The 144,179-nt window shown below is 38.2% G+C and overlaps 2 protein-coding genes and 1 long non-coding RNA gene across 11 annotated transcripts; 2 read left to right on the top strand and 1 right to left on the bottom strand.

Moving 5' to 3' along the window:
* The first annotated feature begins 219 nt into the window (after positions 1–219).
* On the top strand, positions 220–13,967 carry LOC104236041 (uncharacterized). Its single transcript, XM_070159417.1, has 16 exons — positions 220–417; positions 523–842; positions 7,209–7,244; positions 7,385–7,469; positions 7,603–7,668; positions 7,749–7,808; positions 8,493–8,579; positions 8,668–8,854; positions 11,228–11,271; positions 11,349–11,480; positions 11,563–11,694; positions 11,813–11,865; positions 11,956–12,004; positions 13,092–13,182; positions 13,276–13,415; positions 13,521–13,967. Exons 1-15 carry the CDS (start codon positions 220–222, stop codon positions 13,320–13,322), a joined length of 1,587 nt encoding a protein of 528 aa, XP_070015518.1. The 3' UTR covers positions 13,323–13,415; positions 13,521–13,967.
* A 17,697-nt stretch (positions 13,968–31,664) lies between these two features.
* Positions 31,665–103,817, top strand: LOC104248151 (uncharacterized). Of its 9 annotated transcripts, none has more exons than XR_011402764.1 (46): positions 31,666–31,911; positions 31,991–32,176; positions 33,226–33,315; positions 34,028–34,101; positions 34,197–34,352; positions 34,908–35,028; positions 35,224–35,279; positions 40,227–40,281; positions 40,356–40,412; positions 40,548–40,649; positions 51,551–51,631; positions 51,772–51,824; positions 57,186–57,255; positions 60,871–60,934; positions 62,425–62,573; positions 62,675–62,802; positions 62,885–62,942; positions 63,114–63,211; positions 74,938–75,022; positions 75,156–75,221; positions 75,302–75,361; positions 76,047–76,133; positions 76,222–76,408; positions 78,779–78,822; positions 78,900–79,031; positions 79,114–79,245; positions 79,364–79,416; positions 79,507–79,555; positions 80,477–80,535; positions 80,850–80,989; positions 81,095–81,243; positions 84,461–84,589; positions 84,669–84,754; positions 84,839–84,954; positions 85,043–85,155; positions 85,295–85,418; positions 87,015–87,136; positions 87,976–88,144; positions 88,235–88,448; positions 97,204–97,513; positions 98,247–98,386; positions 98,475–98,593; positions 98,694–98,895; positions 99,082–99,183; positions 100,718–100,769; positions 103,395–103,817. XR_011402764.1 is itself a non-coding variant. In XM_070159964.1 (45 exons), exons 1-44 carry the CDS (start codon positions 31,807–31,809, stop codon positions 99,158–99,160), a joined length of 4,878 nt encoding a protein of 1,625 aa, XP_070016065.1. In that variant the 5' UTR covers positions 31,665–31,806; the 3' UTR covers positions 99,161–99,183; positions 103,395–103,817. The 9 variants fall into 9 exon arrangements, 3 of the variants coding, with proteins under 3 accessions (XP_070016065.1, XP_070016066.1, XP_070016064.1); XR_011402763.1 differs by having other exon boundaries at positions 99,079–99,183; XR_011402762.1 differs by having other exon boundaries at positions 98,469–98,593.
* A 207-nt stretch (positions 103,818–104,024) lies between these two features.
* Positions 104,025–104,644, bottom strand: LOC104212452 (uncharacterized). The gene is made up of 3 exons (XR_707356.1): positions 104,561–104,644; positions 104,336–104,477; positions 104,025–104,263 (listed from the first exon to the last, which is right to left on the bottom strand). It is a non-coding gene; the product is annotated as an uncharacterized lncRNA (long non-coding RNA).
* Positions 104,645–144,179: the final 39,535 nt, after the last annotated feature.

Below are 144,179 nucleotides of genomic sequence, written 5' to 3'. Positions count from 1 at the left end.
GCGGAGGAGGAACTTGTCTGCTGGACTCTACTTGAGCATTTGATTTGGTGATAGCGAACTCGAGTTTTTCGAAGAAGAGGGAGCACTTTGTCACCTTTCGGAGTTCGGTGGCCGAGACTCAGATTGATTATACCTTGTAGGAAGTCCGATAGAGGTCTTTGCATGGATTTCAAGGTCATCCCGAGTGAGAACCTCTCGACCCTTCGTAGGCTCTTGGTTATGGACCTTGAGATCACGAGGAAGAGGAGGAAGAGGGAGATGTATAGCCAACATAGAATCAAGTGGGGAGCCTTGACGGAACCTAAAGTGCAAGAGTTGGGGGTCAAGCTGTTGACTATGGGGGCTTGGAGGAGTAGCGGGGACACAAGCTCTATGTGGACCACGGCTGTGCAATGCATTAGAGAAGTCGTGAGAGAGGTATTAGGGGTCTCAAAGGGTTACTCTGGTGGTCACAAAGGAGACTGGTGATGGAATGGAGAGGTGCAAAGAAAAGTGGAATCCAAGAAAGTAGCGTATTTGAAGCTAGTGGAAAGTGTAGACGAAGAGGAGAGGGCGAATAGGGTGCATTATAAGTTGGCTAAGAAAGAGGCAGTGCTAGCAGTTACGGCGGCCAAGACTACAACTTTTAGTCGTTTGTATGAGGAACTCGAGGGTCGAGGTAGGGATAAAAGGTTGTTCAAGTTAACCAAGACGCAAGAAAGGAAAGCACGTGACTTGGACCAAGTGAAGTGCATCAAGGACGAAGAAGGTAGAGTTTTGTTGGATGAGGGACTTATCCGGCGGAGATGGCAGACCTACTTCCATAGTCTCTTGAACGAGGAGGGGGCAGGAGCATTGTACTGGTAATTTGGAACTCTCCGGGAGTCGTTGTGACTTTGGGTATTGTAGGCGGATTATAGTTGATGAAGTTGAGGAGCTATGAGTAAGATGAGCAGCGGCAAAGCGACCGGGCCAGATAAAATCCCGGTGGATTTTTGGAAGAGTGCGGGCCAAACCTATTTTTACCTATGGTGCTTGGAACTCTCCGAAATTGTTGCCGCAAACGTGTCAGATCATTCAAAAATGCACTACTTTTGGAAGAACCGATACGCACCCGACGGCGTTTTTGAAGAGTCCGGGCTACATAGATTTTTACAGCTATTTAACAACTTAAAGGTCTATGAATAATATTATAAGTAACTAAACATAATGAATATGACTCCTAAACATCTTTCCTTATTCCATCAAATGTACTTGGTGACTATCAAATTAGACTCGGGACCAATGATGGTGAAATATACTAGAGAGACAAGTAGAATTTTTTTTAACCTAATAAGCTATAAAATACAGTTTACAACTTTATGTGAGAGGTAACCGGGGGGAAAAAAAGAAAGAAAGAAAGAAAACAAGACTACCGATACACAATGAAGAAAGATCAAGAATTCAATTCGTTTTGTCAGTGGTGCTCAGCTTCTTCTGAATACAAATGACATTTTTATAAGTAATTTTTCAACAAGTGACAAAAATAAATTAGATTATATATCAAGTTGACATGGTGTTAATAAGCAAAGTTGAATGAAAATATAGTTTATTAATTCAAAACTGAATCAAATAATAGTCATATTTTAGAATAACATTTATCAATCTATTATATTAGTGAAATAATGAAAGCTGAATTAACCATTATTTACAAAATAAGTAAGGAAAAGTTTAAAATTAAATAGTCCATTAAGGTGGCTCAGTTATTACAACAACAACAAACCTAGTGTATTCTAATAAGTGGGATCTAGGGAGGGTCGTACCTTGTGTAGGTAGAAAGGTTGTTTCCGCTAGATCCTCGACTCAAGGAAAACATGAACTCAACATTAACGAAAAGGAAATACAGTAGTGAAGAAGCCATGGGAAAAGAAGCAGTAATAATGGCAAGATATTAAGAAAACCGAAGCAAGAGAAACAATAGATCGTAATAGAAATCTAAGAATAAAACTATAAGAGAATGATACTACAACTACAAGACCGAAAAGGAGTAACAACCGCAAGATAACAGTAAGGAGTACGCTCGGCTGCCTCCTAACCTTCTACCCTAATCCTCGACCTCCACACCCTCCTATCAAGGATCATGTCCTCGGTAAGATGAAGATGTGTCATGTCCTGCCTAATCACCTCTCCCCAATATTTCTTCGGCATGCCTCTACCTCTATTCATCTCCGTTACTTTTATTTTTTGAACATGAGAGTTTTTGACTGGCCAATATTCCATCTCATACGACATAGTCGATCTAACAACCACTCTGTAGCACTTACCCTTAAGTTTTGGTGGCACATTTTTATCACACAAGATAATGGATGTGAGCCTTCACTTCATTCACCCCGCTCCAATACAATGAGTGACATCATAGTCAATCTCACCGTTACCTTGAATAATCGACCCAAAATACTTCAAACTTCCTCGCTTGGGGATGACTTGTGTATCAAGCCTCACCTCCACGTCAGCCTCATGGGTTACGTCACTGAACTTACACCCCAAGGTGGCGCATTATTCTAAGAAGTAATTGAAAGCAATAGATAAAACCAAAAAGTATGCACAACAAAGGAAGGAATAAATTGCCATATGGAAAAGGAGATGAAGTGAAACTATTGTAAACTCAATTAGCACATCATTTAAAATGTGAAATGGAGGGGGAAAATGAAATCGGTAGCTTAAGACCCTTCATCTTTCAATAGAAAAACTTTTTTTGTTTAACTTTGTGACAAGACAACAAAAACATCATCAATGGTGAGAGAACCTTCCATCACCTCGACATGCGATACAACCAGCTACCTTGTTACACCTTTCTCTATAAATCAAAACAAAAGAAAATGAAAAGAAACAATTTTACTCCTTCCATTCAAAAGAATGACATTATTACTACTTATGAAATCAAATAATTCTACCATCGACTACAATTTTCAAAATTATTTTTAAAAAATTTCACTATAAAGATTGTGATTCATAATACTTTTTATGTTCGATAAACTCCCTTGGTCACATTATGTGACTGAACAGTGATTTTAAGAAATAAAGGATAGACTTTTGAAATTTAAGCTAAATCTATGCAAAGTACAAGAATTGCCCTTACTACCAATAATTAAATGAGTTATGGTGAGAGTTTCACATGTCTTTTCACCTCCTCACTCCTAGTAAAAGAATGAGCTTTTATATTCTAAATAGTTCCAACATCATTAAGGGTAAAATTAGGGAGCTAATTCTAAATAGTTCCAAATAGAGAAAGGTATCAGCTTTTGGGGACACACTAAAAATGAATGTGTCCAATAAAATGGAACAGAGGAAGTATCTTACAAAAATAAGAAATTGATTTCAGAATTCATAAAAGAAGATTAGAAGTATTGACCCTTATACTGTGAATCAGTCATTCCTTCTGAGGCAAACTACTTTTGTTACTTCCCTCTTTATAACTACTCGGTCCATAAAAAATTGAATGTTTTACTTAACTAGGAAAAGATATTAAGAGCTTGGGTTAGAAAAATTGTACCTTTTTAGCCACTGTTATAAAAAATATATTGTATCTTTTGAGAAGAAATTTCCAAAAAGGGTTGTGAAAGTAGAGAAAAAACTACAGATTTTGATGTCCCAAATTGATTATTAGAGTGTCAACAAGTAGAGCAAGTGACATTGGTTGAAGTTCTATATGAATATGCATCATCGAATTCCGCTGAAGAGTCGAAGACTTAGAAGAAAGATATGATCGAGTATACTCAACTAGTGTGAAAATCCTTCCACGAGCCGGGCCTAGGTAATATTTTTTGGGGTTCTTTACATTTATACCCCTAACTTTAGCATTCTCTTTTGATTTACATCATACTCTCCTTTTTTCGAACGACTTATACACTTATCTAATCATTTCTTTATAAATCATGAAATAGTTCACTTCACAAGGGGCATAAATAGGAATTAATTATTAAAACAAACAATGGTTGGAAGAGGAGGATTAGGAGGAAAAGTATTTCATTTTATTTTCACCGATAACGGCTTAATATAATTGCATTGCTTCTCTAGAAAAAGAAATGTATAATTCAATGTGATAAACTCAAACAAGAGTCTCTGCGAACCGTAAACACCATTAGAGTTTGGAGATGCATTGATTCGGCGGCCAAGCACTAGAGCCCTCTTTCCATTTCTTTTTTCCCCCCATTTTTTCATTTTCCTATTGATGCAGAATCTTTGAGAAGGATATTTATGCAGAGTATACCCTCCTTATTTCCCTGCACCTTAGCCTCATAAAAACTTTTTACCTCCATTGCCAACATAAATATTGCTACTTTTCAATCAACGATTGTAGCCAAGATTACAAGAGGTAACCATATATCACTAACTTTTTTTGAAACTCATGTAGCCGCTCATGAAGTGAAGATTACACTTGTTGAGATTTGTAAATTCTTTATTTTCTTGCTGATTGATTTATTCCTCTGCCAACAAAGATTTCATGTCGCTTCAGTTATCAAGCTTACCTCTTATTTCTTTGTACTCCTGTATATCTTCTTTGTTCCCAAATTACCCTAACTGGATAACTTTATCAGCCTTCTACAGTTTTAATAAGCTGATTTCATGTTTATTATACAATTTTAATTAAACAACATAAACCTAGTTGCCTAAGAGAACAAGGCTTCTAATCGAAACTCGCGATTTGCACTGTCAGACAACAACACCAACAACAACAACAACAACAAACCGATTATAATCCCACAAGTGGAACCTGGGGAGGGTAGTGTGTGCGCATACCTTACCTTTACCGTAAATGTAGAGAGGTGGTTTTCGATAGACCCTTGGCGTAGGGAAAGATGAAAATAAAACAGTAGCAACAAGCAATAACGACAACAAGATAATAAGAAAATGAGGCGAAAGGAACAACACGTAGGGATAGAAATATAACAATAACATAACAAAAGATTGACAATAATTTCACCGGAAATTTGCACCGCTAGACGATTGACGTTTAAATTCATAAATCCATATCTCCTCAATTTATATTTCCTTTAAATTTGAATGCAACAGTTATGGAGAGATCATTTGAGATACTAAGAGAATCAAACCAATAAAGAAATTGCCAAAATGAGGTATTGTTTGAACCATGCAATCAATAATGGACGAAAACAATTGTCAAGGCAATGCTTGATGAATTTCTTCCTCTACCTCATCGTCCTTCCTTCAAATCCTCTTTTTCCACAAAAAAGAAAATAATAATAATAATAATAATAATAATAATTATTATTATTATTATTATTATTATTATTATTATTATTATTATTATTATTATTATTATTATTATTATTATTACAATAACAACATACTCAGTATTATCCAACACAACGAGAGATTTGGGGAAGGTAGTGTGTACGCAGACCTTACCCCTACCTTGTGAGGATAGAGAGGTTGTTTCCAATAGACCCTCGGCTCAGGAAAGCATAAGCACCACATTAATGAAAATATTGACAAGAAGGGATAGTACCAAAAAGCCATATAAAAGCAAAATAAAAACAAAACAAGATAGTAAGGTGATCAACAATGAAAGAAAACAATGGTTAGCCATAAAAACCTACTATCAATAGACAGCGAGAATGCATGTCAATATTACTGTTATGAACACTCTAGACTACCTACTCTATTACCCTAATCCTCGACCTTCATACCTTCCTATCAAGGGTCATGTCCTCGGTCAGTTGAAGCTACGCCATGTCTTGCCTAATCACCTCTCCCCACCTCTTCTTTGGCCTACCTCTACCTCTCCGTAGGCCCTCCAATGTCAACCTCTCACACCTCACCGGGGCAACTGTGCTCCTCCTCACATGACCAAACCACCTAAGCCGTGTGTCCTCAATAGGGACCATACCCACCTTGTCGCGAATAACCTCATTTCTGATTCTATCTAACCTGGCGTGCCCGCACATCCATCTCAACAACCTCATCTCTGCTACCTTCATCTTCTTGACATGAGCGATCTTGACTGGCCAACACTCAGCCCCATACAACATCGTTGGTCTGACCACCAATCTGTAGAACTTACCCTTAAGTTTCGGTGGAACCTTCTTGTCACATAAAGCACCGGAAGCGAGTCTTCATTCATCCATCCCGCCCCAATATGATGTGTGACATCCTCATCAATCTCCCCACCCCCCTGAATAATAGACCTAAGGTACTTAAAACTTCCTCTCCTAGGGATGACCTACGAGTCCAACCTCACCTCTCGTTGGGTCTGCCTCCATACTTCCAAGGTCTGCCTCCATACCTCTAATTGCGCGTTCACACCGTCTCGCGTTTCGTCAATCAATACAATATCAACTGCAAATAGCATGCACAACGACACCTCCCCTTGAATGCGGCACGTCAGTACGTCCATCGCCAGAGCAAACAAAAAAGGGCCGAGTGCCGACCCTTGATGCAACCCCATCATAACCGGAAAATGGTCCGAGTCCCCACCCACCATCATCACTCGGGTCTTTACTCCATCATACATGTCCTTAATCAACCTAACGTAGGCAACAGGTACACCTCTAGCCTCCAAACATCTCCACAAAACCTCCCTCGAAACTTTATCGTACGTCTTTTCTAAGTCGATTAACACCATATGCAAGTCCTTCTTTCTCTCTCTATACTGCTCCATCAATCTCCTAACAAGGTGGATGGCTTCTGTAGTCGAACGCCTCGGCCCAAACTGGTTCTCGGAAATAGACACACTTCTCCTCACCCTTAGCTTTACGACTCTCTCCCAAACTTTCATAGCAGGGCTAAGCAGCTTGATATATTTTGTTCTTAAACCAACCTTTTACATATGGTTATTGACTTTTAGGAAGTAGTCCTATCATGTTAGAACTTGAAGTAATTAAATAATTCAGAAGACAACTTTTACTCCTATCTTATTTCAAGGAAGGTTTTACGCGTGATTATTCCTAATCAATAAAGTTGTTCAATTAAAGTTGAGGGGAAAATTCGAATGCAAAAAGTAAGGCCAAGTTTCCTATAATTTTTTTGTTGAAGGCCAAGGATGGCACGTGCCCTCCATTGACACCCTCACCCCAGAAATGAAATAATGGTGGATTATGTAGATAGCCAAGCTACTAAAAGATAATGATGAGCTATCCTCTCCCTGTCGTAAGTTTTCAGAGAAACAATTGGTGTAGTGATTATAGGAACCCTCACTTAAGGAACTGCAGTCTGTAGCCTAATGACTTCAGCTGCTCAACTAATTGCACAAATTCGTGCAGAAGTAGGTCATTATTTATTTTTTTGTTGTCTAAATCTGCACATTAAGCTGCATATAGTTATAATAATGTTTGATCATATGTTCTAGTATTTCTTTGAAAACGTTCTGTGCAATTCATTGAATTAATATGCTATTAACAATCTACAGTGTGGTGCAATCTCCTGGGTCTAAGCGGTCAGAAGCATTGCTTGAGCCAAAGGAAACTATTGTCCTTACTCCTAAGAATGTGCAGGTATTTGTTGTTTGTCGTGTGTGCAGCTATTGCAAATTTCTTTGACATTTTACTTTTGGAGAGCCAATTTTATTTCATGATGTATGGGTTTTGAGAAACTTATGGTGTTATTATTGATGCTTCTGTATCTCAGGCACTAAGAACACTTTTCAACATATCTCATCGACTGCATAATGTTTTAGGTCCTTCATGGAGCTTGGTGAGTTGGTCCACCATCTGCATCTACCGAAAAGTTAGAACTGCAAGCTCCTAATATTTGCTTTTGCTAAATATGTGCAGGTACTGGAGACTCTAGCTTCTCTTGACCGAGCTATTCATTCTCCACATGCAACTACACAGGTAATATGGGATGTCAACAAAGGAAAGGGCTAGTTTATCTTCAATTATTATTTTTGGAGATTGATTGGACCAATCTCTAAAATTGAATTGACCTACTTCAACACTAATAGGCTAGTGTCCTTAGAGAGTTACTTACACTGTAGTATAGAAAAGCTTTGAATTATTCAATGAAAATCTAGTAGAAAAATGCAGTTCCTGATGCTTACTTCGTATCCTTTTGAGTTATGGCCTCTTTTAATTTTCATTGGCTTTCTCAACGGAAAGCCGTGGAAACAACCTCTTGCAGAAATGCAGGGTAAGACTGCGTACGATAGACCCTTGTGGTCTGGCCCTTCCCCGGACCCCGCGCATAGCGGAGCTTAGTGCACCGGGCTGCCCTTTCTTTTCTCAACGGAAACAGTCTAGTTATGAGTGAAACGTGGAAAAGATAAATATAATGCTATAATTTTGAGTAAGGGGAACAAACAGAATATTTCAGTAGCTCTCAGGTTTTCTCTCTATTACTACAAGCAAACAATTAATGGGTTCTGGAATGACATAGCAGCCTAAAAATACAGTATGAGCTATAATTTACAACTCTTACCTCTCAAAATTTACTAGCTGTCCATATCATTATGGCTGTATGTGTCACCACCGAAGGCTGAAAAATCTACTTGTTCATGCACTTTAATTACCATGATGCAGGAGGTCTCCACAGCTGTGCCAAAGCTCACAAGAGATTCTTCTGGTCAATATAGTGATTTTCATATTCTTTCTTCCTTAAATTCTCAGGTGCTTGAGTTCCCCTTTTTCTTCTCATTTTCACTGTTTAACTTATTATCATTTGTATATAAATTCAAAAGTTCACTTCTTTATGAAGCTGTTTGAGAGCTCTGCTCTGATGCATGTAGCTGCTGTCAAGTCACTGCTTTCTGCTCTACGTCAGTTGTCACATCAGTGTATGTCTGCAGCTGTGAGTAGCTTTGGCCCACCGTCAAGTCAAAAAAGTGGAAGCATCTGTTTCTCATTAGAAAGAATGTTATCGATCCTAGTCAATAACATGCATAGTATGTCCTGACAACTATTTTTCCTATGTTTTTTGTTTCCCTATCTGTTGTTACACATGAAACATGCATTATGCTCCTAGTTTATAACTATCTGTTTCAATTTTTTGGAAGGTGCCATCACGTATAATTGGTTACTTATTTATTTCTTTATTTATTGTTCTAAAATTGATTAAACTAAGAGGATGCATTGCAACTGAAATGCTATAGGATAAGATATTTTAGCTATCAGGTAAGCTGTAAATGTTTTTGACTTCCTTGTCATTATCGTGGTTGTTGAAAATATAATTAAGTAAATGGAAGTGTGTCCTTTTTAATAGTTTAAACTTTTAGGTAATATGGACCTACAATTTTATAGTGGTGGTCACTTGACTATGGGGATAATATTATTCAACAAGTACCTGCAGAATTCTATGGTATATGCTGCTGTTTCAAACTTCTGCTTCAAAATTCTAGGTATTAAAAGAAAAGAAAAACTAAAGCGTACATGAGCTATGAGACACATCTCTGGAAGAGCCTACTTGGGGAATGTTCAGACTACACCCACTTTAGCCTTCCAGATTGTTTTGTTATTCATAGTCATGACCACCCGGTGCATATAAGTTGGCTTAAAAGTTGAAGACTAGGATATGTTTGGAGACGTCCAAAGTAAAAAATGTATATTGATATTGCATGACTTGACCTGCATGTCATCTGTTTTATTGTTCATGTATGCAAAAAGAGAAAAAACTTCTCATTGATTTGATGAAGTAATAATATACAAGTGGTGCTCCTTTTATCTTACACCCATGACAGAGGGTGAGCCGATGAGGGTGGATTAAAGAGAAGGAGAGAAGGACTGTCAGGCTTCTTCGTTAGCATGCTTCCGAAGAAGGGGTGCACATGATACCTTAGGCGAATCCCATATTAAAATGGAAGAGGAAAGTGAAGAGCTTTATAAGGCATAGGACAAGTTCACATGTTATGCTCTTTTGGGCTCGATGATGACGAGCGTAGGATGATGTAGACATCGTTGTTATTTACTTAATCCTCAAGAAGAGTTGGTAGCACTTCAATTCAGATTGATCATGAGGGACAACTTCTCTTGATCACTCCTTTTTTCTTCAATTCAAGGGCACAAGAAGCAAATCCGCGAGGTCTGTTGGACCGAAGCGGATAATACATGCCATGGGCTTGGGCTTTGACAAATAAGTCAATGTCCCTAAACTGGGGTGGAACATATTGACAACCAACCCGTACTACCCAGCGAGTGAACTCTGAACTCGCTGACTGAATTGCTTTTAACATTGAATTTATATCACAATTTTATAATGAGCAAGGTAAATTATGTAGTTGAATCCGAATTCATATAATGATCTGATAAAGAGCAAGGTACACAAATGTGTGGGGCATTCTCGGAATCAAAATAAAGAATAACCAATGTATCTGAAACCGAAAATTGGCTACCGCTAGAAGAAGCGGAGCTCACCAACTGGATCTGCAAAGTTTAGGTACTAGCCAAACATCTCGTCCCTGACGCCCGAAGGTTAGGTACTAGCTCTACACAATAGTAAGTAGATGCCCGAAGGTTAAGTATCACTGTCATGGTACTCAGTAAGTCTCATTGACTACCCCTTATGCTGTCCTGAAAAACTTGCTTAATAAAAATATGGAATGCAATAATACCCTTATATAACATTTTATAATTTGATAGTTGACATTTAACTGAAATCTGAAATTGAAAATGAAAGCTGATAACTGATAGTCTGTATAGTATTGAAAACTGATAGCAGAGGAATGTTTTGTAATTCATAAGGTATCCTATAGAATATTCTACAATATTTCCCTTATTCAAGTCAGTGAATCAAGACAAGTATTCCCTTGATATTCTAACCGGCTCCGTCCACCTCAAGGAGGAGAAACCAACTTCAGTTTGCTTATTTTGAAAACATAGAAAGAAGTAGTGGATCTGTCTCCGATATAATGTTTATAAAATGGACCTTGGGCCAAACTCAATCTCAAAAGCTAGCTCATGAAGTTGATTGCCCAAGGCTACATAAGGAGACAACATTCTTTCCTTCAACCACATAAGAAGGTCTAGAGCTAGTTTTGGGATTTGGAAATTTTGTTTTCAAAATCTGCCAAAACATGGATAAAATCTATAAACAAACATGTTTTGCCAATTTTTTTTTGGAAAAAAATTTGGCAAAATCTATGGCCAAACGGAAGGCTAATAATCTCAAATATTTGTCAAGAATCTATTAACATACACTTAGCTGCAATTTTAAAAAATACACACACACACACACACATTCAGCTGCATCTGTATGTTTAACCTTTTCAAATTTTCATTATCTTTTCTCGTTACAGTTAAATTATGGTAATCTTCTATAACAGGGGTGGGACCATTATGGAATGAAGTTATTTGCCACTTTATTGAGGTAATCTAATCCCTAATTTCATAAAATGTTATGGTTGCATTTGTTATGTTTGTTCTAATGCCCACATGTTTTTGTAGCTTACTGATAGTTCAAATCAGCATGTGAGAACTATAGCACTGAATGCAATGGATCAATCTATTTCCGCTGTTTTAGGATCTAATCAGGTCCAGGAATATGCATCATCCAAGCTCCAGGGTGCATGCAATGATGTGAGAATTAACCTTCCATTCAAAGGTCATGACTTTTTGCATGCTAGGTGGTAATAATCTTTACTTTTGACAAACTCTCTAGGTACAAACTGAGAATATAGAGTTGAGGTCACTGGAGTGTGCTGTCATTTCTCCTCTGAAAGTGCTATATTCTTCAGCTCAGAACATCGATGTTCGTGCTGGATCTCTCAAAATTCTTCTTCACGTTTTAGAGGTAGTGTTATCCAAGTTACTGTTTTACTCCATAGCACTGATTCACAGATGCAGAACTCTCTTCTTGTGATCCTCTCTCACTGCTGTTTTTATCTTTTTAATGATTTATATTCTTTCAGAGACATGGAGAAAAGCTCCATTATAGCTGGCCAAATATTCTTGAATTGTTGAGGTGCTCATCTAGTACTTTGAGTTGCTTTTGGTCTTTAGAGCCATAGTTTTTCAGTCAAGAGAACTTTAAATCTTGAAATGATGCTTTCAGGTCAGTAGCAAACGCTGCCGAGAAGGATCTCATTACTCTTGGATTTCAGGTAACAACGCTAAACACTCAACAAAACTGAGGGTGCAAGTGAACTAGGCTTATCTCATGAGATTTGCGAGCTTGGGTCGATTTTGTCTCAACCAGCTCCTCCATTTATTTTACTTAGTATTGATTGACTCAAGCCAGCTCAAGTAGCAAGGCATCCACCACACATGTTATTCTTTTTCCAATACAAAAAAGAGGAATGTCAATTTGGTTATTAGGGTTTTCATCGAAATACTATCATTAGGAAATATCTTACTGATCCGGACAATGTTTACATAAAGTGGAATGTCTAAGTTGAATGTGGATCTTGTTAAGCGCCATCCACTTCTGATGGGCCATGAACTAGATCACAATCATTCTCAACGAGTTCATATTCCTTTAGTGGTTTAACAACAAACAAAGTATTTAGAGACGGCTTGATATTTCCCATTTTTCCCAGATTCTTTTCGTTCGTTGACTAATTTCTTTTTTGTTGTCCTACCTTTTTAAAGGCATTTTGAGGAAAAGTGTAAAGCGCAACCCCAAAATCATTCATATTTTGCCTCTACTCTTTCATCTCTTCTAAAATACCGCCTAAATAACATGGTTGGTGGTACTGGTTTCCCTTCTTTATTGATGTTTAGGTTATATTCAGTGCATATAAGATCAATTAGAATACTATCGCCCACTCGTTATATTGTAGGTCCGATAGAAGGAGAAGAATAGGGAGCTTTTGATTGAGTTAGGACTGACTTTGTACAGTTAAAGAATTGCTCTTGTTTCTAATTTCTTTTTGATGCACCCATTAGATTTCTATATGTATAGAAGATTCGTTATATTTTGTAGAGAAAAATAGTTTTGGATTGATTCTCTACCTTATAGTATAGTTTTTGTATACAAATATTTTCCACATTTAAAATTGCTTTACAAAAGAAGACGGGTTGGACGGAATGCTTCGACATAATTCATGGTGGCTCACTGATGCAATTAGTATTGGCTATGTTCTACCTTCTTAATGTTTACACTCTGAATGGTGTAACATACTTGAAAGCGAAGCTTTAGCTTACATATGCATCTTTGATGTGAACTGACTGCTACGATTTCTTGCACAGAATCTTCGTGTCATCATGAATGATGGCCTGCTAACAGTACCTGCTGACAGCAATGGAAACGAACTCGATGAAGAGGGTCTCTCAGACAGCAGTAAGAATTAAGAAACAAACTTAAAAAGAAGAAAGACAAAAGAAACCAAATGGCACGAAAGCATCATTATTTAATAATGTTATTTCTTTGCAGATGCATTGATGTCACTGGAGCATATAGTGCTCAGAACACTGAACTGAATATCAGTTTGACAGCAATTGGCCTTTTATGGACTTCCACAGATTTCATCGTTAAGGGGTTTCTGTATAAACAGAATGAAGAAAAAGAATCAGGTAGAACCACGGGTTGTAAATAGGTGTTGGTTCCATTTATTAAAAGAGTGTTCTTTGATTTCTTCTCTTGTTCTAGATGAAAACTGAGTGTTTATCTGATTTCAGATAGTAATGGAATGAAGGAAGAACGGGCTCTAAGTTTCTCTGGGAAAGTTAACGACCAAGCACTCCAAATGAGTATTGTAGACTGTGACAAATTGCTCTTTTCAATTTTTTCTTTATTACAAAATCTTGGTGCTGATGAAAGACCAGAGGTATTTGTATTCTGTGCAATTAAGCTTTTTCCTTGTTACATTTTTTGAGCATATAGCTGATAGGCAACTAACTTTTAGGCTTTCAAGCCCTTTTCTCTTTAGTCCATTTATGACAAGTTCAAATTCAGGCATTTGCTACTTTAATCCCGAGAGGCTTGTTGTAGCAAAACAAACCTATCTAGAATATCTGATAGGGGAAAGTAATTTGCTAGAAACTAGAGAACCTATTCAAATTATTGAAGATATGTAATATGGTATAAATCTTGGGAAAGCAATATAAATGTTTTTTTTTCCTTTACCTTCTTTACATGGATAATATTGTCTTACATTGATAGCTCTATTCCTTCTGAGGAAATGTTTTTTGTTGTTATTATGAAGTAATTTGCTAGAAACAAGACAAACCTTCCTATCAGGATGCTAATGCTTCTCTACTCTATAATTTTCTACTGTGGATTGTCTTGTTTCCTCAAAGTGATCTATACTGCTTGATAAACATCTGCTGTCCTATTTCTTCTTTGAACTTTAAAGATTGAAAACAAAAATTTAATATATTTGATATATTCTATGTAACAACTGATGGTCCAGACTTGAAAACTGATATATTTCTGCTTGTCCTGTCAACAACACTAGTTTCTACTGTCAGAAACTTATTCTGTCGTAATCAAAAGTATCGACCTCTGATCTCACAGCTAAAAGAATTGCAGTTTTAGTTACTTTTGTCACGGGTGACTGTGAGAAATAAAGGCACAGGAGAAAATACATTATTGATATATTCGTTATCTAAAGTGTCTTACAATAGCCTATTTTCATACAATGTTTATACAGCACTAGACATATTTTCCCCGATGAGTGGGACACTATACATAATATGTTAGTACTAACTATCAATACTCCCTCTCTAGCCAGTGCATATTAGTCATATGTATCGAGCTTGCTACAGTTGTAACTAATACGAGGACTAGTAAGAGACTAAGTGAAAATATCTACAAGTTGATCATTTGACTTTACACACTTTTTTTTATAATGGTAACAATTTTTTTTATGTATAAAGGGAGAACTATACGTTGTGAAGTCTCCAGAGTTACGGAAAAGAGAAAAAATAAAATCCTAGATCTGTATCATCTTACAAAAAATCTAGGCCATAAAAAATAGAGTCTGCTTCTTCTATGCTAACTTTTTACACCAAAAGTAGAATAGGACTAGAAGGATTCGACCTCTAGATCTGCACTCGTGTCGGACACCCGCACTCGTGTCCGAGCAACTTAGCTTAAGAGTACGGGGAACTAACTTATTTTTTTTCCTGGAATAAAGTTATGAACAAAGCACGTGCTCCCAAAGAGAATAGAACAAGATAAAGAATGGAACTTGATTATGGATAGCTGATGATGATATACGATTAATAAGATAACAAGATGTGAGTAACGCATCCCCCAAACCGCAACAGAACATGAGATCACATGAGTAGGGTACGAGCAGTCTCAACGAGATGTCTATTCTTTCTTTCAACTAACCCGTTTTGTTGAGATGTGTATGGACAATATGTTTAATGAATGATCCCATGAGAGTTCATAAACTGCTGAAATGGATAAGAGAAATACTCTGAGGCATTGCCGCTATGTAGTTGATTTTAGATTTCAGTGTGAAAGGTTTGGAAAATAGGAAATAGCTCAAATCAATTTTTCATCAAGAATATCCAAGTATACCTGAAATAATCACCTATGAAACTGACAAAGTAGCGGAATCCCAAGGTAGAACTGATCCAACTAGGACTCCAAACATCTGAATGGACTAAAGTGAAAGTTGGCTTTGCCCGATTATCAGGACACCGAGGGAAATGGGAGCGAGTATGCCCGGTTTGGACTCACACGCTAGAGTGGACAAGTCAGACAACCCCGTTACCACTTTCTGAAGTTTTGATAAACTGGGATGTCTCAACCATTTATGTAATAAATCAGATGAATCACTTACAAGACAAGCTGTTGAAGCATGACAAAATGTGAGTCCATATGATTTAGCAAGGATAAGGTAATAAAGTTTGATTCACGCCCGGTACCAATGATCTGTCTCGTACTGAGTTCCTGTATAATAACAAAGTCATCAAGAAATAAAACAGAGCACTTAAGTGATTTGGCTAAGCGACTAATGGATATGAGATGAAAAGGACTACCAAGAACATAAAGAACTGAATTCAAAGATAAGGAAGTGGACTAGCTTGACCTATTCTGATTGCCATGATTTGAGATCCATGGGCTATTGAGATTGTTGGAAGTGATTTAGAGTAAGAAGTTGTAGTGAAAAGATATTTGTTACTAGAAATATAATCAGATGCGCTCGAATCAATGATTAAAAAGTCGGGAGAAGAAGATTGGGAGACATGACTCGCCCTATTACCTGGTTGAACAACAGAAACTATCTCAGAAAATGTTTGTTTACGTGCTTTGTACGGAAGGAACTCAATATGCTCCGATAGAGAAATCATCCAACTATTCAAAGTATTGGTTCCCATTTTGTTGCAACCAAAGTTCAAAGGACCTCTGAAAATAGTCGAGTCAAGTAGCTGTCCAGTGAATACCCACACATCTTCACCAATATATGGCCTAGAAGGTGACTGAAAAATGACTGAACTTGTCGGAGATTCTGACTTGGCCGGAAAAAGTTCTGATTTTCCACAAAACAATTTCACATCTGACAAAAAAGAGAAGTACTTGCCGAAAAAGTGGACTGCCTGGAGAGAAAGTTATCAGACAATAGAGGAAGCTAGATGGGTGATGTTGGAATGGGGAGGCAACCCAATTCTGCAAGGACAGTTTCCGGAACAGTCCAAACGCGCCGGCGCATGACGCGGGAGGACAGAACTTATGACTACATGTGGAGGTGCATGGAGGTGACTTTGCCGGAGAGACTGACTGGGGTTTGGTCGCTGGTGATAGGGGAAACTTGTGACAGTCGCTGACAGCCTCTCAAGTCCCCGGAAAATTGCAGGGCGACTAAGTTCTTTCTTCCTGGACGTCGCTCGAATGATGCAAAATGATCTTTTTTCACCAAAGCTCTAATAGCACGGGAAAAATATATTATTGATATTCATTTTCTTACTATAATACTAGGAGCCCTATTTATATCTAAATTCTATACACTATATACTACTAGTATTCCGATGTGGGACTAAGTCTCCTAACTGTTTTGACTCATTACTTGAACTCAGTCCTGTTGATATCTACTGTTTTACAAACTCAGTCATTTTTACTCAGTTTTGAGACTTAAATGATATTTTAAATGATGTTTTGGGCTGAGAACTACTGTTTTACTAATGCCCGAGGGGCTTGTGATGATTTTCGGACTGAGTGAGGCCGAGGGCCATATGTGTCACGACCCAAAAATCCCTCCGAAGGAGTCGTGATGGCACCTAGTCTCTAAACTAGGTAAGCCTAACATTAACTGAAATAACATTGATATTTGCCAACTTTAAATTCAATAACTCTTAACAATTTATAATTCCCAAAACCGGTGGTACAAGTCACAAGCCTTTCTAAGAGTAGTTATACAAAATAAATACATCATTGTTCCAGAACAAATGGAAATAAGTGCAATTGAAGGTGACTTTTAGGACTGCGAACGTTGCAGCAGGTTTACCTTGAGTCTCCACCGCAACGAATAGCTACTATCAATCAAATACCTAGGTTTGTACACAAAAATGTACAGAAGTGTAGTATCAGCACAACCGACCCCATGTGCTAGTAAGTGCCTAGCCTAACCTCGGCGAAGTAGTGACGAGGCTAGGACCAGACTACCAAATAAACATGTGCAGTATAGCGTACAAAAATAATAGGAAGCAGATAACAATGATGACAACAATGATCAACCAGTGATATAAATAACAGGCAACAAGAACACCATAAATGCTTCTCAACAAATAATAAATACAGGTGCAATCAATTAATCAAGTCCTTCAATATAAATCTTTCGCCTATAAATCCTTCAAGTAATAATCTCTAAGATAATATGCTTTTCAATAAATATATTTCGAATATATTTCCTTCAAATAAGTATATTTCAAATAAGCATCATTCGAATATAATTCTTTCGAGTAAAGGTCACCTTATGACGCCTCATTCACTTAACATAAAGTAGAGTACAGCTTCCAACCCAATTAGGAAATCAACAAGAGAAGATGAGGTTATTATTTTTTTGAAATCATTTGATAAAGAAAATACCCTTTTCAATTAAATTACAATATCGAATGAGTCATTACCTTTAATACGAGAAATCAATAAATCAAAACATAGAAGAAATTCCTTTTTAAGTAAAGTACAACCTCAAACGGTTTAAGGAAAATTTAGTTGAGAAATCAATTGAGTTAAAAATGTAACAATTGTTGAAATTTGAAGTATTGAACATATAAAAAAAATAAGGCGAGGTATTGTAAACACTATGAATTCCAACACAAAGGATCACAACATTAAAGAGATCTAAACAGTTAATACACTTGAAATGTTATTAACAAATAAACACAACAAACAGAAAGTGCACAGAATCACTCTTCGTGCTTTTACTCTCGTTCTCACCATGCACAGCATCACCCTTCATGCTTTACACTCTTCCTCACCATGCACGCATCACCTTCGTGCTTTACACTCTTACTCACCCAAGAAACATTCACAAAGCAATCCAGGCAAGGAAGTCAATAATATCAGGTATTAACAGGAAACCAATAAAGGAATATAAGGAAAGCCATAATTCAATTATCAACAAGGATCAGGAAAATCAAGGACAAGTGGACGGCATCATCCTTCGTGCTTTTACTCTCGTTCTCACCATAAGAATCAATATAAACTGCACGAAATTTTACATCGTGCGACACGGCATCACCCTTCGTGCTTTATCACTCTTTCATCACCATATGAATAATGTAAATGTGCATGGCATCACCCTTCGTGCTTTATCACTCTTCCTCACCCAAGCAACAATCACAAAGCAATTTGGGCAAGGGAAAATAAAAATATCACAATAAAACCCCGGCAAGGGAAACAATATCATGAATAATAACGTCCCGGCAAGGAAGAGAATATCAAAGCAACAATATCCCGGCAAGGGAGATAATATCATCAACCTCTTCTCTTTTTCACATTTACTTCACAACTCGATTCACAATTTGATCCAATGCTCTATAATGTTCAACAATTCAATTCTCAACTTGAGCCAATGCTCTACCATATTCAATTAGCAATAATACTTCCACAAGTCATATTCCTCAATAAAAATTATCATATAGAGCATATACAATACGAAACAGAGTCAGATTAATCAAAGTATAAGACTCACGGGCATGCTTGACACCAACGTATAGATACTCGTCACCATGCATATACGTCGTACTCGACAAATAACACATAACAAATAGGACACAACTCCTAATCCCTCAAGCTAAGGTTAGACCAAACACTTACCTCGCTTTGCAACCAATTCAAAATTCCAACAAGCCTTTACCTCGCGAATTCGTGCCCGAAATTCTCAAATCTAGTCATAAACAATTCGATTAAGTCAATAAAAATTATAGGAATTAATTCCATATGAAATTCTACATTTTCCATTTTTGTCAAATTGGAGCTCGGGAAGAGGCGAATTTTGGGAGATTTTCAGAGAAAACAACAGGGTAATTGTTCTTAACTTAATTTTGGTTAGATTACCCGAATCTATTACTAGTTTTGGTATTAAATCTATGAATTTAGTTGGAAGAGTTTGAAAACTCTCTCATATAGATTTGAGGATTTGAGGGTCGAAATGTTATCGAAATTTAGTAATTTTTGTATGGTTAGACTCGTGGTTGGATGAGGTTTCATATTCCATAATTTTTGACGTGTTCCGAGATGTGGGCCCCACGGGCGAATTTTTTATTTTATAAAAGAAATAATTTATAAAAGATAAAAGTAGTTAAGAGTTGGCTTGCCTAGCTCTCATTAGTAGGCGCCATCACGACTCCCCGAGGGTGGAAAATCTGGGTCGTGACAATATGTGAGGATATACTGAGTGATATGAGGCTGAGGGCCTGAGATACTTGTTTACGCCACGAGGTGGCTTGAGCGATGTGAGGCCGAGTGCCGAGTGATGTGAGGCCGAGTGATGATGCCACGAGGTGGCTTGAGCGATGTGAGGCCGAGTGCCGAGTGATGATGCCACGAGGTGGCTTGATATAGCATTTGGGCCGTAAGGGGCCCCTCCAGAGTTTGCACACCCACAGTGAGCGCGAGTACCCATTATTCTGAGAGTGAGCTCGAGGGGTTGATACTATTCTAAGAGTGAGCCCGAGGAGCTGATACGAGTGATTGTGAGGTAACCCGAGGGGCTGGTACTGTTCTAAGATATTGCCCGAGGGGCAAACTTTTATGTGTTCCTCTTTCATATTTACTTGTCATTTTACCTGTTATATTGTGGTATTTGTGCCCGAGGGGCGGATTTTCTGTGCTTATCGGCACTAACTGTTTTGCAATCATTGTGTAATTGTTGAAAAGGTCATTTTCAAAAGAGGTTTAAACTAAGCTAAGATATTTCTAAAGATTTCACAACTTCACTACTTTTCTCAAAGGGTTTTACACTGCTTCTATATAGCATGTTGGTTGCTTTACGTGATTTCTTACTACTTAGTTGTTATTTACCTTTATTACTCACTGAGTTGGAGTACTCACTTTACTCCATGCACCTCGTGTGCAGATGCAGGTATTTATTCCCCCGACAGCGGGTTTTGTGCTAATCGGAGGCTGAGTTATCGGAGTTTAGCAAGGTGGCTGTTAGCGTTCGCAGCACCGCTTTTCTCCCTTTTCGCTAATCAATCCTGTTTTGTACATTTCAGACCTTGTAGTTGTATTTATACTCTAATAGATGCTCGTGACTTGTGACACCCCGGTTTGGGCTGTGTCAGGATGGTTTCCCTTTTGTTATTATCGCTTTTCCGCAATTATGGCTATATTAATCATGTTTTAGACTTGTTTATGTTGATTAATTGTTAAAAGAGGTGTTTCGTTTGTTTTGGTTGGCCTCGTCTTCACGAGAGGCGCCATCACGACTGGGTTCGGGAATTGGGTCGTGACAAGTTGGTATTATAGCCTAGGTTACATAGGTCTTACGAGTCATGAGCAGGTTTAGTAGAGTCTCGCGGATCGGTACGGAGACGTCTGTATTTATCCTCGAGAGGCTGCAGAACCTTTAGGAAAAACTTCACATTCTTGAATTCCTATCGTGCGTCCTTGATTTAGCTTGAAAAGTAACTCTTGAAATTCCTTCCACGTGTTTGTATGCGCGCATGAGCGCTCAGTATCAGATGTGCCTTGATGGCTTGTTATTCCCTGATTGAGGGGCGAGATATGATCTTTGTGAGTTGATGTTGGGCCAGTCTAGAGGACTTGAGGCCGGATCTTTGCCTATGGCTTGAGCACTGAGGTGCTGATTGTGTGAGCAAGTGTTTTGAACTTATATGCTCTGTATTGTCCCTATTATTGGGAGTGACGGTTGGGTAACTATGTGATGAGTATGTTAGTACTACGAGATGTATCTATACGACTTAGAAGTAACGAGGAAGGCCTGCTGGAGGATAGAAGAACTATTAGGTGTTGAAATTCCGTCTTGATTCGAGGTATAGCCCCGAGTTATGGGCGCGTGGAGTGAAGTAAATTTCATGTTGCGGTATGAGTTTAGACTCAAAAAGACTAAGTGACTGCGTATAGTTTATGACGGTAGAAGGTATTTAGAAACGTTAATTGAAGGCAAAGCAGGTGGATTATCTTCGCAAAGTGTTCTGGGGTGGTGAGACCCCTATGTGACTGTTAGAAGATCTCATGTGCAAGTGAAACATATGTGTGAATTTAATTTGGGTCGCTTGAGAGAGTGGGTTTAACTGTTGTGAGAATGAGTGCGAGGTTTGCCGAAGATTTAAGTACTAGATGATCTGTGTTTTCACAAGATTACAAAGGATTCGAGTTTAATCTCACTATAGTATTGTGGCATCAATGTAATATAAGTGCTATGAGTTATTGAGTGTATTTTGATCTATGGCTTCAAGCCAAGTGGGGGAGTCTGCTGTTGATTAGTTGATTGCACGACTAGGTGCTATGTCGATTCTAGTTTGAGGCATTCGGGTGAATCAGTTATGGCCTACGGGAATTGAGACCGAGGATGGCTCGAGTAAAGGAAAAAAAATTCTTAACAAGGTACATAGTATGCTTCATAAGTGTGTAAGAATCACGGAATGTCTTGAGTTGTTAGTGGATGACTTGCGAGAATGGTTCTAATGTGTTCAAGAGTCTGCCTATATCAATTGAGTATTCCAAAGTCGCATATGCGGTTAGAAACTGAGAATTAAAGACTTGTGGTGTTTTCTATATTAATTGTGGGATTCTATGTATTAGTATCAGGAGGTAACAGATTTAGATTCGCAGGAAGTTCTTCAGAGCAAAGTATTTCAAATGTGGTGCTTTTGGGAATATTTAAGAGAGTATTCAACGGCTTATGAGTCTTAGACAGTGTGGTTTTATGCTTGGGTGTCGTGTGGTAATCCTGGTATGAGAAATTTTGGTGCTACAGTAAGAGAGAATATCAAGTTGAAGATGAATCAAAAGGAAAGTTAGATAGATGGAGTAGCTTGATAGTATACCGAATCGGTATAGTAAGGATATGATTAATTTTTGTTGTGTGTTCGAGGTAATAAGTTCTTTTAGGTATTTTGCAGCGATGCTCTTAGGTTTTGATGACTTGCTTAGCTTGGTCGAGTTAGAAGGATTCAGTCCTGGCAGGCCTGATTTGTGCAAAGGGAATTCGGAGAGTTCCTGATGGTTTTTACCGCGGTTTGGAGATGTATATTTTCTATGGGGATGCTGAGCATGGGATGTATAGTGATTTTTCTTCTAGATTGGGACCAATGGAAAGTTCTTGACCAATTGAGTACATAGTGGTTTGTGGCTCGGAAGGAAGATGAAGTTCTCATGTTATCCTAAGATGGTATGGTATATGTGGTAGGTTGTGGAGCATTGACAATTGTGTGTGGAAGGTTACGGTTCAGTTCTAAACGGAAAGTCATGAATTCTTAGGCAGCACAAGTAGTTTCAGATGATTAAGGAAGTGGTAGTGCTAATTGGGGTGATTTGACGAGGGTATATGTTTCAGAAAAGACAATGTGATTAAGTTAATGGCACTTCGGTAGTATTGCGGCATTTCCTTGTTAGATCGACTGGTGATATTCGGGATTGCTTGTTGGCATAGGGAAATTTTAGAGTATCTATCGTGGGATGATTGGGTATTAAAGGTGTGGCATGTGTTCGGATAGCGAAATTGGATCGGATATGGTGATTCATGTGTCGTGTGGATGTGGAGACGGAAGTTCTCATATTCAGGCTATGATGTGGTTGTAGATCGCGTGTATCAGCATTGTTTGGAAACTATCGGGATTTGGAGGCTCGAGTGGATCTTTCTTTGTTAGATTTTGGATGTGATGTTGGGGTTTAAACTGGTTGTCTCCATGTTGGGTTATTCCGGACTATTGCACTTTGGGCTATGCTGGAAATGCCACGGGTTAAGTGACAAGGTGCGTCGGGTTATGTTCTAGTAGAGTGGTTTATATTTCAAGGACCCTGCGGACGACTGGGAAGGATTGCCTTTCTTAATTGGGCTTTCGTGATGGATGTCAGTGCAGAGGTTTCTACCATTGATTCAGTTCCAGTGTTGAGGGACTTTTCGGATGTGCTTCTTATGGCCGGGCATGTCGCCGGGCGAGGTTGTGGATTTCGGTACTGATTTGGTGACGGGCACCGTATCGTATGGCTCCGGCAGGAGTTATAGTAGTGGAAGGAGCAGCTTCAGGTTTCCTTGGTAAGGAGTTCATTGGCAGGCCAATGTGGATGCGTGTTCTAGCTTGAGTCGGTTTGGTTGGCCCTGAATTGTATTGTTGAGGGATAGGTTAATTCGATCGTTATTGAGCTTATTAGTAATCCGGGGAGATCTATGAGTTGCCTTTCTATGTTGCGAGACGTTATGATTTGTTGGTTATGGGCACATATGGTGCGGTTCTATTGGGGTTCATAGTGGAAGTCGAGCGGGAAGAGTAATTGGGTGTTGCTCGATGAATGGCGTATCGGTTATGTCCTATCGGGTTTGCGTGGCATATGTTACTTGTCACCGTGGGTGTAATGATTTGCTTTAGATCCGACATCAAATTGTGCGTGGTTGTCAACTTCGAGCATAGTAACTTGAGGTGTCTCATGTGGAGCAGTGTTTGGATAGGGTCGCGCGTTGCAGCGAAGCTATGTGGAGATATGACCTTGTGGGTTAGATTCGTGTGTTCTATTCTAGGATGTGAGACGGGTTCTTAGCCTTGTGTTGGGTGGTACTGGTGAGCTTGAGGTACAACTCTTTCATTTGAGTCATTTTCATAATTTGAGTAGGTTCGGACCGTTGCTTATTGGTGCGCGTACTATGCTAGTTGTGGCTTAGGCCTCTATTGATGTGTCATGTCACTAGAGTGGTGTGTTAGATTAGAGGAGCCCGTTGGGTTCATTGATGAATACGAACAAATTCGATTTCAGCATATTGGGAAGGATAAGATCGAGGTTCGGCTCGAAAATTTGCTATGGTATTTGTCAAAGGAGAAGCGGCTTCATGAATGGGTGACCCGAGAAAATGGTTATGGTTTAGTGCGTGTTTCCTTTATCGTTGGCAGTATATGACAGTGTTGGAATGAGACTTTAGCTGATAAGAGATTTTCTACCAGTATTTGGTTGTTGTGGGCAGCTGTTGTGAATAGAAGTTATCGCTATGAGTGTTTGAGTTATGTGGTATATCATGGGATTGCTCCCGAGGTTGCAAACATGGGTTATTACAGCTGGTTCAGGTCTATTCAGAGTATAGGTGTGAGGTTTGGATCGTATTGATGGTTTCAGAAATGGAAATGTGGTTCTATGGCTTATGGGGCAGACTGGATTGTGCAATTTCAGTTGCAATGTGTTATCGAACCTATATGAGATAGGGTGACGTGGGATCACCCCTGGGTATATGCATGGTAAGGTTATTCAGCGATTGGTTGGCTTTTAGAACAACTCTGGGTACGTTCGAGGACGAACGTGTGTTTAAGTGGGGGAGGATGTAACGACCCAACCGGTCGTTTTGAGCTTTTGCACTTGATCGCCAGTTCCCAGGCATGACTTGCCCCGTGTAATATATTATGACTGATGTAGATCGTTGGTTTTGGTTTTTAGGAAAATCGGAATGGATTTGAAAGAATAGTCTTAGATGAAAGCTTTGAATTTGAAAGGTTTGACCAAGAGTTGACTTATTTGTATATGATCTCGGAACGAAATTTTTATGATTTGATTAGCTTCATTGGGTGATTTATGACTTAGAAGCGTGATTGGAATTGGTTTTGGAGGACCGAAGTAGAACCAGGCTTGAATTGGCGAAGTTGAGATTTTGGCGATTTCCGGTTGGTAGGTGAGATTTTGATCCGAGAGTTGCAGTAGCTTCGTTATGTCATTTGTGATGTATGTGCAAAATTTTAGGTCATTCGGACGTGGTTTGGTTAGGTTTTTGATCGAAAGCATATTTCAAAAGTTTTTAGAAAACTTAGGCTTGAATTCGATGTGAATTGATGGATTTGATGTTGTTTGAAGTGTTTTGATGATTGGAACAAGTTTGAATAAAGTATTGGGTCATGTTCGTGCTTTTGGTTGAGACCCCGGGGGCCTCGGGGTGATTTCGGATGGCTAACAAGAATGTTGGAACTTAGAAAATAGTTGATGTATGCTGCTTCTGGTATTTTCGCACCTGCGGAATTGGGACCGCAGGTGCGGTGTCGCAGATGTGGAAGGAAAGACGCAGATGCAGTTTCGAGGGGGCAAGGCAGGAACGGCAGGTGCGGTATAGGAACCGCATCTGCGGAGTCGCAGATGCGACCATTTGACCGCAGATGCGGATTTCAAACCTTAGGTAAAGTTCCGCAGATGCGGAGGAGTGCCCGCAGAAGCGGTGTCGCATGAGCGGGATTTTTGTCCGCAGATGCGAAAAGAACCCCTGGGCAGAATATTTTAAGTTGTTTCATCCGCGATTTTGAGCCATTTTTCCACCATAGCTGAGTATTTTGGGAGCTTTTTGAGGGGAATTGAAGAGGTATCCAAGGAGAATTGATTGGAGGTAAGTTTTATGAACCTAAAACGTGATTTTATTGTGAAATCCACCTAGAAATTCATGGAACTAAGCTAAAAATGGAAGAACTAGGGCTTGGGATTTTGAACTTTTGAATTGGGATTTGAAGAACCATTTGAGGTCGGAATTGAGAACTTTTGGTATGTATGAACTCGTGGGGTGATAAGGAAACTAATGATGTGAAAATTTCTGAGTTTGAGAAGTGGGCCCGGGGCTCGGATTTTGGTAATTTCGGGATTTGTGCCCGTTATTGATTTTTTTCGCTTGGGCTTTGTTCCCTTAGCATATTGTGATGTATTCGTTCTGATTTTGGATAGATTCGATGCACGTGGAGGCCGATTTGAGGGGTAAAGGTGTCGCGAGCTAGAGATTTCACCGGTTCGAGGTGAGTAATGATTGTAAATGATGTCTTGAGGATTTGAAACCTCGAATTGCACATTGTAGTGCTATATTGAGGTGAGACATGCGTTGGATGATGAGCGTGGGGTCTTTTACTACTGGAGATTGTGACTTAGTCCGTCCTGATTGATTATTTTACCGCGTATTTGACTGAAACTTATTTGTTATTATCCTGATTTGGGCTGATTGCCATATTTGGGCTTCATGTCAATTATTTGAACCCTTCGGGGATTTTATCACTATTTGCTCACTTTTTTGAGTCATTACTTGAACTCAGTCCTGTTGATATCTACTGTTTTACAAACTCGGCCATTTTTACTCAGTTTTGAGGCTTAAATGATATTTTAAATGATGTTTTGGGTTGAGAACTACTGTTTTACTAATGCCCGAGGGGCTTTGTGATGATTTTCGGACTGAGTGAGGCCGAGGGCCATATGTGAGGATCTACTGAGTGATATGAGGTCGAGGGCCTGAGATACTTGTTTACGCCACGAGGTGGCTTGAGCGATGTGAGGCCGAGTGCCGAGTGATGTGAGGTCGAGTGCCGAGTGATGATGCCACGAGGTGGCTTGATATAGTGCTAGGGCCATAAGGGACCCATCGGGAGTCTGCACACCCACAGTGATTGCGGGTACCCATTATTCCGAGAGTGAGCCCGAGGGGCTGATACTATTCTAAGAGTGAGCCCGAGGGGCTGATACGAGTGATTGTGAGGTAGCCCGAAGGGCTGGTACTGTTTTGAGATATTGCCCGAGAGGCGAACTTTTATGTGTTCCTCTTTCATATTTACTTGTTATTTTACCTGTTATACTGTGGTATTTGTGTCCGAGGGGCGGATTTTCTGTGCTTATCGGCACTAACTGTTTTGCAATCATTGCGTAATTGTTGAAAAGGTCATTTTCAAAAGAGGTTTAAACTAAGCTAAGATATTTCTAAAGATTTCACAGCTTCACTACTTTTCTCAAAGGGTTTTACACTGCTTCTATACATCATGTTGGTTGCTTTACGTGATTTCTTACTACTCAATTGTTATTTACCTTTATTACTCACTGAGTTGGAGTACTCACTTTACTCCATGCACCTCATGTGCAGATGTAGGTATTTATTCCCCCGGCAGCGGGTTTTGTGCTGATCGAAGGCTGAGTTATTGGAGTTTAGCAAGGTGGCTGCCAGCGTTCACAACACCGCTTTTCTCCCTTTTCATTCATCCGTCCTGTTTTGTACATTTCAGACCTTGTAGTTGTCTTTATACTTTAATAGATGCTCGTGACTTGTGACACCCCGGTTTGGGCTGTGTCGGGATGGTTTCCCTTTTGTTATTTTCGTTGTTTCCGCAATTATGGCTATATTAATCATGTTTTAGACTTGTTTATGTTAATTAATTGTTAAAAGGTGTGTTTCGTTTGTTTTGGCTGACCTTGTCTTCACGAGAGGCGCCATCACGACGGGGTTCGGGAATTGGGTCGTGACATGTGACAGGAAGAAATGCTAGCTGTACTAAAAGACAAAAGTGACAAGTGACATAAAGTAAAGAAGATGTGACAAGAGGTAATGTTAGTTGTGCTAAAAGACAAGTTAAAATTTTGAGTGGAAGAAAAAGTTACGAACACGAAAGGAATCTCCAACCAAGCCATGTGAAGATGGGGCCTAATAAAGTACCCTGCAAGGCTGGACAAGATAGATTTCGAAAGAGTTTGGAATCCATTTTTCAAATTCGCTCAAAAATTTAGCTATAAAAGGGAGAAGAAAGCAGACGGAAAACAAGAGAGAACAAGAAGAAAAACACTCTGAAGAAAACCCATCCAACCAACTTTTCATCAACCAAAATTCCTCTCCCAAAAAACTTTGTAAAATATTTCTTTATGAATACTTTAGTAGTTCCTCCTCTAAGCTTGTAAAATAAATAAGTCTTTATGCTTATATGTGATCGTTTTTAATTCTCAAAGCTCAGTAGACTTTTTCGGGTTTCCCGAAAGGGAAATCTCTCTCCTATAAGCATGTAAGTTACTCATCTTTATTTAAATTATGAATTTGCTAGATATTACCCCTGTTTATTTTAAATTTTTTTGTTATTTTGTATAGTTTTATGTTTCATGTTCATATGCTCGATTATTAGATATCACTCTTAGTATATGGTTAGCTTCCCAATTTCTTAACAATTATGATGGATTAACCTGTAAATTCCTAGGAGAAACTGGTTAAGTAAAACCCGAAAACAATTAAGAAGGATATAAGTGTTTAACCATGACCGGAGTGAAGTTAAAGAAATAAGAGTTAAGAAAAGTGTTAAAATCTTTAAAAGATTGGGAAGAAGAGATGAACAGAGTGGATTAAAAAAAGAGTAGTAAAGGGGTTATCTCAGTTCATAATATTGTAACTATACAAGTCTATAGAATAAGAGAGAGAGTACCGAGTAGGATTTTCACAACATAAGAGTTTAATCGCAAAAAATAATTTTATTGTTAATGTCCAATAATCGTAATAACTATACAAATCCAGAAAGCTTTGTTATGAGTCTTACTCAAAGTTTGGAAGAATTTATATTAGACATAGAAACCGAATTTTATTCGATAGTAGATTTGGCCGTACATTTTATATATCTACAATACAATTGTAGTATCTGTTTAGATATATATAGAAAACAACTGCATTTGATATTGTTAATATTATCATATCATCAGTCATATCATCTATACCATCTAAGAAAACGATTTTAATTTTTTAACCCTAACTTTTTAACCCCCTCTTATATAACTTTATAACCTTATTTATATAACTTTATAATATATATAACTGAATTTGAATTAAAGAATAATTTTAAATTTATAGATAAAGTATTTAAATTTTTTTAAAAAAAGAAATTTATCTTTTTTTATCAAGTTATCATACTTAATTTGGTTAATGATCATATGCAATCATGCTAGGAACTTTTGTTATCTTTTTTGATTATTTAAATACTATTGCGCCTGTGAAAAAAAATTATTCCATATAACTGGTATGACATGATTTTTTTTAAAAATGTAAATAAATTATTTCAAAATGGGATTATTTTTTAAAATATAATGTAATTTAAAAAATAAAAGGATAAGAATTTTTTGAATTTTAGTAGTGTTTTTAAATTATTATAATAGAAGTCATATCATGGATAAAATCAAGAAACCAGAATCTTAAATATTTACATAAATATTTGACCAGATTTATTGTTTACTTTTTATAGCTAATATCCATAGATAATATACTGGCAACACACGATTATACACATATTATATATAAATTATATATAAATTACACATTCTTCAATTTTTTAATTTAAGTGGTAAGGCGAGCACTTATTTAGGTTGATTAGATATAGCCAAAAAAAATTATGGAAGAATTTCAACTGAAGACTAAAAATATAAATAAAGTTTTTATGTAGACAATTTCTATTTAAACTCGTCCTTTTATAGAGAAATAAATTAATGTTTTGCAAAAACAAAAAAAAAAGACATAAAAATAAGATAAAAAAAATAAATATATAAAAAAATGTATGAAAAATCTAATAACCAGAAATAAGAGATGACAACGAATATCTTCCTCTGTTTTATCTATGTAAGTATAAAAAAATTGAAAGTTGATATCATCGATTTTAAATATTTTTTTCAACTCAAATACATAGATTATAAGACAAGGATATCTTAGAATATTTATTTTACATTGTGTGTCGTTTTTAAAGAATCACTATTACTAACAAAATGATATGATATCTGAATTTGAATATGAATGCAATTTGAGTAGTTTGTATTGAGGTTAAGCCAAGTATGATGTCGAGAAAAACTATTTGGCAATTTCAAGATAATATATGCAATGTTACATACTAAAGTCAACTAATGTAACATTTAATGATTCAAAGAACAAAAAAATTATATATATAGGCGGAGGCAGATGTAGAGTGTTGACAACAGGTTCAATTAAACCCATAACTTTTTACGCTGAGCAAAACTTTATATGTAAAAAATTCTTAAAATTATAAAAAGAGTAGATATGAACACGTAACTCTAAAAATATAATGAGTACAATGCTAAAACCTTAAAATTGAATCCATAAAGTATAAATTCTAGATCCACCTTTGTATATTGGGTATTCCAAATTCAAAATTTGTGGCTAGAGATATCGATAAACTCAAAATGACGTCATATTGAAATAAAATATCACCGGCTACAGAATCATTTAAATTCTTAGATAGCCGACTAAAGTAAATTTTAAATTAAGGATAACATCTTCACTTGCATCATTATAAAGATAATAATTTTATATATATATATATATATATATATATATATATATATATGTGTGTGTGTGTGTGTGTATAAAGTTTTAGAAATTGGAATGCCAAAATAGAAATATTTTTTGAAAGATAACAACATACCAAATAAGAGTTCAAATCGTAGTAAAAGAGTCATGTTGTAACCAAAAAATCATTCATATTGTATCAACACTTTGTGTTTTGACATAAATACAAGTTATTATTTCACTTTTTGGCTATTTTTAGGTTCCAATGACACCAATGAGAATGGTGCAAAAATAAAATTATCACTACGAGATTTGAAAAAATGTTAGTCTTTTTTCATGTACTGTCTCGTAATTGATATCTAACGATTATCTAGAAGGTTTAAATTATAAGGTTATTTACATATCATTTAAATAACTCGGATATTTAATATGGTTAATGTCAAATATCTAAATGGAGTCATACTGGAAAAAAAATTTACTGGCCAAACAATTTTGTAAATTTTTAGATAGCCGAATAAAATGAGTTTTGATTTAAGGATAATATTTTCACTTACAACAACAACAACAACAACAACAACCTAGTATAATCCACTAGTGGAGTTTGGGGAGGATAGTGTGTATGCAGACCTTACCCCTACCCTGGGGTAGAGAGAGGTTGCTTACCATCAGAGCAACCCCTCTTGTACTTACATTATTATAAAATAAATTATTATTTAAAAATAATGTTTTAGAAACTGAAATTTTAAAATAGAAATAATTTTTGAAAAATATCAACGCACAAAATAAGAGTTCAAGTAATATTAAAAGAGTCAAGTCGTATCCAAAAAAGTTCTTCATAGTCTCAACCTTTGATTGTTTTGTCATAAATATGAGTTATTATTTTGCTTACCGACTAATTTTAGGATCCAATGACACCGGCGAGAATGATATCAAAAAATAAAAATAAAATTATATCTAAAAACTTTAAGAAATAATTAATTTTTTTATATAGTGTTTCTTAATTTATATCCAATGATTATCTATATTTAATAGAGAAAATTTAAGTTTTAAGATTATTTACATATAACTCAAATAACTCAAATATATTAAATGATTAGTGTTTGAGCTATTTTAAGTAGCTAATTGGGGCAGTTCGCCCGTAAAATAGAGTCAATCTCGTGCTCCACACGTGCACCAAGCTCCCTGAAACGACAGCGGATCTGCTACTCCCAGACGGTGTCTCGTCTCACTGCGGGCGCTGAGAGAAAAGGAGATCTGCAAAACGTAACGTTACCACCGAATAGAAAAAAGAGATGGCTTTGATGGCAGTGTTGGAGTCAGATCTTCGAGCGTTATCGGCAGAAGCTCGCCGGCGATATCCTGCCGTCAAAGATGCTGCAGAGCACGCTATTTTGAAGGTTCTTTCTCAAAGTATTATTTTTTCAATTTTTTTGACTCTAAATAAATATTGATTCATATTTATATATAACTATGCAGTTAAGATGTTTGTCGAGCCCGAGTGAGATAGTACATAACGAGGATATACTAAAGATATTTTTGATGGCGTGTGAAGTTAGGACTGTGAAAATGAGTGTGATTGGACTTTCTTGTCTGCAAAAGCTCATTTCTCACGATGTAGTTGCTCCATCAGCTTTAAAGGAGATTCTCGACACCCTCAAAGATGTAAGTTCTGATATATATATATATATGTTCTCTCTACCTTGGATATATAAGCAAGTTCGTTGTTTGAGAAAATGCCTGCCATAAGTTAACAACATTGCTAGCGCAGAAATCAAATTAAATTAGAGCTGACAGTCAGTTTGATCTTGATAGTGCCTTGATTGCAATATTTCTACAGTATAATATAATGGATTTTGGGTCCCCTCTACAAACCTTTGAGCCTTATCATGCTTTGTTAAATCTATCATAAGGAACAAAGGTCTGATGTTGTTGAAAGTAACAAAATCCGATCTAAGAGTGTCTCATTGTAGGCAAATAATGAAAATCCAAAGAAGAATATTTCAAAACACAATAAAGACTTCCCAAGCATAATCTATTTGAAAAAAAAGCATGAGAAATTCTGCAAAAGTTTAGGTAGCAAAACTACCTTTGAGCACCTAATGTAACATAAATGGAGCCCCCCCCCCCCCCCCACACACACACACACAAAAAAAAAAAAGCAACATTTTTGATAAAAAGGTATTAAAAGCAAAATATGCTGGATTTAAGGCAACGTGAAATAGTATAGCTGCTATTTCTTCCCATGCTATTTCAAGGTCAAGTATTAAACACTTATCATGTTTGGGTACCTTTGGTGGATTCTGAGTTCAAACTTAACCAAGCTCTTTTATTTTGAGCACCTCAAGTACTCAGCAGAGAACCCGGACACGTAGTGTAGAAACTAAATAACCTGCATTTGAAGGACAAAGGTGAATGAGGGGTAATCTGATTTATTTGAAGTACAAAGTTAGCAATGCCGAAAGATGCACCATCACATTATGCTTTGAGGAACTTGAAAATCAATCTGCAAAAAAGATGGTTATTGCTATTGGGTTCTAAAAGCTAACTTTTAGCAAGTTCTGTGTTACTAACGAGATATAATATCCACATGATCTTTCGTCTATAATTCATACCAATAGTATTTTCCTCCTTCCGGTCTGAAATATTGTTGTATGCTTTTACACTATATTTGCCTCATATAAAATCTGTCTCTTCTCTAAATCTTTTCACAGCATGGGGAAATGGCTGATGAGAGTCTTCAGCTTAAGACCTTGCAGACTATCCTCATAATATTTCAATCTCGTTTACAACCTGATAATGAGGTAATAATTAATCTATTACCTCTTCGATTATCATAGTAAGTTGTTGGCTATTCTCTATGTGTTGCTGAAATATGGCTGAATCAGTGGTATCGGACATTGAACAACTAAGTGACTTTTGCCTAAACGGAAAAGGGCAAAACTCGTTCATGTATGCTTAATCTAGTTTTGTCTGTTCTTTTGGAAAAAAAGCAGGAATTTGCTAGACTTTTGAGCGCATATGATGGAAACTGATATCCTTTGTGGGTACCTTGCTGTTGAATCTTATCTATGAATGTTGACTCCACGTGTAATATCTTTAGTTCCCTGTCTAGCATGAATGACAGTATGGTAAAGTACATAACTGAGTTCTAACACCTTTTATGTGAGTATTGAATGTTGCTCAAAACTTATGGTTATGGTTGATGAATTCAAAACATTAGTTTGAATTTTGACAGTGAAACATAATATGTATAAGTATGCATAACAGAAAAAACATACTGCTGCATATTAAAGAATGAAAAAATCTAGCTTCTAGCTAGTATGTGATAACATGTAATACAGGGAATGCCGGGGGAGAAATGAGGGAAGTGCTGGAGCTTAGAAAAAATCCTTCTTATAATTCCTTCAATGGTTTCCAGTTTTCCTCTTTAGGTGGGAAATGTTATTTTGAGAGAATTGTGGTTGGTCTTCCTTTTTTAAAATGGATGTGCATTAACTTTTTTTTAACTTTCAGGACTACACCGCTCAAGCACTTGTTATCATTCTTCGTCTTCTTGAAAACAATAGATCCTCTGATAGCGTGCGAAAGTGAGTTTAAAGGGTGAAATTAAAACGCATTCAGTTGGTTGTTCCCTTTTATCTCTTGTTTCATTTGGGTGCTCATTCTTGGCAAATTGTCTCAGTACTGCTGCAGCAACTTTTAGGCAAGCCGTAGCATTGATATTTGATCGCGTGGTTTCTGCTGAGTCACTTCCACCAGGAAAATTTGGTTCTGGAGTGTACATTTCTCGTAGCAGTTCAGTTAGTAGTGATGTTAATCGCAATATAAATCAGCTAGAGTATGTACACATCCTGATAACTTTTTTTAACCGCTACACATCCTAATATTATAATGGATTTAGTTTTTTCTGTCCTCTTCTCTGCATGTCTAGCAACTTTTTATTATATTCCGCTCATGGTGATTCAGCAACTTAATAGATAATTGAGTGGTCTGGCCTGTCTTTGTTTCTTGCATACATACCTACTTTGTCAACTATCTGTTATATTCCCTCTATCTATGCCGACGTATTTAGTCATTTTTGGTATTGCACCTATGCTAATCCGTGAGTGATCCCTTGAAGATTCGTGAAGAACCCTATTCGTTTAAATTTTATATTTCAAGTATTCTTCCTCGACGACATCTTGTCCCTTCTTGTTGTACTCTTCCTTCTTATTGACTATATCTTTCTTTCTTAATGAGAGAATGTTTGCTTCTGTATAAAATATTCTACTGGCATTTAAGAAGTTTAAGTTAGTGGTTGATCTAACTGGGTTGTTTAAACAAATTGATTGCTTATCTTATGAAGTCTGATGTTATGATTTACGAATTTCAATTTCTCGACGTACTTGAACAGGTTGTTGGAGCAGGAGTTTTCTTCTGGAGGTCCATCGCTAATGAGGGATACCCTAACTAAATCTGGAAAGCTTGCACTTCGGTTGCTTGAGGACCTGACAGCTCTTGCTGCAGGTGGATCTGTATGTGCCAATATAAGTGGTTCTTCTTCTTGTTTGCAAGATGTTCAAATTCTATGGACTGCCTACTTTCTGGAAGTGTTACATTATAAATGTGGTTTCTGTTACTTATCAAAAAATAATAAAAATAAATGTGGTTTCTGTTGCAAATGGAAGCTTTAGATTCCTCCCTGATATTATGTCTGTTTTATACTTCAGGCTGTCTGGCTACGTGTCAGTTCCATTCAACGGACATTTGCACTTGATCTACTTGAGTAATAATCTAACCTTCTAGATTAATATTTTTATCCCTTTGGATATGGATTTGCTTGATGCTTGTGAAGTGTATCACATGAATGTGGAGCATTAATACTTTTATCCCCTTAAATATGGATTCTGCTTAATGCTTGTGAAGTGTACCACATGAATGTGGAGTATTATAATACTTATCTCTTCAAAGTAAATATCGTACTTGCTCAACAAAGCTAAGTACTGTTAGATTTCCAACTTTTGAGAAATACATTATTTTCCTAGAGCCCTAACTTGTAGAGTTTTGAAATTTTGCCATTCTTTTCCAAAAGGCATATTTGGATTGAGTAAGTCATTCAGACTTTCTTGTTCTATTTACATTATACATACGCACATGCTCCCTTATGTATGTGTGTGTGTGTATATATATATACATATATATATATATATATATAATGTATTTGATAACCGAGAACTTCGAGGACCATTTGGCGTACTTTCGAGACTATGATGGATAATGAGCTCGCCCCTCACCCTTTTCCATCTAAATATCAGGTTTTTATCTAAGACGGGGTTCAAACTCGCAACTTGTGTCCACCCCACATATCATGCGCTTCGTTCTTTCTGCTAGACCAAAGCCTTGGAGACTCTATCTATCTATCTATCTATAATAAGCCTGTTAACTCTAGTAGGACAACATGCATTTGAATTGAATCGACCTAAAGGACTAGTAACATTGGTCTCAATCCAACTGTGATGAACCACTCTTTGTCAGTTTCATCTGTTAACAAGATTCACCTCTTATCATGGACTATTAATGCATAGTAGGAGTGAATTGCTTTAGCTTTTGCACCGGATAATTGGATCTAGCATGCCTTTGTTAAGGATGCCAAGAATATTGTTAATTATTCTAAGGTGTATATCAATAAGAGTTAGTAGGGATCAATTAGAGAGATTATTTTTCCAGTGATTATGTAACCTTGATGTACTTTCCTATTTTAGAATAAGTGTACATTATTACTTGAACACCCAACAACTTGAGAAATCATCAAGCCTCGCATTCTCTCAATTCTTTGTCGTGCTTCTTCTTTCTCACTTGTATCAAAGCATTGGTGAAAATGATCGATGTGTATTTACCAACGATATTAGGGATAGAACTTTTTTGGTTGCAATGCAATTTTCTGGATAATGCGAGTGTTGCTCGAACATTACCTTAACATCTCATAGATAAAAAGAGTGCTATGCAAATCTTTCTTAGCTTCCGCGAGTGTTGCATATAAACCAACACTAGAGTATGAATAAAAACTCTCGTGCGAGCACAACCCAAAAAGACACACCGTCACTTGAGTCCATATGCGCCTCCGTGCGATGTCTAGAGGCAAGAATGTTCGGTGAAATTATCTTAGGCCCTGGCACTGTGAGTCCATTCAACTTCGCCTCTTGAACCCGAGTTTACCTATATAGGTTCCGAGCCATTCCAACCAATTGCAACCCTAGTTAGAGTACTCCATTATGTTTTTGGCGTGTTTCTCAACTTTTCTAATTTTCCATCGGCTGCTACCCACTCTTTTGACACCTTTAGAATAGATTGAAGTAGGCGACTCCACCCAACATATTGGAGGATGAACTTCTATCTCTAATAAAATATAGATTTTCTGATGATACTCTGGCAAGTTTTCCGACGATAAGACTATTTAGATAACCTCATTTAGAGGTTGTTTTTTTCAAGTTTTGTTTCAGAAAACTTCATATATTTAGTTGCATTGAGTTCCTTAAGTACAAGGCATGTAAACAAAATTCTTCTCAAATTGCATCCACGGTGCAAATTGGTAATCCACTTATGCCTCAGGTCCTCTGGTTTTCTACCTTGAACCATTGATTCAAAAGCCTTCGATCATATTCCTGGTAATAAATTCCTCTTTATAATTTCTTACTCTTGTTCTGAATCCCTTCATAAAGTCACATTGGCTACAGTGTTGTTAAAGGCTTCCTTAAAGTGTGCTTAAGCCCTGAAGCTTAGTAAAGCCCAGGTTGTGTGCTTCACCTCTCTTAATTGGCACTTTAGTAGAGGCATCAAGGCGTTAAGGTGTGCGCACCAATGGGTTGTCTTTAAGGGCACAACTTCATCTATAGCTTAATTATAATTTGTCCATTCTTTTGAAATAATTATTAATTGTGTTTATAGTCACAAGTTTTGGTAGTTCATTTCTGTTTTTATTTTTTTTCCTCGGTGCTTTTCTTCCCTTAAGCCCATGATTTAATTACGCTTTTCGCTTAAAGCTCCAACCAACTTTGGAGTTTTTTTGCTCTTTTGAGTACTGTGATTGGCTAATGGATCCCAAACCATGACTATTAGAGTAGGTTAAGCTATTTCTTTACCCTTTTTGACTTTAAATTCAGTCCTTTATGTTTTTGGTTGTTTATCAATCCCATATTGGTTAATTGCCTACTTGAAACACTTAGTTGTTCGTGTAGGATCATAGTATGAGACAAGTAATTGGTACTGCATGAATCACATGGACTTTTCTACCTTGACATACTGAAACCATCCATCTGTTATTCTATTACTGAATCTCCTTTTTTTTTTTTTGGTCATCCTTATCTTCTATTTTTATCCTAAGTCTACATGTGAAGCTCTCTTGCCCAAAATATCGATGTGTTATGGTTGAGAAGATATTGCTCTGCACTCTAGTGGTACTTGGGAGCTTGTCCCTTTGCCTCTAGGAAAATTTCCTGTTGGTTATAGTGGATTTATGCATCAAGGTTGGTTTGGATGGTTAAATTGATCGATTTAAGGCTTGTTTTAGTTGTCAATGATTATACTCAGATATTTAGGATTGATGCTGGTGATACATTCCTTCTTCTGGCCAAGATTGTCTCTGTACTTTATTGTTTTTAGTTTGGCCGCTGTTCGTCAATGGCCTCTGTATTAGTTGAAAATAAAAAAATGCATTTTCTTTAAGGGGATCTAGAATATGAGGTGTAAATGGAGCACCCACCAACTCTTGTAGCTCAGTGAGATTCTAGTGGTCTGGTATGTCGATTAGGTCGATTCTTATATGGTGATCATAATTTGGTAAGCTCAACAAAGTTATTCAGGACTTTGGCCAGATCCGCAATGAAGATAATTATCTTGTATTTTATCGCCATTCCACTCCAAATCTTTGCATGTGTCTGGTATTTATGGTGATATAGTTATCGCATGTGATGATTAAAAGGACATCCTTAAGCTGAAGTATCATCTCTTTCAACATTTTCAGATCAAACATCTTGGCTAGTTGAGATACCACCTAGGTACTGAAGTCGCTCAATTCAGATTGGATATTGTAATTTCATAAAGGAAGTATGCTCTTGATATTCTCAAGGAGATAGAAATGACAAACTATAGGCCTATCAATGCTAATATGGATATGAATGTTAAGCTTATACCAGATTGAGGGAACCCCTTAGTGATCATGGACTACATAGGAGTTCTGTTGACAATTTGAGTTATCTTACTGTACTTGATTGGATATTGCTTTTCAGATAAGCATAGTAAGTGAGTTCTTGGATTCTTATATGACAGTCATTGATATGCGGTAATTTGTATTCTTTGGTATATAAGATCTGCTCCAGCAAAAGGATTACTTTCTGAGCATCAAGAACATGTAGATTGTTGGGTATATAGATGCAGATATTGAATAGAGTCACCTTCTAAAAATGATGTACTTCCGGATATTGCATTCTGGTTGGAGGTAATTAGCATCTGGAAAAGTCAGTTCATGGATTCTTAAGTGAGTCATTGATATGCAGTAATGCATGTTCTTTGGCGTATAAGATCTACTCCAGGAAAAGGATTACTTTATGAGGATTGAGGACATGAGTAGTTGTTGGGTATATAGATGCAGATATTGGATAGAGTCACCTTCTAACAAATGATGTACTTCAGGATATTGCATTCTGGTTGGAGACAGTTTAGCTTCTGGAAGAGTAAGAAACAAAAAGTAGTTGTAGGATTCAATGTAGAAGCAGAATACCAGACTATGGTAGAAGCTACTTGTTAGCTCATATGGATCAAGCAGCTACTGAAAACATTTGGAGATATTGATTAGATGTAACTTGTGTGATAATCAGGCTGCCCTTCATGTAGCATGAAGTTCTGTGTTTCACGAGAAAACTAAACATATGGAGATTGATTGTCATTTTGACAGAGAAAAGATACTCTTAGGAGATATCATTGCAAAGTTCGGGAAGTGGAATCAGCTTGCAGATATATCGCCAAGTCTCTTTCTTGTCCCTGAGTTATCTGCATATATAACAAGTTCAGCACAGAGTGCTAATAATATTGTGTGATTTTTGCATATTGTACGTCAATTAGAATCAGTAGGAATTAGTTAAGAAAATTATGTTTCCTGCAATTATGTAACTTTGACATAATTTCCTCTTTTAGAGTAAGTTTAAATTATTATTTAAAGCCTCTAGTAGCTTGAGGAAATTATCAATCTTCATATTCTCTCAATTCTCTCTTGTGTTTTTATTAACATTTTTTCTGGTGTGCATGATTTCATCTAGTTTAGTATAGGTGTAGAGGATTCATATAGCCGTCCCCAACTACTATTATGGAGTTAGGCATAGTTGATTGATTTGATTGTCCATGAGTCGAGAACCTTCATGCTATATATAATGAATAGGCCATACTTTAGAGCATGAACTACAGTAGCAGCTGTAGTATTTTATCCAGCATTGTTTTACTGGAATCTAAGGATTTTTTGGGTAGTTATTGACATCTTCTTGCATGATTTGAATAAATTGATTTTTAGTTATTCAAAAAAAAAATTGTAGAAGAAGAAAGATGAAGAACGCAACTAAGAAAACATGTTTATGCAGATGGTCTGTACAAATAAGTCTGAAGAGTTTTCTGTAGCTGTTGACTAATTTATTTAATATGTTTCATGATTTGATTTTACTTCTCATGTTGCTTCATTGTTTTTCAGGTTTATTTTGTCCAATTATGTGGTGGTGTTCAGAGCGTTGGTTCCTTATGAAGAGGTATAGAGATATCGTCTTTACTTCTATCTGAATTGATTATGCCCATTCTCTAATCGTTAGCTTCTAAATAGCAGGTTCTTCGTCGCCAGATATGCTCACTGCTAATGACATCACTTCGTACTGATACTGAGGTGATAGTTCTTCCATCCGAAATTTAGTGTCAGTGAAACAGATTTAAGGCTTAAGCATAAACTTTAAACTGCTGTCATCGCAAGAATCTGGTTCTCTTAATTTCTTTTGTATCTTATACATTATCCTCTGAGCAGCCTGAAGGAGAATCCGGAGAACCTTATTTTCGGCGTCTGGTGTTGCGTTCAGTAGCCAACATAATCAGGCTATACAGTTCTTCACTTATCACTGAATCTGAGGTAAATATTTAACCATTTTATGACATTTGCTGTTCCTTTTGGTGGTCATTATGGATTCTTTCCGAGAAGAAATTCCATCTATGTTGACAGACTGATTGCCTTACGTTAAGAGTATTGTAAATGATATGATGTTCAACTAGAATTAGTCAAGAGTTAATTAGATTGATTGTTTCATGAAATTAGATAGTCAGAATATTTTTTCCTATAGTATAACTTGTACATTCACTATTTAGATCCGGTAGCTTGAGGAAATATCAAGTTAAGTTTTCTCTCAATATTCTTTCCTGTGTTTTTTATTTCTCATTGATGTCGGAGCTTGTATGAGGATTTAATTGCTGCACATTTACCGATGATGTCCAGGAAGAAAACTTTGCCGCTGTGCATTTTTTTGGCGGCTGAGCAATTGATTGTCAAATTCCATGAGTGTTGGGCATCAACCAACACCAACACTAGGTTTGGAAGTTTAGGCGACCACACCCCAGAAAGCCCATTCATATAGGACCCTCATGCGCCTCCATGCACTGATCTAAGCTCAGGAAATTCTGGCGAGATCTCTGCACGCACCGCGCGTGTGCAGTCCTCTGGCGACATTCTGGCAAAATTCTTTTGATTGGGCTTGCCTCTTCATTTCAAATCTACCCATAGTTCCCGCTGCATTCCGATTGCTGGACCTTAGTTTGTGATAGTCATTCAGCTTTTTCGACGAGACTTTCTGGTTACCGGTCAGTTCTTCACTGTCTAGTCATCTTTCCACCATCTTTTTAGCATCAGTCAAGTCAACTTGGACTCTGGAACTCTTACCTTTCCATCATCCTTTTAGCATCATTTAGGCTCTACCTGATTTTCCAAATATTACGCGACATTTTCCGACGAGCAGAATGTTCCGGCAGCCTATTTGAGTAAATTTTTGTGATCAGCCTGCTTACCGTTCTGTTTGCCTATTATTTATTAACTTGATTAAATTAAACAATAAATGTGAGAGGGAGTTGAGCGGTTTGGTTACATGAAAATGAGATTCAAGAATTCAGAATGGTCGAATAGTTTCTTTACATGTGTATATTGAGTTCCTTCGACACAAAATACTTAAACAAACATCTTCTGAGATAACCTCTACTGTTCAGACAGGTAATAGCGTAGCTTGTTATTCCAAATATCCTACTTCAGTCCTTGGGCCATTATTTCAGGGGCCTCTAATCACATTTGTGGTAATAAATCCCTTTCCTCTACTACTTTTTATTTTCAATGTCTTCCAATATTCACACCGGCCAATGGATCTTAGACCATGTAAACTGGAACAGGTCAAGTTAGCGCACTTCCTTTCCTAACTTTAAATTCTGTTCTTTGTATTCTTAGTTGTCAGTTTAATCTTATATCAATTAGTCATTTTAATCAAACATTTAATTGCTCAATGGCTTTCTTCAACAACTTTGTTGTCATAGAGGAATTCAGTACGTGACAAATTATTGGTACCGGACGTGAAAACACACGAACTTTATGACCTTAGCCGAAATTGAACTTAAATATACCGAATCATACAGAAATAATTTGGTATGCTAATGGTAGAACATTTTTAAAAATCAAAAACCGAAATCTAAGTTGCTCTGACACGGCAGTTTAGGTGCCGCACCCGTGTCGACATGACCCTAGTATGGGTGTGGGTATGGTATCCATACCGGATCTGGTCAAATAATTTTGGGCACTTTGACTATGACAGACGGAAAAATTCGAGACGAGATACAAGGTGGGCGTGACTCCAATGGAGGACAAGATGCGGGAGGCGACACTTAGATGGTTCAGCCATGTGAAGAGGTGAGACACAAATGCACCGGTGAGGAGGAGTGAGAGGCTGGCATTGGAGGGCCAACGGAGAGGTAGAGGTAGGTCGAAGAAGTATTGGAGAGAGGTGATTAGGCGAGATATGGCGTTGCTCCACCTTACTAAGGACATGACCATGGATAGGAAGGTGTGGAGGTTGAGAATAAAGATAAAGGGTTAGGTAGTCAAGCATTGTCCATGTTTGTAGCAGTAGCTTTGATACATCACTTAGGCCTTATTTGTTTGCACTTAATGGAGGTTTGAATCTTAATCATTCAAATCTCAGACATTAACTGCGTTTGTTTTTAAAATTTGAATCTTAATTATTCAGATCTTAATCATTAAGTTTGTTTGTTTTTTTACTTCACAACCACTTAATGAGTCTGTATCATTAAGATCTATAACAGAGACTTAATTTCATTAAGATACTATCATCGATATTCATTAACTGCCGCCACCGCCTACCATTATCAACTACCACCATGCCACCCACCACCACCATACTCAACCACCACCACCATCATAGCCGCCACCATTGTCGACTACCATCACCCACCATCCCCACCACTCCCATCACCATTGAAGGTGTTGGTTTATGTTTAGTCAACAATGACATGCCAATTGGAAGAGTTGGTGTGGATGCTAGGAGGAAGCTTCCTCCTTTGATGTCACCCATGACATCAAGAGGAGGTAGTTTGATGTCACGAATGGCATCAAGAGGAGGTCTTTACCTCTATAAATAGATGCACTCCTTCATTTGTAGAAACCATCCCAAAAATAATACAACACATTGTAGTGAGTAGAGAGTTAAGAGAGAAATTCTCTTAAGTGTAATTGGGAACTCTCCCCTTCCTTTGTTAATATTAAAAAGGCAACTGTTCTCTGGTGGACGTAGGATTATTTTGATCCGAACCACGTTAAATCTTGTGTTCTTTCTTTTACGTTTCCGCTAACAATTGGTATCAGAGCAACAAGATTCTTTAACGATCCAAGGAGGAAGAACAAGCAAAGATGAGTTCCATGAAGTTTGAAATTGATAGATTCAGTGGACGCAACAACTTCAATATCTGGAAGATCCAGATGATGGCGTTACTGCGGAGGGAAGGTTCAATCCATGCTATTGACGGAAAGTATCCTAAGGATATATCAACTCCCGACAAGGAGAAGATTGAAGGGGATGCATTGAGTGCAATCCAACTATCCCTTGCACCTAACGTGCTTTGTGAAGTGAGTACGGGTACCGAAGAGACGGCCAAACAGTTATGGGAAAAGCTAGAAGGGCTATACCAAGACCGATCAGTGACAACAAGGATGTTGTTACAACGGCGTCTTCACACATTTAAGATGGGGTCAGGTACTTCGTTACAAGATCATTTAGATGCGTTCAATAAACTTGTCATGGACTTACAGATTGCAGGAATTAAAAAGGAGGAGGAGACGCTTGCACGTGCTTTGCTATTTTCATTGACTTCATGATATCGTGATATTGAGAATTCAATGATGTATAGCAAGGAGCCTATCAAGCTTGAGCAAGTGCGGCAGACACTTAACTCTAGTGATGTGCGGAGGCACATTGAAGGAGATAGAGATGACCAAGCAAGTGGGCTCTTTGTGAGAGGCTGGACTAGCCAACAGGGAAAGAGCAAATCAAAGCACAGATCAAAGTCTCGTGTGAACAAGAAGAATACATAGTGTTGGGGTTGTGGCAAGAAGGGGCACTTTGAACGAGACTGCCCAATGTCAAAGTCCAAGGAAAAGGCGAGTGCATCCACAGTTGAACAAGTACATGATTTTGATAATGATTATGTACTAACAACATCGTGTAATAATAATAGTAGTTATGGAAATAAATGGGTGTTAGACTCTACTTGCACTCTGCATATGACGTTCCGAAAAGACTGGTTTAGCAGCTATGAGAAAAGTGGAGGAACCGTAGTAATGGGTAATAATGCAACTTGTGCAATAGTTGGCATTGGCTCAGTTCGGGTTCGCTGCCATGATGGAGTCGTGAGGACTATTACACAAGTCCATCATGTTCCTGATCTGAAGAAGAATTTGATCTCCCTGAGTACTCTGGATGAACAAGGCTACAGGTACATGAGCGAAGCAGGAAATATAAAGGTGACTAAAGGTTCTTTAGTCATGCTGAAAGGCAAGCTGGAGAACGGCCTTTACACATTGGCCGGAAGCACCATTGTTGGCTCTGCAAATGCATCTACAGTGCAGTTATCTAATGATGACAAGGCAAGACTATGGCACATGAGACTGGGTCATATGAGCGCACGTGGACTGGAGATGTTGAGCAATCGTAACCTTTTGGAAGGTGAGAAGATCAGCACACTTGACTTCTGTGAGCACTGCGTTCTAGGGAAGCAAAAGAAGGTCAGCTTCAGCACTGGCAAACACAAGACAAGAGGAGTGCTAGACTACATCCATTCAGATTTATGGGGTCCCTCTAAACTTCCATCGAAGGGCAAAAAGAGGTATCTTCTCACTTTTATTGATGATTTCTCACGAAAGGTTTGGGTGCATTTTTTGAAGGCAAAAAGTGATGCTTTTGAAGCATTTAAAGAGTGGAAGATTTTGGTTGAAAATCAAATGGAGCGGAAAATCAAGTATCTTCGCACAGACAATGGCTTGGAGTTTTGCAATGAAGAGTTTAATGAATTCTGCAAGGTTCATGGGATCTCAAGACATAGGACTGTCAGGCATACCCCACAGCAGAATGGAGTTGCCGAGAGAATGAACAGAACTCTTCTTGAAAAGGCTCGTTGTATGCTCCTACAAGCCAAAATGTCCAAAGTATTTTGGGCTGAAGCAGTTCACACTGCTGCTCATATTGTCAATCGATCTCCAGCATCGGCAATTGACTTTAAGACTCCGAATGAGGTATGGTCAGGTGAACCCTCTAACTATTCATACTTACGAGTATTTGGGTGTCCAGCTTATTATCACGTTAATGAAGGAAAGCTTGAACCAAGGGCTAAGAAGGCCATATTCGTAGGGTATGTGGATGGAGTAAAAGGGTACAAACTTTGGTGTTTGTCTTTACTCAAATTTATAGTTAGTAGAGATGTCACCTTTGATGAATCCTCTATACTTGATCCCCGTAAAGTTTCCGTGGAGTTTTCAGGAAACAAGAACGACGAGCAGGTGGAGCTTCCGGTGGAGCTTGCCAAGGAAAAGGATCAAGAGACTCAGGTTAAAGATGAGTCAGAAGATGTAGACCTTGAAGAACTTGCTGTCAATGAACCATACACAATTGCAAAGGGGAGGGAGAAGAGGCAAACACGAGAACCGGAACGCCTTATAGATCAAGCAAACTTGATTGCATATGCGTTCGTAGCTGCACAAGAAGAGATTAAGGATCTGGAGCCCTCCTCGTATATTGAAGCAACTTCTTGCAAGGATGCTGTACAATGGCGGTTAGCCATGACTGAAGAGATGGAGTCTCTTCACAAGAATCAGACATGGGTCTTAGTGAAAAGACAAAAGGGGAAGAGGACAGTTGGATGCAAGTGGGTCTACCGAAAGAAAGAGGGAATTCCTGAAGTGGAAGATGCTAGGTTCAAGGCGAGATTGGTTGCAAAAGGATTCAGTCAGAAGGAGGGAATTGACTACAATGAGATTTTCTCTCCAGTCGTGAAGCATAGCTCAATTCGCGTGCTACTAGCATTGGTTGCCCAATTTGACTTGGAGCTTCAACAGCTTGATGTCAAAACTGCTTTCTTACACGGTGATCTAGAAGAGACAATCTATATGGATCAGCCTGAAGGTTTCCTAGCTGAGGGAAAAGAAGATCACGTATGCCAACTAAAGAAGTCTTTGTATGGTTTGAAGCAATCCCCTAGACAGTGGTACAAGAGGTTTGATGCATTCATGACTACACATGAATTCTCAAGGAGTGCATTTGATAGCTGTGTGTATCACAAGAAGATGTCTGGTAACTCAATGATTTATTTACGGTTGTATGTTGATGATATGCTTATTGCTGCTAACAACATTACAGAGATAAATGCTTTGAAGAAACTGTTGAGTAAGGAATTTGACATGAAGGATTTATGAGCTGCAAAGAAAATCCTTGGTATGGAGATTTCAAGAGAAGACGGTGTTGTACATCTTTCTCAGAAGAGGTATATTGAAAGGGTTCTCAAGAGATTCAATATGCATACGTGCAAGCCTGTAAGTACACCATTAGCTCCTCATTTTAAACTTTCAGAGTTACAAATGCCTCAGTCCGAGGATGAGGTGGAGCATATGTCAAAGATTCCTTATGCCAGTGCAGTTGGTAGCATTATGTATGCTATGGTATGCACACGTCCAGATATTGCTCAATCTGTAAGTGTGGTAAGTAGATACATGTCCAGCCCAGGAAAGAGGCATTGGGAAGCTGTCAAGTGGATATTGAGATATCTCAAAGGAGCTTCTGGTGTTGGTCTGACCTTTCGAAAAAGTGGTGGAGGTATTTCAATTCTCGGTTATGTAGATTCTGACTATGCAGGAGATCTTGACAGAAAAAGGTCCACAACTGGATACATCTTTACCCTCGTTGGCAGTGCCGTTAGTTGGAAGTCGACTCTGCAGTCGATTGCCGCTTTGTCTACGACAGAAGCAGAATACATGGCAGCAAGCGGAGGCGGTGAAGGAAGCTATCTGGTTGAAAGGTTTAGTAGCGGAATTGAGTTTGGTTCAGCTGGAATCAACTCTTAGATGTGATAGTCAGAGTGCTATTCATCTAATGAAAAATCAGAGATTTCATGAGCGCACTAAACACATTGATGTCAGATTTCATTTTATTCGAGATGTTGTTGAAGAGGGAACTATCAAGGTCGTGAAGGTTATCACAGACGATAATGCTGCAGATATGTTGACCAAGATAGTCCCACTCGCTAAGTTTGCACACTGCAAGGACTTGGCGGGGGTGTGCATCAACTGATGCAACTCCGAAGAGAACAGTTGTTAGGTGGAGGTGGTATGTTCAACAATGGTTTGATTCTTCTTGTTTCTTACAACGGGGTTGCCCAGTAAGCTTAGAAGTTTTGGCCAGAGTTGTTCACACGCACGCTCGAAACGCAAACCAAGGTGGAGATTGAAGGTGTTGGTTTATGTTTAGTCAACAATGACATGCCAATTGGAAGAGTTGGTGGAAAGAGTTGGTGTGGATGCTAGGAGGAAGCTTCCTCCTTTGATGTCACCCATGACATCAAGAGGAGGTAGTTTGATGTCACCAATGACATCAAGAGGAGGTCTTTACCTCTATAAATAGATGCACTCCTTCATTTGTAGAAACCATCCCAAAAATAATACAACACATTGTAGTGAGTAGAGAGTTAAGAGAGAAATTCTCTTAAGTGTAATTGGGAACTCTCCCCTTCCTTTGTTAATATTAAAAAGGCAACTGTTCTCTGGTGGACGTAGGATTATTTTGATCCGAACCACGTTAAATCTTGTGTTCTTTCTTTTACGTTTCCGCTAACAATTGGTATCAGAGCAACATGATTCTTTAACGATCCAAGGAGGAAGAACAAGCAAAGATGAGTTCCATGAAGTTGGCACTGCCCATCATTATAAACTACCACCACGCACCATCATCTTCCTCAATCACAACTACTACCACCACCACCCGCCATTATTAACTATCACCACCCACCACCACCATCCTCAATCATAATAGCTACCACTACCAATCACCACTAGCTACTACCCTAAACTACCACCATCAACCAAATCTACCACCAACCACCGCTTTTAGTCGGCATTCACAAACACTACCGTTAACCATCACCACCAACAACTATCATATTTTAAAAAGATATATATTTTAGTGATGGAATATTAGATTAATTAGTATTTTATTTGAATTTTATGTTTATTAATTTTCAAATAAACGTAAATTTTATACATTCAGATGTTAAAAATCAAACAATCTTAATTATTTAGTATTCAGATCTTAATAGATATCTTAACATTAAGATGTGCATTCAGATTCAGATGTCTTAATCTTTAAAAATCAAATGAGGCCTTAGTGTCCTTTGTGTATTTTCGTATCTCTGGACTTTTGTTATTATTTGTTATTGCCTTTGTTTCGGTTTTCTGTTTGCATTCGTTAGTGTTAGTTTTGTATTTTAGCTTAGGTTGTTAGATTTGGTTGGCTTGTTATTGCCCCTTCCATTTATCTTTCCCGAGCCGAGGGTCTACCGGAAACAACCTCTCTGCCTTCTTAAAGATAGGGGTAAGGACTACGTACACTTTACCCTTCCCGGACCCCACTTGTGGGATTATGCTGGGTATGTTGTTGTTGTCCTCCTCCCAAAACTTGTCATGTTATTGATTCACCTATTCAGACAACCTAGACTACATTGTCTACTTTAAATGTGAGTCATGTTAACTTGGTAAGCATACTCGTTCCTTTTCCTCAATTTACTTCAGTTCATTTAGATGTTTGTTGTCCAAGTTAGGGCAGTTCCACTCTGGGATTCTGCTACTTTGTCGATTTCGTTATGATTATTTTAGGTGTAGTTGGATATTCTTGATGGAAATCGATCATTGTTTTCCATTTTCTAAAGTTCCATGCTGAAATTGAAAATTAATTTGGGCTTCTATTTGCACTTCGCATTGTGATAGCGTGCCAAAATATTTATATTCTCCATTTTGTAGCTTATGAACTTTTATGGAAAGTTTCATCATAGGTCATCTGCTTTCACATCTCAACAAAATTAGATAGTTGAGAGTGAAAACATGCATCCCGTTGAGACTACTCGCACCCTATTTATAATCTCATGTTCTGTTGTATTTTCTGGGATGCAGTTATTACGTAATGTTATTTTATTAATCGCATGTCTTCCTCTGCTATCCAAAATGAAGTCCAACACTCTGTTTTGTTCCTAACTCGTCTTTGTTCTCTTTTATTCCTCATGCTTTGAGAGCACATGATTTGTCCATAATTTTACTTTGGAAAAGACAAGTTAGCTCCTGGTGCTCTTAACTGTGTAGTTCTAAGTTAGTGGGTGCAAAACGGATCTCAGAGCTACTCAACGACCTCCAACAATATCTTATGTTCATTGATGGTACCTCATTTGAAACTCAACCATACTTCACAGCCTTCTCTTTTGACCACCTTGATGTTTCTAAAGTATTACTAGTTTCATATTTTGGGGATTCTACCTTTATCTCTTTGTTTTCTTCCATAGCTCCAAGATCTACAACTCTACTAGCTTTTGTTTCACCATGTACAGTTCGACCTTCTATAGCTGCACCTTCTATAGCCCCACCATTCTTGATTTATCATTATCGTCTGCATTTTTCATTCGTTCCAGATAACTCACACCCAAAATCAGAATGTTTGCCTGCTATGGACTAGTCTCCCTCACAAAATCATCTTATTGCCACTCAAAAAGATATTCATCCAAGTTGTAACCCTAATCCTAATTCGAAGTTTACCTATCGGAGTTATCATCGTTTGTTGTCACCTCATTATGCCTTTGTATCATCATTTTCATCTGCTTATTCCTACGAGTATATGTGGATCTTTCTCATCCAGGCTGGCGGCATACTACGATTGATGAGATGTTTGTTTTACAATCAAGTGGTACTAGAAAGCAAATCTATTGTTGATTGGCGGTGCGCGTACGTTGGCCTTGATAGATAGATTAATCAGCTAAAGGCACATCATGTTACTAAGGTTATACACGGATTGGAGTTGTCGTGAAGATACATTTCCCCTGTGGCTAAGATACTTTAAATCGTCTTTTTCTATCCTTAGCTACTGTTTGCCAATGCCCTTTTATCAGTTAGATATCAAGAATGCTTTTCTCAACAACAATCTTGAGGATGAAATATACATAGAGCAACCACCTGGTTGAGTCTAGTGGTCTTATATGCAGGTTGCATCGGTTTGTATATGGTCAGAAATAGCCTCAAGCATGGTTGGTTAAGATTAACATGGTTATTCAGGAGCTTGGCAATGTTCGTAGTCTCACTGATCATTCTATATTCTATCGATATGCTGCTCCAAATCTGTGCAGTTATTTGGTAGTTTATTTTGATGATATAATCTTCACGGGCAATGCTCGTGGAGGGTCTACCAGAAACAATCTCTCTATCTTCACAAGGTAGAGATAAGGTCTGCGTACGTACTACCTTCCCCAGACCCTACTTGTGGCAATAAACCGGGTATGTTGTTGTGCAATGCTCAAGAAGGTATTACTGGATTGAAAAGGAGCATCTCGTTCGACACTTCTAGACTAAGGATCTTGGGATATTGAAATGTTTCCTAAGCATTGATGTCGCTTAGCCCAAATTAGGATTTGTCTTCTCACAATGTAAGTATTTGCCGGACATTCTTGAGGAGATATGAATAACAAGTTGTAGACCCATTGATACCCCAAATGGATTCCAATGCTAAGCTTTTACTAGGTTAGGGGGTAACCCTGAGTGATCTTGGAAGTAATAGGCTGTTGGTTGTAAGTTGAATTATCTCAATATGACCTTTCGATGAGTGTTGTAAGTTAGTTTATGGACTCCGTATGACAATCATTGGAATAAATTGTTTGTGTTCTTCAATATATAAATTCTGCCCTAGCTGCTTTGAAGATCGAGGCCATGAGCGGATTGTTGCATAGATAGAAGCAGATTGGGCAAGATCACTCTCTTATAGACGATGTACTTCTGAATATTATATTCTTATTGCGATGCATAATGTTAAGATAGGAGAGGAAAGATGAAAATAAATACAATTAACCTTAAAACCCCTTTTGGGAAACAAAAAAGAAAACTCAGAACCCTAACCTAAATCTCGTTAAATCCTTTCTGATGAAGTATATTCATTAAAAGATTTGTGACGTGTTGGTACAAAAATTACCACTGCTTGTATTTCTTTCTTAGTGTTTTACTCTACGCTACTACACACTTTATCTCTTTCTGTAGTTTTGTAGAGCATGCTTACTTTTTGATGTCAGTTCTGATCTTCTTAGTCTTGCTGAATTTAAGCTATTTTCCTATTTATTTGTTATGGTTTTGATCGACAACTTTATTTCCTATCTATGAGTATTTTTCACTGCTAAACTAGTCAATCCTCTTTCGGATAGGTATTTCTCAGCATGTTGGTGAGGGTTATATCTCTAGACTTACCGTTGTGGCATCGCATTCTTGTTCTTGAAATCTTAAGGGTAAGTCAAAAATCTTCTTTTTCTCTTAAGATAATTCTCCTGTAGTTATTGCTGCCAACCATTACACTGAATCTGTGAAATAGTCAAGTGAATACTAACTTCTATCTAATCTAATTTTTGTAACTTCGCCTATTTGGCAGGGCTTCTGTGTGGAAGCACGCACAATGCAAGTTCTTTTCCTTAATTTTGACATGTAAGGTTGCTCACCTTTTGATTCTTGGAATTTTCTTTGCAGATAATTGTTTGGATGAAACATATTTTTTGCAGTTAATTATAATCAGTTAAAATGTTGCTTTTTGTAAATAATTTCACCTCCTAGATTGTGAAATTATGTGAACTACCTCTTGTGTTTTTTTCGTACAGTAAAGTATGCAGGTTTTGCATCTGTGTTCATATTCTCTTGACCATATGAAGGGAAAACTAAAGTTATACCGAAAGGAAAAAGAAAAAATGAAAAGAAAATAATATGCAAAACGGAATACCCTTTATATTATCTTCCAGTGAAAATAAAACCAAAAAACTAAATCATACTTTCTAAAGACTTATTTATCCTTTTCATTTATTTATTTTTGGTTTGCTTTTCCTTTTACTCCCTCCATCCCATTTTGTTTGGCACATTTCCTTATTAGTCTGTAAAAAAATGACACATTTCTATATTTTCTTTATGAGAGCTTTTATAAGTATACAAATATTATGTCATGTTTTCTTATTAAAAAAACAAATGTTATGTCATGTTTAAGACCTCATGTTTGTCTTGTAGCAACACACATGTTATAGCAAATTTAAGAAAACAAGTTTAAAAATCATCATTTACCTCAAACCTTCGTGTTGAGTCAAGCTATGCGAAACAAATTGAATCAAAGGGATTAGTATTCTAGGAAATATTGGGCTTGAAATTGATTAAAAGCTAAATTTAGTAGTGTTTGTAGTAGCAAAAGTAACTTGCACTCCTTTCCACTAACAAAGTTCCTCTCGAGAGAAGGTTGAACGTTATACCACTTCCTCTCTCTCGTTCCATCATGAATATGAATGGCAAATCTCTCGTCAATTGTCGCACTTTTTTTTTTGAATAAGGTAAAGATGTGGAGGTCGAGTATTAGGGTTGTAGGTTAGGAGGTAGTTGAGTTTTGCCTTACTTCGTACTGTTGTGAGACTAGTCTGTTAGGGTTTTTGTCTAAGATAGCTAGTGGCAATGTCGTATCTTACTATTTCGCTTTTTAGTGCCGAACCTATTTACTAGCTATCGCTTTTGCTTTGCATCTTTCTTCTCGATTTCATGCTGTTCCTATTTTCCTATGATTTCTGTGGTGATATTGATATTGTCTCCTTTTGTCTTTTTGTCCTCTTGAGCCGAGAGTCTTTCGAAAACAGCCTGTCTATCCCTTCGGGGTAGGGGTAAGGAGTGCATACACACTACCCTCCGCAGACCCCACTAGTGGGATTTCACTGGGTCGTTGTTGTTGAATAAAATAAAGTCTTATATATTTATCAGTCAAGTGTATGCTAGTATAAACGCCAGGGTACACCAAAAGTGGTCCTCATAGGTTGTGTAGAGATAATAAAGTCAATCATGGCCTCTGCACGGTGAGTCTCACATTTGCATGTTGCTCCAAAAAGAAAGCAAAGAAACACAATTAAATATGTTAGAAGTAAAGGCGCAGGAAAAAATATCATTAATATGCGTTACTTAACTATAATACAAGGAATTTATATCTATACTACACATATTCCAGTGTATACATAAACTATCTAATTCTCCCCCTTAAGCCGCTGCGTATAAATCATGTGTACTGAGCTTGTTACAAATGTAACTAATACGAGGACCAGTGAGGGACTCGGTGAAAATATCTACAAGCTGATCATTAGACTTCATAAACTTTGTAGCAATATCTCTTGAGAGTATCTTTTATCCGACGAAGTAACAGTCAATCTCAATGTTTAGTTTTCGTGGAACACCGAAATTGACACAACATGAAGGGTATCTTGATTATCACACACAATTAGCATCTGATTGATTTCACCAAATTTCACATCTTTGAGCAACTGTTGGATCCAAACTAGCTCACTATTTGCCGTAGTCATTGCTCGATATTAAGCTTTTGTACTAGACCAAGCAGCCATATTCTGTTTCTTTCTCTTCTAATATACCAAATTACCTCATACTAAAACATAATATCCAGATGTAGGATGTCTATCAGAAGGTAATCCTGCTCAATCAGCATCTCTGTATCCAACTTTATGTTCATGGCCACGATCCTCGAACAACAGTTCTATGCCTGGGGCTGATTTTTTATACCGAAGAATCTAGACAGCTGTATCCCAATGACTATCATAGGGAGAGTCCATAAACTGACTTGCAACACTCATAGGAAAGGAGATGCCAAGTCTAGTCATTGTGAGGTAATTCAACTTAGCAACTAGCCGCACTATATCTTGCAAGAGGCTCCCCTTATCCTGACAGAAGTTTAACATTTGGATCCATATGAGTGTCAATGGGTCTACAACCCGTCATTCATGTCTCCTCAAAAATGTCTATGGCATACTAAAGCTAGTGATGCCATCGTGAAAGTTGTCGGTAATAACACCTTCATCAACATAAACCCACAAATAAATATACAAATTTGGAGCAGAGTGCGGGTAAAACACGGAGTGATCAACTTCACTACAAGTTATTCCAAACTCCTGAATAACTGTGCTGAACTAATCAAATCAGGCTCGAGGAGACTGTTTTAGACCATAGAGTGACCGCACAACCCTCATACAACGCCATTAAACTCCCCATAAGCAACAAAAAACCAAATGGTTGCTAAGCCATGGATAGAAAAAGGTGGATATATGCTATTTTGGCCACGAGAGAGAAAGTATCACTGTGATCAAGCCCAAATATTCGAGTATAACCTTTTTGCCAATGAGGTGTGCTTTAAGGCGATCAATTTGACCATGTGGACTAACTTTGACTGCATACACCCATCGACAACCAGTAGTAGATTTACTTGGAGGTAGAGAAGCAAGCGCCCAAGTAACACTAGCATGTAAAGCAGACATCTCGTTTATCATAGCATGTCGCCTTCCAAGATGAGATACACTTCACTTATGGACTTAAGGATAGAAATACAGGACAAAATGACACAAAGGCATAACGAGTTAATGATAAACGATGATAATTCAAACCAATATAATGTGGATTAGGATTAAGAGTGTATCAAATACCTTTTCGGAGTGCGATTGCTGGACTAGGAGGAGACAAGTTCGCAGTATGTGAAGGATCCGGTACAGGACATGAATTATTTGGACGTGATGCTGGAAGCTGACATCGACGATAAGTCAAAAGTATGGGAGCTGTAGAAGATAGGTGGTGGAGCTGTAGGTGGAGGTAAAGCTATAGCTGAAACTGTAGGTGATGAAACCGGAGCGGCAAGTGATGTAGCGTGGAGGAAGGTGAGAGAGCGATAGTGACTGAATCTCCAAAATATGAAATTGGTTTAGAAATATCTAAGTGATCATATGGACCGTGAAGTATGACTGGTTTTCAGAGAAGGTACATACGGGAAAGTATATTTTTCGATTTAGAGTCCTATTTGAACTATGGGGGACAATAAGGAATTTGTTAACACTTCTATAAGGGACAACACTTCTCTTTCACAAATAAGTGCTATAAAATTGGATGGGGCTGTACGTATCTTGGTTGGTCAAGATCTTATTTGCTTTTTATTAAGTTTAGAAAGTTATCGGGTTATATTACTGGAAAAAAGAAAGCACCTTGTTGTGACTGATGGCATCTATAGTCAATAGGATTCTGACAATTCCCTACATATGACATGAATTTAGAATACTATGCACCTCGAATTTCTAAACAATATTTATTGCTTCATACTACTCAAAAGATTTGAAAACCAACTAAGCGCACTTACTCTCGCTAGGGAAATGATGCCTAGATCTTTGAAATTTGAAATAAGATTCATTCCACTAAGCAAGGTGAGTTGGCTATCACTGATTACTATTCTGAGTTAACTGGGTTATGGCAGGAGATTGACTACTATCAGGATTTCCAAGCAAAGTGTACTGATGATGTAGTTCTCTTCCAAAAATCGGTTGAAAATGAAAGGGTATATGATTTTCTGGCCGATTTGGACCGAGTATACAATTAGATCAGGGTTCAAGTTCTTGGTAAAATTCCTTTTCCTTCTCTTGAGGATGCATACTCTTATATTCACCAGGAAAAGAGCCGACAACAGGTCATGCTTTATTCAACACCAACCTAGAAGTCCTGGTTAACTATGTCTCATGAGCAACCAAGGACATTCACTTCTGATAAAGAGCACCTGCACTATGATTGTTGCTAGATCAAAAAAAGAAATCTTTATTTTTCACAGAAGTATATTTTGGATCTCTTGAACGAAACTAGTATGAGAGGTCGCAGGCCATCAGAATCGCCCATTGAAAGCAATCGCAAGTTACAAACAGGAGTTGGAAAGTCAGATGACAAAGAGAGATATCAGAGGTTAGTAGAAAGACTCATTTATATCTCTTACATTAGACAGACATAGCCTATTCAGTTAGCTTGGTGAGCCAGCTTGAGATCCTCATATGCTAGTGGACATTCACATTTTGCGGTATCTGAAGTTTGCTTTAGGAAAAGATCAGCTTTTCTCCAAACATGGTCACCTCCAGATAGAAGCCTTTACAGATGCAGATTGAGTTGGATCTCTAGATGACAAGAGATTTACGTATGGTTACTGTACACACGTAGGAGGGAACTTGGGTACTTTAAGAAGCAAGATTGCTAGATCATGTGCAGAGGCAAAATATAGAGCTATGGCCCAGGATGTCTGTGAACTTTTGTGGCTACAAAAGCTATTAGAGGAATTGAGATTGTCAAAGAAAACATTCTTGTATTGTGATGAAAAGGTTGCAATTGGTATAGCTCGTAACTCTGTTCAACATGACCGAACGAAACAAGTTGAAATTGATACACTTCAACAACAACGACAACAAACCCAGTAATTCCCACAAGTGATCGACACTTTATCAAAGAAAAGATTACAAGTGGTATCTTGAGTTTGCTTCATGTGTCATCAGAGAAATAGCTAGTGATGTGTTTACAAAAGGCCTCAACAACCAAACCTTTCATACTTTGATCTACAAGTTGGGCATGTGTGACATCTTTGCGCCAACTTGAGGAGGAGTGTTGACTAGCTTGATTGTAGGAGGCTTGATTGTAGGAGATTTGTTTTCTTATTCTAATTGATTTGCTCTAATTTTGTAATTGATTGTAACTGATTCCGTTCATTAATTAGTCATAGGACCTCCCGAATAAGTAGCCTTGCTCATTGGATGTAAATACATGCTCATATATGAAAGATGCCTTTTCTTCTTAAATTCTACGATATCTGAAGTGAAATTTATCAAAATTCTTATACCATTGCAGGCATAGTTTGGATTGTGTACAAGCTCTGTAAAATGCAATTGATTTTACCTATCTAAAAAATATCGAGTTCCCCTATTCTCCGTTTCCCCCCTTTTATGCATATGTGAACGTATTTGGTGTATGCAGGCATCCAAAAAACACAAATGTGGTTGAGGGTATGGTAAAGGCTCTTGCTCGTGTTGTTTCTAGTATCCAGGTGCACAATATGGGCTCTACACTTATTTACTTTATACCTAATCCATCTTTTATTTTACCTGTTTTATCTTGCTATTTCCACTATCCTTAAAAAAAGGTTATGCTTTGGCTCTGCTAGTGCAAATTTACAGTATTTGTGTCTGTTATTGTTGTATGTCTTACTCTTAGATTTTGTAATAGGTTGAGCAATCTCTGCCTAGATTTTATTTTAATTTTCTAAGTAATATGCAAGTTCTATTGATTGTCGCTTCAAGAAGGTGCCTTCCCCTATACACTCAAACCATGTCAAATATAACATGTGTATCTTTTATGGAAGTATTAGAAAAAATATCAAATTATACTTTAGGTTTAAGTAAGGACAATCTCTCACATTCTTGGATATGTTAACCCCGTTTCTTATTTGAATTTCTAATTCCTCTTACTCTCGCCATTTTCTATTTATGACTTTTCGGATCCTTCCACTTTTCTTGCGGATGGTCAGCAAATTGATCTAAAGTGTAGTCTTTGCCTAGATTGGAATTCTCTACCTCCATCTTCCCTTTTCTATAAACTAATATGAATGCTGGAAATATGTTTCACTCTACTATCAGTAATTTTGCCAGTGCGGATGATTTCTTTGCTTCACCTCCTAATCAAGTTTGATAGCCACAACAATAATTCTATGATCTTTAAAAGTTGCTTTAACCACAGCTGTAACAGTACACCCAGGAGCTTCAACCATATTGCTCACTACTGTGGCTTTCATCTGATCCTGTGGCAACCAACAACTGGCAAACACCAATCCGTTAGTAGTCATACATTTGAATTCTACTCTTCCTTTTTTTTTTTTAACTACCTCTCTTCTGTTTCCAGAGGGAATTCTAGGTGAGAGTATATACAATTCATTGTCTTGAACTTTGGGCCAAAGGATACGTTCCTTTTAGTATTAACTCACTTCCGTGTTTCTCATATTTTCGGATGCAGGACACAAATAATAAGTGTAACTATACACATTTTAAAGTACATTAACTATCTAACACGGGAAAAGAGGAATAGCAGTCTTTTGAAGGATGGACAATGAACTTGTAGAATTGAGAGATAACCTTTTGTTTTTAGTAGATTTTGATGCTGCAGCCACACAGTTCATATTAGCTTAGCCAATTAGGTATAATCTCTACTTTTTTTTTTGATAAGTAGTTATATTCTCTATTTCTTGAATACAACTTTTCTAGTGAGAGATTTTACAACATCAATAAGATGTTTGTTTTAAAAATCTTGGTTGCAACTCCTCTATGCATGCTACTGTCGCCACGAAAGAAAAGAAATAGGTTATGCTTTTAGGGAGTGTAAATAGCTGCGAAATCAAGACAATATACATGAGCTATATAGCTGTATGACCTATATCCTTATCTTCTTTTAGATCTCTAGAGGTAGTCTTTTTGTTTGATTTTTTTTCCAATATTCTTTTTTTCTTTTTGTTTTTTGGTTTTTTTGTTATTGGATAAGTATCTGTAGAGGTATAATCTTTGTGAAGCTTTTGTCGTATACTGGTTCAGTGCCTTTTTCTACACCTGTGGATATATTATTTACCTTTTGAAAAATGATTTTATTTGTAAAAATTTACAGCTAGTGAAGTTTGGATTTAGTAGTGTGGTCTTTTGTACATTTTAAGGTAGATTGTTGGCGTATCTGTAACTTGTGAACGAGTTCAAAATAAAGCATTTAAGAGAAGAAAAACTCAATGGTTTGCAAACTTATAGCATCATTTTAACAATTTGGATTAGTTTTTGTCTTTTCGAAAAGACAGGAAAGAGGTACTTCCATACTTTTTTATTTCTACAATTTGGGCGTATCCCTATTTCTTTTTGGGATAAGTACAACAATAACAAACCAGTACAATCTCAAAAGTGGGGTTTGGGGAACGTAGTGTGTATACAAACCTTATCCCTATCTTGAAGGTAGAGAGGGTGGTTCCAATAGACCCTCGGTTTAATGAAAGATGAAAAGAAAGTAGTAGCACAAGTATTAACAATAACAATATAATAAGAAAATGAAGCGAAAGGAACAACACATAGTAATAGAAATCTAACAATAATAGAACACCAGACTAACACTAATACTATCGGTATGAGAAAGAAACCCTCTCGAGTACCTACTAGCCTTCTACCTTAATTCTCGACCTCCACAGTCCTCGGAAAGCTGAAGAAACGTCATATCCTGCCTAATCACCTCTCCCCAATGTTTGTTTGGCCTACCTCTACTTCTCTTCAAACCCACCAAGGTCAACCTCTCGCATCTCCTTAGTGGGGTATCTACGCTCCTCCTCTCCACATGCCCAAATCATATAATCTTTACTCATTTTTTTGGGATGAGTAAAGGTTAGAATTTTCACTTGATGAGTTACTAGGGTGTACATAACCCTGCTAAGTGCATTGTCTAAAAGCGACTTTATTGCATAGTGCAGTAAGGAACAGTTCCTTTGGGAAATAGGACCATACTGATAAACTCTACTCTACAAAGAGACCCTTCAAGGAAGCTGATGATCTCTTCATGTTTGTACCAAATGAAAAGTATTCACACAACCAAAAAGTTGTGGAGATGGACATTTCATAACATTTGAATTTCCTTATGCACAAATTGGATTTATTTCTATACAAATTTGCCCTACCCCTTAGAAAAACATTTAGGTCATCATAATTTTTTTTGGAGTCAACGTAATGTTCGGACCATCTTGCACGCTTCTTGGCTTGCCTATTATCTCCCATCAACATGGGTACAGGGTAACTCTGCCTACCAAGACTTAGGTAGGTAGACGAAATCACCTAGTAGCTTTTATTTTTGTCTCTGCTGGGAGCAAGGACTTTCCTACTTCATTGAGCACTATACCACACCATTGAGTGCTATAGGGCACCATAATTTCTTTTTAGAGCTAATAATTTAAAAAAAAAAAGTTAACTGTTACTTGAACTGCATTCTGGGGATGGCTAACCATGATCACCTCCTATAGTTAAGAATTCCAGGAGAAGGTGAGAAAGGCTTTAATCCTAATGAATGCGTTAGGTGCAGCAACTGAAAAAGTATACTCTTATTCGCTGTTGCGTTCTGGAGTTATCCATTGTGGTTATCCAGTATATTTGAGGACCATTGCATCTCCCCACCATATGTAGGAGATTTATTTCCACCCTATTGGGGGTTTTGAAGCTAAATGGGTTTGAGTTTTTCAAGTATATGATAGCACATGAAAATTTGGTTAAATGTAGGAGTACTCAAAGTCAAAGTTTTTCTCCAGTACCTGCTGGTGAATACACTGAATAGCGCTTGCTGTTTTGAGTAGACATACATTGGATTTCTAATTACAATTGTTGTGTAAGATTGCACCCCTATTTGGTGCCTTTCAATAAATTTGTTTTAGTTGTAGGAAAAAAAAGAAACTGGTTCACCCTTCTCAACATCAATGTGTGAGTATGTGACTTCCTTTTCGATTTAAAGATGAAAGTTATCTTATTCTAGGCTAAACAGTTACATTGTTTGATTTGGCTTCATTTCTCCTTACTTTGCTTTATCTCTGGTCTCATCTTATATTGTTATGGTTTCTTTGTGGAGAAAGTCAAATTAACTTTTGCTCTTCTATATCCAGTTTCAAGACACATGTGAGGAGAGTCTTGCGGCTGTAGCTGGAATGTTCAGTAGTAAAGCAAAAGGTAATTGCATCATCAGCTAATTGTTGGTAGAGAGGGGAACATAAAATCTTTTAGACATTGAAAATTAACTTGTTTGATTTGTGGATTAGTTCGAATGAGTTATACAGGATTCCTGATTACATCAATTACTTTTAGCGGCTTCAGTTGACTCAACAATTTAATCATTCCTATAAATGATTACTTAAATATGGTGAAGTAAATGCTGGAGTGTCCTGAAGTGTAAATGGTCACTCTTTATTTTGATAAGTTAAATAATTTTACAACAACAACAACAACAATAACCACCACCCATAATAATCTCGCAAGTGGGGTCTGGGGAGGGTAGGATAGGATGTATGCAGCCTTACCCCTACCCTGGAAGGGCAGAGAGACTGTTTCCGATAGGTTAAATAATTTTACTGCTTAGAGGAAAATCTCCCTTATACAAGCAACATACCTAAAAGTAGAAGTGCTTTTGAGTAGCACTAGAAGCAGTTTTTCTGCTTTTGGGAAGAAACTACAAATTCTAACTTATTCCAAGAATCAGAAGCAGAAAATTAATTTTTTCAAGATAAATATATTTCTCAAATTATCCTTCATTAATTTAACCTTTCCCTTTTCGTTTTTCCTTTTTGTTTCTACCATCCCCCCCCCCCCCTCCTTTTTTTATCATATCTTTGTTCTCCTTCTCATATTCCTCTTTAAAATAGTCTCTCTATTATAGTAAATAAATCTCTTCTTTTATATAGGATTTATGGATTAGATTTTTATATTGAATGATGTATCTTGATATATTTGAATCATCATGCAAACAATAGCCCACTTGTGAGATTTCATTGGTGTTTTTTGTTTTGTTTTTGTTATAATAATACCATATACTTAATACTATTGCTTTGGATAACTATATTTTATATTGATTAATATCTCTAATATATAAGTTTACTTTATGTTTTATATTTTAATTATGTAAAAAATTAATCAAATTATTTATAATAAATATTTAAATTCATTTCTCCCTTTTAAATAATACTAATTGTTAACTGAACATTTACTGCGCTTTTTCGTAATTTGACAATCAAGAGTACTTTTTGAAAAGATTGGCCAAACACAATTTGCTTATCAAATATTGCAAAAATCACTTTTCAAATGAATTGGCCAAACACAAACTACTACTCTCCAAAAGTACTTTTTCGAAAAGCACTTTTAAACAAAAACACTTCTTAAAATAAACAGTTTTTGACAACTTCGCCAAACAAGCTCTTATGATGTAAAAATTCTAAGTAAAACTAAATGCCATTTCGGTTCCTATTTCAGAGCAATAAATGGATGTTTTAGGTTTTCTTTTGTCAGTTTTTGTCCTCCTTTTGATAGGTGGTTAGACTTAGAGCTCCAATTGGATGTGGGGCTGGGAGTCAATTCCCTCTGTTATACCTTGCTCACCCTTATCTTTGTCTCACTAGCATTTTTTATTTTAACTACTAACACTAATCACTAAGCAATATGGCTGGTAGGGATTGAGTGGAGCTTAGATAGCGACGCATCCAATGCTGCTGTTTTAGTTGCAAGTGAAGCACATGCAATAACTTTAGCAATTGAGGGCCTACTAGGAGTCGTTTTCACTGTGGCTACTTTAACAGATGAGGCAGTTGACGTGGGTGAGGTAATTAGTGGAGTTGCTATTTCATATTTTGTCTTGTAGTGATATAATTATTCTGAAAGGCAACTAGTCACATGACATACTTGTTGTCTTGGTGTGACCAGCTTGACTCTCCAAGATGTGAATCTGATCCACCAGCAAAACTCACTGGGAGAACTGCACTTCTTTGTGTATCAATGGTTGATTCTCTGTGGTTGACCATTCTTGATGCTTTGTCATTCATCTTGGCAAAGTATGTAAAATTTTCATGTCTATGAATGAACCTTCAAGAAAATGCTATATGTACTTATTTTCACCTGTGATGTACATTGTAGGTCTCAGGGAGAGGCTATTATTTTGGAAATACTGAAAGGCTATCAAGCATTTACTCAGGTAATATTTGGTCAAATTTAAATTTCTTCCTATTGTATGAGTTCCTGCAAAATTGGCCTCTAGTTGACTTTTGTACAACTTTTGAGAGCAAGAGGGATTGGTGTTATGTTCTTGACCAACTGCTTAGTTTTCTCCAATTTGTGATGATGATCAGAACTTCTTGTTGCTCAGGCCTGTGGAATTCTTCATGCTGTAGAGCCTTTAAATTCTTTCCTTGCATCCCTTTGCAAATTCACAATTGGCATACCTGTTGAAGTTGAGAAGAGGAGGTAAATTCCAATGCAAACTTTTCCAGTTTTAGCCACAACTTTCTTTACTTATTATGAAATAAATTTACTGAACCTTTTCTTCCTTCATAATTGATTGGACATTGAATCTTGTAGAGGTTATTTTCTCATTCATTAATCATGCTTTTTAATCTTCTGTAAGTTCTCAAGGTGCCTGCCGACACTTGCACTTTCTATATGCTTAGTTCTTCGAAACTGTCGTATGTGCATCCTAATCAGTCGCTTGTTTACTACCGTAATTGTCAAGCCAAAACCAAGGGTCTCAAAGATGACTTGGCAATTGGTTATCTTTAGCTTCAAAATGTCTTGCACAATATCCAGAAAAAATAATGTCTTTTAGAGGAAGTGAAGGGAAGAACAGAATTGGGGAAGAATGTACTGCTTGGTTATCTACAAGGGAGGGTTAGCCTTGAGGAAATGGCCTTCCTCCTTCAACCATGGGGGTTCGAATTAGCAAGGGAGTACAGTGCTAATGTTTGCCTCCTGGGTAGGGGGTCTAGGGGTGGGTTTTATCATATTAAAATTTTAAGAAAATTGTACAACATTGATTATTCCCTTAAGCCATTGCTGTTCTTAAAAGTGTATACACATGTCCTAAAATAGGAAAGAGTCGTTGCTGATTATTAAAAGAATATGTGCCTAGATTCAAATATGTACAGATTAATTAATCTTACAACAACAACCCAGTGGAATCTCACAAGTGGGATCTGGGGAGAGTAGTGTGTACGCAGACCTTACCCCTAAAATATTACAAGAATATTCCATGGGAAATGTTGGGATATTTTTATTTAATTGTAAACTATTTACTTATGAGTGTTATCAAAGGTCAAAAACGTAAATAAAACGTGGATTTAATGAAGAAAGCCATAAATGGAGAAAAAAATACAAATATATCCCAAGACTAATAATTATAAGCATGAATAACAAATATATGGATCAAGAAATTGTTTCACATCACCTCTTTAGGATTACGCTCATTGGCAAGGAAAAGTATGTCTTAGAGCCTTGATGACGACACTGAAGCGCCTGCTAGCCGGGCGAATCACTCAACATATTTTACGCTTCGCTCTAGGGCTTAAGCGCATTTTTCATTAATATTGATATTACTTATCTAACTAGACATGAAGAATGGATACCTAACGTAATGTACATAGCTATGACTCTTAATAAGGAAATTCTCATTTACGTTGATATTTAAGATAGAGTCAATAAGAAGTTCTTCTCCCCTTTAACAAGATATCAAACTTTTAGATTTTGGTAATATCTCAAGTAGCTTCCATATATGAGCATGCTAACTTCGCCTACTTGGCTAATGTTGTTCTTCCTCATTTTCTATTTCTGGCAACCACAACCCTCCTCTCTCCAATGATTGGTGTTGCTCCTCACTTTGTGCTTGATGCAACTTATCTCTTTGGAGAGAGGCATCACGTTTGAATGGTCATCTAGAAAGTAGCAGTGATGGTCACTGTTGAGGAACAATGCCATACACCGATTGAAAGAAGAACAGAAGAAAACTTTGGTTGGGTTGGCTAGACAAGCCGGTCAATGGTAGAAGTTATTTGAGTCTCTATGAAGATGTAGAGGCTCTTACGTCACGTGACAATAGAAATAAACTTTCCATTAGTTTAATTAACAATGTGCAAGAGGTTTTCCTATAATAGGAGTGTCATGTTACGTACACATGGGAGGCGATGAATCTCTACGGTAATAAAAAAGATGAGAATTTTCTTATAATTAAATATATATTATCCTAAGATATCCTATAGAATATTTTATAAGATTTTCCTTCTTAAAGTACACCGAGCTAGACCTATATGTATCTAGGCACATATTCTAGTGATATTCTAACAATACATTCAATATTAAAGTTATATTTTCTTAGGTTTATTTAGTTGCAAAGGATATACTCAGATATTTGGGCTTGATTATGGTGATGAAAGATATTTGGATTTGATTATGGTGATATATTCACTCCCGTAGCTAAAATTGCTCATTTAGTTGCGAAAAGATATACTCAGATACTTGGACTTTGATAATGGTGATATGTTCGCTGCATTGGCTAAAATTGCTCAATTCGTCTTTTTTATATCAATGTCTACTAATCGCCATTGTCCTCTTAGCTATGAAAGAGTTGGTGATGAAAGAGGTTGGAATACTCTTAGCTATGGTGGATGAGCCGGTAATGGCAAGTGGAGGAAAAGCAGATGTTTGGGAGTTAGAAGTAATGGCGAGGAAGGAATCTATAAAAGAAGAAAAAAGACATGTATGCCCTTGGATTAGTGTATAGGTCTGACAAAACAAGTTAAACCAGTTCACTAGCAAAAACAATGCACACCCACAAAAAGTGAAAAAAAGTTCTGATCATCACGTTGAGGAAAATGGAGTCTTTTGAGGGAGACTACGATGGTAATAAAAGGGGCAACCTTTGCTCTAGGGGGCTAGAAAATCCAAGAAGCTCGTATGACCCTTGAAACGGGGAAAAATCTTGATAATAGAGGAAGAGTCGTTGTGCCTCAGAAGGGGCTTGAAAATCAATGACTCCCTTTCTGTCTATATTATCGTGACAATCAAATCTAGGCATATGATAATTGAAAACGTAGATAATCTACCGAAACCAACTCGAGGCAACATGGACGGGGCTATCGTACCAAGATGAAAAGGTAGGGGTCGTCCACCAGCCCTCAATGCACGAAAACAGTCTAAGTTTATTCAAGGAGATCTTTGGCCGTTATGGTTGTTCCATAAGGTCAAGAGAATCTTTAGTTGGTGGAGTTAGGTGGTGGAAATAAGTTGGTTAAGATGATTGTGCAAAGGAAGAATGATAATTGATAGTAGGCTATTGTGGAGGTAAAGAAGAATGTCCAAAGGTTTGCAACATTAATGGGAAGAGGAAATTGGCCAATTGGGCATGGAAAATTACCTTAACTTTGGAGAATTCTTGGGAGCTCTTTTGAGGACAAAGAGAATAAAGTCATCAAACTCCTGCTTATATAAAACGAGAGTAATGAGGACTTAGTGGGGATGGCAGTGAAGATGTATGGAGGGAGAAAGAGGGGTCGGTGGAGTACAACATAAGGGGGGCAACATGGTAGTGTATGAGAGGTGGCACACGGAAGGATGAGAGGAACAAACAAGGTAAGAAATCAAGGACGGTAGGAAGGGTAAAGAAGTAGTTGTGAATGATAAAACTATCAATTGGACTGTGAGGGGTATCAAATGACCCGAACAAAAGGGCTATTATCAAGGCGGGGATAATAAAATATGGTTTGAACTTACTATGCTTTTAGTAGATGAAATTGGAAATGGTGTTGGTTGGCATTTTGAGTAGTGTGTAGGGCAAGGTGGGTGAATGATTAGAGTTCTTCGCATTTTGCATCACTAATGTATGTACATTCTTTTATTTTGCACCCTATCATATTTGGTTTTACAATTTGCTCCCAACCTATTGATAATTTAACAAAATCATAAAGAGTTTTTTTTCTAAGGGAGAAAATTTGAATTGTATAATAATAATAATAATAATAATTATTATTATTATTATTATTATTATTATTATTATAGTGGCTTTGGCGAACAATGGTAGGGTAAGGTCTTGTCCTCGGAGGTGGGGGGTGGGGGTGGGGAGAGGCCTGAGGGAGTTACTAGGTTGAGAGTGGGGTCTTGGAACATATGAACTTTGACTGGAAAATCTGTAGGTTAGCGAAGATTCTCGAGAAAATGAAGATTAATATAGCTTGTGTACAGGAGACTAGGTGGGTAGTAGATAAGGCGCAGGATGTGGACAGTTTCAAACTACGGTATTCTGGGAGGGTATGGAGCAGGAACGGGATAGGTATCTTGGTTGATAAGGACCTCCGTGAACTAGTAGTGGAGGTTAGGATGGTGAATGACAAGCTGATGACTATTAAGCTAGTTGTTGGAGGTTTTACTTTGAATATAATCAGTGCGCACGCACCCCAAGCAGGCTTGGATGAGGAAGTCAAGAGGCATTTTTGGGAGGATTTAGATGAGATGGTGCGTGGTATCCCGCATACCGAGAAACTTTTCATTGGAGGAGATTTCAACGTCCACATTGGAGCGAGGTCGGGGGGGTTATGATGATGTGTATGGTGGCTTTGGTTTTGGAGATAGAAACGAAGGAGGAATTTGTCTGCTGGACTCTACTTGAGCATTTGATTTGGTGATAGCGAACTCGAGTTTTTCGAAGAAGAGGGAGCACTTTGTCACCTTTCGGAGTTCGGTGGCCGAGACTCAGATTGATTATACCCTATAGGAAGTTCGATAGAGGTTTTTGCACGGATTGCAAGGTCATCCCGAGTGAGAACCTCTCGACCCTTCGTAGGCTCTTGGTCATGGACCTTGAGATCACGAGGAAGAGGAGGAAGAGGGCGATGTATAGCCAACATAGAATCAAGTGGGGAGCCTTGACGAAACCTAAAGTGCAAGAGTTGGGGGTCAAGCTGTTGACTATGGGGGCTTGGAGGAGTAGCGGGGACGCAAGCTCTATGTGGACCACAGTTGTGCAGTGCATTAGAGAAGCCGTGAGAGAGGTATTAGGGGTCTCAAAGGGTTACTCTGGTGGTCACAAAGGAGACTGGTGATGGAATGGAGAGGTGTAAGGAAAAGTGGAATCCAAGAAAGTAGCGTATTTGAAGCTAGTGGAAAGTGTAGACGAAGAGGAAAGGGCGAATAGGGTGCATTATAAGTTGGCTAAGAAAGAGGCAGTGCTAGCAGTTATGGCGGCCAAGACTACAACTTTTAGTCGTTTGTATGAGAAACTCGAGGGTCGAGGTAGGGATAAAAGGTTGTTCAGGTTAACCAAGACGCAAGAAAGGAAAGCGCGTGACTTGGACCAAGTGAAGTGCATCAAAGACGAAGAAGGTAGAGTTTTGTTGGGTGAGGGGCTTATCCGGCGGAGATGGCAGACCTACTTCCATAGTCTCTGAACGAGGAGGGGGGCAGGAGCATTGTACTGGTAATTTGGAACTCTCCGGGAGTCGTTGTGACTTTGGGTATTGTAGGCGGATTATAGTTGATGAAGTTGAGGAGCTATGCGTAAGATGAGCAGCGGCAAAGCGACTGGGCCAGATAAAATCCCGGTGGATTTTTGGAAGAGTGCGGGCAAGGCAGGCTTGGAGTGGCTCGCTAGGTTATTTAGTGTCATTTTTAGAACGAAGAAGATGCCCGAAAAGTGGAGGTGGAGCACGATGGTTCCTGTATACAAGAACAAGGGTGATATCCAAAAATGCAATAACTATCGGGGTATCAAGCTGCTTAGCCATGCTATGAAAGTTTGGGAGAGAGTCGTAAAGCTAAGGGTGAGGAGAAATGTGTCTATTTCCGAGAACCAGTTTGGATTTATGCCGAGGCGTTCGACTACAGAAGCCATCCACCTTGTTAGGAGATTGATGGAGCAGTATAGAGAGAGAAAAAAGGACTTGCATATGGTGTTAATCGACTTAGAAAAGGCGTACGATAAAGTTTCGAGGGAGGTTTTGTGGAGATGTTTGGAGGCTAGAGGTGTACCTGTTGCCTACGTTAGGTTGATTAAGGACATGTATGATGGAGTAAAGACCCGAGTGATGATGGTGGGTGGGGACTCGGACCATTTTCCGGTTATGATGGGGTTGCATCAAGGGTCGGCACTCGGCCCTTTTTTGTTTGCTCTGGCGATGGACGTACTGACGTGCCGCATTCAAGGGGAGGTGCTGTTGTGCATGCTATTTGCAGTTGATATTGTATTGATTGACGAAACGCGAGACGGTGTGAACGCGCAATTAGAGGTATGGAGGCAGATCTTGGAAGTATGGAGGCAGACCCAACGAGAGGTGAGGTTGGACTCGTAGGTCATCCCTAGGAGAGGAAGTTTTAAGTACCTTAGGTCTATTATTCAGGGGGGTGGGGAGATTGATGAGGATGTCACACATCATATTGGGGCGGGATGGATGAATGAAGACTCGCTTCCGGTGCTTTATGTGACAAGAAGGTTCCACCGAAACTTAAGGGTAAGTTCTACAGATTGGTGGTCAGACCAACGATGTTGTATGGGGCTGAGTGTTGGCCAGTCAAGATCGCTCATGTCAAGAAGATGAAGGTAGCAGAGATGAGGTTGTTGAGATGGATGTGCGGGCACGCCAGGTTAGATAGGATTAGAAATGAGGTTATTCGCGACAAGGTGGATATGGTCCCTATTGAGGACACACGACTTAGGTGGTTTGGTCATGTGAGGAGGAGCACAGATGCCCCGGTGAGGTGTGAGAGGTTGACATTGGAGGGCCTACGGAGAGGTAGAGGTAGGCCAAAGAAGAGGTGGGGAGAGGTGATTAGGCAAGACATTGCGTAGCTTCAGCTGACCGAGGACATGACCCTTGATAGGAAGGTATGTAGGTCGAGGATTATGGTAATAGAGTAGGTAGTCTAGAGTGTTCATAACAGTAATATTGACACGCATTCTCGCTGTCTATTGATAGTAAGTTTTTATGGCTAACCATTGTTTTCTTTCATTGTTGATCACCTTACTATCTTGTTTTGTTTTTATTTTGCTTTTATATGGCTTTTTGGTACTATCCCTTCTTGTCAATATTTTCATTAATATGGTGCTTATGCTTTCCTGAGCCGAGGGTCTATTGGAAACAACCTCTCTATCCTCACAAGGTAGGGGTAAGGTCTGCGTACACACTACCCTCCCCAAATCCCACGCTGTGGGATAATACTGGGTATGTTGTTATTGTAATAATAATAATAATAATAATAATAATTATTATTATTATTATTATTATTATTTTTTGTGGAAAAAGAGGATTTGAAGGAAGGACGATGAGGTGGAGGAAGAAATTCATCAAGCATTGCCTTGACAATTGTTTTCGTCCATTATTGATTACATGGTTCAAACAATACCTCATCTCGGCAATTTTTTTATTGGTTTGATTCTCTTAGTATCTCAAATGATCTCTCCATAACTGTTGCATTCAAATTTAAAGGAAATATAAATTGAGGAGATATGGATTTATGAATTTAAACGTCAATCGTCTAGCGGTGCAAATTTCCGGTGAAATTATTGTCAATCTTTTGTTCTGTTATTGTTATATTTCTGTCCCTACATGTTGTTCCTTTCGCCTCATTTTCTTATTATCTTGTTGTCGTTATTGCTTGTTGCTACTGTTTTATTTTCATCTTTCCTTACGCCAAGGTTCTATCGGAAACTACCTCTCTACATTCACGGTAAAGGTAAGGTATGCGTACACACTACCCGCCCCAGGTTCCACTTGTGGGATTATAATCGCTTTGTTGTTGTTGTTGCTGTTGTTGTCTGACAGTGCAAATCGCGAGTTTCGATTAGAAGCCTTGTTCTCTTAGGCAACTAGGTTTATGTTGTTTAATTAAAATTGTATAATAAACATGAAATCAACTTATTAAAACTGTAGAAGGCTGATGAAGTTATCCAGTTAGGGTAATTTGGGAACAAAGAAGATATACAGGCGTACAAAGAAATAAGAGGTAAGCTTGATAACTGAAGCGGCATGAAATCTTTGTTGGCAGAGGAATAAATCAATCAGCAAGAAAATAAAGAATTTACAAATCTCAACAAGTGTAATCTTCACTTCATGAGCGGCTACATGAGTTTCAAAAAAAGTTAGTGATATATGGTTACCTCTTGTAATCTTGGCTACAATCGTTGATTGAAAAGTAGCAATATTTATGTTGGCAACGGAGGTAAAAAGTTTTTATGAGGATAAGGTGCAGGGAAATAAGGAAGGAAAAACCAAGTCGAGTTTACTAAATTGTTTCTATAGGTACTGCAATTGGTTTTTCCTTGAGGGTACACTCTACATAAATATCCTTCTCAAAGATTCTGCATCAATAGGAAAATGAAAAAATGGGGAGAAAAAAGAAATGGAAAGAGGGCTCTAGTGCTTGGCCGCCGAATCAATGCATCTCCAAACTCTAATGGTGTTTACGGTTCGTGGAGACTCTTGTTTGAGTTTATCACATTGAAGGACATCATTTTGCACTTGCAAAACTATACATTTCTTTTTCTAGAGAAGCAATGCAATTATATTGAGCCGTTATCGGTGAAAATAAAATGAAATACTTTTCCTCCTAATCCTCCTCTTCCAACCATTGTTTGTTTTAATAATTAATTCCTATTTATGCCCCTTGTGAAGTGAACTATTTCATGATTTACAAAGAAATGATTAGATAAGTGTATAAGTCGTTCGAAAAAAGGAGGAGAGTATGATGTAAATCAAAAGAGGATGCTAAAGTTAGGGGTATAAATGTAAAGAACCCCAAAAAATATTACCTAGGCCCAGCTCGTGGAAGGATTTTCACACTAGTTGAGTATACTCGATCATATCTTTCTTCTAAGTCTTCGACTCTTCAGCGGAATTCGATGATGCATATTCATATAGAACTTCAACCAATGTCACTTGCTCTTGTTGTTGACACTCTAATAATCATTTTGGGACATCAAAATCTGTAGTCTTTTCTCTACTTTCACAACCCTTTTGGAAATTTCTTCTCAAAAGATACAATATATTTTTTATAACAGTGGCTAAAAAGGTACAATTTTTCCAACCCAAGCTCTTAATATCTTTTCCTAGTTAAGTAAAACATTCAATTTTTTATGGACCGAGTAGTTATAAAGAGGGAAGTAACAAAAGAAGTTTGCCTCAGAAGGAATGACTGATTCATAGTATAAGGGTCAATACTTCTAATCTTCTTTTATGAATTCTGAAATCAATTTCTTATTTTTGTAAGATACTTCCTCTGTTCCATTTTATTGGACACATTCATTTTTAGTCTGTCCCCAAAAGCTGACACCTTTCTTTATTTGGAACTATTTAGAATTAGCTCCCTAATTTTACCCTTAATGATGTTGGAACTATTTAGAATATAAAAGCTCATTCTTTTACAAGGAGTGAGGAGGTGAAAAGACATGTGAAACTCTCACCATAACTCATTTAATTATTGGTAGTAAGGGCAATTCTTGTACTTTGCATAGATTTAGCTTAAATTTCAAAAGTCTATCCTTTATTTCTTAAAATCACTGTCAGTCACATACTCTCACATAAAATGTGACCAAGGGAGTTTATCGAACATAAAAAGTATTATGAATCACAATCTTTATAGTGAAATTTTTTAAAAATAATTTTGAAAATTGTAGTCGACGGTAGAATTATTTGATTTCATAAGTAGTAATAATGTCATTCTTTTGAATGGAAGGAGTAAAATTGTTTCTTTTCATTTTCTTTTGTTTTGATTTATAGAGAAAGGTGTAACAAGGTAGCTGGTTGTGTCGCATGTCGAGGTGATGGAAGGTTCTCTCACCATTGATGATGTTTTTGTTGTCTTGTCACAAAGTTAAACAAAAAAAGTTTTTCTATTGAAAGATGAAGGGTCTTAAGCTACAGATTTCATTTTCCCCCTCCATTTCACATTTTAAATGATGTGCTAATTGAGTTTACAATAGTTTCACTTCATCTCCTTTTCCATATGGCAATTTATTCCTTCCTTTGTTGTGCATGCTTTTTGGTTTTATCTATTGCTTTCAATTACTTCTTAGAATAATGCGCCACCTTGGGGTGTAAGTTCAGTGACGTAACCCATGAGGCTGACGTGGAGGTGAGGCTTGATACATAAGTCATCCCCAAGCGAGGAAGTTTGAAGTATTTTGGGTCGATTATTCAAGGTAACGGGGAGATTGACTATGATGTCACTCATTGTATTGGAGCGGGGTGAATGAAGTGAAGGCTCGCATCCATTGTCTTGTGTGATAAAAATGTGCCACCAAAACTTAAGGGTAAGTACTACAGAGTGGTTGTTAGATCGACTATGTTGTATGAGATGGAATATTGGCTAGTCAAAAACTCTCATGTTCAAATAATGAAAGTAACGGAGATGTGTAGAGGTAGAGGCATGCCGAAGAAATATTGGGGAGATGTGATTAGGCAGGACATGACACATCTTCAGCTTACCGAGGACATGACCCTTGATAGGAGGGTGTGGAGGTCGAGGATTAGGGTAGAAGGTTAGGAGGCAGCCGAGCGTACTCCTTACGTTATCTTGCGGTTGTTACTCCTTTTCGGTCTTGTAGTTGTAGTATCATTCTCTTATAGTTTTATTCTTAGATTTCTATTACGATCTATTGTTTCTCTTGCTTCGGTTTTCTTAATATCTTGCCATTATTACTGCTTCTTTTCCCATGGCTTCTTCACTACTGTATTTCCTTTTCGTTACTGCTGAGTTCATGTTTTCCTTGAGCCGAGGATCTAGCGGAAACAACCTTTCTACCTGCACAAGGTAGGACCCTCCCTAGATCCCACTTATGGGAATACACTAGGTTTGTTGTTGTTGTAATAACTGAGCCACCTTAATGGACTATTTAATTTTAAACTTTTCCTTACTTATTTTGTAAATAATGGTTAATTCAGCTTTCATTATTTCACTAATATAATAGATTGATAAATGTTATTCTAAAATATGACTATTATTTGATTCAGTTTTGAATTAATAAACTATATCTTTCATTCAACTTTGCTTATTAACACCATGTCAACTTGATATATAATCTAATTTATTTTTGTCCCTTGTTGAAAAATTACTTATAAAAATGTCATTTGTATTCAGAAGAAGCTGAGCACCACTGACAAAACGAATTGAATTCTTGATCTTTCTTCATTGTGTATCGGTAGTCTTCTTTTCTTTCTTTCTTTCTTTTTTTTTTTCCCCGGTTACCTCTCACATAAAGTTGTAAACTGTATTTTATAGCTTATTAGGTTATAAAAATTTCTACTTGTCTCTCTAGTATATTTCACCATCATTGGTCCTGAGTCTAATTTGATAGTCACCAAGTACATTTGATGGAATAAGGAAAGATGTTTAGGAGTCATATTCATTATGTTTAGTTACTTATAATATTATTCATAGACCTTTAAGTTGTTAAATAGCTGTAAAAATCTATGTTGCTCGGACTCTTTAAAAACGCCGTCGGGTGCATGTCGGTTCTTCCAAAAGTAGTGCATTTGTTGAATGATCCGACACGTTTGCGGCAACAATTTCGGAGAGTTCCAAGCACCATAGGTAAAAATAGGTTGAAGATATTTTGTTCTTAAACCAACCTTTTACATATGGTTATTGACTTTTAGGAAGTAGTCCTATCATGTTAGAACTTGAAGTAATTAAATAATTCAGAAGACCACTTTTACTCCTATCTTATTTCAAGGAAGGTTTTACGCGTGATTATTCCTAATCAAGAAAGTTGTTCAATTAAAGTTGAGGGAAAAATTCGAATGCAAAAAGTAAGGCCAAGTTTCCTTTTATTTTTTTGTTGAAGGCCAAGGATGGCACGTGCCCTCCATTGACACCCTCACCCCAGAAATGAAATAATGGTGGATTATGTAGATAGCCAAGCTACTAAAAGATAATGATGAGCTATCCTCTCCCTGTCGTAAGTTTTCAGAGAAACAATTGATGTAGTGATTATAGGAACCCTCACTTAAGGAATTGCAGTCTGTAGCCTAATGACTTCAGCTGCTCAACTAATTGCACAAATTCGTGCAGAAGTAGGTAATTATTTATTTTTTTGTTGGCTAAATCTGCACATTAAGCTGCATATAGTTATAATAATGTTTGATCATATGTTCTAGTATTTCTTTGAAAACGTTCTGTGCAATTCATTGAATTAATAAGCTATTAACAATCTACAGTGTGGTGCAATCTCCTGGGTCTAAGCGGTCAGAAGCATTGCTTGAGCCAAAGGAAACTATTGTCCTTACTCCTAAGAATGTGCAGGTATTTGTTGTTTGTCGTGTGTGCAGCTATTGCAAATTTCTTTGACATTTTACTTTTGGAGAGCCAACTTTATTTCATGATGTATGGGTTTTGAGAAACTTATGGTGTTATTATTGATGCTTCTGTATCTCAGGCACTAAGAACACTTTTCAACATATCTCATCGACTGCATAATGTTTTAGGTCCTTCATGGAGCTTGGTGAGTTGGTCCACCATCTGCATCTACCGAAAAGTTAGAACTGCAAGCTCCTAATATTTGCTTTTGCTAAATATGTGCAGGTACTGGAGACTCTAGCTTCTCTTGACCGAACTATTCATTCTCCACATGCAACTACACAGGTAATATTGGATGTCAACAAAGGAAAGGGCTAGTTTATCTTCAATTATTATTTTTGGAGATTGATTGGACCAATCTCTAAAATTGAATTGACCTACTTCAACACTAATAGGCTAGTGTCCTTAGAGAGTTACTTACACTGTAGTATAGAAAAGCTTCGAATTATTCAAATGAAAATCTAGTAGAAAAATGCAGTTCCTGATGCTTACTTCGTATCCTTTTGAGTTATGGCCTCTTTTAATTTTCATTGGCTCTCTCAACGGAAAGCCGTGGAAACAACCTCTTGCAGAAATGCAGGGTAAGACTGCGTACGATAGACCCTTGTGGTCTGGCCCTTCCCCGGACCCCGCGCGTAGCGGAGATTAGTGCACCGGGCTGCCCTTTCTTTTCTCAGCGGAAACAGTCTAGTTATGAGTGAAACGTGGAAAAGATAAATATAATGCTATAATTTTGAGTAAGGGGAACAAACAGAATATTTCAGTAGCTCTCAGGTTTTCTCTCTATTACTACAAGCAAACAATTAATGGGTTCTGGAATGACATAGCAGCCTAAAAATACAGTATGAGCTATAATTTACAACTCTTACCTCTCAAAATTTACTAGCTGTCCATATCATTATGGCTGTATGTGTCACCACCGAAGGCTGAAAAATCTACTTGTTCATGCACTTTAATTACCATGATGCAGGAGGTCTCCACAGCTGTGCCAAAGCTCACAAGAGATTCTTCTGGTCAATATAGTGATTTTCATATTCTTTCTTCCTTAAATTCTCAGGTGCTTGAGTTCCCCTTTTTCTTCTCATTTTCACTGTTTAACTTATTATCATTTGTATATAAATTCAAAAGTTCACTTCTTTATGAAGCTGTTTGAGAGCTCTGCTCTGATGCATGTAGCTGCTGTCAAGTCACTGCTTTCTGCTCTACGTCAGTTGTCACATCAGTGTATGTCTGCAGCTGTGAGTAGCTTTGGCCCACCGTCAAGTCAAAAAAGTGGAAGCATCTGTTTCTCAGTAGAAAGAATGTTATCGATCCTAGTCAATAACATGCATAGTATGTCCTGACAACTATTTTTCCTATGTTTTTTGTTTCCCTATCTGTTGTTACGCATGAAACATGCATTATGCTCCTAGTTTATAACTATCTGTTTCAATTTTTTGGAAGGTGCCATCACGTATAATTGGTTACTTATTTATTTCTCTATTTATTGTTCTAAAATTGATTAAACTAAGAGGATGCATTGCAACTGAAATGCTATAGGATAAGATATTTTAGCTATCAGGTAAGCTGTAAATGTTTTTGACTTCCTTGTCATTATCGTGGTTGTTGAAAATATAATTAAGTAAATGGAAGTGTGTCCTTTTTAATAGTTTAAACTTTTAGGTAATATGGACCTACAATTTTATAGTGGTGGTCACTTGACAATGGGGATAATATTATTCAACAAGTACCTGCAGAATTCTATGGTATATGCTGCTGTTTCCAACTTCTGCTTCAAAATTCTAGGTATTAAAAGAAAAGAAAAACTAAAGCGTACATGAGCTATGAGACACATCTCTGGAAGAGCCTACTTGGGGAATGTTCAGACTACACCCACTTTAGCCTTCCAGATTGTTTTGTTATTCATAGTCATGACCACCCGGTGCATATAAGTTGGCTTAAAAGTTGAAGACTAGGATATGTTTGGAGACGTCCAAAGTAAAAAATGTATATTGATATTGCATGACTTGACCTGCATGTCATCTGTTTTATTGTTCATGTATGCAAAAAGAGAAAAAACTTCTCATTGATTTGATGAAGTAATAATATACAAGTGGTGCTCCTTTTATCTTACGCCCATGACAGAGGGTGGGCCGATGAGGGTGGATTAAAGAGAAGGACTGTCAGGCTTCTTCGTTAGCATGCTTCCGAAGAAGGGGTGCACATGATACCTTAGGCGAATCCCATATTAAAATGGAAGAGGAAAGTGAAGAGCTTTATAAGGCATAGGACAAGTTCACATATTATGCTCTTTTGGGCTCGATGATGACGAGCGTAGGATGATGTAGACATCGTTGTTATTTACTTAATCCTCAAGAAGAGTTGGTAGCACTTCAATTCAGATTGATCATGAGGGACAACTTCTCTTGATCACTCCTTTTTTCTTCAATTCAAGGGCACAAGAAGCAAATCCGCGAGGTCTGTTGGACCGAAGCGGATAATACATGCCATGGGCTTGGGCTTTGACAAATAAGTCAATGTCCCTAAACTGGGGTGGAACATATTGACAACCAACCCGTACTACCCAGCGAGTGAACTCTGAACTCGCTGACTGAATTGCTTTTAACATTGAATTTATATCACAATTTTATAATGAGCAAGGTAAATTATGTAATTGAATCCGAATTCATATAATGATCTGATAAAGAGCAAGGTACACAAATGTGTGGGGCATCCTCGGAATCAAAATAAAGATTAACCAATGTATCTGAAACCGAAAATTGGCTACCGCTAGAAGAAGCGGAGCTCACCAACTGGATCTGCAAAGTTTAGGTACTAGCCAAACATCTCGTCCCTGACGCCCGAAGGTTAGGTACTAGCTCTACACAATAGTAAGTAGATGCCCGAAGGTTAAGTATCACTGTCATGGTACTCAGTAAGTCTCATTGACTACCCCTTATGCTGTCCTGAAAAACTTGCTTAATAAAAATATGGAATGCAATAATACCCTTATATAACATTTTATAATTTGATAGTTGACATTTAACTGAAATCTGAAATTGAAAATGAAAGCTGATAACTGATAGTCTGTATAGTATTGAAAACTGATAGCAGAGGAATGTTTTGTAATTCATAAGGTATCCTATAGAATATTCTACAATATTTCCCTTATTCAAGTCAGTGAATCAGAATCAAGACAAGTATTCCCTTGATATTCTAACCGGCTCCGTCCACCTCAAGGAGGAGAAACCAACTTCAGTTTGCTTATTTTGTAAACATAGAAAGAAGTAGTGGATCTGTCTCCGATATAATGTTTTATAAAATGGACCTTGGGCCAAACTCAATCTCAAAAGCTAGCTCATGAAGTTGATTGCCCAAGGCTACATAAGGAGACAACATCCTTTCCTTCAACCACATAAGAAGGTCTAGAGCTAGTTTTGGGATTTGGAAATTTTGTTTTCAAAATCTGCCAAAACATGGATAAAATCTATAAACAAACATGTTTTGCCAATTTTTTTTTGGAAAAATTTTTGGCAAAATCTATGGCCAAACGGAAGGCTAATAATCTCAAATATTTGTCAAGAATCTATTAACATACACTTAGCTGCAATTTTCAAAAATACACACACACACACACATTCTGCTGCATCTGTATGTTTAACCTTTTCAAATTTTCATTATCTTTTCTCGTTACAGTTAAATTATGGTAATCTTCTATAACAGGGGTGGGACCATTATGGAATGAAGTTATTTGCCACTTTATTGAGGTAATCTAATCCCTAATTTCATAAAATGTTATGGTTGCATTTGTTATTTTTGTTCTAATGCCCACATGTTTTTGTAGCTTACTGATAGTTCAAATCAGCATGTGAGAACTATAGCACTGAATGCAATGGATCAATCTATTTCCGCTGTTTTAGGATCTAATCAGGTCCAGGAATATGCATCATCCAAGCTCCAGGGTGCATGCAATGATGTGAGAATTAACCTTCCATTCAAAGGTCATGACTTTTTGCATGCTAGGTGGTAATAATCTTTACTTTTGACAAACTCTCTAGGTACAAACTGAGAATATAGAGTTGAGGTCACTGGAGTGTGCTGTCATTTCTCCACTGAAAGTGCTATATTCTTCAGCTCAGAACATCGATGTTCGTGCTGGATCTCTCAAAATTCTTCTTCACGTTTTAGAGGTAGTGTTATCCAAGTTACTGTTTTACTCCATAGCACTGATTCACAGATGCAGAACTCTCTTCTTGTGATCCTCTCTCACTACTGTTTTTATCTTTTTAATGATTTATATTCTTTCAGAGACATGGAGAAAAGCTCCATTATAGCTGGCCAAATATTCTTGAATTGTTGAGGTGCTCATCTAGTACTTTGAGTTGCTTTTGGTCTTTAGAGCCATAGTTTTTCAGTCAAGAGAACTTTAAATCTTGAAATGATGCTTTCAGGTCAGTAGCAAACGCTGCCGAGAAGGATCTCATTACTCTTGGATTTCAGGTAACAACGCTAAACACTCAACAAAACTGAGGGTGCAAGTGAACTAGGCTTATCTCATGAGATTTGCGAGCTTGGGTCGATTTTGTCTCAACCAGCTCCTCCATTTATTTTACTTAGTATTGATTGACTCAAGCCAGCTCAAGTAGCAAGGCATCCACCACACATGTTATTCTTTTTCCAATACAAAAAAGAGGAATGTCAATTTGGTTATTAGGGTTAACAACAAACAAAGTATTTAGAGACGGCTTGATATTTCCCATTTTTCCCAGATTCTTTTCGTTCGTTGACTAATTTCTTTTTTGTTGTCCTACCTTTTTAAAGGCATTTTGAGGAAAAGTGTAAAGCGCAACCCCAAAATCATTCATATTTTGCCTCTACTCTTTCATCTCTTCTAAAATACCGCTTAAATAACATGGTTGGTGGTACTGATTTCCCTTCTTTATTGATGTTTAGGTTATGTTCAGTGCATATAAGATCAATTAGAATACTATCGCCCACTCGTTATATTGTAGGTCCGATAGAAGGAGAAGAATAGGGAGCTTTTGATTGAGTTAGGACTGACTTTGTACAGTTAAAGAATTGCTCTTGTTTCTAGTTTCTTTTTGATGCACCCATTAGATTTCTATATGTATAGAAGATTCGTTATATTTTGTAGAGAACCATAGTTTTGGATTGATTCTCTACCTTATAGTATAGTTTTTGTATACAAATATTTTCCACATTTAAAATTGCTTTACAAAAGAAGACGGGTTGGACGGAATGCTTCGACATAATTCATGGTGGCTCACTGATGCAATTAGTATTGGCTATGTTCTACCTTCTTAATGTTTACACTCTGAATGGTGTAACATACTTGAAAGCGAAGCTTTAGCTTACATATGCATCTTTGATGTGAACTGACTGCTACGATTTCTTGCACAGAATCTTCGTGTCATCATGAATGATGGCCTTTCAACAGTACCTGCTGACTGCCTTCATGTGTAAGCTACTTTTGTGTTCCTGGACTTTGTCTACTTTTCTTCTCTTAGTTATTCCAGCTTCAGTAGAAGTTTTGAGCATTACATGTGCATAATGTTGGCAACCATGATCAATTTGCAAACATGTTGCATGTGTTTAAAATAAGAAAAAAGAAAACTTGACGGGGAAGGTCTCTCAGACAGCAATGGAAACGAACTCGATGAAGAGGGTCTCTCAGACAGCAGTACGAATTAAGAAACAAACTTAAAAAGAAGAAAGACAAAAGAAACCAAATGGCACGAAAGCATCATTATTTAATAATGTTATTTCTTTGCAGATGCATTGATGTCACTGGAGCATATAGTGCTCAGAACACTGAACTGAATATCAGTTTGACAGCAATTGGCCTTTTATGGACTTCCACAGATTTCATCGTTAAGGGGTTTCTGTATAAACAGAATGAAGAAAAAGAATCAGGTAGAACCACGGGTTGTAAATAGGTGTTGGTTCCATTTATTAAAAGTGTGTTCTTTGATTTCTTCTCTTGTTCTAGATGAAAACTGAGTGTTTATCTGATTTCAGATAGTAATGGAATGAAGGAAGAACGGGCTCTAAGTTTCTCTGGGAAAGTTAACGACCAAGCACTCCAAATGAGTATTGTAGACTGTGACAAATTGCTCTTTTCAATTTTTTCTTTATTACAAAATCTTGGTGCTGATGAAAGACCAGAGGTATTTGTATTTTCTGTGCAATTAAACTTTTTCCTAGTTACATTTTTTGAGCATATAGCTGATAGACAACTAATTTTTAGGCTTTCAAGCCCTTTTCTCTTTAGTCCATTTATGACAAGTTCAAATTCAGGCATTTGCTACTTTAATCCCGAGAGGCTTGTTGTAGCAAAACAAACCTATCTAGAATATCTGATTGGGGAAAGTAATTTGCTAGAAACTAGAGAACCTATTCAAATTATTGAAGATATGTAATATGGTATAAATCTTGGGAAAGCAATATAAATGTTTTTTTTTTCCTTTACCTTCTTTACATGGATAATATTGTCTTACATTGATAGCTCTATTCCTTCTGAGGAAATGTTTTTTGTTGTTATTATGAAGTAATTTGCTAGAAACAAGACAAACCTTCCTATCAGGATGCTAATGCTTCTCTACTCTATAATTTTCTACTGTGGATTGTCTTGTTTCCTCAAAGTGATCTATACTGCTTGATAAACATCTGCTGTCCTATTTCTTCTTTGAACTTTAAATATTGAAAACAAAAATTTAATATATTTGATATATTCTATGTAACAACTGATGGTCCAGACTTGAAAACTGATATATTTCTGCTTGTCCTGTCAACAACAGTAGTTTCTACTGTCAGAAACTTATTCTGTCGTAATCAAAAGTATCGACCTCTGATCTCACAGCTAAAAGAATTGCAGTTTTAGTTACTTTTGTCACGGGTGACTGTGAGAAATAAAGGCACCGGAGAAAATACATTATTGATATATTCGTTATCTAAAGTGTCTTACAATAGCCTATTTTCATACAATGTTTATACAGCACTAGACATATTTTCCCCGATGAGTGGGATACTATACATAATATGTTAGTACTAACTATCAATACTCCCTCTCAAGCCAGTGCATATTAGTCATATGTACCGAGCTTGCTACAGTTGTAACTAATACGAGGACTAGTAAGAGACTAAGTGAAAATATCTACAAGTTGATCATTTGACTTTACACACTTTTTTTTATAATGGTAACAATTTTTTTTTTATGTATAAAGGGAGAACTATACGTTGTGAAGTCTCCAGAGTTACAAAAAAGAGAAAAAATAAAATCCTAGATCTGTATCATCTTACAAAAAATCTAGGCCATAAAAAATAGAGTCTGCTTCTTCTATGCTAACTTTTTACACCAAAAGTAGAATAGGACTAGAAGGATTCGACCTCTAGATCCGCACCCGTGTCGGACACCCGCACCCGTGTCCGAGCAACTTAGCTTAAGAGTACGGGGAACTAACTTATTTTTTTTCCTGGAATAAAGTTATGAACAAAGCACGTGCTCCCAAAGAGAATAGAACAAGATAAAGAATGGAACTTGATTATGGATAGCTGATGATGATATACGATTAATAAGATAACAAGATGTGAGTAACGCATCCCCCAAACAAGTAGGGTACGAGCAGTCTCAATGAGATGTCTATTCTTTCTTTCAACTAACCCGTTTTGTTGAGATGTGTATGGACAATATGTTTGATGAATGATCCCATGAGAGTTCATAAACTGCTGAAATGGATAAGAGAAATACTCTGAGGCATTGCCGCTATGTAATGTGCTCATAGAACCCCAAGTTGATTTTAGATTTCAGTGTGAAAGGTTTGGAAAATAGGAAATAGCTCAAATCAATTTTTCATCAAGAATATCCAAGTATACCTGAAATAATCACCTATGAAACTGACAAAGTAGCGGAATCCCAAGGTAGAACTGATCCAACTAGGACTCCAAACATTTGAATGGACTAAAGTGAAAGTTGGCTTGCCCGATTATCAGGACACCGAGGGAAATGGGAGCGAGTATGCCCGGGTTGGACTCACACGCTAGAGTGGACAAGTCAGACAAACCCGTTACCACTTTCTGAAGTTTTGATAAACTGGGATGTCTCCACCATTTATGTAATAAATCAGATGAATCACTTACAAGACAAGCTGTTGAAGCATGACAAAATGTGAGTCCATATGATTTAGCAAGGATAAGGTAATAAAGTCTATTTGATTCACGCCCGATACCAATGATCCGTCTCGTACTGAGTTCCTGTATAATGGATATGAGATGAAAAGGACTACCAAGAACATAAAGAACTGAATTCAAAGATAAGGAAGTGGACTAGCTTGACCTATTCCTATTGCCATGATTTGAGATCCATGGGCTATTGAGATTGTTGGAAGTGATTGAGAGTAAGAAGTTGTAGTGAAAAGATATTTGTTACTAGAAATATAATCAGATGCGCCCGAATCAATGATTAAAAAGTCGGGAGAAGAAGATTGGGAGACATGACTCGCCCTATTACCTGGTTGAACAACAGAAACTATCTCAGAAAATGTTTGTTTACGTGCTTTGTACGGAAGGAACTCAATATGCTCCGATAGAGAAATCATCCAACTATTCAAAGTATTGGTTCCCATTTTGTTGCAACCAAAGTTCAAAGGACCTCTGAAAATAGTCGAGTCAAGTAGCTGTCCAGTGAATACCCACACATCTTCACCAATATATGGCCTAGAAGGTGACTGAAAAATGACTGAACTTGTCGGAGATTCTGACTTGGCCGGAAAAAGTTCTGATTTTCCACAAAACAATTTCACATCTGACAAAAAAAGAGAAGTACTTGCCGGAAAAGTGGACTGCCTGGAGAGAAAGTTATCAGACAACAGAGGAAGCTAGATGGGTGATGTCGGAATGGGGAGGCAACCCAATTCTGCAAGGACAGTTTCCGGAACAGTCCAAACGCGCCGGCGCATGACGCGGGAGGACAGAACTTATGACTGCATGTGGAGGTGCATGGAGGTGACTTTGCCGGAGAGACTGACTGGGGTTTGGTCGCTGGTGATAGGGGAAACTTGTGACAGTCGCTGACAGCCTCTCAAGTCCCCGGAAAATTGCGGGTCGACTAAGTTCTTTCTTCCTGGATGTCGCTTGAATGATGCACAATGATCTTTTTTCACCAAAGCTCTAATAGCACGGGAAAAATATATTATTGATATTCATTTTCTTACTATAATACTAGGAGCCCTATTTATATCTAAATTCTATACACTACATACTACTACTATTCCGATGTGGGACTAAGCCTCCTACATACATTAGTTCTCTAACACTAACCGTGCTGAAAATTATGTGCTTTGTTGGTGCTTTTGTTAGTAGCGGACGTAAACCTAATCTATTTTTCAGGTTAGGAACTCTGCTGTTCGGACACTTTTCCAAATTCTTGGCAGCCATGGACAAAAGCTTTCAAAGAGCATGTGGGAGGATTGTCTATGGAATTATGTTTTACCTACATTAGATCGCTCTTCTCACATGGTAAGTTGAAATGGCTCCAATCTATTTTAGGGACTATCCTGTAGCTTTTCTTGACCAATAAGATATATTTTGCTCTTAGGCTGCAACATCTTCAAAGACAGAATGGCAGGGAAAAGAACTTGGAACACGTGGAGGGAAAGCAATTCATATGCTCATACACCATAGGTATGCCAAATTTGAAACTCGCTGTCTATATTTTCTATTTGTTTTTGTTTCAATCTCTCTTAAGTGAAATGTTTGGTTCTGCAGTCGTAACACAGCTCAGAAACAATGGGATGAGACACTTGTGCTTGTACTTGGGGGCATAGCTCGAATTCTACGTTCTTTTTTTCCTTTCTTGAGAAGCTTAGAGAATTTCCAGTCTGGTAATTTTCACAATCAGTTGATTTATCGTCGTCTTTACCTGGGAAAAAACATTTTCAGTGATCGCGGAAGAGTTCTGTGCTTATGTAGGATGGCAGACATTGCTTCTTTTTGTAAGAAACAGCATATTTAATGGTAGTAAAGAAGTTGCTCTCGCAGCTGTAAATTGTTTACAGTCCACCATAGTTTCTCATTCCCCAAAGGTAATATGTGATTCATTGTATTTGTGCAAATGACATTTCTCTAATAGGAAGAAGTCTATGGAAGTTATCAGTTGTTATGAATATTACTGAATGCTTATAGGTTTTAGCTTCTACTCAATGAATAAATCCTATGAAGCAGGGAAATCTGCCTATGCCTTATCTTACTTCGGTGCTTGATGTCTATGAGCTTGTGATGCACAAGTCACCAAACTACAACGGGAATATGGCATACAAGTTGAAGCAGGAGATCTTATATGGTCTTGGTAAGTGTTTTTGTGAGTAATAATTGACATTGCTCTATAAGGGCCGTTTGGGAGCTTAAAGGTCAGATTAGATTTGATCGGGTCCTTTTATAAAATCTGAATAAGAATTTTTTCTAGATTTAGTTCGTCCAGTTTGCATGTAATGTTGGTCTGATCAAATTGATGTTAATCAGGATTTTATATCATCTCCATTTGACATATATATTACTCTGGATTAATTTTTGAATACTAGGGTGTCAATAGTCATAAATAGCTATAGTACTATTTTATTTTGTAAATGATATCTATGTTATATGTATAATAAATCAATAAAATATCAAAAAATTTCGGTGACCAACTCAAGTTTGACTTGGAGCAAACTCAATCTGGATAACGCTTTTCTAGGGTCAAGATTGATCCAAATTACAAATTCATCTTTTGTCAGGCTAGGTTTAGGAATAAGATAACACTAATTCCAGATTAAGAAAATTCTCAGTCGCTGCAATGGATTTGAATACCATGAGTTTTAAAATCACATGAAGTTGGCAGTTGAACATCAGTGTCTATGACGCTTAGAAAAATTGTATAAGAGGAATACCGTAATTGATATAATGCATCCTTTCGTTCCCAAGCTGAAGGGACTAAAACAGGCAGACAATTGTTTTTATCCCATGTCAAGTCCCTCATAGAGTAATGTCTTTTCCCTCTAAATACTGTAAATAGTATAGTGCATCCTTTCTTCCCCAAGCTAAAGAGATCAAAATAGACAGACAACTGTTTTTGTCCTATGTCAATAATCTCCTTGTTTTTGTAACTTGTACAGTAATTAGTTTGTTCTCTATCTCTGTAGGCAGTAGCGAATCTACTTTATAGGGTTGGGTTCATGTAAATATCTATATAGCATTGTAAATAATTTATGTAAACAGAAAAGTAGTGCACTTGGGAACCCATTCTGCAGAAGGCTTAGTGATGCACTCATTATAAGCTGGCAATATATTTGCATCCAGGTACAAGAATTGATCTTCTGTGGAACTTCTTTTTTATAAATTTTCTTTCAGGTCTTTCTTTTTTCCTACTCCCTATTTCATACCCAGCTTATACTCAGGCACAATAATTTTATGTTAGGTACTCAATGGCGAAACCAGAAATTTTAACAATGGCATTCAGAAAAAATGCAAGAATGTCACACACTGGACTTGATACCCTAAACAAATTTTGAACCACTTTTACTACTCATTAGAAAATTCTCTTATTTCAAGAAGATCCAACAAGTTGCATAAATACAAGATTTTTAGAATTTACCGTTTTGCACATTCTGACTTTCCAACTAAGGGGATTCAAATGACCCCCCGTCATTAAAGGTAGCTCCGCCACTGTAGGTAGTGGTGAAGCCATCCTTTTAAAATCCTTAATCCGCCTGTGTCTGCAGATCCCAGAATCTGTGTTAGTTGAGTTCATGAGGTTAAAACATGTATTACTTATTTATATTAATGCAATCTTTATGGTTGCTTAATGTTACCAGTCTGATCAAGGAGCTACAGAGAATCCATATGACGAAACAATGACATTTTTTATAGTCTGTCCAGTAGTTTACAGTGAGAACCTTTCTATTGGCAGGTGAATTGTATGTTCAAGCGCAGGGAATGTTTGATAATGGTACGTACCTAAAGCTGCTGTCAGTTGTAGATTCAGGGATTAAACAAGCCAAGGTCGCTAATAGTAACGGTGAAGCTGAATATGTGAGTACTTGCATTTCATGTGATATAATTAATAAGACTGTGTAAGCCCTTAGATTGTCTGGACTTTTTATTCCCATATAAGCATGTGAGAGCTGTGTGGGTTGTTCTAAATTTTGGGGGGGGGGGGTATAAATACGATTAGATCCAAGTGTATTTTTTTTTTCAAGAAAACTTTATGACAAAAAGGGAGAGTTCTCTATACTATGTATTCAACAAGAACCCTCTAGGCTTGAGGTTCCTTTGTTATTAATTGTATGAAGGACCATCTTCACTTGATTATCAGAAGCAGCAGAGTCAGAAAGATCTGCAGCTTCTTTCCAGTAAACTCGTTTGGCTATTCTATACACTCATAATTATGATGATAGCATTATTGAGTTCTACCACTCACCAAGGTTCGTAATCATTTGTCTGTCAGCTACCCAAGTTATAGCTAATAACAAGTTTGCTACAAGATCCAGATATCATGTCCCTGCAGGGACATCCAATATCATAAACTATCTTGCATCTTGTTTGAATTTTGGCAGTAATGAATGTTTTTAAACTTTATCCTCTCTAAAACATTAAATCAATCACTTATGTCTCAACACCTAACTAGTTGGAGGCAGTTTTATGAATTCCCTATAACCGTTCTGCTGTATTCATGTCCATTTCATTCTCATACTAAATAATTTGTCTTAAAAAAAGACAAGTTACGGCTCTCTAAACCTAGAGGTCATTCAACTCTCATATCCTTTCTATTATGTTGAAGACAGAACAGTACTCAAGTAGAGAATGCAACAAGCTGTGCAGTTTATCGGTTTGCATGAGTTTTAATTTGTCAGTGGCATATTTTTCTCTAGGGTCATGTTCCACCTTTACAACGTACTGCACTTGAAATACTGCCACAGTTGCGTCCAGCAGAACACCTTTCTGCAATGTGGTCATCGCTGCTTGCAAAATTATTGCTGTATCTTCCAAGCTCTGATTCCTGTATGGACAAAATTGAAGATGAGAACGACCAGGAGACCAGTGAGATTAGTTACTTGTTTGGAATCAGTATATTTCTTAGAGCTATTTTTTATTCTTACACAACTTATTTTCTTTGACATTGTTGCCCAGGGATCAATGATGATGCTGAGGTCAGTAATGGAGTTGCTTCAGAATCCCAAAGGGTAGAAGCTTCGCCTAAGAGTCCTGAATCAACTACAGTGCCAAGTATCTCAAATCATCTTTTCGCAGAAAAACTTGTTCCCGTGTTAGTGGATCTCCTCTTGCAGGCTCCACCTGCTGAGAAGTACAAAATTTTACCTGATATTATTCAATCTTTAGGAAGGTGAGAGTTGATCATGCATGACAGATCCTCTAGTTTCTTTTCCCGTCGATCATTAAAAATTGATCATGCTGACAGATCCTCTTGTTTCTTTTCCCGCCATCATTGACAGCTCCTATAGCACAACAACATACCCAGTATATTTCCATACTTGGGGTTTGGGGAGGGTAGTGTGTATGCAGACCTTACCCCTACCTAGTGAAGGTAGACAGGCTGTTTCCAATAGACCCTCAGCTCAGAAAAGTAGGGAGGAGAAAAATAAGAAGAAGAAACAGAGGGAGAGAAAGGAGAAGAAAAAGAAAGAAAGAAGGGGGGGGGGGGCGAGAACAAAATAAGTAGCACCAAAATAGTAAGAACAAGAGAATACAATAACTGAAACAAACTAAACAACATGGTGTAATATAAATATGAGAGATATGAAAGTACGTGCGTGCTACTAGTACTACTGGTAAGAAAGGGGAAAATTCTCAACTACCTGCTAACCTTCTACTCTAATCCTCAACCTCCACACCCTCTTGTCAAGGGTCATGTTGTCAGCGATCTGAAGCTGTGCCATGTCCTGCGTAATCACCTCCCCAGTATTTTGTAGATCTGTCTCGACCTCTTCTCAAACACGCCATGGTCAACCTCTCACACCTCCTAACAGGAGCGTCAATGATTCTCCTCTTAACATGCCCGAACCATCTCAGCCTCGACTCCCGCATCTTGTCCTTCACAGAGGCCACTCCCACTTTGTCCCAAATAACTTTATTCCTAATCTTATCCCTCCTGGTACACCCACACATCCATCTCAACATCCTCATTTCTACTACTTTCATCTTCTACACATGGGAGCTCTTGACTGGCCTACACTCTGCCCCATATAGCAGGGTAGGTCGAACCACCACTATGTAAAATTTACCATTAAGTTTTGACGACACATTTTTATCGCAAAGAACACCGGAAGCAAGCCTTCATTTCATCCATCCCGCTCCAATACGATGTGTGACATCCTCGTCAATCTCCTTGTTACCCTGTATAATAGATCCGAGATACTTGAAACTACTTTTCTCTTGAGGATGACTTGAGTATCGAGCTTCACATCCGCGTCAGCTTCAAGGGTCCCGCCACTGAATTTGCACTCCAAGTGCTCAATTTTGGTCATGTTCAACTTGAAACCTTTAGACTCCAAGGTCAGTCTCCAAACCTTTAAGTATCGAGCTTCACATCCACGTCAGCTTCAAGGGTCCCGCCACTGAATTTGCACTCCAAGTGCTCCATTTTGGTCCTGTTCAACTTGAAACCTTTAGACTCCAAGGTCAGTCTCCAAACCTCCAACCTCGCGTTAACCCCGCCTCGAGGCTCGTCTATCAACACTATATCATCTGCAAACAACATGCACCAAGGCACCTCCCTTTGGATGTGCCGCGTCAGCACATTCATCGCAAAGGCAAATAGGAACGGGCTAAGAGCCGATCCCTGGTGCAGCCCCATTGTAACCGGAAAGTTTTTCGAGTCTCCTTCCACAGTCCTACCCTGAGTCTTAACACTCTCGTACATATCCTTAATCAACTAGTGTACGCTACTGGGACGCCTTTAACCTCCGAGCACCTCTATAGAATCTCCCTCGGGACTTTATCATACTCTTTTTCAAGGTCAATGAACACCATATGCAAGTTCTTACTCTCCATATACTGCTCCACTAGTCTCCTCACCAAATGGATAGCTTTCGTCGTCGATCACCCCGACATGAATCCGAATTAGTTTTCGGAAATAGACACGGTCCTCCTCACCCTGGCTTCCACCACCCTCTCCCAAACTTTCATAGTGTGGCTCCACAGTGTTATACCCCTGTAGTTGTTGCAATTTTGTATCGCCCTTGTTCTTGTACAATGGAACCATCGTACTCTACCTCCATTATTCGGGCATCCTTTTTGTCTTAAAAATAACATTAAACAACTTAGTAAGCCACTCCAAGCCAGCTCGGCCCGTATTCTTCCGGAATTCCACCGGGATTTTGTCTGGTCCCGCCGCTCTGCCCCTGCTCATCTTACACATCGCCCTCTCCACCTCTTCTGCCTTAATACGCCTATAATACCCAAAATCACGCCGACTCTCGGAGTGCTCCAGCTCACCCAACATGATGCTTTTGTTCCCATCCTCGTTCAACAAATTATGGAAGTATGCTTGCCATCTTCGTTTAATATGTGTCTCGTCCATCAATACTCATTTTATTACTTGAAGTCATAATTTCCATTAATTAAATAGTACAAAATAGAATTTACAGGGTGAAATGTAACGACCCGACCGGTCGTTTTGAGCATTTGCACTTCGCTCGGTAGTTTGAGGGTACGAGTATCTCCACATGATGTATTAGGACTTGTGTGCAAAATTTGAGTTCATTCTGATTTGATATGTTTCTGCGCGAGTTTTTTGACGTCAAAAGTTCGAAAGTTCATTAAGGTTGATTTGAGGTGCGTTTCGTCGTTTCGATGTTGTTATGCGTGATTTGAGGCCTCGAGTAGGTCCGTGCTATGTTATGGGACTTGTTAGTTTGTTCGTACGAGGTCCCGAGCACGCTACAATCACGTTGACTCTCAAAGTGCTCCAACTCACCTAGCACGATGCTTCTGTTCCCCTCGTTCAACAATTTATGGAAGTATGCTTGCCATTTTCGTTTAATATGTGCCTCGTCTATCAATACTGTTAGCGGAAACGTAAAAGAAAGAACACAAGATTTAACGTGGTTCGGATCAAAATAATCCTACGTCCACCAGAGATCAATTGCCCTTTTTAATATTAACAAAGGAAGGGGAGATTTCCCAATTACACTTAAGAGAATTTCTCTCTTAACTCTCTACTCACTACAATGTATTGTATTATTTTGGGATGATTTCTACAAGTGAAGGAGTGCATCTATTTATAGAGGTAAAGACCTCCTCTTGATGTCATTGGTGACATCAAACTACCTCCTCTTGATGTCATGGGTGACATCAAAGGAGGAAGCTTCCTCCTAGCATCCACACCAACTCTTTCCACCAACTCTTCCAATTGGCATGTCATTGTTGACTAAACATAAACCAACATTTTCAGCATGCCATTGTTGACTAAACATAAACCAACATTTTCAATCTCCACCTTGGTTTGCGTTTCGAGCGTGTGAACAACTCTGGCCAAAACTTCTAAGCTTACTGGGCAACCCCGTTGTAAGAAACAAGAAGAATCAAACCATTGTTGAACATACCACCTCCACCTAGCAACTGTTCTCTTCGGAGTTGCATCAGTTGATGCACACCCCCGCCAAGTCCTTGCAGTGTGCAAACTTAGCGAGCGGGACTATCTTGGTCAACATGTCTGCAGCATTATCGTCTGTGATAACCTTCACGACCTTGATAGTTCCCTCATCAATAACATCTCGAATAAAATGAAATCTGACATCAATGTGTTTAGTGCGCTCATGAAATCTCTGATTTTTCATTAGATGAATAGCACTCTGACTATCACATCTAAGAGTTGATTCCAGCTGAACCAAACTCAATTCCGCTACTAAACTTTTCAACCAGATAGCTTCCTTTACCGCCTCCGCTGCTGCCATGTATTCTGCTTCTGTCGTAGACAAAGCGACAATCGACTGCAAAGTCGACTTCCAACTGACGGCACTGCCAACGAGGGTAAAGATGTATCCAGTTGTGGACCTTCTTCTGTCAAGATCTCCTGCATAGTCAGAATCCACATAACCGAGAATTGAAATACCTGTACCACTTTTTCGAAAGGTAAGACCAACACCAGAAGCTCCTTTGAGATATCTCAATATCCACTTGACAGCTTCCCAATGCCTCTTTCCTGGGTTGGACATGTATCTACTTACCACACTTACAGATTGAGCAATATCTGGACGTGTGCATACCATAGCATACATAATACTACCAACTGCACTGGCATAAGGAATCTTTGACATATGCTCCACCTCATCCTCAGACTGAGGCATTTGTGACTCTGAAAGTTTAAAATGAGGAGCTAATGGTGTACTTACAGGCTTGCACGTTTGCATATTGAATCTCTCGAGAACCCTTTCAATATACCTCTTCTGAGAAAGATGTACAACATCGTCTTCTCTTGAAATCTCCATACCAAGGATTTTCTTTGCAGCTCCTAAATCCTTCATGTCAAATTCCTTACTCAATAGTTTCTTCAAAGCATTTATCTCTGTAATGTTGTTAGCAGCAATAAGCATATCATCAACATACAACAGTAAATAAATCATTGAGTTACCAGACATCTTCTTGTGATACACACAACTATCAAATGCACTCCTTGAGAATTCATGTGTAGTCATGAATGCATCAAACCTCTTGTACCACTGTCTAGGGGATTGCTTCAAACCATACAAAGACTTCTTTAGTTGGCATACGTGATCTTCTTTTCCCTCAGCTAGGAAACCTTCAGGTTGATCCATATAGATTGTCTCTTCTAGATCACCGTGTAAGAAAGCAGTTTTGACATCAAGCTGTTGAAGCTCCAAGTCAAATTGTGCAACCAATGCTAGTAGCACGCGAATTGAGCTATGCTTCACGACCGGAGAGAAAATCTCATTGTAGTCAATTCCCTCCTTTTGGCTGAAACCTTTTGCAACCAATCTCGCCTTGAACCTAGCATCTTCCACTTCAGGAATTCCCTCTTTCTTTCGGTAGACCCACTTGCATCCAACTGTCCTCTTCCCCTTTTGTCTTTTCACTAAGACCCATGTCTGATTCTTGTGAAGAGACTCCATCTCTTCAGTCATGGCTAACCGCCATTGTGCGGCATCCTTGCAAGAAGTTGCTTCAATATACGAGGAGGGCTCCAGATCTTTAATCTCTTCTTGTGCAGCTACGAACGCATATGCAATCAAGTTTGCTTGATTTATAAGGCGTTCCGGTTCTCGTGTCTGCCTCTTCTCCCTCCCCTTCGCAATTGTGTATGGTTCATTGACAGCAAGTTCTTCAACGCCTACATCTTCTGACTCATCTTTAACCTGAGTCTCTTGATCCTTTTCCTTGGCAAGCTCCACCGGAAGCTCCACCTGCTCGTTGTTCTTGTTTCCTGAAAACTCCACGGAAACTTTACGGGGATCAAGTATAGAGGATTCATCGAAGGTGACATCTCTACTAACTATAAATTTGAGTAAAGACAAACACCAAAGTTTGTACCCTTTTACTCCATCCACATACCCTACGAATATGGCCTTCTTAGCCCTTGGTTCAAGCTTTCCTTCATTAACGTGATAATAAGCTGGACACCCAAATACTCGTAAGTATGAATAGTTAGAGGGTTCACCTGACCATACCTCATTCGGAGTCTTAAAGTCAATTGCCGATGCTGGAGATCGATTGACAATATGAGCAGCAGTGTGAACTGCTTCAGCCCAAAATACTTTGGACATTTTGGCTTGTAGGAGCATACAACGAGCCTTTTCAAGAAGAGTTCTGTTCATTCTCTCGGCAACTCCATTCTGCTGTGGGGTATGCCTGACAGTCCTATGTCTTGAGATCCCATGAACCTTGCAGAATTCATTAAACTCTTCATTGCAAAACTCCAAGCCATTGTCTGTGCGAAGATACTTGATTTTCCGCTCCATTTGATTTTCAATCAAAATCTTCCACTCTTTAAATACCTCTTTCCGCCCTTCGATGGAAGTTTAGAAGGACCCCATAAATCTGAATGGATGTAGTCTAGCACTCCTCTTGTCTTGTGTTTGCCAGTGCTGAAGCTGACCTTCTTCTGCTTCCCTAGAACGCAGTGCTCACAGAAGTCAAGCGTGCTGATCTTCTCACCTTCCAAAAGTTTACGATTGCTCAACATCTCCAGTCCACGTGCGCTCATATGACCTAGTCTCATGTGCCATAGTCTTGCCTTGTCATCATTAGATAACTGCACTGTAGATGCATTTGCAGAGCCAACAATGGTGCTTCCGGCCAATGTGTAAAGGCCGTTCTCCAGCTTGCCTTTCAGCATGACTAAAGAACCTTTAGTCACCTTCATAGTTCCTGCTTCGCTCATGTACCTGTAGCCTTGTTCATCCAGAGTACCCAAGGAGATCAAATTCTTCTTCAGATCAGGAACATGACGGACTTGTGTAATAGTCCTCACGATTCCATCATGGCAGCGAACCCGAACTGAGCCAATGCCAACTATTGCACAAGTTGCATTATTGCCCATTACTACGGTTCCTCCACTTTTCTCGTAGCTGCTAAACCAGTCTTTTCGGAACGTCATATGCAGAGTACAAGCAGAGTCTAACACCCATTTGTTTTCATAACTACTATTATTATTACACGATGTTGTTAGTACATAATCATTATCAAAATTATGTACCTGTTCAACTGTAGATGCACTCGCCTTTTCCTTGGACTTTGACATTGGGCAATCTCGTTCAAAGTGCCCCTTCTTGCCACAACCCCAACACTCTGTATTCTTCTTGTTCACACGAGACTTTGATCTGTGCTTTGATTTGGTCTTTCCCTGTTGGCTAGTCCGGCCTCTTACAAAGAGGCCACTTGCCTGGTCATCTCTATCTCCTTCAATGTGCCTCCGCACATCACTAGAGTTAAGTGCCTGCCGCACTTGCTCAAGCTTGATAGGCTCCTTGCTATACATCATTGAATTCTCAATATCACGATATCCTGAAGTCAATGAAAATAGCAAAGCACATGCAAGCGTCTCCTCCTCCTTTTTAATTCCTGCAATCTGTAAGTCCATGACAAGTTTATTGAACGCATCTAAATGATCTTGTAACGAAGTACCTGACCCCATCTTAAATGTGTGAAGACGCCGTTGTAACAACATCCTTGTTGTCACTGATCGGTCTTGGTATAGCCCTTCTAGCTTTTCCCATAACTGTTTGGCCGTCTCTTCGGTACCCGTACTCACTTCACAAAGCACGTTAGGTGCAAGGGATAGTTGGATTGCACTCAATGCATCCCCTTCAATCTTCTCCTTGTCGGGAGCTGATATATCCGTAGGATACTTTCCGTCAATAGCATGGATTGAACCTTCCCTCCGCAGTAACGCCATCATCTGGATCTTCCAGATATTGAAGTTGTTGCGTCCATTGAATCTATCAATTTCAAACTTCATGGAACTCATATTTGCTTGTTCTTTCTCCTTGGATCGTTAAAGAATCCTGTCGCTCTGATACCAATTGTTAGCGGAAACGTAAAAGAAAGAACACAAGATTTAACGTGGTTCGGATCAAAATAATCCTACGTCCACCAGAGAACAATTGCCCTTTTTAATATTAACAAAGGAAGGGGAGATTTCCCAATTACACTTAAGAGAATTTCTCTCTTAACTCTCTACTCACTACAATGTATTGTATTATTTTGGGATGATTTCTACAAGTGAAGGAGTGCATCTATTTATAGAGGTAAAGACCTCCTCTTGATGTCATTGGTGACATCAAACTACCTCCTCTTGATGTCATGGGTGACATCAAAGGAGGAAGCTTCCTCCTAGCATCCACACCAACTCTTTCCACCAACTCTTCCAATTGGCATGCCATTGTTGACTAAACATAAACCAACATTTTCAGCATGCCATTGTTAACTAAACATAAACCAACATTTTCAATCTCCACCTTGGTTTGCGTTTCGAGCGTGTGAACAACTCTGGCCAAAACTTCTAAGCTTACTGGGCAACCCCGTTGTAAGAAACAAGAAGAATCAAACCATTGTTGAACATACCACCTCCACCTAGCAACTGTTCTCTTCGGAGTTGCATCAGTTGATGCACACCCCCGCCAAGTCCTTGCAGTGTGCAAACTTAGCGAGCGGGACTATCTTGGTCAACATGTCTGCAGCATTATCGTCTGTGATAACCTTCACGACCTTGATAGTTCCCTCATCAATAACATCTCGAATAAAATGAAATCTGACATCAATGTGTTTAGTGCGCTCATGAAATCTCTGATTTTTCATTAGATGAATAGCACTCTGACTATCACATCTAAGAGTTGATTCCAGCTGAACCAAACTCAATTCCGCTACTAAACTTTTCAACCAGATAGCTTCCTTTACCGCCTCCGCTGCTGCCATGTATTCTGCTTCTGTCGTAGACAAAGCGACAATCGACTGCAAAGTCGACTTCCAACTGACGGCACTGCCAACGAGGGTAAAGATGTATCCAGTTGTGGACCTTCTTCTGTCAAGATCTCCTGCATAGTCAGAATCCACATAACCGAGAATTGAAATAGAAGCGCCCCCAAAGCAAGGCAAAGCACTCGACATGTTTTGAGCCTCGCTTCAGGCCTTAAGCGCGCCTTTGACAACACCGTTCTTGTGACAGGGAATCTATTTTAAGAGCTGACTAGGGAATCCAAGATATTGCAACCTTGTTATGAAGTTGGGTAAAAAAAACCTTATAATACAACCTTGTTACGAAGTTGGGAAAAAAAGGAGCTTATTATCCATTCTCATGTTCTCTTCAGTTAATCATACCAAATTGCTTGGGAAGACTGTCATAAATTATGATCAAAATAAAAAATAATCTCCTTTTGAAATAATCCTTTCTCGTCACTTGCATGAATCTGTAGGCTTCTTTTGTAATTTTTTTTTCTTTTGGCTAATATGTGTCTGCTTACATGTCAATGATACATAAATCTTTCTGGATTGATCAGAGTTTGAATTACTTGTACTCCTTTTATTGATTGTGTTCATCTTTCAAGGTGATCAATATACTCCAAGAATTTGGAGCTTCTCATTGATTGAGTTCTAATTGATTGAGTTCTAATTTTCTTCACTAGATGTATGATAACAAGAAGAGACAATCCTGATGGCTCACTTTGGAGACTAGCAGTTGAAGGTTTTATTCGCATTCTGCTCGATGATGTCAAAAAACTGACAGAGAAAGCAGGGCCAGAGTTGACTATTACCAGACCTGCAAGAATGCGTATTTGGAAAGAAGTTGCTGACATTTTTGAGATATTTCTAATAGGCTACTGTGGTCGTGCACTTTCAGTGACGGTAGACAGTGCTGATGAGTCTCTTGAGATGAATCTCTTGGATATTCTTGGAGACAAAATTCTCAAATCACAGACTGATGCACCTCTTGACGTAACGTTCCAATCCTAATCTTTTTAGATATTCTCACTCTAGTTCTTTCACTTTACAGCTGCACATATTTAGTCATCTCCGACAAACACTTCATTTTGGACCACTGGTACCTTCCATGCTAATGAACTTCGAACATTTTTGGAACTTCTGTATGCAAGATGTGCTTATGTGTTTCATAAGTTCCAAATGGTGTAGATCTTTCATGTCCACTCTTCTTTGAGAAGGAATTAAATGCTATCTATCATGGTTTTATCTCAATCTATTGCGTGCCACTAGGCATTGGCCAATGATTTTTTTTTATAAGTATGCCCATTTTTGGTTTTTTATAACATCTTTTTGGGGCCCTTGTTTGTATAAATGATTTAACAACAGCTACCTCTGCAGGTAACTGAATCCTCGAAAATAGGTTAGGGGAAAAGATCATGTATGTCAGGTGACACAGCTCTGGTCGATAAATGTGAGATTATAGGAATTATTCATGGCCTTTTGCAGGATTAGATATAGAAATCTGCTGTGAATTAATAGCCCAGACTGTGTGGCTTGAGAAGTTCAGCAGATGATAAAATATGATATTTATCCAGTTTTACAGCTCAGACTTATTGCTTACTATAACAGAGTTATTTTTCCATTGCCACTTAAAGTAGTATGTCCGTTTGCATTCATATTTTCTAATGATGCACTGTAGGAGTAAACTTCTAGATCAAGCATAACGCTGATCATGCCAATTTTGCAGATTCTGGAACGTCTAATCACCACTCTGGATCGGTGTGCATCACGTACATGTTCCTTGCCGCTTGAGACTGTCGAACTGATGCCTTCACATTGTAGCAGGTTCTCCCTGACCTGTTTGCAGAAGCTGTTTCTTCTATGCAGGTATATAGTACCTTTTAATTGACACTACCTTACCTGTTTTCCATGTTTGCGGTGATTGCCATTTCACACTCATTTCACTTAGTTTCAGCCATGGAACTGGTGAATGGACTTCAACTAGATGTGAAGTTAGCAATATCTCAATAAAATTATTAGTGACCAGATGTGAGTTCATTCTGGGAAGGTTCTTGATGGATGGGAGCAGATTAGGTGGGTGATCTAGTTATGTTGAAAGGGATTTTAAATGCTTTCATGTTTGTTATTCTTGTTTTCTTCAGCTTATTTCTTAAATCATACAACCACTATTCAGGAGAAAATCCATTGCCAGCAGCACGTGTGGAAGAAGTTATCTTTGTCCTCCAAGAGCTTGCACTTCTTGTGGTTCATTCAGACACTGTATCCCAACTTAATTTACATCCATACTTAAAAGAAGGCCTCACAGGAGAGAATCAAGCAAGGCGCACGCATTTACTTGTTCTTTTCCCATCCTTCTGTGAACTTGTCATATCAAGGTAAGCTTGTGAAATGACGAAAGAGGATGTGGTCGAACTCTTGATTCTGTGTCTGGGCATCTTTTGTTTAACGGAGCTATAACATATCGTGGTTATTTCATAGTGAACTTTTGACTCTTCCTTTCTGTTCATTTTAAAAAAAATCAAGAATTAGAAATCTAATATGAGGTAAATCTTTATTAGCAGGGAAGCCAGAGTGAGAGAGTTGGTGCAAGTATTGCTGAGACACATCATAGTTGAGTTGGGACTACAGAAGTCTACTTGAGCAATTTGAAAGAAACAGAAAAGGTTGGCATTTTCTCACAGTTGGCTCCTAATTTGTCCATACGAGTCTATTATATGAGGAAATTTTTGGTCTTTCTCCAATTTTTGGTGTTTCATAATGTATATCTTTGTGCATTAAGCCAAAATGAAGAACTCGAGAAAACACGGTTGGTGTCGAAACCGAGAAACATTCTTGTACATTATTTATGTTTTTTTGTCCTATAACTCGATTAGGTGGTGTCCTTATTCTAGCAGATTTTGGAAAGAAGCTATTACTAGGAAAGTACATGTGGGCTGCTTTCCTTACCAATTTAAGCCCAAATTTACACATCAAAATCCTCAGTTTTTTTTTTTAACCTCATAAAAATATTTTAATTCACAATTACAATTATAGCTTGTTTCTATAAGGTGAAAGTGGCAAGTATTTTCTTATATTAAATTTTTTATTGGACAAGAAAAGAATTCCACCTAAGCTGCGCAGGAAAGGCCCAAAGTCAATCTCTGGGAACATTATAGCTTCATAGGATCTTCCTGTGCAGGTGCAGGTAGTTCGCATCTTTACAAACATGCCAACTTGTACATGTATTTAAAAAATTACAAAAATAGAAACGGAATGCATCGATGTCTCCTTTGTTCTCTCTTCTCCCTGTTTCTTCATCCTCTCTTCACCTAAAACTGAATATACTTCTCGACAACCCCCAAACTACTTGAAAAAGAAGAGAGTAATTAAGAAAATCTTACTACTATATTTACATCATTAGAAATGTTTTATATTCTCAATTTTGGACATTTATATGATTTAGAAATTTTTGTAAAGTTCATTATATTATAGTGTTTGGAGCTCAAATCGTGGTTAGAGTATTGATTTTGTAAGATTTGGATGGTGAAAATTAGATTAGAAAGGTACCTCCACCATTGTTGAACAAGCTTAAAGAAGTGGATTTGAATTGTGGATCTAACTTGTGTGAAAAATTTGAAGTGGGTGTTGTTTAGATTTGTTGGAAATAAGGATATTGCCTATAAAATTTGAAGTCATTTGGTGGAGTTTTTTTTTTTTTTAGTTTGGACAAGAATTGCAACTGAAAATCCTAGACGTTTATACAATGGTATACACTTTTGTGTAGGGTTGAAACATGTTTATACACTGTTATATACTTTTATACATGGTGGATATATTGCTTATATAGGTGTATAAATATTCTATAATAATGTACAAGAGTGTAAAATATTGTTGGAGAAAAAATATATGCAAGTTTAAACTGAAAAATATAGCTACATGGATGCAATGTGTTATGTTGGGCTGTATATTTATGCAAATTTCCCTTTTTGAAAACCTGGACTATTGATCCATAGAGTGCATTTCTTCCATAGTTTATGCTCTTTCGAAGCTTTTACGTACTCTTGCCTCTTTCGTGTTATATTGCTCAGTGAGTTATTTTGTTTTATGTTTAACATTCTGTGGCTCCCTGAAATTCAAAGGGTCTGGTATTCCTTTGAATAATTTGCGAGTGGGTGCAGATATATGATGCAGAAATGCTCTAAAAGGTTCCTTTTTCAGGTCTTGAATTGAAGCGTCCTCACAGGCGCATACCTATACATGAAGATAGTAGGTTAGCACCGTACCTACATTTTGGTTCACTTAAATATCCTTACTAGTTTTTATCAAAACATTAAAAGTGAGGACCTTTCTGTCATTTTAACATAAATTTCGCCGCATTTCATTTCCCTCTCCGCTACCATCACCCAAGACTTCATTCACTATATATGGATTAGCGCTTAAAGAGACTAAGGAGGAGGCCATGGTTATTCAATCTTCACCAGAAAAAGATGAAACACAACTCCACCGTCTTCATCAAACAGCGCAATACTTCACCAAAAGTTGCATTTTGTTCTGATTTGTGTGTATCTATGAAGGCGTTTCTGGCTTTTCTTTCACATCTCAAGAGTAATAATCGGTGTCGAGATATGTTCAAGATTACATTTTAAATTAGACCCATGTTTGCTTAAAGTTGGTGTGTGTTGGTAGTTGCCACCTATGTTCCCTAACCATCGCTTCAGCCTCTATAAACTATTTTTCACATTTCTTGTTCCACTCAGACCCTCTCTTGTTAGAGGGATTGCCTTTTTCTCGAGAGAATAAGAAAAGCTACTCAGATAGTTTAGGTCAAATCTAAAGTAATAAACTGACTTTGCCGACTTAGAGGATTATAATGAAAAATAAAAATGTGTACAGTTCATATAGTAGGGTTGCAAGACACGTACACACGCATATGTAGTAAAAATTGTGTGGGGTAGTCATTTTTTAAAGTGGTATTAAAGTAGTTACTAGTCTATTAAAATTAATATGAAAAGACAGTGTTACCCATTCCTTACCAAATGGAAATATGCTTTTCTCGTTGCTGAGAGTAGTCGAGTGGGAAACTCAAGATGACTTTACTACCATCAATGGAAGAATCTGAGTACTCTGCTTTGTGGGTATTGCAAAATTGACTTTTCCAAAACTTCCTTGACTAACAGCTTCACTACGAACCCAATCCATGAGATGAAATTTGGTATTATTTTAGGCTTTTGTTTGGGTAGAAGAATGTGAAAGAACAGAGTCGGCTGCAAGTCATAACGAACGTTGTTTTAACCCATGTTATTTATTTATATGGGATAGTTTTCATATTTTTGTTTGGTTTTAGTTCCAAGTTCAAAAGTTAAGGACATGTAGTTTTGAAGTCCTCAACTTAGAATTACAAGTTCAAAAGTTAAGGACATGTAGTCCTGAAGTCCTGAACTTAGAGTTCCAAGTTCAAAAGTTAAGGACATGTAGTCCTGAAGTCCTGAAGTTAAGTTCAAAAGTTAAGGACATGTATTCCTGAAATCCTGAACTTAGAGTTTCAAGTTCAAAAGTTAAGGACATGTAGCCCTGAAGTCCTGAAGTTAAGTTCAAAAGTTAAGAACATGTAGTCCTGAAGTCCTGAACTTAGAATTTCAAGTTCAAAAGTTAAGGAAATGTAGTCCTGAAGTTCTGAAGTTAAGTTCAAAAGTTAAGGATACGAGCAGAAGGGTATTTTCATCAGGGCAGTTAAAATTATTAAAGCAGTGGCTAAGGACTGAAGACATTTTAAACAATAGCTTAAAAGTAAATACATGTGTTATTAGTGGCTAATCGTACACTTCCCTCCACAAATATATATACTAGAATGGCCTGCCCGTGCAATGCACGTGCCCAATACATGCGTTGGTTTATCTTTGATATTTTCTATCCGTAAGTGATGATGAAAAATAAATCAAATGATGGAATTGCATAAAAGAATCCAATCTTTGGTTTCCTTGTGGCTAAATTAATCTGCATATACATAAAGAAAAAAAAGGACTATCTTGGATCAAATATAGATCTGGTTTGAGAAGCTAAGAGAACACTAATTCTCCTATCTAATTTGATGAACTGTAGTAGGAAACAATCAAAGCTTTTTTAGCAATTACAACTTCCACTCCCTGCTACAAAGCTTTCTACATTATAAAATTCTCGTGTGAAAATGTGAATTGCCTTTCGTTCAACTTCCTCATTTAACAGTTTGTTTTCAAGGGGGTTGTTTGCAAAAGTAACCATAGCCATAATTTCCTCTTCTCCACGATGGCTTCCATCTGAGTTGAAGCCCATGGATTAATACGCCCCACTATATAAGGTTATGTTCAACTCTTTATGAATGCTTCCAGCAAGAGGCGAATCCAGGAATTCGAGAAGATGGGTGCACCATTACTTCAAAGACAAGCATGCTTCAAAGAGAAACATTCAGTTTCATGATATAAATTTTATAAAAACAACTTGGCTAGCAAAAATTATCCAATTCCATTATCTCAAAAATACATCATCAATTTATATTTAGGCGAAATGACTTCCTGGCCACTTAAACTTGTAGTGCTTTTGAAAGTCGATACACAAACTTTGGTCTTTCCCATTTAAATACTCAAACTCGTGAAACCTATAATAATAAACACATTTTGACCGTTGACCTATCCCATGTGGCGTTAGTTGGTCCTAGTCAGCCTGCTGCGTGAGTGCCATGATGTTTAGGAGCGTGAGAGCCCCCTTCCCAATGCCCAACGGTAAAAAATGGGGCCTATTTAAGTGAGTTCTTATTCCTTCAATGTAAAACACATTATCCCTCTATTATATGCATTTGAAGCTTCATTCCTTCATATTTCTTAAAATCTGAAGCTTTCTTTAAATTTTTTTCTTTTTCCAGATTGTGATAATGAATCAAAATCCTGTATTTTGTCATTGTGGAGTTGGAGCTCATATTTGCATCACTTGGAAGCCAACAAATCCAGGAAGAAGGTTTTATGGGTGCTCAAACTATGGTCGAGCCGATTCTTGTAATTTTTTTAGGTGGTTTGACCCACCTCTTCCAGATCACTATAAACAAGTGATTTCAGGGTTGTTATCAAGAATTAGAGAGAGAGATCGACTACAACGTAGGAAGGGGGTGAAGATCATTGTAACTTTAGTTGTTGTAGTAGCACTAATAATTGTAATTTTCTTCTTAGTGTAGTTAGCACTAATCAGTGCCTTCATAACCCTATGTACAATGATAATGACAGAATGAATGATGTATTTTTTGTGAAATGAAAAGAAATTTTAACATAAACAAGCACACATATATAAACAACCAAGTTCGATAAGCTTTCTTGGTTGACAAAATTAGCACTGAACTGCTGCCTAGTAGCAGAAATAGTTTAAACATTGTTCCAAAAGAAAAGTCATAATTAAACAGACTTAAGTTAACCTACAAATTATGTTCTGCAACTAACAGACTTAAGTTATCACAAAATCAAACATTCAGTCGTCTTCAAGGTTGAAATTGGTTAATGTTTTGCTGAGATTGGCTCAAGTTTGGACATGGAGACTGGCTTGGCTGAGATGAAGAATGTACTTGAGGTTGGCTAAGGCTTGCTTGAGTTTGTCTTCTCCTCAACTATTGTTGAAGTTGCCTTTGTGATTTAGCATTTCTTCCTTGCCACCTTAGTCCAGGTGCATTGTATCCAAGATCGATATTGGTTTGCCCAGCATCCACTACTTTTGTAGGAGCAGAATGTACCTATCTCTTGCTCCACACTGCATAGGAAGCTAAATTAGTACCCAAACTACTAATATATAAATAAAAATTCAAATCCTTAATGATCTTACCCTTTCTATCATTGTTCCTGTATCACTAAACAATATACCAAATCTAGTAGTTCTTGGTCTTCCTCGAAGTCCACTACCTCTTGGCCTTCCTCTAACACTAGCTATAATCCTCAGAAGTTCTTGATCTCATACTTCCAGTATCCTGATGTAAGATAAAATACTATCTAGTAATTTAAAAATTATAGTCCTAATACAGATTAACTAAAGTAAAAAATGATTACTTACAGATGCACTTGCAACAACTGATGGTTGAGTATTTCTGGCCCTAGCAATTCCAGAATCACTTGTAGGACCTGGTTGTTGAGTTGTTGTTTGAGCAGCCTGTGATGGTTGAGTAGCACCAGCATTCCTGGTTCCTGTTGTTCCAGAACCTTGTCCTTTCTGAAATTTCTAAAATATAAAATGAGATATAGAAACAACCAAAGTACAAGACACAATCACAAATTGAATACATTACCAGGATAGGACACCCGTTCTTGTTATGGCCTACTGTCTTACAATTAGAGCATGTCATTGGTGTCCCTTTCCTTGATCTCTTACCAAACTTCTTTTTAGGTTCATCTTGAGCTCTTTTTATTTTTCTTAGGTCTACTAGGCATCTTGGTAATTACAGGAGGCTCAACAGTTGGATTCTGTGTTGATGGCCACATCTCCATGTTGGTTACTGGTTGTATGTAACAACTAAAAACCTTCAGGTATGTTTCTTTCTTGTACCAGTGGGTTACATAGTCAACATGCTCAAATCTCTTAAAAAACATTACACATATTGCATGGGAGCATGGTATTCCTTTAAGCTGCCATGATCTACATATGCATGTATTGTTGGTGAAGTCAACAATATGTTTGTAAACCCCATGTTGTATCTCATACCTAGTATCCGCATTCCATTTAAATCATGGTTAACAACATATTGAGATTGTTCCTCTATGTACCCATTGCCATAGGAGATACATCAGAAATCCACCTTGTTGCAAATTCTCTCATGGTAGTCATCCTCTCCATCACCTTCACTCTAATCTCTTCTAACATAGTTATTATAGACTTGTACCTAGCAGACAAGATCCAACTGTTAAAGGTCTCACACATGTTGTTTTCCCCTGTCTTTATACATGTCTTCAAAACCAGGGTCTATACCTACAGATCCACTAGGTATCTCATCAATATTAACTTCATTAGATCTTAATTTACTACTCTTTGCATTCACTTTAACCTGTCTAGCAACAACAACTTCAGGTTCTAGGTCACTTGTCTCTCCAACAATATCCTTATCAAAACCATATAATGACTCAGCTGTATCATCATCATCATCTTTAGAAATAGCCTCATAATCTTTATCACTCTCAATACTTAGCTCATCACCCTCAACATCACCCTAAGAATCAGTTGCTAAATAAAAGGTATAGAACTCACCTTCATCTTCACTAGACTCTTCTGTTTCAGAATAACTTTCAGCAGCCCTCTCTTTACCCTTCCCATGAGTGTTATCACCCCTATTTATATCATTGTTAGGTGAGTGTGTTGCCCTAACATTAACATCACTTGTTTGCCCATGTGGCATTTCATTAAAGCCAAATGGCTGAACATTAGTGGGGTCCACATTTAAACCACCACTACTTAACATTTCATTTAGGTCCAAATCAATACATGGTGTATTAATTGTGTGACATATATACGCATCAATAAAATCTCAATCCTTAAGATCTTGACAGAAAGCTAACACATCAGCATCATATTTCAGAAATCTAAATTCTCCTTTTTGGTTAATTTTACATGCATATTTATCTACTGTTAGGTGCCCCATATCCTTAGCCCAATCATGAAATTGAATTATATGTAATTCATCAATGTCAACTTGAAGAACAACTGGCCAAGTTTGACCATTTACATACCTCATAATTGGGTCAGCCACTAACCACCCTAGATGATGAAATTATAATTTCACATAGACAACCATTGAAACCTAAAAAGGGGGGGGGGGGACAAGTCAGATACATTTTAACCCTAAAAAGCCATAACCTTTAACAAAATGGGAGACAAGAATATTTTGATATTCAAAAAAGCCCTAATTTTTTAACCCTAAATGCCATATTACTCATGAAAAAGACAAACCCCTAAAATAAAGTGAACATACAATTGTTTTTCCCAAAACCCTAATATAAAATCCCATAATTTGTGCATGCAGACAAAAATCCTAATTTTTTAACCCCAAATGCCAAATTAGTCATGAAAAAGACAAAACCCCTAAAAAAGAGTGAATATTCGAGTGTTTCCCCAATTATAAAATCCCTAATATAAAATCCAAAAGGCGAAATGGCTTCCACTATAGCAGATGAAAAATTGTGCATGCAGACAAAAATAGCTTTCACTATCAAACGTTACACACATTATTTCACTAAGAAATTAGAAGACAAAAAAGAAAACGACATCAAAAGAAACAAACTAACTTTCAGAGCCTATAACGTGACTGAAATCGGAAGCTCAGACCAAACAAGCTTGATCATCTTTTGATTAAAAGAGGGGGGGACCCCAATCGGTTGGTTTTGGAGTGATTAAGATTTTTTTTGGAAGGGGATGACTAATTTTCAGCCATTGCTTAACCTAGGCTTAAGAGGGGAGGGTTGGTTAGAGAGAGGAAAAGAGACGAAAAGTGGGGGAGGATTTGTCGGTGTACTGATTAAAAGAGGGGGGGGGACCACAATCGGTTGGGGTTTAATTTCGCGCCATTGACGTGTACCTGTCTCATTAGTCATTTGCTGACTGGATGGATACGTTAGCGAATGTGTAATACACGTGCGTAGAGTCAAGGGTAAAATGTGTTTATTAGTTATAGGTTTCACGAGTTTGAGTGTTTAAATGGGAAAGACAAAAGTTTGTGTATCGTCTTTCAAAAGCCCTACAAGTTTAAGTGGTCAGGAAGCCATTACGCCTTATATTTATACTCGACGAGCTTTCATATTTTGAAAGTGATCCATAATAGCATCGTTACTTACAATTGCAAATACCTTACGCTCTATATTGTAAACTAAACAACCATTAAAAAATTCATCACCAATGCTATTACATAGATCATTCTGTATGAGCTTCATTGAGGAGAATGCTCTTCCAAGCTTGCTGTAGCAACATGTAAAATCAACGTTAGCTTCACGAGTAAATAAACAAGATACCAAGTTTGATTTAATTTTTTTGGCCATCACTATAGAAAGATCCTTAATTCCTTCTAAATTGAGAAACTCGCTATCACACTTTCGAGCATAGACAATGAAACTATCAAGCTGGTAACTAAGATTGAGATCCCGAAGCTCCCTTTACCAAACTCACTTGGATAATACTCGGCCAACCTCATTATTCTATCTTTGTTAAAATTAACAAATGAATCAACCGAATTCAAACTAGCCATACCAAGGAGTAAGTCACTAGTCACTACATCAAAACGATAATTGAGCTCTAGAAGTTGGAAATCAATAATAGCATAAAATACTTCCACACGAAAGTGATGTGAATATGAAACATCTGACCTCTTACGCTTCGACCTTGGATAGTTTTTATCTATTTTGGGAATTAAAATATCATGTTTACTACAAAATGAGTAAACCTCATCCATCAAAGACTTCAATTCACTTTCTCTCATTGTTTGCAATCTTGTCTTTCAAAGGTCAAATAACATCATAGCATTGACGATATCTTGATCTTTTTTTTTTGTAGAGATTTATTCAACTCATTTGTAAGAAGCAACATCTTGAACATCAAGTGCAACATAAACACAAATTCAAATTCTTGAATATTATCCAAAAGATTTTTTGTTGCAAATCTATCAAGATAAAGTAGACAATCTTGTTGCATATCTTTCAGCACATTTACAATTGAAGCAAATAAAATCATCAAATTTTCCAAGGTCTTAAAATGAGACCCTTAAAGAGTAATCACTCGATCGTTGGAGGCAACGTTCTTGATTCAATCTTTGCCCGATATAAACTTCTCCATTTTAAGTAATTCTTCCAACTTCTCTACTTGGCATTGTCGAAGTAATTCCCTGCGTTTAAAAGATGCTCCAATAGTATTCAACAAATTAGTGACAACATCAAAGAAATTATTTACATCCGAATGTCTTTTAGAAAGAGCTACAAGTGTCAGTTGTAATTGATGAGAAAAGTAGTGAATATAATATGCAGATGGAGCATCTTGCAAAATTGAAGTTTTTAGGCCATTTATTTTTCCCTGCATATTACTTGCGCCATCATAACTCTGTCCACGTATCTTGGATGAACTTAATGAGTTAGCCAGAAGTAAAAAATAAATTGCATCCTTCAGTAATTGTGCATATGTATCTTTCACATGGACAACGCCCAAAAATCTCTCTATCACCTCCCCATTTTTGTTAACATATCGTAGAACTAGGACCATTTGCTCCTTATGTGAGATGTCCTTTGATTCATCAACCAATATTCCAAAATAATCACCATCTAAATCATTGATAATAGTTTTAATGGTTTCTTTAGCACAAGCATCCATAATCTCCTTTTGAGTGGTTGGAAAAATCATCATATCATTTTTTGGAGCATGACGTAATATCGCTTTTTCCACATCCGGATGCTTATCTCTGTGAAATTCCAAAAGTTCAAGAAAAACACCTTTGTATTCCATCATGACCACGCAATGGCAATCCATTTCTTAAGAGAAACCTCACTACATCAATTGAGGCAGTAAGCGCATTCGATGATCACTTTTTACTTTCTCGCTTTGTCTGTCAAAAGATGATTGAATTGATTGGCGTTGATTCGCAAAATCTTGCATTCTATTGAAACATTTATGATGAATGCTATTTACTTCACCGACATGTGCTCTATATCTTTTTGAACCCTTGTTTCAACCCCTAAAATCATTTTTTGTAAAAGCATCCTCGACATGTCTACGACTTTCAAGTTCATTCTTAAATAAATAACAACACAAACAAAATGTAGCATCTGTGTTTATGCTATACTCCAATATTGAGAAAATGAACTTTTAAACCAATCGGGATTGAATTGACACATTTTGTTCCCAAACATAGTTTCAGGGAAGTCATGACCAATCGGTTGACAAGGCCCTCTTTGAATAAAATATCTTCTCACTTCATCTCGAATGTTAGGATTATACTGAGAAATGGGTATTCTTTCTTTAGGATCGGTTTCAAGAGATCCCAACCTAAGAACACTATTAACATTTGAAGGAGGGGAAGAAATTGCTTCTCTTTGAACTTCTGGAACTATTTGTGAATTAGCAGATGGTTGACACGAACTAGAACTTGGTTGGCCATTGTTTAAATTGATCAAGTATCTATCCATTTTGATGTTCGGAAAAATTATTCCTACAAAATCAAATACTCACCTTTATTCAATCTTAGACCATATCCATTTTATAAATTCAAATCAACCTTAATCATAACACAATTCACGAAAAGGGGAATCACACCCTTTTAGAATTTATTATTGAATAAGGGAATCCCACCTTCATACCCCTTTCGCATTCAAATATAAGAGAATCACGAATCACGAATCACGAATACTTGCAAATTAGTAATATAGTAGGGGAATCACACCCCTTCCAATTTACAATAAAATAAAATAAAAACATACCAATTCGTCCGCAAAATATGTAATAGTCTATCTTGATCAACTGAATGTCTTTGCGACTCTGCCTAAGTTCCGGATTTTAAAAGCGAGTTTCACAATGTAATCTGCCAAATGACATAAAAATAAGCATTACACTGGTTAGTAGGATTCCAAAAATTAGATAAACAATGAACCAAACAAATGAGGAAAACAGAAAAAAAATTATAAAGATGAAAGCAAACAAAATAACTGAGATTAACAATCAAATAAGAAATAAAAAGTATTCCTGCTTGACTGCTTAAGGAGTACAAAATCTTGGGACATCCTTGAGAAAGAGCAAATAAGGATTGAAGAATCGTTGGTAATAGAGATTCTAAAATACCATTTTGGAATTGCAAAATTATAGCGATGTGAATTGAGAGAAGACAGAGGATACACTGATTTGGGGATTAGAACAAGATTAAGAGAAGGGGGGGGGGAGGGAAGTGGAAGCGCAATTGACTTTTGGGTTTAGGCATGAATTGGGATTTGGGGGGAATATTGGATATTTGGGATTTAAAAATTGAAAAGAAATAATACACTGTTGCCACCGTGCAAAACAAATACTAAAAGAGGAGAAAAAATAATCAAATTTTGTGAGATTAGCATGGGCTCACCGGCACCACCATTTGTTAGGCAGATCTGCTTCTGCTTCCAGCTGATGGACGTGATATGTGGTTATACTATTACTAAAGTTCAGCAAACGGTAGACATCTTTCACTTAAACAGTCATAGTTGCATAGTAATACACAATTTTATTTTATCTGCTTTCCTGCATCCACTTATTAAGCAGAAAACATTTAACATAAAAGAGAGGCAAATGCAACAAAACCAATCAAAACAGATACATATGAGCTTTATATGGAATAAATTGACACCTTCATCAATGACAAAGGGAATAAACCGGTCCATCAGTGAATATTTATATGTGAGATGCATGCCGTTAAGCACCTTTACAAGCATATCGCTGTAACAGTCTACTTCCCGTACAATTTCAGTATTTGTCAAAGCTTGGTTGCACTTATAAATGGAAGCATCATAAACATGTCATTATGGACAACATCTACGTTTACTATCATACAACCAAAATGCTCGAGATAAAATAATTGTCATAGCCCTTCCTAGGGCAGATGAAGACAATCATTTTGGTTTAAGTTTTAAGTTCATGCACAGAACTTCCTCAAAATTCTAATAGAAAGTAGCATTTTCTGTTTACCTGACAAATAAAAATCGTTATGCGTTTCAACATCAAGGCAACAAAAGGAGCTTAAAACCATTGTTAGCTCCATTCGTGTCAACATTTGGCAGATAATAGCAGATATTTGTCCGAACAAACTTAATCGTGAAAACTATTGATTTGCTTTACGAACTGTGAATACTCACATTTAATTTAAGTACCAGTTCTGAAAATAATTTTGAACTAAAGGGACAAAAAGTCTTTCAAGTAACAAACATTTAGGTATAAAATTCGTAGGAAAGATCCAATATGACAAACTATTGGCTATACTATCTTAATGATACTGTTTTTGTTATATTGGCATATTTGTTTGTGTACTATGCATAAATTACGCACCTCGGTAGAGGAATAAAGACATGTGCGTTACACTACATTCACACGGCCAGGGTCGAGCTTTGAAATAATGAATGGAGTTATTTAAGATGAACAAATAGAACTTTTCTCGGTGATAGTCCAAAAGCTATTGCATGCTAATGGATCCAGTAATAATGTTTCTTTGTTATTGGCAAAAGAAAGTATTTACACACGCTATCCTGTACTGATAGTTCTTAACATCCTAAATACACTGGGAAATTTGGTTTGTTCCTGAGCACCTATTTCATCCTCAATCCGCATGTTTGAAGAACAATATTTTCACACTAAAAATATCATTTTGCTCAACCAAAATAAGAGCACCAAAATTAGAAACAAAGATTATGCATCTGGGTATTTCTTTCCAAACCTGCATATCAAAATCAGACATGCTTGTAGAAAATCTAGCACGAAATTATTCAAAAGAATAGAGAAACCAACATCAAAAATATTAGATAAAACTTCAAATTTAGAAAATTCTGAAGTGAAAGCAAGAACACTTCAAACTTACGCTATAATTGGTTAAAAGTTTTATACAATTTTACTTTCTTTTTCTTTAGTTTCATCATTGTTGTGCCCAAAAGTTCTGCCCCCGGAATTATTGTTTTTCGTGATTTCATCTTCATTTTAAGGTTAAGTATTGCACATTTCTTTAATTATTTCATTATTTCAGAATCAAATTAATTCACTTGTCCAGAAATCACGTATAAATTCAACTGTACCGTTTTACGGGTAAATAGTTTTGTGCCCACCGTAGGGCCTAGACAACCGTGTAATTAACTTAATCCGTGCCTCTTTTACTAACGTGTTTTGATTATTTTTCCTAGCAAAAAATCATAGGAAATGGTAGATAATGGTGTTAACAACAAGCACAATCCTGAGGTTCGAGGAAACCAACCTTATTTTTAGGATTCAATCAGTGACACCCACAATGAGGGGAATGATGCCATGTTGGTCCACGACAGACGGTACCCGCGACGTGTTCGGGAAGCAACTCCCCATGATACCAAAGAGGAGTGCATGCAACATTACGTGATAAAGGTCCAGGCTATACTGGCTCGAATTCGAGAGTGGTCGATTACTCATATCTCGAGGGAAGAAAATGCACAAGCAGATGCACTAGCTAACCTCGGTTCATCAATAAAAATGAAGGGACCAAAGTCCGGGACAGTAGTACAAATGATGCACTTGGTCCTGGATGAAGATAGCTAATACGAGGTAAATACGACTAATTTGGTCTGGGATTGGAGGAATGAGATCATCGTTTATCTTGAACACGGGAAATTACCCGAAGATTCCAAGGCATCCCCGGCCCTGCAGGTCAAAGTGGCATGGTATAGCTTTAAAGGAGGTTAATTGTACAAAAAATCTTTCTAAGGCCCGCTGGCCCGATGTTTGGGAGCATCCGAAGCTAATTACGCTATGGGAGAAGTTCACGAAGGGATATACGAAAACCATCCATGCAGATTTCTTAGCGTTAAAGCTAGTAAGAGCAGGATATTATTGGCGTCGGATGGGACAAGACACTAAAGCTTTCGTATAAAAAAGCAATAAGTGGCAATGCTACGCACCGCTGGTACATCAACCGGCAGAACCACTACATTCAGTTCTGTCTCCGTGGTCGTTCATGAAATGGGGAATGGACATCGCCGGACCACTGTCGTCGACTCCCGGTAAGGTAAGATTGTGGTGGATTTCTTGTGAGAAAACATAATCTGCAGGTTCGGAATACCAAAAGAATAGCATGTGATAATGAGCCTCAATTTATTGGCGCAAAGATCACAAAGTTTCTTGAAGATATGAAAATAAATAGGAACACATCTTCACACTACCATCCGAGCGCAAATGGTCAAGCGGAGTCAACGAACAAAGTGATTATACAAAACCTCAAGAAAAGGTTGGAAGCAGCTACAGGTAAATGGCCCGAGGAACTACCCAGAGTTTTATGGGCATACCAAACAACGACCAAATCAAGCACATGAGAAAATCATTCTTCCCTTATGTATGGAGCAGAAGCCTTAATCTCGGTGGAAGTAGGGGAGCTCACCTTGAGATATTTTCAAGCAAATGAAGAGTCAAACAACGAAGCAATGTTAGTCAACTTGGAGTTACTCGATGAGCGTAGGGACTTGGCGCATATAAGAATGGCAGCCCAAAAGCAGAAAATGGAACGATATTATAATCGAAGAGCCAACCTCCGTTATTTCAAAGTAGGAGACTTGGTGCTAAGGAAAGTAACTCAAAACACTCGTGATCTAAATATATGGAAGCTAGGTCCAACATGGGAAGGCCCCTACTGGGTTTCAGTTATCACCGGGAAAGGTTCGTACGAATTGGAGAATCAAGATGGAGAAAAGTTACCTAGTGGCACACCTCAAAAGATATTATTGTTGGTGAACATCACCTATACTGAAAGTATGTGCTGGACTCTTTTTTCCTTCGTCCAGTTTTTGTCCTAATTGGGTTTTTTTGGCAAGGTTTTTAATGAGGCAGCAATGGAAAGCATACTACGAATAAAGCTTCAACAGCAACAATAAGACCTTCTAATAACAAGGCACTCAAGCAAATAATCACACTGACGGTTAGTTAATCTTTCGCCTGATAGCAAAATTCCTACTAGAAAGTTAAGTTTGCTATCGAACAAAGGTTACCCGACCGTTCGCAAGTGCAAACCAATAAAGGATTGTTATATTGTCTTTTGCTGGATAACATAAATTCCTAATGGGAAGCGAAGTTTGTTATCGAGATGAAGATTGTCGAGCAATTCATTAGTGGGGTCCTCGAAGGTGAAAACATCCAGTATTCCAATTGGCATTCTTCGCATTAGAATACTGAGGGGAATGATATGAGGATATGGAAACAATAACTGTCACGTCGACCAGGAAACAAAAACCGGAAACATAGTTGTATCATCAGAACCAGGGACTACACAACCAGCCCCGTAGAAACTAGTTTTACAAGTTAGCCACAAGAAATGGCAATCTCTTTTTTTATCATAACGAATACTTATGTACTTTTTAAAAATGGAAGAAATAAAGTGAAATCTTTTTATTTCTATCTTGTTTCTTATCTGAACCATGATTTGACTTTATCATTTGAAAGTTAAACAAGTACTTCAAATGCTAGTGCCGTAATAAACAGGAGACGTCCTCTTCAAGAGCACCGTAAACACAAGAGGGCACTCTCTTATAAAAACCCTCACGTTAAAGGGTTGATTTCGGAAGAATTTATACCCGGAATCCAAATTCCTTCGAGGAAAAATACACCCGAAGCCTTGCATAAAAAGACGCAAAAATCAAAGTTGCACAAATACTTATGAAAACCTTCATGCTAAAAGGTTGATTTTGGACGAATTTGTGCCCAAAATCCAAATGCTTTTGAGGGAAAATACACCCAAAGCTTTACGTAATAAGACACAAACAGTAAAACTTTCTCAAATCACTTAGGCAAAAGAAAAAAAGGAAGTGAAAACTTGCATAAACATTCAAACGAAAGAAAGACTCAAACAATACTTGAGAAAAAAGATGTCTTTATTTATAATAACATTCCAAAGTACACGGATACAAAAGTAGAAGAAAAAGAAAAGCTAAATCGCTGCATCTCTGGAACCTGGAGGAAGAGAAGTGTCTGCGGCCTAGGGGAAGCTGGTAAAATCGCTGATGGCTCAATATTTGGGCATTCATCAGTTGGTCCTTCAACATCTTCGCCTTTTGTTTGTCTCCAGTTATCGGAATCTCAAAATCGGAACCAGAAGAATCAGAAGTATAGGGATCTGCCGGAAGACAACTTTTAGCAGCTAACTCAAGCTCACGGGCCTTAGCAATTTCAACATCAAAGTCAATGATACCAGCTTTGGCCTCTTCCAAGGTTTTTCTCCTCATGTTGTACATAACATAAGTTTTCTCAACAATGAGGAAAACCGCTCGGTGCTTAAGTTCTTCTTTGAGTTGGGTTACCTCGACAGAAAGGTTTTCTCGGGCGGATCTAATACACCGGAGGCTAAGATCAAGCTCACGGATAGTTGAGCTAAAGAGCCTAGTATGCTCGATAGTCTTCTTATACTTCTTCTCCAACTAGGCATATTTCATCCCCGCAACAGCAAGCTCTTCAGTCTTGGAATTCAAGGGTGCCTCTAAATTGATCAATCTTTCAGTAGAGGCAGCCTCACGATCGGATGTAGTAAGAACGTCATTATAAACTTCAACCTATTTGGTCTTAGCTTCTTCAAATTGAACCCTCAACAGGGTGATATCTTGGCTAAGGGTTTCCACTTCTTGCTCACTTTGCTGCAAAGGAGCCTCTAACACAATGGCCTCAACAGCTTGGTTTCCAGTTCCGAGAGGCGAGTAGCGGCTTGGTCCCGCTCAACCAAAAGTTGATCCCGCTCGGAGGCAAGTTTCTCATTTTCCCGAATCAACCTCTGAAGACCCTCAGAAGTAAGAAAGTTAGCCTACAAAATAAGAGGGGCAAATTCAAGGTATTTTCAGGCAAAAACAGAAGAAATGGCAAAGGAAGTAAAGAATGTACTACTGCATTGTTCAACAAGAACTCTCCTGAGAGAGCCTGTATCTTTTCCTAATCTTTCTTTGAAGCCAAAGGCTTCAGATAGTTAGCAAGTTCAACTGGCCGGGATAGCAAATTGCATTCGGTGGAGACCGAGAGAGTAACGTTCCTCCTCCTTTACAGATCTTCTGAGGGGGCACCATAATTTTGCCCCAAATTCCCATGAACTTGGGACTAGGGAAGAGGAACATCTTCTTCTCAGGAAGACGTAGCCGGTAAAGATGATGTAGCAGTTATTGGCGGAAGAGTTGATGAAGAAGGTGATGAAGTTGATGGCATTGAAGGATGAGAAGTAGCTTCGGCGAACGCAGTGCTGATTGTTGGTTGCTCATCAACTGAAGACGGTAAGGGCCCGATACTCAACCTCATGGTACCAGGCGCAGCGAATGGGATCGGGCAACGAGAGTTGGAATTTTTCACCATTCCAAATAACCCCCAAAGCGTTGAGACATCATCCTCGGTTAGTGTAACTAACTCAATAGGTTGAGCATCTTCTTGAGATAATAAGGATCGTCGTCTTCTATGTAGAGAATCTCCCTCATCACTAGCTTCTCCATCATTGTCGATCATCATGGTGTCTATGACCGGCCCAGGCAGAGGGGTCGTCACCACGACTTCCGTAGATGACTCAGGGGTGGCATTCTTTGCCCTCTTATACTTTCCTCCGATCGCAGAGGCACGCTTTCTTTTTGGTTGCTTGTTCTCCGGCTAGGGGCTCCGTGAAGAAACACTTGTACCCGAAGCAGGCCCGGAGACACCCGTTCAAGTAGGCGCCTCCTGAAGCAGCCTCGACGTATCATCAGGATCATCTAAACTGTCCTCTTCGGAGACAACAATCGAGCCCGTGGGTAGACCTGATTTCAGAAAAAGGGAGAAGGGATCAATCAATTTCCTCATGTAAAAATCAGAAATGAGTTGAGTCTAAGTTATCATGATTTTTTGCCTTCCACTCGTATTGAGGGCTAGTTCTTTCCACGTGCGGGTTTCGAACGTAGTGACGTCCAAGATTTTGGACCCACTGGTCCAAGCCTTCAACCCTTGGTGGAACCCATCGAGCTTTTGAAACAGGCAAAGGACGGAGGATCAATACAGATATAAATTTTTTTTAATGAAAGAAATATTAAACAAGGAGCTTACGAGTGCGGTTCCATGATCCCGGAAAGGATGAAGCCGTTGCCGGAATGATATCATTGGTGGCAACTGCAACAAACCATTCCATCCACACACGGTCATTGTCATCATCCATGCTAGAAAATAGAGCATGGTGGCCATGTTTGCTAAAGTTTATCATTCCCCCATGAAAGACTTTGAGGGAATAGAAATTTATCACATGAGCTAAAGATAGCTCTTCTCCCATCTCTTGGCACAAACACCGAAGACAAGCAATCGTCCTTCACACAGAAGAACTTATTTGTGCCAAACACACCTGGTAGCGGAGGCAGCAATAACAGAGTCGAGCTCTCCACTCAAAAAAAGCTCCTAAAGTAAAGGGATACGTGTAAAAATATGTAAAACCCTCCTTGGGTAGGGTTACTTGCTCTGTTAGGTCAGGAGCAATAATGTATAAATATTGGCAGTGGAAATATTCCTTCTCAACAGAAATACTAGAAGGACGGATGGAAGAAGGTTATCTGCCAACAGCCCACGTGCGAGGGTTAGTCGAAGGGAATTTCTCTTTGAAGTCTTTTATTATAACAAGACTTCTAGGGATGATGGTGCCCTTTGTTGGAGGAGCAACGTCCTCGTCTTTTCTCTTGCTCTTTGAAGAGATGGTGTTCTTTGAAGAAGAAGCCATTATATGTTACAGATGAAGGAAAAACTTTTTCGTTTGAAGGAAGTTAAAGAAAGGTTGAAGAACAATAAAGAAGGTTTTAGGAAGTTTGGAAAGTTATGGAGTACGGCGAAGAAAATTGATGCGGATAAGTAAAGGTTTAGGCAGCTAAATTTGTGACCATGATTACCTCGATAACCAGCAAACGCTATGTTGAATCATGGGATGATCCGTGTTTGGGGCATTAAATACGCAAAGACGTGCGTCTAATCAATTGTTAGAAACTTTTCAGAAGGAATCATAGTAGTTTCTGCCAAAAAGAGTGTTTCTACCAACTTCTGGGTGACCAAAACATATGCCATCGGAAAGCAGGGGGACTATGTGTATACGGTAAAATACGCTGTGCTAAGTGGCCGCTTAAGAGGGTGACACGTGGAAATTAATGAGGGGGACAATTAGAACCAAAGGCAACTATCCCGTTGTCACCGAAAAAAATGATACCTGTAAAGATGCAACAAATGCCCTCCGATCAGTAGCATTTAATGAAGAATATTCTATAACATTTAGTGCACTGCCCGTTACAAAGAATTTGTCATTTATGCTCACCGTTACATCTTCATCAATGGCCCTCATAATTGTCATTAAAGAAGGACGCGATCCTAGGACTTTATTTCCTAGATATAGCTATAAATAGTGAGCTCTGTTATCATTATAAAGGGAACAACTTTTCTGGCAAACTTACGCGTTAATTGATTAAAAGCTTTATACAATTTTACTTTTTTGTTCTTTAGTTTCATCAATGTTGTGCCCCGAAGCTCTGCCTCCGGAATTACTGTTTTCGTGATTTTATCTTCATTTCAAGGTTATGTATTAAGGTTATGGCACTTGATACGAATATGTGGAGGTCGAGTATTAAGGTTGTAGGTTAGGAGGTAGCTGAGTATTGTCTTATGTCAAAACTTTGGGGGACTAGTTTGGTAAGGATACTATTTTGCTTTTGCTTGGTATCATGCCTCTTGATTTCATGTTGTTCTTATTTTTCATATATATATATATATATATATATTTCATATTGTTCTGTATATATATATATATATATATATTTCTTTCATATTGTTCTGTGGTGTTACTAATATTGTTTTCTTTTGTTCTTTTGTCCTTTTGTCTTATTGAGCCGAGGGTCTTTCGGAAACAGCCTCTCTACTCCTTCGGGGTAAGGGTAAGGTCTGCGTACACACTACCCTCCCCAGACCCCACTAGTGGGATTACACTGGGTTGTTGTTGTTGTTGTTGTTGTTCAAGATTATGTATTGCAAATTTCTTTAATTATTTCAGGATCGAATTAATTCACTTGTCTAGACACTACGTATAAATTCAACTGTACAATTTTATGGGTAAACACAAACATAATTAAAACAGAATGTAAAATTAAGAAGAAAAAAAATTCATGAATTCTGTAAAGAGAAAGAGGAGAAAACTGAAACATATAGATAGATCCAGAGGAGCCCAAAAGAATTAAATAACTCACCCAAACAAATATGACACCTCGAACTCTTGCGGTACCAAAGCAAGCAGAGAAAGAGAGGATATTAGAAGAGTGAAATCTGAAGAGATGGATAATTTTGTAGAGAGTTGTAGTATCAAATAAAAGTATACGTGGTTTGGTAAAGTAGAGATATAGTGCACATGTTAATCCACTAATAAGATGTACCCAAATATAAAGTACAAATCACAATGTATTTTTTACAATTCAGAACTGTTGTGTTCGTACTCCCATTCTCACATATATATTGTAGTAAAGTACGCAAAGGGGCGCGGAAGGGAGTTTTTCCAATTAAAGGACAATCAAAACGGGATTTTATTTAAAGATTCAGAGTCGCCACTTGGGAGATTTGTGGTGTCCCAAGTTACCAGTTGAATCCCGAATCGAGGAAAAGAATGACTCTGCTTAACAGTCTGCGCACTAGAAATCCGGATAAGGAATTCTGTTAACCCGGGAGAAGGTGTTAGGCATTCCCGAGTTCCGTGGTTCTAGCACGATCGCTCAACTGTCATATTCGGCTTGATTATCTGATTTTATACAATTATGAACCTACGTGCAAATTTAACTGTTTACCACTTTTGTTATTATTTATTCAAAGAATTGCAACGTCGTGAGAATGCATCTCAAATTGCGCCACATAAATGTACCCGCAATTTTCGATACGTTCCAACTTCGTTGAGATTTCGATTTGGGTCACATAAATGTGCACCCGAGTTTAGGAAGATAACATTATTAAATACGCGCCTAAAGATACTAATGCGTTGTTATTTTGAGAAAAGCCGTAAAGTTCGCTATGCGGCCTGTCTCGAAATCTAAGCATTTGAAATAACTGTCCGTTGAGGGCCCCGCAGTTTGTGTATTCTTGTTTGTCGAGGCTCATCTCATTCATTATTTTTAAAGGAATTTGCAACGTCATGGAAATGCATCTCAAACCACGTCACAATCAATGTACCCGTGATTAACGACACATTTCGACTTCGTTGAGATTTGGATTTGGGTCACATAAATGTGCACCCGAGTTTAAGAAAGTAAATAACTTAAAACGCGCCGGAAGTGATTTGCGTGTTGTAATCTTTTGGGGAAGGCCGTGAAATTGGCTAAACGGCCCGTCCCTAAGTCTAAGTATTTTAAAACAAATATTTATTGAGGGCCCCACAATTTTGTATTTTTTTTATTCGGCGAGGCTCATCTCGTTTTTATTTCAAGGATATCCTAAAGCAACTATGATTTCCTATTTATTGGTCTCTAAGAATAAAGAAAAATCCTAATCAATTAGCATTAAAATTTCGGGCTTCAAATTCAAATCTGGGTCCAAACAAAAGGAAACACCTTCTAGTTTGAACCCGCTACCTAACTTAAGATCCGCCGCCTGCTGTTGTAAATATTAACAAACCAGCTACCATTTCGATCCAGTTCAACTTTAGCTTTATTATATGAATTGGATTATTGGAGTTCACATGCCAATCAAAATAAAAGAAACTTACTCATGAGAAATGGTTTAAGCCCTGAACTAATATTAACCGTTATGTCAAAATTCCAACTACTGAAGCACGTTTGGCTTAGAAATGAACTTGATGTGGTCAATGCCTCCTGCTTTCAACTTGGTTGTAATTTTAAACTGCTTTTGGTTCTTAAATTTTAAACAGCCAAATGCTCAACTAAATAAATACTAACCATACTAAGTCTAAAGCTAGAATAACCATAAATCAACAGTCCAGCAGCCTACATAATTCAACTTAATCAGTCCAGTTATACACCTTAATTAATTACAACATACAGCAAACCAAACTACATAAGTTATATAAAAACATAATGAAATTATGAGGACAACAGATCTACGGCAGAAAACTTCAGTTTCATTTTCGCTATTCCGACAGGAGACAATACATTGAAACAGTCTGAGATATGTACCTGGAAATCGAATCAAATAGAAAAGGAGAGGTCAGCAACAAGTAGTCAACTGGTATTCAACAATCAACAAGCAGCAGTAACGGGCAGAAATCAACAACAGCCCAGAGCTTAACTCGACCAAACCAGGAGTAGTATGAACCCGGTAGAAACCAAAAAAAAAGAACACCCAAACACAACCTTGACCAAACCAACTAGTATTGAATTTTGATTCACACAAACAGATCCAAACCTATAAACGACTCCAAGTATAGAGCATAAGTAAAAAGAAGAAAGGTTCTAGCTATTTCAGATCCTAAGCGAGGCAATGAAACAATAACTATTCTTTTTCAACTCCCAAAACTCTCCAAAATGAATTCTGCCTCTGTATATCCAGTGTATCCAGAGTGTATATCGAGTGTATACTGCTCTCTCCGCCCCCCCTTCTTTCTTCTCTATGTGTTCTATTTAAAGATCAAAAACTCCCTCCCCCCTTTCAGATTTTCTCCTTTACAGCTTGTATATCCTCCCACATGTATCCCTTTGCCTTTTATCATTATGGTCCCATATTATTATGTTGTGTTTCCCACTCATTATTAAACAAATGCATTATTTTAATGGTACATTAGTACTTAGTGGACAGAACACTCAAACTACCCATTTCTTCATGTTTTCAATTCCCAAATTACCCCCTCGAATCTCTGAAATTACTATCCTAATCATTCAACTAAGGCCTTGGGAGTTTTAATTAGTTACAAAATGAGGAAAACATCACAGTGGAGATAAATATGAGTGAAAACAATCAAACAGTAAACACACACTGGAAAAAGATGAAAATCCGGATTTTTAGCACAAACTAGAAATAATTCAACTATAAGACAACCTGACTTCTAATGCTCAATGATGATTTTTGATTATAACTAAAAGAAAAATGAAGCATTCAAGCCACTGAATCACAACAAAGAAAAGCAACCTAAAATCTAAAATCATACACTTAAAGACACGGACTATAACAACAATAAGACTAACAATTAATCGGTTGAATTACTCAAACGAACATTGGAGTATTTAAACTAACAAGAATCAGAAAAAGAGGCGGGATATTTACTGGATTAAGAACCTATAATTAAATTAAACTAAAACCTAAAGAAAAACCTGATTACAGCTTAACAAAGATAATCAAATAAAAAGAAAAGGGAGAAACTAAGAAGAACTTACTGGTTTTCGGATCCGACCAGCATGCCTTTCGAAATTGACTTCCAGTTAGTATTATCTGTCTATTTCGTTAAAAAATAGGCTTATAATACTAACTAGAACTCATTCGACCCTGGCATCCCTCGAAACAGTCTCGAACCGTTCGAACACTAGATCCGCCATTCGACGAGTTTTACTCGAATTCGGGATGAGGAGGTCAAAGGGGATTACTGGGTGTTAGTTTGAGGCTGATTGGGTAGGTTCGCGTTTTGCTTGATTCTTCGATCGAAGATTCGAAACAGGCTGGGATGATTCGAGGTCCAAGGGGTATAGATTTGGACTGAGGGGGTCAAAGTGGTTTAGGGGTGTGAGTTTGAGGGCCATCGAACCTCAGGCCGACGGGTTTTCAGGCGAAGGGAACGAGGGCGGCTAGGGTTTGGTGGGTCGTTTGATTCGTCTCTGAAAGAGACGACTGGGGAGGGGGGGGGGTTGGAATTGAGAGGGGGTAATGGGTCTGGGGTGTTTTGGTATATTAGATTGAAAGGGACGTGAGCCGTTGGATTACAAAAATCTAACGGCTGTGATCAAACCCAAGCGAAACGGGGTCGTTTCGTTTAAGTGCTGGTGCGGGGTGGGTATAAGAACGGGTAAAGGAGAGATGATCTTGGCCGTTGATGGATTGGGATGGACGGCTGAGATTGGGTGTGACAGATACGACGTTGTTTGGACGTCGTATTGCCAGGTCGGTTGGACCGGGTAAGAGGGGTATTCGGACTGGGCCTGGACATATTGTTTGGGCCTGGTCCGAGTTTATAAACTCTTTCTTCTCTTGTTTCTTCTTTTTTTTAAATCCTAATAAATTGTAAAGCCAAAAATTAGCTTAGAAAATACTAATTAACCCTTAATAATAATTATCACCCAAAATTAAATACAAAGACAATCACACAATTTGACATTAAACACTAAAATGCGAAGTACGTTATTTTTCGTTTTTTTATTTTCGTGAAACAAATTACTGTTTAATTAATCCTAAATTGTAAATACAAACGCAACACATATATTTTTGTATTTTTCATTACTAAACATTCATGGACAATTGCCAATAATACAAGAAAAATAAAACAAAATTCACAACAATTGCAAACAAACAAAAATTATTTATTTTGAATTTTTGGGAGTAGTTCTCGTAGGGCAAAAATCACGTGCTCACAGCTGCCCCTCTTTGTCCGAAAACACGAAGAGTTTTCGTGCAAAGATAAAGTGAGCAGATACGAGTGATTTTTGCCCGTTCGGATACCCCGTTCGAAGCATTTTTGAAAAGATTTAACCGAACCTTTGCTTCAAAGGTTTCCTACATATCCCTGGCTAGAAGGAAATCAGTTTAATGTAGTTCGGGAAGTTTTGGTAGCTGGGACTACCATGGGACTGTGATTTTGCCGTTACTGCTGTTGCATGCTGTTATTACTGCTTTCTGACCTCCTTATTACACCCTGCTGAAAGAAAACAAAACCTAGACTAAACTATAGTCCATGAATTACAAAATCTTATCTAGATCTTCAGTCGTGCTCTTGTGTCTCTTGTTGCTTTGATGTCTCGGTGACTGGTGTTTCCTCTGATGTTTCTTTCTTTCTGATTTGTCTTGTATTCTCCCTTGACTGCCGATCTCGAACTGCTTATTTCCTTCTCGTGAGCTTCACATTATTTTTCATCGAATCTTGAACTGCCTTCCTCTGCTGGGGATTTTTGTTGTTTCTTGCTGGGGATTTCGGTTGTATTCCGCTGCTTTACTGACTTCAAACTTCAATGTATTTCCTCTATTATATGGGCGGGCTCCCAACTTCAAAACTTGAAATGTAAAGACTGAAATGTATTCCTCTGTTATATGGGCGGGCTCCCAACTTCACTTGAAATGTAAAGACTGAAATGTATTCCTCTGTTATATAGGCGGGCTCCCAACTTCAAAACATGAAATGTAAAGACTGAAATGTATTCCTCTGTTATATGGGCGGGCTCCCAACTTCATAACTTGAGATGTAAAGACTGAAATGTATTCCTCTATTATATGGGCAGGCTCCCAACTTCCAAACTTGAAATGTAAAGAGTGAAATGTATTCCTCTGTTATATGGGCGGGCTCCCAACTTCAAAACTTGAAATGTAAAGACTGAAATGTATTCCTCTGTTATATGGGCGGACTCCCAACTTCAAAACTTGAAATGTAAAGACTGAAATGTATTCCTCTGTTATATGGCGGGCTCCCAACTTCAAAACTTGAAATGTAAAGACTGAAATGTATTCCTCTGTTATATGGGCGGGCTCCCAACTTCCAAACTTGAAATGTAAAGGCTGAAATGTATTCATCTGTTATATGGGCGGGCTCCCAACTTCACTTGAAATGTAAAGACTGAAATGTATTCCTCTGTTATATGGGCGGGCTCCCAACTTCACTTGAAATGTAAAGACTGAAATGTATTCCTCTGTTATATGGGCGGGCTCCCAACTTCAATAACAACTTCGAAAAATAGAATGTCATTCCGTTCTTCAGGCGGGGCTCCTGACCTCAACAACAACTTCGAAAAATAAATCGTCATTCCGTTCTTCAGGTGGGGCTCCTGACCTCAACAACAACTTCGAAAAATAAATCGCTATTCCGTTCTTCAGGCGGGGCTCCTGACCTCAACAACAACTTCGAAAATTAAAATGCCATTCCGTTCTTCAGGCGGGGCTCCTGACCTCAACAACAACTTCCAAAAATAAATCGCCATTGTTTCCCCTTACCTCCTGAACCATTTTCCTTCTAACTTGAATTATCTTCTTTCAACTGTTTCCCTCAAAACTGGTGTCTTATTCCTCCGAAAACTGCTGGGGACAAACCGGTGTTTTATTCACAACTATGTTATTTTCCTTCTTCACAAACTACTTCCTTTAAAACTGGTGCCTTCCTTCCACTTGGAACTATTTTCCTCAAGCTGGTGTTTTCACTTCTCTGAAACCTGCCGGGGATAATACTGTTGGGGAATTATCTTCCTTCTTTAAGACTAGTTAACTTTCCTCCCTTTAACAATGGTGGGGATGATACTGATTCAAAGACCATTACCCTTAAAACTTGTGTTATCTTGCTTCTTCCAAGATTGCTTTCTTTAAAACTTGTATTCTTTCTCCCGTAAACTGCGGGGAATTCCACTTCCTTCAAAACTTGTGTTATCTTCCATCTTCCCCAAGTGGGTATCTGATTTCAAGAAAATTTTCGCAATGAGAGAAAATTTTCTGCCCCAGTTTGATAATCTTCTTTGTGGCCATGTCTTCCTACTGTCAATAATATCTCCTTTCCCTGTTTCAAATCAAAGTGAAATTTGTTAGTTTAAAACGTGGTGAGTGGTCGTGCCACTTCTGTTGGGGATGGTTTTTTCCTTTTTCCTTTCCCTGCTTTGCTACAAAACTTGCTGAGGATGATATTATTTGTTGAGGATGATACTTCTGCTGGGGATGGTTTTTCTTTTCTCTTCCTTCCCCGCTCTGTGTTGTCCAACCATTGCAGAACTTGGTCGAGAATCTGTCGGAGTTGTTCCTGTATCTCGCAAATCTACTGGGGATCCTCATAATTTTTAACTGTTGCTTTTTCCGTTTCTCTCCAACTTCCCCTGGAAATTTGGTCCTCTTGGGATCTAGAACCATTCATCATTTGGTCTTACGATAAACCTCTTTTTGCTTTGTCTCCTTATTTTGGCCTGTCCTATTCGCCTTTTTGCTTTGCACCGTTTTGGGCAACTGGTAGTAAGTTCTGAAAATCCTTTTCAAAAACAAATTGCTGGGGAGGTAAAGTCTTTCAACCAAGAAATGAAAAAGTGATGATTTCAAAAAATAGAAAAAGAAGAAGTCTTTCTGAACAAATGCTGGGGAGAAAGAAAGAAAAGAACTTATCTGGATGATATAACCGATCCCAACGATCATGTCGTGCATTCCGGATTAATCATCCCAGTCTATTTGTATCAATCAATCCTTCGGACAGCCTCATCTTGCTGGGGATAAACAATCACTCAACTCTTTGCCAAATGCGGATCCTTCCCGCCAATCTTGTCTTGTCGCCTCATAGTGCCCTTCGAGAGGTTTTCACTAATAAGACTCTCTCATTTCTCTCAACTCCCGTCGTCTTGTGGTGCCTGTGAAGGTTTTCACCGATAAGACGCTCTCATTTTATTTCTCTCATCTTCCGTCGCCTTATGGTGCCTGTGAAGATTTTCACCGATAAGACTCTCTCATTTTAATTTATTTTTTTAGCTGGGGATCGGAGTGTTACCGATATGACTCTCTCTGCCGGGGATTCTTTTCGGCTATCAATTCATTTCCAGTTTATGATCCTCTTCTCTGCTGGGGATCAGAGTGTTGTTCCCGACTTCCGTTTGCATGACTTGGCACTTCTCGGATACTGATCGGGAGGTCTTTTTGGACATCAATATGGGTTTTTGTGTATGGCTAAAAGGAAAAGGGGTATCAAAAGTTCAAAATAATTTGAAGGGATGAAACAGTACAACTCTTGGAATCAAACTTTCTTTCCAAAATTATAAACAGAACTTCTGCCCCAGTTCTTCTTGCTTGGGGATTTTTTTTATTACACTATGTTACATTATGACCGAGCCGTGAGGCGCCTACGTATCCTTCTTTGAGGAATCAGGTCAAACGTAGTTCCCAATTCCTTTGTTTTTCTTGTGACTTTTGTTGTGTTATATTTTCTTTTTTTTTTTTTTTCAATACTGATTCCGAGAGACGGGTATGAAAGAATAAATAAAGCTCAAAAGGGGAAGCAAAGGTTAAAGTGTTTGGATAGAAGAAAGAATTGCCTCCGTCATTTCATTCTCTGATAAATGCCAAGTACAAACAAACAACAATTACAACAAATCATACATAATATCTCTTAACTGTGTCAGAATTGATAGCCATGTCGATGCATTTCCCTTCGATATATGTTAAACATAAAGCGCCATTGGTCTTGCTCTGTTCAGATTGCGATAATCAACACACGCCCTGATTTTTCCATCTTTTTGGCACGGGCACCACATTAGCCATCCAATTAGGATATCGAGTGACCCGAATAACCTTAGCATTCAGCTGTTTGGTTACTTCTTCCTTAATCTTCACACTCACGTCGGTTTTGAACTTTCTCAGTTTTGCTTGACGGGAGGAAATGTCGGGTCAGTGGGCAATTTGTGAACCACTAGATTGGTGCTTAAACCCGGCATGTTGTCGTATGACCATGCAAAACGTCTTTGAATTCAATAAGTGCTTTGATTAGTTCTTCCCTGATGTTTGATTCAATGTGGACACTTATCTTAGCTTCCCTGATATCATCTGCATCCCCTAGATTGACGGCTTCCGTGTCATTTAAGTTGGGTTTTTTTTTTTTTCAAATTGGCTCAACTCTTTGTTAGTTTCTTCTAAGGCTTCATCCTCATCGTATTCCGACTTATCATCACAATCTTGTACTATAAGTTCGAAATCAGATTGATTTTTTTAGACTAGGTTGAAGATCCGTCGTGCATGCCATGTCATTAGAACCAGTGTAAAGAGAACTGTTCAGAAGAGAAAGAGAAGAAGAAAAATTAAAACAAAATAATGAATAAAGAGAAAAAAAAAATTTCACTTTATTAAAATACGGGATAACAAGGTTTCACACTTTGGCGAGCACAAAAAGAAATCTGGATTACAACCCTGGAATAATCCAGACAACAAGAAAGAAAATCAGAGCCCACTACCAAGTCTCCCTTCGGATAGGAAGATGAGTAGCCATTCAATTGTTGATTTTTGCTTTCAGCCCCATAAACTGTACATTCGCCTTGCTTGACCCTTCCCCCATCACCATAACTAGCTTGTCATCTACAGACTGCACCACTGCTTTTCCACTGGTCGGTTTTTCTTTCAAACTATTTTCACTGGCACGGATCGTCATTACCGTTTGTGAGGGCTTTTTAAGCTCCCCTCCCTTGTGCACTAGTTCGATCATGTGGGTCTCATAGTGCGCTGGTAGCGGATTATGATTAATGTTTGGTGCTTCTGGAGCCTGAACCTCGATCCTATTCGTATCAATAAGCTCTTTCACGACATTCTTCAACTTCCAACATTTCACAGTATCGTGTTCCGGAGCCCCCAAACAATATTCACAGCTCGCTGAAAGGTCAAGATTTCCAGGAAAGGGATTTGGCAATTTGGGCTCAATAGGATTCAACAGGCCTAACTGCCTTAATTTGTGGAACAGAGTAGTATAGGATTCTCCCAGCGGAGTATACTTCTGTTTCCTCTCATTCTTGAAAGCTTGATTCCCACGGAAACCTGACCCTGGAGGATTTCTATAGGCCCTCGGAGGTGGATATGTGTTTTGTGGATATGGGTATGTGTTTTGTGGAGGTGGGTATGTATTTTGGGGAGCCAGCGGATGCCATTGCGGGCGAGCCGAAGGCTGGGTGTAAGTTTGGGCGTGATGGATAGAGAAATGTGGCTCTTGTGGTGGGTAGTAGGACTGTGGAGGGCCATATGGAATGTGTGGGTAATTTGAGTGATGGAGTTTAGGTTGGTAGTGAGGGGGGGGGGACCTCTAGATCTGGACCAAGTACCTGCCTCGACTGTTGCGACATCTTCCCTTTTCTTCTTTCCGAGCGCACCTCCCGTGCCGCTCTGGATGGCCTGAGTGGTTGCTTTAATCGCCGAATAGCTCAGGATTTTGTCGGACTTAAGTTCCTCCTCAATCATACCGCCCATTTTTACTACTTCGTTGAAAGATTTGCCAACTGACGTCACCAGGTGACCAAAGTAAGTTGGCTCTAGAGTTTGTAGAAAGTAGTCCACTATTTCCCCCTCTCTCATCGGAGGATCAACCCTTGCTGCCTGTTCTCTCCAGCGGAAACCAAATTCTCGAAAATTTTCCCCCGGCTTCTTCTCAAGTTTCAACAGTGTGAGATGGTCAGGGATGATCTCAAGGTTATACTGGAAGTGACTTGCAAATGCTTGTGCTAGATCGTCCCAGGTATACCACCTGCTAGGATCCTGCCTCGTGTACCATTCCAGTGCGGACCCGCTTAAACTTTGACCAAAATAAGCTATCAGCAGCTCATCCTTTCCACCTGCCCCTCTCATCTTACTACAGAAACCTCGTAGATGTGCCATGGGATCACCATGTCCCTCATATAGATCGAACTTGGGCATCTTAAAACCTGTCGGCAACTGAACATCGGGGAAGGGACACAAATCTTTATAGGCCACACTAACTTGGCTGCCCAATCCATGCATATTCCTGAAGGATTGCTCCAGGCTTTTCACTTTACGAAGCACTTCGTCCTGCTCTGTATTCTTAGCCGGCCTCTCAGTTTCTGCTGGGAGCTGAAGGTGAGGGGTGTAAGTGTATGGCTCGGGTGCTTTGAAGGTGAGTTCGGGAGAATAGTATTGGTTGTTGTGAACCTGAAACACTGGTTTATCGGATGATTTTTGCAATGTGGCAGGTGGAGGTGCTATGAAAACAGGAATAGTTGGTGGAGGAGGATTTTGTTTAGGTGGTGGAGCTTGGGGATTATAGGAAGTTTCCCCTTGATAGTATTGGGCAATGGGGAAGCTTGTTGATGGACCAGTGGGAGGGTGTTCCGGAGTCCGAGCCGGTGAGAGGGTAGGAGTAGGGGGAAGGATTGGTGATGTTTGTCCCCTAGCCCAGGCTAGGTGCATCCTAGCTATCTCTTGTCTCAACCTGTCTACTTCCTCCTTCATCATTTGCATCTCCATCTTTTCCTCCTCAATATTTTTGTCCGAACCAGACATGCTTTTTGGAATGGGCCCTGTAGATCTTGTGTGGTAATGGTAATCTGCCAGAAAGTTCTAACGAGCTAACTATTTCGAAATCTTTCTCTGGATAAACAACAAACTTGTTAGCATTAGAGTTTAACACATATTGCAATTTCACGTTGGGGAATGCAATGTTCCTAGGCAGTTTAACCATTTCTAACATGTCTTTGCTTCGACTGCATCTTAAAACCGCCGGCTTTGGTGCAAGGCCCCTTTGCAGATCCTTAAAATCTTCCACGATCTGGTGGACATAAATCCTTATTAAGGTGATTAAGCAAAAATAAATTTTTTTTGACTCAACCAATTAGCTATATTTTTTTTAAAAAAAAATTTCACAAATAATAAGAAAGATCCGGTTCCGAACATGGCCTTTCAGCACTTCGGGAATGAAGATTTTAAGGTTGTGAGGGTCAACCGATCAAAACTCTAAAGGATGATCAAAAGTGGCTGTTTATGCACAGTCAGCCTTCCGGCGTCCCTTTCGGGAACATTTGGCTATTCTTGCAAAAAACGGCATCACCCGACTTATTTATGTTGACAATTAAAAATGACGTTTTTGGCTATTTTTGCAAAAGGGGAGGTTGGACCCGATGAGGGTTGCCTACGTATCTCACATCCTGTGAGAATCAAACCGGCGTAGTTCGGGCCACGACAATAAACTAATTCTGACAACAAGACTTGTTTAAACAAATTACACTAAAAAAACATTTTCTTTTTTTTTTTTCACAAAATTTTGGCAGAGTTTGCCGGTAACGCAGAATTATCTCTCTATACCGCTATTTTCTTTTCTGTTTTTTTTTTCAATATTCCAGTATTTCAGAAGCCGGTCAGCATGCAAGTCTGCGGCAAATAAATGCATAAAACAAACAAGATGTAGCATGATGGTCTTTTCATTTCAGGTTGCTTGTCCTAGACGGACCCAACCCCTGTGTTGAGTCCTCTAAGTTAAGTGCACATGATGCAAATAAGCGTTCCTACTAGGGATCCGGCATGAGGTTTTGTTATACTAGGTTTATCCTGGGTGTTTGTTCTAGACCTGGCTTACCCGAGCGGACAACTCGAGCCGAGGATGGGAACTGCGTACCGGTAACCAAAAGATCATCCGGTTTTGCAACTCCTCCTAATCCTCGTTCTATTTTGGGATATGACGCTAACAGAAAGAAGTCCCGACCAGCGTGCACTCCTCAAGAGAAAGAAGAGAGGGATTTCATAGCAGTTTATATATACAGTTCAAATAATATCAAAGCGGTAAAAAGCAACATTTAGCACATTAGGCCCAAACATGTAATAAACCAGATAATAAACAAAGCCAAATATAACAATTATTTTAAGCTCGAACTCTTGAACCCTGAACCAGAGATTTTGGGTTCGTTCCCCAGCAGAGTCGCCAGAGCTGTCACACCTCCTTTTTCAGCCGCGCCCCCGCAAAGGGGCGCGGAAGGAGTTTTTCCATTTAAAGGACAATCGAAACAGAATTTTATTTAAAGATTCAGAGTCGCCACTTGGGAGATTTGTGGTGTCCCAAGTCACCGATTGAATCCCGAATCGAGGAAAAGAATGACTCTGTTTAACAGTCTGCGCACCAGAAATCCGGATAAGGAATTCTGTTAACCCGGGAGAAGGTGTTAGGCATTCCCGAGTTCCGTGGTTCTAGCACGGTCGCTCAACTGTCATATTCGGCTTGATTATCTGATTTTATACAATTATGAACCTACATACAAATTTAACTGTTTACCGCTTTTGTTATTATTTATTCAAAGAATTGCAACGTCGTGAGAATGCATCTCGAATTGCGCCACATAAATGTACCCGTAATTTTTGATACGTTCCAACTTCGTTGAGATTTGGATTTGGGTCACATAAATGTGCACCCGAGTTTAGGAAGATAACATTATTACATACACGCCTAAATATACTAATGCGTTGTTATTTTGAGAAAAGCCGTAAAGTTCACTATGCGGCCTGTCTCGAAATCTAAGCATTTGAAATAACTGTCCGTTGAGGGCCCCACAGTTTGTGTATTCTTGTTTGTTGAGGCTCGTCTCATTCATTATTTTTAAAGGAATTTGCAACGTCATGGAAATGCATCTCAAACCACGTCACAATCAATGTACCCGTGATTAACGACACATTTCGACTTCGTTGAGATTTGGATTTGGGTCACATAAATGTGCACCCGAGTTTAAGAAAGTAAATAATTTAAAACACGCCGGAAGTGATTTGCGCGTTGTTATCTTTTGGGGAAGGTCGTGAAATTGGCTAAACGGCCCGTCTCTAAGTCTAAGTATTTTAAAACAAATATTTATTGAGGACCCCGTAATTTTGTATTTTTGTTTATTCGGCGAGGCTCATCTCGTTTTTATTTCAAGGATATCCTAAAGCGACTATGATTTCCTATTTATTGGTCTCTAAGAATAAAGAAAAATCCTAATCAATTAGCATTAAAATTTCGGGCTTCAAATTCAAATCCGGGTCCAAACAAAAGGAAACATCTTCTAGTTTGAACCCGCTACCTAACTTAAGATCCGCCGCCTGCCGTTGTAAATATTAACAAACCAGCTACCATTTCGATCCAGTTCAACTTTAGCTTTATTATATGAATTGGATTATTGGAATTCACATGCTAATCAAAATAAAAGAAACTTACTCATGAGAAATGGTTTAAGCCCTGAACTAATATTAACCGTTATGTCAAAATTCCAACTACTGAAGCACGTTTGGCTTAGAAATGAACTTGATGTGGTCAATGCCTCCTGCTTTCAACTTGGTTGTAATTTTAAACTGCTTTTGGTTTTTAAATTTTAAACAGCCAAATGCTCAACTAAATAAATACTAACCATACTAAGTCTAAAGCTAGAATAACCATAAATCAATAGTCTAGCAGCCTACATAATTCAACTTAATCAGTCCAGTTATACACCCCAATTAATTACAACATACAACAAACCAAACTACATAAGTTATATAAAAACATAATGAAATTATGAGGACAACAGATCTACGACAGAAAACTTCAGTTTCTTTTTCGCTATTCCGACAGGAGACAATACATTGAAACAGTCTGAGATATGTACCTGGAAATCGAATCAAATAGAAAAGGAGAGGTCAGCAGCAAGTAGTCAACTGGTATTCAACAATCAACAAGCAGCAGTAACGGGCAGAAATCAACAACAGCCCAGAGCTTAACTCGACCAAACCAGGAATAGTATGAACCCAGTAGAAACCAAATAAAAAAAGAACACCCAAACACAACCTTAACCAAACCAACTGGTATTGAATTTTGATTCAAACAAACAGATCCAAACCTATAAACGACCCCACGTATAGATCATAAGTAAAAGGAAGAAAGGTTCTAGCTATTTCAGATCCTAAGCGAGGCAATGAAACAATAGCTATTCTTTTTCAACTCCCAAAACTCTCCAAAATGAATTCTGCCCCTGTATATCCAGTGTATCCAGAGTGTACATCGAGTGTATACTGCTCTCTCCGGCCCCCTTCTTTCTTCTCTATGTGTTCTATTTAAAGATCAAAAACTCCCTCCCCCCTTTTAGATTTTCTCCTTTACAGCTTGTATATCCTCCCACATGTATCCCTTTGCCTTTTATCATTATGCTCCCATGTTATTATGTTGTGTTCCCCACTAATTATTAAACAAATACATTATTTTAATGGTACATTAGTACTTAGTGGATAAAACACTCAAACTACCCATTTCTTCATGTTTTCAATTCCCAAATTACCCCCTCGAATCTCTGAAATTACTATCCTAATCGTTCAACTAAGGCCTTGGGAGTTTTAATTAGTTACAAAATGAGGCAAACATCACATTGCAGATAAAAATGAGTGAAAACAATCAAACAGTAAACACACACTGGAAAAAGATGAAAATCTGGATTTTTAGCACAAATTAGAAACAATTCAACTATAAGACAACCTGACTTCTAATGCTCAATGGCGATTTTTGATTATAACTAAAAGAAAAATGAAGCATTCAAGCCACTGAATCACAACAAAGAAAAGCAACCTAAAATCTAAAATCATACACTTAAAGACACGGACTATAACAACAATAAGACTAACAATTAATCGGTTGAATTACTCAAACGAACATTGGAGTATTTAAACTAACAAGAATCAGAAAAAGAGGCGGGATATTTACTGGATTAAGAACCTATAATTAAATTAAACTAAAACCTAAAGAAGAACCTGATTACAGCTTAACAAAGATAATCAAATAAAAAGAAAAGGGAGAAACTAAGAAGAACTTACTGGTTTTCGGATCCCACCAGCATGCCTTTCGAAATTGACTTCCAGTTAGTATTATCTATTTATTTCGTCAAAAATAGGCTTATAATACTAACTAGAACTCATTCGACCCTGGCAGCCCTCGAAACAGTCTCGAACCGTTCGAACCCTAGATCCGCCATTCGACGAGTTTTACTCGGATTTGGGATGAGGAGGTCAAAGAGGATTACTGGGTGTTAGTTTGGGGCTGATTGGGTAGGTTCGCATTTTGCTTGATTCTTTGATCGAAGATTCGAAACAGGCTGGGATGATTCGAGGTCAAAGGGGTATAGATTTGGACGGAGGGGGTCAAAGTGGTTTAGGGGTGTGAGTTTGAGGGCCATCGAACCTCAGGCCGCCGGGTTTTCAGGCGAATGGAACGAGGGCGGCTAGGGTTTGGTGGGTCGTTTGATTCGTCTCTGAAAGAGACGACTAGGGAGGGGGGGGGTTGGAAATGAGAGGGGGTAATGTGTCTGGGGTGTTTTGGTATATTAGATTGAAAAGGGTTAATGTGAGCCGTTGGATTACAAAAATCTAACGGTTGTGATCAAATCCAAGCGAAACGGGTCGTTTCGTTTAAGTGCTGGGGCGGGGCGGGGCGGGTATAGGAACGGGTAAATGAGAGATGATCTTGGCCGTTGATGGATTGGGATGGACGGCTGAGATTGGGTGTGACAGATACGACGTCGTTTGGACGTCGTATTGCCAGGTCGGTTGGACCGGGTAAGAGGGGTATTCGGACTGGGCCTGGACATATTGTTTGGGCCTGGTCCGAGTTTATAAACTCTTTCTTCTCTTGTTTCTTCTTTTTTCTTTTTCTCTTTTTTTTAAATCCTAATAAATTGTAAAGCCAAAAATTAGCTTAGAAAATACTAATTAACCCTTAATAATAATTATCACCCAAAATTAAATACAAAGACAATCACACAATTTGACATTAAACACTAAAATGCGAAGTACGTTATTTTTTGATTTTTTATTTTCGTAAAACAAATTATTGTTTAATTAATCCTAAATTGTAAATGCAAACGCAACACATATATTTTTGTATTTTTCATTACTAAACATTCATGGACAAATGCCAATAATACAAGAAAAATAAAACAAAATTTACAACAATTGCAAACAAACAAAAATTATTTTATTTTGAATTTTTGGGAGTAGTTCTCGTAGGGCAAAAATCACGTGCTCACATAAGAGATGGATAATTTTGTAGAGAGTTGTAGTATCAAATAAAAGTATACGTGGTTTGGTAAAGTAGATATATAGTGCACATGTTAATCCACCAATAAGATGTACTCAAATATAAAGTACAAATCACAATGTATTTTTTACAATTCAGAACTGCTGTGTTCGTACTCCCATTCTCACTTATATATTGTAGTAAAGTAATATATATATTCGTTTAAAAAAGAAATGAACCTTTTTTAAATGTGGAAATTATTTAACATTAAAGTTTTCTTTTATCTTTAATGAGATGATATATTACCGCACAAATATATGTATTGTTTTGACAAGTTTCAAGTCTTCTTTTTTCTTAAATTTTGTGCTCAGTCAAATAGAGTCAATTTTTTTTAATATATATATATATATATATATATATATATATATATATATAGAGAGAGAGAGAGAGAGACGTTGGAAACCTTCAAATAAAACATGTCTGCTCCTCCTCCGCTTCTTCTTAGTTGTACTTGTACAATATTATTTTTCGCAATCTATGGATGTTGATTGAAAAACTAATCGAGGTCCATTTGCATCTATATCCGTTTTTTGTGTCACGTTTTAACTTGTGCCCGCTTTGCAAAAAAATTTACAAGCGTACCCGTTTTTTCGCATAACTTCAGCGTACGGGGCTGAAGTACAAAGAGAATCACGCAAAACTTCAGCATTCTAGTAGCCGGGCCTGAAGTTCAGCTCTAGCGCTGAAGTTTTTGTTTTATAACTGGCGAACGTTTTTGTTTTGTAACTGGCGACGTTCAGCTCTAGAGCTGAAGTTTTTGTTTTTGTAACTGGCGAACTTCAGCTCTAGAGCTAAATTTTTTATTTTTGTAACTGGAGAACTTCAGCTCTAGAGCTGAAGTTTTAACCTATTTACTCCATGAGTGTAATCCTCCCCTTGTTCATAGGTATTTGTTTCTTTCACTTTTTCGATAGTTAAAAAACTGTTGGATATCTGTGGGTGCATGTGGGTGCATTGTGAGACTTGAGAGGAAATGAGTCTTGTGGTGGTTGTGTTATCGTATCCAATTCCAAGGTTGCTACTGTAAGCTCTTGAAGCCATGTAATAGTGGCTAAGGGGTTGATTTGCTTGAAGTTATAAATCAATGGTCTGTCCAGGGGAAATTATGATATAATCTCTTTTAAATGGCTTTAAATAGGCAGCATATGATCCTACTACTGTAATTTGATGATTTGCCACAGAGAAGAACATTTGATTGTTCATTACAGCGTTCACCATTCGAAGCAAATAAGTCTTGTCATAGTCAACTGTTAACTTGTAATTTTGTAATTGGTCAAACATATGAAATGGTGGTAGTATTAGAGAATTAATCATAGTGCCTTTCAGTTGAAGAAGAAGAAGAAAACGAAGGAGGAGAAGGAAGAGGAGAAAGGGGCTGAAGTTGTTTAAAAATTGAATACAGGTTAAAACTTTTTAAAAAAATGGGTATAGATTAAATGGGGGCGACCAAATAAGGCGTCCCGTGCAATTTTTACATTTGTTTGACCTGAAAATTGAATTTTACTTGCTGGTTCGAATAGTTGGTGGGGAAGTTTCGAGTTATTACTGTTGGAATTTTTGAGAAATCAAAATTCGTAGCTTCAATTGGAATTTGCTGTATGTTAATTGTCGAAATTCACTTGTTTACACGATCATGTTAGTCATTAGTCATAATAGATGTCTTCTAAAGATGAGCAATTATATAATTGCCAGAAATTGGCATTTGTTAATTTGTAAATTTGTTTGGTTACAATAGCCAATAGAAATAACTAACGGAGAGTATTTATCCCCTCAGCCACCTATTATTAGCGTAGTAGTTTTAAACGCTCTTCACAATTATGATTAGAAATACGATCATTAACTTAAAGGGGCAACTAAATTAATAAGGATAATTAACTAAAAAGGAGTTGACCATTTAGTGGGGAAGTGCACAGTTAGCTAATATTTAAAATTGTATTTACTCTTAAGCCACTGTTTAAGATATATTTAATATTTAGCTAGTGCTTTAATAAATTTTTTACCCGATCAGACGAAAATACCCATGTGCTAGACTTATAATAAGTCAAGCTGCTTCGCTCCATGAAAAAACCTATATTTGGGAACTGTGCTCAACTTCATCAAAATTACAGAAGATTAAAACCTTCTGTGATTATACACAAAAACGTCATAAACCTTTCTCCTCCTATTTCAAACCGGAGAGTTCATCTTTGTCCTCCTATTTCACCATAAAATCACAGAAGATTATCCACAAAAATAATAAGTTCTAATTAATTTTTTTAGCTTTTAATCAATTGTGTGCATAAACTTTCAGATATCTTTATATGCTTTTATGTGTTTGGGTGGATTTTCCCTTGACAGTATGTATTCGATTTTTTTTGGTAATAATATGTTTCAAAATTTGTTTTTAGTATTTGTTGTGCCGTAGAAATGTGACAGTTTTGATACTAATTACATAGACTTTAGCTCAAAGCATTATAAGACATTTCTTATGTAGTTTTGGTGTTTTGCTGGAAACTGGACTTGAAGAACCAAGAACAGGAAAAAAATGACAAAAACTCATGAAAGGTAGAAATGCGGCAGGTCTGCGACCGCAAAAGTGATGTGCGGACCGCAGACCCATCGCAGAGGGAAGCAGACCATCCTAGTATCTGAGAGTCGAACCTGCGGCTCATTGTGCGGTCGCACAATTCATATGCGGACCATATAGTGAATCGCACAGATTCAAAAAGGTTTCCTGCGAAGATGATTTTGCGGTACGATATGCGGCCGTGAAACCAACATGCAGGCCGCACAACCAAAATGCGGTGAACAACTGGAAAACTCTATGATCAGATCTGCGGTGACAAAGGGAGATGTGCGAACCGCGAATGCATTATGCGGCCCATCTGCAGTCGTAAACTTTATCTGCAGGGTCAATTTTGTCACTTTTTGTCCACGACTGTTGGACCATTATAAATAGAATGACTAGGGTTTTTGTGGACCATCCTGAAAAAGAGGCAACACTTAGATCATTGAATACACAATTATTTTGGAAGCTTTAGAAGAGAGAATCTAAGACTTGTTGTCACGACCCTAAACCCGGACCCAGTCGTGATGGCGCCTCTCGTGAAGACAAGGCCAGCCAACTATTTCCAATTCGATGTTAAACAGTTAAACAACAAGAAAATAGTCTAAAACATGATTTAACAATACTAAGTAGCAGATAATATCATAAATATGCGGAAGGACAACCCAACACAGCCCGCTACCGGGGTGTCACTAGTCATGAGCATCTATAATCCTACTACAGATCCGATAAGTCTATAAACTATTACAATTGTCTGATCAGAAATAGAAATGATAAAGAGGGAGAAACACGGGTCTGCGGACGTCAAACAGCTACCTCGTGAACTCCGAATGTCCGCCGGGAGCTCTCAACTCGCACTGGCAGGATCAGCAACGCCTGAATCTGCACACAGGGGTGCAATGAGTAAAGTGAGTACTCCAACTCAGTGAGAAACAAATGCAAATAAAAATTGAAAGCAAGAAATCACGTAAGGCACAAAACATTCTATAATGAAGCAGTAAAACCATTTAAAATCAGTAAATTCGTGAAAGATAGGTAAAATCCTTTAACTCAAATGTAATTTCATGAAAAGTCTTTTTTAATAATTAAGCAGGTAATTGACAGTCTATTATGAAAGTAAACACATAAAGGCTCGCCCCTCGGGCACAATATCAACAAATTCGCCCCTCGAACAACATCTCAGAACAGTACCAGCCCCTCGGGCAATCATATAGAACAATACCAGCCCCTCGAGCTCAATGCCACATCACAATGGGTACCCCCACTCACTGGGGGTGTACAGACTCCTGGAGGGCCCATTACGGCCCAAGTGCAATTTCAAGCCACCTCGTGGCATCATCACTAGGCCCTCGACCTCATATCAATCAAGCCACATCATGGCGTATATATCTGAGGCCCTCGGCCTCATAATCAGTATCAAATGTTTCCTCACAACATAGGCCCTCGAGCTTACTCAGTCAAAATCCTCACAAGCCACTCGGACAATAGAAAAATAGTGTTTCTCAGCCCAAACATCATATAAAATATCATTTAAGTATTACACTGAGTAAACATGGTTGAGTATGAAAAACAGTAGAAAATAACATGACTGAGTTCAAGTATAAAGTTAAAACAGTGAGAAAATATCAATAAAAATCCCCCGAAGGGTTCAAGTAGTTGGCACGAAGCCCAAATATGGCATTCAGCCCAAATAATGATGATAACAAATAGATTTCAGTCAAATACGTGATAAAATCATCAATCGGGACGGACCAAGTCACAATACCCAATAGTGCACGACCCCACGCTCGTCATCAAGTTGTGCTTTACCTCAATATAGCAATACGATGTGCAATCCGGGGTTTCGAACCCTTAGAACATCATTTACAATCATTACTTACCTCGAACCGGTCAAATCTCTAGCTCGCGATGCCTTTGCCCCTTGAATCGGCCTCCACTCGCGTTGAGTCTATCTAAAATCAGAACGAGGACGTCAAAATATGCTAAGTGAACGAAGCCCAAGCGGAAATAATCAAAATACGACACAAATCCCGAATTTACCAAAACCCGACCCCCGGGACCACGTCTCGGAATTCAATAATTTTTACATCAATAGGTTCCTTATCTCCCCACAAGTTCATGCATATCAAAAGTTCTGAAATCCGACTTCAAATGGTCCACCAAATCCTCAATCAAAGGCCTAAGTTTCCAAGCCCCAGTTTTCCCGATTTTCACCCTTAATTTCCATGATTTCTAGCTCTAATCTGTGTAATAATAGCATAGGAACGAGTTTTTAGGTCACCTCAATGAATTTCCCTTGAAATCCCTCTTTCAAATTGTCCAAAAAGCTCCTAAGCCGAGATAAAAATGGTGAAATAACTCAAAATTCACGAAGGCCACAATTTATACTTTTTGCCCAAACATTTTCGCATCTGCGACACAATAAGCGCTTCTGCGGTATCGCATATGCGGTCCTTCTTTCCCTTCTACAGAAATCACTTAATGGACCAAAACTGCTTCTGCGATCACCCTTACGCACCTGCGCCTTCGCAGGTGCGGTCCATCAACCGCATCTGCGGTCACTGCCTTTCCAGGCATTTCCGCTTCTGCGATCCATTATCCACATCTGTGACTTCGCAGATGCGGCCCCCTTAGCCACTTCTGCGGTTCCTTACGACTTCTCCAAGTTCCTCTTCTGCGACCACTCTTCTGCTTATGTGGCGCCGCACCTGCGGTCCCCAATCCGCAGGTGCGGAAATACCAGAAGCAGCAAATTCAGCAGCTACAACAAAGTCCAAACTTCTCCGTTAACCATCCGAAATCATCCCTAGGCCCCCGGGACCTCAACCAAAAACAAAAACATACCCTAATACCTTATTCAAACTTGTACTAATCTTCAAAACACCTAAAACAACATCAAATCAACCAAAACACATCAGATTCAAGCCAAATTTTCTAAAATCTTCCAAATTTCGGTTTTGATCAAAATCTACTACGAACCTCCAAAATTCATTCTGATCTGCTCCTAAGTCAGAAATCATCTCCCAAAGCTAACCTAAACACCAGAACTCACATCCGAGCTCTTTAACACATAAGTTAGCATCCGATTGAATTTTCCAACTTAAGCTTCCTCAAAAGAGACTAAGTGTCTAGTACCTTACCAAAATCATTCCGGATCCGATCCGACCAACGTGATACCACATAACACGAATAAACCAAGCATAAAGAAGCATAAATAGGGAAAACAGAGCGGTAACTCATGAGACGACTGGCCGGGTCGTTACATTCTCCCGAACTTAAACAAATGTTCATCCGCGAACGAATCAAGAAACATACCTGAAGCCTCAAACAGGTGAGGATATCTGCTCCACATCTTCTGCTCAGTCTCCCAGGTAGCCTCCTCCACGGGCCGACCTCTCCACTGCACTTTCACTGAAACTATATCCTTTGACCTCAACTTTCGAACCTGTCGACCCAAAATAGCTACTGGCTTCACATCATAAGTCAAATCATCATCCAACTGAACCGTGCTGAAATCCAAAACATAAGACGGATCCCCAATATACTTTCGAAGCATAGAAACATGAAATACCAGATGCACACTCGACAAGCTGGGTGGAAAAGCAAGCTCATAAGCCACCTCCCCAATCCTCCGAAGCACCTCAAAAGTCCCAATAAACCGCGGACTCAATTTACCTTTCTTCCCAAATCTCATAACACCCTTCATGGGTGAAACCTTCAACAGAACCTTCTCGCCAACCATGTAGGACACATCTCGAACCTTCCTATCAGCATAACTCTTTTGCCTCGACTGCATTGTACGAAGCCTCTCCTGAATGACCTTCACTTTTTCTAAGGCATCCTAAACCAAGTCTGTCCCCAATAGCCTAGCCTCACCGAGCTCGAACCAACCAACTGGAGATCTACACCGCCTCCCATACAAAGCCTCATATGGAGCCATCTGAATACTCGACTGGTAGATGCTGTTATAAGCAAACTCTGCAAGCAGTTGAAACTGATCCCATGGCTCTCCGAAATCAATGACACAAGCACACAACATGTCCTCCAATATCTAAATAATGCGCACGGACTGCCCTTCCGTTTGAGGGTGAAAATTTGTGCTCAACTCAACTTGAGTACCCAACTCTCGCTGCACAGACCTCCAAAACTGTGAAGTAAACTAAGTGCCCCTATCTGAAATGATGGAAACTGGGACACCATGCAAATGGATAATCTTCCGGATATAGATCTCTGCCAACCGCTCTGAAGAATAGGTAGTACATACAAGAATGAAGTGCACAAACTTGGTTAGCCGATCCACAATCAGCCAAATAACATCAAACTTTCTCAAAGTCCATGGAAGTCCAACAACAAAGTCCATAGTGATCCTCTCCCACTTCCACTCGGGAATATCTATCTGCTGAAGCAAGCCACCCCGCCTCTGATGCTCATATTTCACCTACTGACAATTGAGACACTGAGCTACAAATCCCATAATATCTTTCTTTATTCTCCTCCACCAATAATGCTGCCTCAAATCTTGATACATCTTCGTGGCACCCGGATGAATGAAATACCGCAAGCTATGGGCTTCCTCCAGGATCAACTCTCGAAGCCCATCCACACTGGGCACACAAATTCGACCCTGCATCCTCAACACCCCATCATCACCAATGGTCACATCTCTAGCATCATCATGCTGAACTCTATCCTTAAGGACAAGCAAATGCGGATCATCATACTGGCGCTCTTTGATGCGATCATATAAAGAAGACCGAGAAACCACACAAGCCAATACCTAACTGGGCTCTAAAATATCTAACCTCACGAACCGATTGGCCAAGGCCTGAACATCAACTATAAGAGGTCTCTCCCCAACTGGAATATATGCCAAACTCCCCATACTCACTGCCTTTCGGCTCAAGGCATCGGCCACCACATTGGCCTTTCTCGGATAGTACAATATAGTGATATCATAATCCTTAAGCAAATCCAACCATCTTCGCTACAAAAATTAAGATCCTTCTGTTTGAACAAGTGCTGGAGGCTACGATGATCAGTAAACACCTCACAAGACAAGCCATACAAGTAATGTCTCCAAATCTTCAATGCATGAACTATGGCAGCCAACTCTAGATCATGAACAAGGTAGTTCTTCTCATGGGGCTTCAACTGATGAGAAGCATAAGCAATAACTCTGCCCTCCTGCATTAAAACAAAACCAATACCAACTCTTGAAGCATCACAATACACGGTATATGAACCTAAAGCTGATGGCAGAACCAGCATTGGAGCTGTGGTCAAAGCTGTCTTGAGCTTATTGTCGAACGAGTGTGAGGAGAGCTTTCGGAAGCTGTCTTGAGCTTCCGAAATCTCTCCTCACACTCGTCCAACCATACAAATGAAGCACTCTTCTAAGTCAACTTGGTCAAGGGCGATGCAATAGATGAGAATCCCTGAACAAAACAGCGATAGTAACCCGCCAAAACAAAAAAATTACGAATCTTTGTGACTGAGGATGGTTTGGGCCAACTCTAAACCGCCTCTATATTCTTTGGATCAACTTAAATACCTTCGCTGGACACCACGTACCCCAAGAAAGCCACTAAACTGAGCCAAAACTCACACTTGGAAATTTTTGCATAAAGCTTCTCCTCTCTCAATCTATGCAACACAACTCTCAAATGCTCCGCGTGCTCCTCCTAACTACGCGAATATACCAGAATATCATCAATGAAGACTATGACAAACGAGTCAAGATAAGGCCGGAACACACTGTTCGTCAAATGCATGAACGCCGC

Source organism: Nicotiana sylvestris, chromosome 10 (assembly GCF_000393655.2).
Source record: "Nicotiana sylvestris chromosome 10, ASM39365v2, whole genome shotgun sequence".
Lineage (NCBI taxonomy): Eukaryota > Viridiplantae > Streptophyta > Magnoliopsida > Solanales > Solanaceae > Nicotiana > Nicotiana sylvestris.
This window is presented reverse-complemented; position numbering and strand designations above follow the sequence as displayed.

Bases quoted from the DNA above. Each gene is read 5' to 3' on its own strand.
- LOC104236041 (XM_070159417.1), top strand. From the start codon at position 220: ATGGACCTTGAGATCACGAGGAAGAGGAGGAAGAGGGAGATGTATAGC. The intron at 12,005-13,091 runs GTAACAACGCTA...TTTCTTGCACAG, and splicing joins TCATTACTCTTGGATTTCAG to AATCTTCGTGTCATCATGAA. The intron at 13,183-13,275 runs GTAAGAATTAAG...ATTTCTTTGCAG, and splicing joins AGAGGGTCTCTCAGACAGCA to ATGCATTGATGTCACTGGAG.
- LOC104248151 (XM_070159964.1), top strand. From the start codon at position 31,807: ATGGCTTTGATGGCAGTGTTGGAGTCAGATCTTCGAGCGTTATCGGCA. The intron at 33,316-34,027 runs GTAATAATTAAT...TTTAACTTTCAG, and splicing joins GTTTACAACCTGATAATGAG to GACTACACCGCTCAAGCACT. The intron at 79,556-80,476 runs GTAACAACGCTA...TTTCTTGCACAG, and splicing joins TCATTACTCTTGGATTTCAG to AATCTTCGTGTCATCATGAA.